This window comes from Schistocerca nitens, chromosome 5 (assembly GCF_023898315.1).
Source record: "Schistocerca nitens isolate TAMUIC-IGC-003100 chromosome 5, iqSchNite1.1, whole genome shotgun sequence".
NCBI classification, from domain to species: domain Eukaryota; kingdom Metazoa; phylum Arthropoda; class Insecta; order Orthoptera; family Acrididae; genus Schistocerca; species Schistocerca nitens.
In genome coordinates this window covers 786,137,869-786,282,047 of record NC_064618.1, presented here as the reverse complement: position 1 = coordinate 786,282,047, position 144,179 = coordinate 786,137,869, and positions in this window count along the sequence as shown.

The following is a 144,179-nucleotide window of genomic DNA, read 5'->3' as shown; positions in this document are numbered from 1 at the left end:
AGAGTTCGAGCAAGCAGTTTGGACAGTTGTTTATATTCAACACCGACTTTAGTAGTTCTTGGAAAGAAGGAAACACCATTCCAATTGTTTACGCTTTGCCGCCAAATAAAAAGCGAGAAACATAAGAACTTTTTGTTTTAATTCAGTACCGCCATTAGAATGTTGTTTATTTACAGTGTGACATTTACATTTACACAATCATGATTTCGGCTTCAAAGTGTAATATATTATGACTGTGGCCCCGCATTACGAAAAAATATTAAACATAAGAAAGTTTTTTTAAAGCTGTTAAAACTACCGTGTCTGGATGGTACCCTGTATCTCTAACGACGGGCATCGAAGTTATCTCCGTCCAAGCAACTAACACTTTGTTGCGTGAAACAGAGATTACTGGCTGCAATTATCATCTCAATCAATGTTTGTGGAAACAAGTTCAGTGTTGCTGCCTCGTTCCAGCCTATAAGAAATAGGAGATTCAAATGGTTCAAATGGCTCTAAGCACTATGGGACTTGACATCTGAGGTAATCAGTCCCCTGGGCTTAGAACTATGTAAACCTAACTAATCTAAGGATATTACAATAATCCATGCCCGAGGCAGAATTCGAACCTGCGACCTTAGCAACCGCGTGGTTCTGGACTGAATGAAGCGCCTAGAACCGCTCGCCCACAGCGGCCGGCAGAAAAGGAGGAAATCCGCTGTCATATAAGAATGTGTTCTGCTCTAGCACATCTTCCCCAGAAAATTTTGGATGATGGTTGGCTGCGTATTCAGGAGAACACACCTGAAAACCAAAAGCTTCAGGATTTTATGACTATTTTGTGGACCAGTGGGTGGATAACGAACTTATGCCAGCAGACATGTGGAATTGCTGTGGAAGGTGCCATCGCAGTAGTAACGTCTCAGAAAGGTGGAACCGAAGAATAAATACATTAATATCAAACGTTCATCCGAATATTTACTCTTCGAGAAGATGCAAAGTACCACGGCCACCAGTTTGACCGACTAATTTTAAAGAACAGAAGAAAAAATGTCAGCAAGAAACTCCAGATTGATGGGAAGCTAAAATCATTTTTGAGTTTTGTGGCCTACGCGTAGACATTACGGTGACGAAGAAAGCGTCTGAATCATTGAAACCTTCGTAAATATTGGAAAGCAGTTTAAAGCAATCATTGCCAATCTTGTAAATATGGTAAATATTGTAAACATATTTAATCAAATTTTCAAATGTGTGTGAAATCTTATGGGACTTAACTGCTAAGATCATCAGTCCCTAAGTTACTACACACTACTTAACCTAGATTATCCTAAGGACAAACACACACACGCATGCCCAAGGGAGGACCCTAACCTCCGCCGGTTCAAAAATGGTTCAAATGGCTCTGAGCACTATGAGACTTAACATCTGATGTCATCAGTCCCCTAGAACTTAGAACTACTTAAACCTAACTAACCTAAGGACATCACATACATCGAACCTGCGAACGTAGCAGTCGCACGGTTCTGGACTGAAGCGCCTAGAACCACTCGGCCACCGCGGCCGGCTAAACCTCCGCCGGGACCAGACGCGCAGTCTGTAACGCCGGAAATTCATATCCTCCTATTTCCATCTATTGCACTATAAATTTGTTTTCCTTATTTTTGTTACCTGAATATATGACATTTCTGTGTCTTTACATATTGTAACTGTTTTACTATTTATATATATATATATATATATATATATATATATATATATATATATATATATATACATATATATATTTATGCATTTATGTCGATGTATAATTGGTTTGTTTCGTAAATATTATTTGTATTTTTACGCTGGGTCTTGCCTAGGGAAAACTGCTATCGAACGATTACATCGATAGGTCGTGTGAAGAATCAAAGTGTGTAGGATCTTTGGTAGTGTTAACTCTGCCGCGTGAAGCGCGGGCAGGGCAGTTAGAGTCTGGCTGGAGTAGCGAGTGGAGCAGGTGTGTTGTGTGACGCTCCCGCGAGTTGCCGCGCTTTCGGGGTTTGGCAGCATGTAATTGCGCTCGACTTGCGATGATAGTTTCTGACATGGTGTCGCGGACGGGAAGCATTAGCTGGCGCACATCAAGAGCCCGTTTTGTCTGTTGACCGTGTCGAGAAGAAGGCGCGCCAGCATCCAGCTTCTGCAACAGCGACGGCCGACAATGAGTGACTGTCGCCACCTCCTCGATCGACGGCTTCAAACCTTCAATCAACCAACAAGGAAGACTAAAAGCACGTAAAGTTTCAGAACTGTATGGCAGACCTCAGCTTTTCAAATTGTTCCATTTGCCTCGCAAAATTGCAGCAACTTAGCATGAACCTTTGTTGCTCATTGTCCCAATTGCATTGCCAAGCAGGGTCCCTTCCTTTTCCGAAATGAACCCGAGTGTCGTTGAAATTCAAACGCCAGCATAATTCCATTTCACTGCTTTAATTTCAAAGTTCACTTTAAGTATTCATAGCTGGCTACAATAGTTAGATTACACAAGCACAAATTAAGAGTGCTAGTTTTGTTACCATATTTTAGCTTACCTGTGACTGCAGCTCAGCTTGGTACGTACTAAATTTTACTATTGTTAATTGTTCAGAATCATTTAATTCAAGTTCAAAGTTAAATCTCTTATTTCTAAATTGCGTAGATTCAAGTAGCTTTTGAAATGATTATTGAGGTAGTCCAAGACTAACTGTATTTTACTGAATTTCGATGTGCTTCAGAAAGAAAGCTCACTATTAACTTCAGTCACTAAATTAACTTTCGATTTTCCTGTTTTATTAATTCTTTTGCTAAATTAAGTCAGAGTGTAGCGAAATTTATTACTTCTGACAAACTTTCAGTTTTCACACTGCACGTGTCAACCTTCAGTTGCCACGCTTCTAGTGCTAATTATATGTGTAATAACCTTTTCTTTTCAGTTACTATAGTATTTGTCCTTAGGACTGGCGACCGTAATTTCCCCCAAATCTCAAATATCTAATTACCGCTAGTTGATTGTTAACGTAACGGCCGCACATTTACTTTCTTTATTAACTTTATCCCTATTTCAAAATTAATTTCCACCAGTTTCATTTGCATTTTTCCTTTCATTTAGATGTAACCCTTTCCTCCCTCTTTACCGACAGGTTAACTTCGGTGACGATTGCTTTTCCAAAATTCCCATTAGGTACACGCGGTTTCATTTTTCACTGTCATTAAGGTCGATAAGTGAGGGGGAGGTTACAAGTCCATGACTGCAGCTTCCGAGACCACTCGGCTAATCCCGCGCGGCTAAATTTAGTCGGGAACGAAAACCGACTACCTCCTCGTCGTCGGCTAAATGTCTCTTAAAATTTGTAAAATATTTCATAACGAAGACTGACAAGACTGTCTCAAAGATCAAGCCTTTTGCTAGTGAATAATCGCTGCATTCGCGTTGAGAGGTTCTTAGAATCAAAATCTGTATGGGCAATACCGAATACAAATAATGTGCAGCGGAAACTCCGACAAATGACATGAAATTAAATCGATAAATTCTTCCTCCGTTAGAAGATGAGCTAACCATCATGAAACCGGTAAAGACAAAATAAATTATCATAAACAAGTGACCGGTCGCAGTTTTGCTTCCTCTCAACATATGTTAAAACTAATTTCTAGTAACCATGTCACAGACCTCTGCAGACCTGTTGAGGATGCGGCTAGGCGAACAACAGTGCTCGCGCTAGCTCGCCGCCTAGGTTATGAGCGCTCGTGGGAAAATGAGACGGCCGGTCGTCGTACCGTAGAGCATTACGACCGGCTGGCAGCACAGGAGAAGTGCAAACAATTTGCTACCTTCAGAGCAGTGACCATAATTAGGCTCGGCATAGCCTTAGATGCCAACGGCTTTGCAAGAGTGGTAACACCGGTTCCCGTCAGATCACCGAAGTTAAGCTCTGTCGGGCTGGGCTAACACTTGGATGGGTGTTGACAAGCGGGGTGCACTCAGCCCTTGTGAGGCAAATTGAGAAGTAGCGGCTCCGGTCTCGGAAAGTGACGTACAGCCGGGAGAGCGGTGTGATGACCACGTGCCGCTCCATATCCGCATCCAGTGACGCCTGTGTCTGACGATGACAAGGCGGCCAGTCGGTACCTTTGGGTCTTCATGGCCTGTGCGTGAGGAGTTTAGTTTATAGCCTTAGATACGAACATACATACGGCGGAGTGCTTAGGGGGACACTTCACCCAAAAATTTAACTTTTTTTTCTACTTTGCCGATAGCAACCAAATTTTAAAATCGTGTCTGTTCCATAAAGATGTTCCTATGCCAATATTTTGAACTTGATAACTTCACTGGTTTTCGAGGTTAAAAATTTTAATATTATTTTAATCGTACAGTTGAAAACCAACTTTTGGTACTCATACCATAATTTTCATAATCCAGATTTTCTAGGTACATTCACAAGATATAGTTCAAAGGATATTTGCTCTCGTTTTATGAGAAATATTAATACTTTTTTTAGTGTTCACCCTTAAATTTTCTTTAATTATCGGTACATAAATGTGAAGGAAAAACAAACAAATTACGTTTTCGATAATACCAATGCATAGAAGTATGTAAACACGTCAAGAGTACTTCTTGTAAAAATTTCATTCGATTTGCTTAATATTCATGATAAAAAGTTCGCACTGGGCTTAGAAAAGCAGACTTACGGTAAAACTGATTTTAACATTTTATCAAATAAGGAATGGTATTACACAGACCCATTAAAATTCACCGACACCTAACGTTTTCCCTTCCTGCTTGGATGTGGCTTCTTGTAATTTCAAGCGGAGGGTAGCTTTTTTGTTGAATTTTCTGAATAAAAATCTGCTCACAGTCTTCTTGGGAAGCTGCAATGGTAGAGATATCTGATTATAAATCAGTGCCTGTTTTCCTGAAGCTTGTTGATTGTCCTGAACAGCACTTCAGCATATTCCCCAAATTTATACTTACACAGTCAAGAGGCAAAGTAACTGATTTCCAACGACTAGCTGCCAATTGTTTTGCTTAAGTTTTCTCTGAAATCTTGTAACTTGTTTTTCGCAGTTTGAGTAAAGTTCGGAGTAAAGATGGTTCTGTTTGTTGATGACAGAAATCAAAAATTATCTTTGGCATCCTTCGTTGTGCCAGAGCCCCTTACGAGCCCGTATTTCAAACATTTCCTAGATATACTTGCAATTCGAATATAACCAAATCGTTTTGGGACCTAAGAGTAACAACATTACAATAGATTCCATGCAAAAGATTACGGACACTTGGAAGGCGAACAGAGAGAAACCGCTGAAAAAAAAAAACGGCTTTTAAGCGATACGACTGAAGAAAGAATTCATCATATGAGAGCAGAGAAATAAACGTCTCAATATTTTCACTACGAAAATACATTTTTGTTTTCAGGAGGAATACTCAATGAATGAATCTGCAATTATATCAAGTTACCATAATGCTTTTCAGCTCGGGAAGCATTGCGCAGTTTCACTGATTTTCGGGTTATATTGACAGTGTGAAAATTCTGCTACAGCTAGAAGGTATAGACCTACGGTGTGATGTTTGTATGATTAGTTTCGTAGCAAAATTAGTCTCGTAGACTTATGTTTCCTGAATGTAAATTTTCACGACTTTACAAGTTTGCAGCTACGATTATGTTGATGTTTAGATTTAGATGTTTTGCTATGTTTTTCATGCAATGAAGAGAATGTATCCACCAACAGTAGCTCTGTGCCAGACTTTAAACCGAGCGAGGTGGCGCAGTGGTTAGCACACTGGACTCGCATTCGGGAGGACGACGGTTCAATCCCGTCTCCGGCCATCCTGATTTAGGTTTTCCGTGATTTCCCTTAATCATTTCAGGCAAATGCCGGGATGGTTCCTTTGAAAGGGCACGGCCGATTTCCTTCCCAATCCTTCCCTAACCCGAGCTTGCGCTCCGTCTCTAATGACCTCGTTGTCGACGGGACGTTAAACACTAACCACCACCACCACCAGACTTTAAATGAAGAACTTGTCCTCGAATTAGCATTACGAGAAAAGTAGTTCCAGACATTGATCGTTTAGTTAAATGCAAGAAAGTAATACTTACTGACATTTTGCTTGACAAATGTTCTGACATTTAACGTTTAAATCGAATGATAATTAAAAATAAATTTGTCAGTTTAAATTTCGTTCTAAAATGGTAGCCACCACAAGCCTGCAACAGTTGTAATACATATCATGTTTCTTGCTTACCTGCCCCCCGTTCTTTGCTTCATCGAAATAATAAAAGGGATGTTGAATTTCATTGCCAGTTCTCATTATGAAAAAATGGCTACGAAATCCGATAATGAGCCATCCTTCAGCAATAAATGGTTGCTCACTGCTATGGTGTGGACCCGAGCCAGTTTGCATGAACAGATGTGCTTAACTGCTAGAATTCTTAGCGTGCCTGCACCTGTGAAGAGCAGGTTGGCCCGGCAAGCGCCCCAGGCTCCGTGCAAGTGTCACCCCGTTCAAATGTCACTGCGTCCAACCGTTCCAACCCCGATGCGAAACAGGGCAGACCAGTCCTATGCTTCGATTTCACCATGGCTTCATGACGGGTGGAGAACCAGTTTGCTGTAGTTATTTAAGCTGTACTTAGCGGCTCTATTTTTTGTGGTCAGCTTCTGCCATTGCAATCTTGTAGAACTAAAAGTGTGATATTTCCCCGTTCCAGGAACTTTTCAGCGGCACCTCTTCTGGCGGGTGTTTCTTATAATAGGAGCAAACTGTGTTAAGTTCAGCGTGATTAATTTTGTTTAAAGATTTTTTTCCTTTTATAGCTATTTTATTAAATATGTGTTTTCTTTTTTAATATCTAGTTGACGAAACAGATTCTCATACTTATATTAGGTTCAAACATTTTGTGGTCGTGCATAATTTGGTTTATGTTGCACATTCGTACCTATAAAAGTTTGATTTTCTTGAATCATTTTAGGGAAATTCTTTTAAATTATTTTAGGTCTCTATTAAAGGTCTTATTCTTTATTTATTTGCAAGAGAATTTTGTATTAATTGATAAGGCCGGCCTTAGCATTGAAGTGGGCTTTATTTAAGTGAAAGAAAGTTATTGTACCGTGGTGTTATAAGTTGCCTCCTCTGTTTTAGAAAACCAGCTGTTCTGTAAGTATATTTTGTGCTAAGTGCTTTAGGGCGACTATTGTTTTAATAATTATTTGATAAAGTGCCTTTTAATTGTGTGACTTACTTTAGCTTATTTTGCTGCACAGTATATTTAAAGTTTAATTTTTTTAATCCTTTGGTTGTTAAAGGGAGGAATTGTTCACTTCCCAACGATAGATAACCTGACAGAGACTTTGGTCGAACAAGCGTGCATTTTGGCTGCTCACGAAACTTTCAATCTCGAGAATCAATTCTAGGAATGCCTGCTAAGCAGTGGTGTCATCATCCGAGGAAAGAAATGTCTCTTGTCAGGAGAACGTAGTGGATGACACAAAATTTAATAGTCTACAAAAGAACGGCCTGTGACTGTGCTCTATAGATCATGCATAATGTATACGTGCACAGCGATTTCGATGTGTACCAGCTGAAAAGAAATAAAAAGTGTACTGTAAAACTTCATTTTTTGAATGTGGGAAAAATTATTAATGCTGATCCAAGACTAATTGTAACTTTTTCAGCTACTGTCTCGTAGTACACCGATTTTCGAGCACACAGCGTTCCCATTTCTTCACAGATTCGTCTTTCTTGCTTGTTTGTTTACGCTGGAAATGTTTGCGTCATCTGACCATTGTAGTGTCTCATACATATACCAACACAGTATGGGTTGCTCCAGCCTTAGTTCCCTTCAAATGTAGAAAACGGATTACCGCAGGATACGACACTCTCAGTGGCCTGTGCCATTTTGTTTTGGATCCTCCAGCGCCAGTGCTACGCTACTGTGGCCAGGCGATTTCGACGTGTACCAGGAAGGACGCAGCTGGAAGTAAATAAAAAGAGTACTGTACAACTTAATGTTTTCAAGGTGATAATTAAAACGTTCTCATACCATTCGTATGTGAAGTGCATCTTCAGTAGGTGTTAGCCACTACTTGTGTGGCCGATTTCAGTGCTTTCACTCGTGAGGTCACAAGTTACAAGACAATTCACTTTCGGAAACTGTTCCCATATTCACGTACAATTCCACTCAAAGGCAAAAAAAGACGTACCATGATGGATTTATCTTAATGAGACAGACATCGGTAGACGTTATCTACATGTACAGATAAACAACATTACAATTTCAGAAAAATTAGATGATTTATTCGAGAAAAAGAGCTCCACAAATTGAGCAAGTCGCCAACGCGTTGGTCCACACGTAGCCCTTCTGCAAGCAGTTATTCGGCTTGGCACAGATTCATAGAGTTGTTAGATGACCTCCTGACAGATATCGTACCAAATTCTGTCCCACTGGTGCATTAGAACGTGAAAATCTTGAGCTGGTTGGGGGGCCCCTGGCCATAAATGTCCAAACGGTCTCAATTTGGGAGATATCCGGCGCCCTTGCTGTCAAAGGCAGATATGCAGTAGAAACCCTCGCCATGTGCGGGCGGGCATTGTCTTGCTGAAATGTAAGCCCAGGATAGCTTGCCATGAAGAACAGCAATGTGGGGCGTAGAATATCGTCGACGTACCACTGCGCTGTAAGGATGCAGCGGATAACAACCAAAGGGGTCCTACTATGATAAAAAAGGCATCCCAGGCCATCACTCTTGGTTATCGGACCGTGTTGTGGTTGACAATCAGGTTGGTATGCCACCGCTGTTCAGAGCGTCTTCAGAAACGTCTTTGGTCTGGATTCTCATTTACTGGAGCAGAATTGTCTACAGGCTCAAAACCATTTCAACCAAAACCACTAAAAATAAACGCAGAATATATCTATTTAAAACAGCAGATAAAAATTCGCTTGATGCCTTCCTAAGAGAGACTCTCCATTCCTTCCAAGCTAATTATGTACGTGTAGACCAGATATGGCTCAAACTGAAAGATACAGTATCGATAGCAATAGATAGATTCATAGCGCACAAGTTGATAAGAGACGGGACTCATCCACCATGGTAAACAAAACACGTCAGAACAATGTTGCAGAAGCAACGAAGAAAGCATGCCAAATTCAGAAGAAGGCAAAATCCCCAAGACTGGATAAGTTTCACGGCAGCTCGAAATTTAGTGCGGACGTCAATGTGACATGCTTTTAACAGTTTCCACAATGAAACATTGTCTCAAAACCCAAAGAGATTCTGGTCATATGTAAAGTAAACCAGAGACAAAAAACAGTCAATACCGTCACTGCGCGGTAGCGATGGAAATGTTACCGATGATGGTGCCACTAAAGCGGAGTTACTAAATACAGTTTTCCGTAATTCCTTCACGAAAGAAGATGAAGTAAATATTTCAGAATTCGAACCCAGAACAGCTGTTAGCATGAGTGGCATAAAAGTAGATATCTTAGGTGTTGCGAAACAACTCAAATCATTAAGAAAGGCAAGTCTTCCGGTCCAGATGGTATACCAATCAGATTCCTTTCAGAGTATTCAGACACAATAGCGCCTTTCTTAGCAATCATATACAACCGCTCACTTGACGAAAGGTCTGTTCCTAAAGACTGGAAAGTAGCGCAGGTTACACCAATATTCAAGAAAGGAAATAGGAGTAACCCATTGAATTACAGACCCATATCACTGACCTCGATTTGCAGTACGATTTTGGAACATTATGAATCACCTTGAAGAAAATGAATTATTGATACATAACCAACACGGATTCAGAAAATATTGTTCTGAAGTAATGAGTGCTGTCGACAAGAGATCTTAGATCGATTCCATATTCCTAGATTTCCTCACAATCGACTATTAATCAAATAGCGTGCATATGGAGTACCGTCTCAGTTGTGTGACAGGATTAGTGATTTCCTCTCAGAGAGGTCAGAGTTCGTAGCGATAGACGGTAAATCATCGAGTAGAAAAGAAGTGATATCTGGCGTTGAGCAAGGTAGTGTCATAGGCCCTCTGCTGTTCCTGATTTACGTAAATGATCTAGGTGATAATCTGAGCAGATCCCTTAGACTGTTTGCAAATGATGCTTTAATTTACCGTCTAGTAAAATCATCAGACGATCAATTCCAATTACAAATGATCTTCAGAGAATTTCTGTATGGTGCGAAAAGTAGCAATTGGCACTAAACAAAGAAACGTGCGGGGTCATCCACATTGGTACTAAAAGAAATCCGATAAATTTTGGGTATACGATAAATCGCACAAATCTAAGGGCTGTCAATTCGACTAAATGCCTAGGAATTACAATTACGAGCAACTTAAATTGGAAAGATGACATAGATAATACTGTGGGGAACGCGAAACAAAGACTGCGCTTTGTTGGCAGAACACTTAGAAGATGCGACAAACCCACTAAAGAGACAGCCTACATTACACTTGTCCGTCCTCTGCTGGAATATTGCTGCGCGTTATGGGATCCTTACCTGGTAGGATTGACGGAGGACATCGAACAAGTGCAAAGAAGGGCAGCCCGTTTCGTGTTATCGCGCAACACGGGTGAGAGTGTCACTGATATAATAAGCGAGTTGGGTTGGAGTCACTGAAACAGAGGGGTTTTTCTTTGCGGCGAGATCTATTTATGAAATTTCAATCACTAACTTTCTCTTCCGAATGGCCGGCCGCGGTGGCCGTGTGGTTCTGGCACTGCAGTCCGGAACCGCGGGATTGCTACGGTCGCAGGTTCGAATCCTGCCTCGGGCATGGGTGTGTGTGATGTCCTTACGTTAGTTAGGTTTAAGTAGTTCTAAGTTCTAGGGGACTTATGACCTAAGATGTTTCCAGGGCAAATAAAACTGAGGCCGTAATTAAAATTGAGACCTCGTAGAGCTCTACACCTGACGGGATTACAGATTTTTAGTAGGAAAAAACAGTGTAGGTTGCAAAGCAGCATAATCTTTTTTTTTTTTTTACTGACACGTCTTGTCTTTACGAGGCATCTTCAGAAATCGTATAAGAACCATGGCTAATGCTTTAGGTGATGTCTCAAAAAGGCGAGACGCTTCAATAAAGCTTACGCTGTTTCTGCAGCCTAGAATGCATTTTCCTACTGAAAACATTTAAGGTTGGTGAACCATGGTCATAGAGTGGGAGGATTTATGTAGATTTTTAAGTATTTCTTGTAAGAGACAGGTTTTAAAGCGCCTAGCTATTGCCGCAGAGTGCAGAGCGTTACGGTGGCTGTCTGCAGACAATATTTAATACGACGACATCGTAACTTTGGAACTTCAACGTCATACGAAAGTTAATTTAACTCATTGCATCTTTATTGAATATATTACTGTATAAGGAGACCTCCAGTTCAGTTTCGCCAGCCGTAGTGGCCGAGCGGTTCTAGGCACTACAGTCTGGAACCGCGCGACCGCTACGGTCACATGTTCGAATCCTGCCTCGGGCATGGATGTGTGTGATGTCCTTAGGTTAGTTAGGTTTAAGTAGTTCTAAGTTCTAGGGGACTGATGACCTCAGAAGTTAAGTCCCATAGTGCTCAGAGCCATAGAATCATTTGAACCAGTTCAGTTTCGATTACAGGATATATTAAAATGTTTCTCACATAGGTGTATCACTCTGGTTTCAGAGCCACTCGCTACGCAGCACGAAGTACAGGTATGGTGGCTGCATTGCCTGCTTCCTCCATTCCATGCTAGTCTTCTCAAATATAAAAAAAATTGAGAAATACCTTCTACCCTAAGAGTTGCTGCATTAATCGTCGTAGTTATCTCCTATCGCGCACGCTAATTAAAATCATCTGGCTCATAAAATATTAGCTCTGATAACGAAGATGTTACAGAAGAATGTTGGAGATGAAGATTAGGTGGGTAGATCACGTAACTAATGAGAAGGTATTGAATAGGATTGGGGAGAAGAGAAGTTTGTGGCACAACTTGACTAGAAGAAGGGATCGGTTAGTAGGACATGTCTTGAGGCATCAAGGGATCACAAATTTAGCATTGGAGGGCAGTGGGGAGGGTAAAACTCGTAGAGGGAGACCAAGAGATGAATACACTAAGCAGATTCAGAAGGATATAAGTTGCAGTAGGTACTGGGAGATGAAGGGGCTTGCACAGGATAGGTTAGCATGGAGAGTTGCATCAAACCAGTCTCAGGACTGAAGACCACAACAACAACAACGAAGATGTGGAACACAACTGTAGAAAACTGAAAAACTTTTTACACTACGCAATGTACAATACGCCTTCGATTTCATTTTATCCAGCAAGGTTGCGAGGGATGAGAAAGTTCGACGCTGTTAGTAGCTGTACTAGAAAGTTTGTGCGAAAGCAAAGAGTGTTTCATCACAGATTGAGGGAAAGTGAGAGCGTTGTGAACAGACAAAATCTAAATGAAGAAAAACTGACTGCAATCATTGGACTGTAAGAAGCGTTCAATGAGTTCAGAAGTAAAATTTAGACAACAGAAATTTTGGTCTTACAAGTGTCGTAAGCGGCCATTCAGTCGCTCAGGACCATATTGACACTGAAAAGGAGTATGATAGACGACTGAAAGATCTGATTCGTTTTTCCCGAAAGTGAGTTACAGAGGAAGCTCATAATATGGTTCAGCTTTTCAATCATCAGATGAACACTGAAATGGCGTATATCAAGATAATTGATCACGGAATAGAAAAGCATCTAAAATGGGTCAACAGTCAAAACGCATCAGGACCTGGTGAAATACGTGTGAGAGTCTACGCAGATTGCAGGAAAGAATATTCTCCCCTTCCATCAGTAATTTATCGTAGGTCTCTGGAGCAACGAATGGTACCTACTGATGGAAGACAGCGAAGGTTATTATAGCTCTCAAGAAGAGTCGCCTGAAAGAGCAAATAATTACACACATCAAAAAAAGTATTGCATCACCCCGATTCCTAGAACTCGTGAAGATTGACGTTGACTGTGGACTGTTGACTGTCTATCACAGACACAGTCCCTTTGACTGTTCAGGGATATCACTAAACCCACCCAAAGATGTAAACAACCATGCATGTCTCTGATGTCTCTAAGCACAATGGGACTTAACGTCAGAGGTCATCAGTCCCCTAGACTTAGAACTAATTACACCTAACTAACCTAAGGACATCACACACATCCTTACCCAAGGCAGGATTCGAACCGGCGACCGTAGCAGCAGCGCGGTTCCGGACTGAAGCGCCTAGAACCGCTCGGCCACAAAGGCCGGCAACCATGCACGAGCAGCTCCTATTAGACGGAGGGAATCCGACAGACGATCAGTGCCAGTCATTCCACCAGGAAGGAGGTACACTACTCGTGTTGTCTGTAGTTCAACCGTGCCTAGACGGTCAATAACGCGGTTCGATCGCGTCGGCATCGGTTCTTTGTGCCAGAAAGGGCTCTTAACAAAGGAAGTGTCCAGGCGTCTCGGAGTGAACCAAAGCGATGTTGTTCGGACATGGAGGAAATACAGAGACAGGAACTGTCGATGAAATGCCTCGCTCAGGCCGCCCTAGGGCTACTATTGCAGTGGATGACCGCTACCTACGGATTATGGCTCGGAGGAACTCTGACAGCAATGCACCATCTTGAATAGTGCTTTTCGTGCAGGCACAGGACGTCATATTACGACTGAAACTGTGCACAATGCGCAACTTCACTCCCGACGTCCATGGCGAGGTCCGTCTCTGCAACCATGCAGCGCGGTACAGATGGGCCCAACAACATACCGCCGGCCGAAGTGGCCGTGCGGTTAAAGGCGCTGCAGTCTGGAACCGCAAGACCGCTACGGTCGCAGGTTCGAATCCTGCCTCGGGCATGGATGTTTGTGATGTCCTTAGGTTAGTTAGGTTTAAGTAGTTCTAAGTTCTAGGGGACTAATGACCTCAGCAGTTGAGTCCCATAGTGCTCAGAGCCATTTGAACCATTTTTTTGAACAACATACCGAATGGACCGCTCAGGATTGGCATCACATTCTCTTCACCGATGAGTGTCGCATATGCCATCAACCAGACAATCGTCGGAGACGTGTTTGGAGGCAACCTGGTCAGGCTGAACGCCTTAGACATACTGTCCAGCTAGTGCAGCTGGGTGGAGGTTCCTTGCTGTTTAGGGGTGGCATTACGTGGGGCCGACGTACGCCGCTGGTGCTCATGGAAAGCGCCATAACGGCTCTACGATACGTGAATGTTATCCTCCGACAGATAGTGCAACCATATCGGCAGCACATTGGAATGAATTCGTCTTCATGGACGATAATTCACGGCCCCATCGTGCATATCTTGTGAATGATTTCCTTCAGGATAATGACATCTCTCGACTAGTGGCCAGCATGTCCTCCACACATGAACCCCATCGAACATACCTGGGATAGACTGAAAAGGGCTGTATATGGACGACATGACCCACTAACCACTCTGAGAAATATACGACGAATCGCCGTTAAGAAGTGGGACAATCTGGACGAACAGTGCCTTGATGAACATGTGGATAGTATGCCACGACGAATACCGGCATGCATCAATGCAAGAGGACGTGCTACAGGGTATTAGTGGTACCGGTGTGTACAGCAGTTTGGATCAGCACCTCGGAGGGTCTTGCTGTGTGGTGGTACAATATGCAATGTGTGGTTTTCATGAACAATAAAAAGGGCGAACATGATGTTTATGTTGATCTCTATTCCAATTTTCTTTACAGGTTCCGTATATAGTATAATTTTTAGTTGCTCTACAGAACTATGCATTTCTTATGTTTTACACAACACACTTTTTCGCACATCACTGCTTCCTGTTTATTTTTGCATTTCTAAGTGTGTATTGTGTTTCGTGTTTTGTACTGTGCCCTAGTTTGTCTTTGTCTAATACCTTTTTTATTGTAGTTAATTGTATCTGTGTAATTCTATTTCATTATGTTGCTCTGTATTTATGTACTGTGTTAGAATAATGAAGGAATAGAGATAGTGCTTTTTTTTAGGTGATGGAGGAAGAAGCCATGATCAGTCGTCATAAGTATATAGTAGTCTGATGGAGTGAGTTAGAGGGGAAGGTAAGGTGTTAATACTTCGTGTATGCGGAAATTTTCTTCGAAAGGAAGGGAGGAGGTGTCTGTCTTTACTAGTTCTTATGATGTTCACATCTTTTTCAATATTGCTTGGTCTATGGTATTCTCTTTTAGATGATCTGCAAATGTTGAATGGTTTGCACCATATTTAAATGCTCTGAAGTGTTCTTTTTATCTTGTGTCGAATGTCCTGCCAGTCATTTCAGTGTACATTTTATCACAATCTTTGCAACTTACCTGATAGATACCAGATTGTGGGTATCTGTCAGGTTTTGATTTCAGTTTTGAGATGTTCTTTTGTACTGAGTTGTTTGTTTTACAAGCAATGTTTGTGACCCGTTTTTTGAATATGTTATCTATTTTATATGTGAACTTCTTGTGGTTGGTAACTGTATGAATTTTTTTGGAGTAGGGAATGTTGTGTGTGTTGGTGTGGTTTGGTTAGCTTTTTTCATTATATGTGTCTTTATTTTCCTGTTTAGTTTGTCTACCCTCGTTTCTTTGTGTCCATTTTTAATGCTCTTTGGTTTACAATGGCTAGCTCTTTCTCGTAATCAGAAGTGTTCAGTGGAATCTTGTTCAGTCTGTTTATCATGTACCTGATTCTGCATTTATATATCAACTGTAAGTTTGTTATTGTTGTTTGTTATTATAATATCTAGAAAGTTGAATGAGTTTTCTTGTTCTCCTTCAGTGTGAACATTATGTTTTTGTGGTGCGCCAGCTTCCTTTTGTAATTATGTCTTCAAATATTAATTTTTCTCCGTGATTCATGAAAATGGTGGCTACTGTTCCTGAAATAGGTGAATCCGTGGGTAAGCCTACACAGTATATAAATACACAGCAAAGTAATTAAACATAATTGCGCACATAAAATATAATAACCAATAAAAAATGTTAGCGGCAATGTTGTGCTGGCAACAGCACGAAACACATGTCACAATACACACTCAGAACTATAAAAATAAACGGAAAACAGTGATGTACGAAAAAGTGTGCCGTGTAAAACACAAGAAATGCATAGATCTGCAGAGCAACTAAAATTAGTCTACTAGTATCAGTGTCTAATGAAGAAAAACGCCACAGATGTACTAACAGCTGACGTACCCTGATGTAGGCGAGAAACCAAGCGGAAATCACCCTAAGTAAAATTCAACATATTGTTAGCGACCTGTTTTCAATCTTAAAACCGAATCAGATTGTAAATATCTTTAATTGCAGACCACTGATGATGCTTTACCTCAATAAAGCAAAACGCAACTGGTGAAAACAAGGGAAAAATTCGCGCATTTTCTTGTAGAAATAACGACAGAACGAAAGTATCCTCAGGATTTAGTGATAGGGAAGACAGATACTAGCGTGAGGTTCATTGAAAAAACCTGAAGGAAATGACATTCGTCCACGAAAGAACTGGATTACATTGCATTCGTTGGTCCGCTTCTTAAGTATTGAACATCATTCTGACCAACAAGAGATTAATATAAGAGGCAAACAAGATCCCACAAAGAAGTGCGAATGTTATGTTTAGTTCTGGACCTCCGTTTCTCTATCGTGTATTTTATGGACCTTTCTCCACATCCTTGTTTTTAGCTGTCTTCTATTACGTTGATTGGGACTGACGTGTAGTCGTTTTTTAACTCCTCTCTGACTTCGTGTTATAGAACACTTCGGCGCGTAAGACCCACTTGTTTTTGCACCATAAAACTAAACAAAAAACAGTATATGTGAGGTTTATTAAATTCGGATTAGCTACCTTAACTTGAGTCCATTACAAAGCTTTTCATAGCACTTTTAACCTAGTTTTATTATTTCATCTCCAGCTGCATGTGGATGTTTTGAAGTTCATTAATTCACTTTTCTAAAGTGAGTTAGCGGTGATCTCGATGCTTACAAACCAGGGTTTGTTGTTCTGCCTGTTGTCAAACGTTTGTTTTGGAGAAGCACCGACCTCCAGCTGAAACATGGAGGTAAAAATAAGGAGAGACAGCTCTACAGACTTACGCTGTACGTTGTTTTGAACCCGGCACCTCCTTGTCAGAAGCAACAAAACATTAGCTGACTAGTGTTTTCATGCAGATCGTTTACGAGTGCATAGGACAGTTGTATTCAGTTGTAAATATTACACTGCTTACACTAATGACGTAGTGTCAGGAGGTACTTTCAGAGCTTTTTGTGGTCTTAAATGCGTATTTGATGGAGTAATATAACGCTTTTGCCCTTGTAAATGTAACTTTCTTTTTGCTTATACATTTGCAATTCATTTAAATCCTCTTTCGCTGTATTTAACGTCGAAGCCGGAACTCAGAAAATTTTTCGCAGGGCAACGAAATTGTTTTTTTGGAAACTGTTTTTACTTTCTATAGCTGATTTTTATGAGCTGAATCTAAATCTAGCCTCAGTTTTTTTGTGTCACCCATAGTTTTCGAGCAATATGCTTTTTACTATGTAGTATAAATATCATATGCTATACGGGAAATGGGGAAATTAATGAAATGCTTTGTTACAACTTAAGCAAGGCTTGTATTTACAGTAGGCTACTTAAAACAATGGAGCATGCATGTTACTTTTAGATCGCCACATATCATCCAACCATGAGCAGAATAGCTTAGTTTATGTAGTACTATTTTTACGTTTTCATAGCTTCCGCTCATAGGTACAGAATGTCCAACAGGTATAGATGCATACATGTTACCATTGTGTAATAACAGCCTTTAAACTAGTTTTGAATGAATCAATAAACAGCCTCCTAGTGCTCCTTTCTGTATTCAATACCAAACTCATTCATCAGACCGGGAATGCCTGAGCAGTACACTAAATCACCTTCTTGTTGAAAAAACTTCGAATATTGCTGCTCTCTCTTTCTATACATGTATATGCTAGTTCCAGCTGTCAATAAGTTCTTTTCTTTTAATATAGAGCCAAGCAATTCAGCTTTTCCTTTCGATAAGCCCAGATCCGTAAACAAATCGTTAAGCTAGGTCTGAGTAAACAATTTGGGCTCCAGGCTTTCTGTATTTCAATGTAATTCATCATCTGGTCCATGAATATCAGATTGTACATCAGAAAATACTTCTGTTGGAATACAATTTAAATCATCTGGTGGTTCAGGAACTGGCAAATCTACACCATGCCCTACACGTCGGATGGCGGATGGAAGGTTAGGGTAGCTTATTACCTTCTTGTTTTTCGAATTGTGACCAGTAATATCAACAATGCAAAAGTAGCAATCATCGGAATGATTTCTTGGCTCTCTCCATATCATAGGAACAGAAAATCTAAAGGCTTTTTTCTCCTTTTTGGATCATTTTCTCATAACATACCTTACACAGCGCCCAAAATTTATCTTGATCACCAAGTGTAGATCCAAAGTACGATAGATAAACCTTTTTCACGAAGTCTGTAATGTTTATTTGGTGTTTTTAATCACAAATTCAGCAAAAATATAACAAAAACTGTCAGCAGAGATTTTACAACCACGATTAGACATTGTTCTGAGCACATGTACAGGAAATGGGAAAGTGAGATTAGGTTGACTGTAAACAAAACACCATCCGTTAACACAAAAATAGAATCGACTTTTTTTGCCAGCAAATGTTTTTCAGCAGTGCTTCCAACGTCATCTACATTCATTACACCTCCTTTTTAAATTATTTCAATTATATAAAAGCTGTTAAATTCTTTAAAAAATCGCTTAATTTAATAAATTTAACTCTAAAATGCGAAGAAATGGTGGAGGATACAACTATTTTAAGAATCTTATTTAGATTTCCCACCCTAAAAAACGTAAGAATAAGGTATTTTCAGCAAAAAAAATTTCAGTCGTTGGCCTTTGTAACGTTTGTTTGCTTATTGGTAGTGATTCTTACTCGCAATCGTAGAAACTCCATGTTTAAAGATGACGTTTGCAAAAAATTGACGTACCTTTTCTTCGCTAGCTCATAAATGTGTGTAATACGGAAAGAAACAAGCAAGGTGTGCTATCATTACTTGTGTATGTCAAAGTAGTGAGACTACTGAAATGTCGAAGGAACAGAACTGCATGCAGAACTGAGTTCTTGTTTCATTAAACTGTCAGTGATTCATAGTTATTGCAGTTTACACATCTTCTCGTTTTGAAAGCTTACCTATAAAGTGTCATTCATTTTGTGGCCAATTACAACAAAAAGCTATAAATTTATTTTTGAAAGAATGTTTCAGAAATTTGCAATTCAATAAATGTTACCAGCAGGCAGTTCCAATGGTATTAAGGAGCACTGACGGAAATAATCGCAACACTAAAAAATAAATAACGTAGGGTAATGAAATTTTTGGAGTTTATGTCTAGGTAACATATTTAAGAGATTAACATTGAATGATCACGAGTAGACGTACGAGCGAGATAAACCATAGCAAATGTGGAATGCTGGTACATTAAAAACCACTCTGCAAGCATGCAATCGTGCATGCATTGTGTTGTACATGTACCTGATGTCAGTTTATGGGATGGAGTTCCAGGCCTGTTGCACTTCATCACTGGATACAGGGGCAGTAAAAGCTGTTTGTCGATGACGCTGGATTCGTCGTCTGATGACGTCCAATATGTGCTCGACTGGAGGCAGATCTGGTGATCGTGCAGTTCATTGCAACATTTCAACTCTCTATAGAGCTTGTTGGGTAACAGCAGCGGCACGTGGGCGAACGTTGTCCTGTTGGAAAACACCCCCTGAAACGCTGTTCATGAATGGCATCTCAACAGGTCGAATCAGCAGATTTATGTACAAATTTGCAGTCAGTGTGCTTGGAATAATAATGACAGTACTACTGCAGTCATACGAAATCGCATCCCAGACCATAATCCAGATGTAGGTCCATTGTGTCTAGCATGCAGAGAGGTTGGTTGCAGGCCCTCAACTAGCGTCCCTCTAACCAACACTCGGCCATCACTGGCACCGAGGCAGAACATGCTTTCATCAGAAAACACAAAAGGCCTCCAAGCTGGCCTCCAATGAGCTCTCGCTTCACACTACTTAAAGTCACAAATGGCTGTGGTTTGGGTTCAGCTGAATGCACGCAACAGGAAGTCTGGCTCGGATCTGTCCTTGAAGTAATCGATTTCTAGCAGTTGATTGTAAGTGTGGTTCCAAGAGCTGCTCAGATGGCTGCTTCAGATACAGTACTATGCGCCGAGGGCATATGCCGAACATGATGGTCTTCCATCTCGGTAGTGTCACGTGGCTGCCCGGGGCCCGATCGTACGTTCTCGTGACCACAGCTGCCAGCAGTCATGTACAGTGGTTACATTCCTGCCAAGTCTCTCTGCATCCCGGCGGGGTCAGGGATTTTCTCTGCCTCGTGATGGCTGGGTGTTGTGTGCTGTCCTTAGGTAAGTTAGGTTTAAGTAGTTCTAAGTTCTAGGGGACTGATGACCATAGATGTTAAGTTCCATAGTGCTCAGAGCCATTTGAACCATTTTTTTTTTCTCTCTGCAGTATCGTAGAAGTAACATCCATCTTCTCGTAGCCAAATTACACAATCTCGTTGAAACTAAGCGAGATGTTGGTAACGGCGTCTTTGTTGCCTTAAAGACATTCTTGACCAACCTCAAAGGTAAATGACGCCACGGTCGTTACCTCGTGTATTTAAAGGAAACCTGATGTTCACCCTCATAGTAATGCTACTAGCACCACTCTTATGCGACTGGCGCGACATGTGAATAGACATCATCTTTCAGATGTAGAAACACGCTTACCGGCTTTGTTTTCTGTTGCACGACTCCTCCTCGGTGTTGCAACTTTCTTTCCACCAGTATATATTATCTAGTGTAAAAGAACGTATTGCGAATGTCTCAATAGTGAACACCCTGTAAAATGGATATTTTGCTTCTACAAGCATCTAGCTCCTTTTTTTAATTGTGGTAGCCTAACCTCGATGACATAAAGATACTTCTTACATAGGTGTTTCACATATATTTTAATAAAGATGAAATTAACTGCACGTAGTTCACACTTCGTCTTCACACTAAATTATTGCATCATTTTAACAGTAGCCTTTTTGTCTTGTTTCCCAGAGTATTTCTTGCCAGTACCCCTCTGTGCCAGTGTTTCAGATATAATCTGCTTGATTTTACTTTTAATTTTTATTTTGAGTTTTCTAAGTACATAAGCCTGCACCAAGCTTTGTGATAAACCCAAAATAACACTAGGGCGCCACGGAACGACTGCTTTTATTTATTCCTTCATCCATTACACAGGATATGAAATTTGGTGTAATGTACTTATCAGGTATAACCATGAATGTAAGTGTGCATAAAACGAAGTATTCTGTAGATATTCAGGGCACACAGGAATAACGATCAAAGTCCATTAAGGTTTTAAAAAATTTTCGTAATGCCATATTATAAAGGAATGTAAGTACTAAGACTTGTGGCAAGGTTTGTTTTCGTAAAAACGATCAAGATGCTCTGAACTCTGTGCTAAGGATTTGATGTACTTCAGCAAAACCTTCACGGTCCTGTCAGTTCTGAGGAAGAACGATCAAGATCCATTTTCTACTTGGGTTTTTTCTTCTCTTTTTATGTTGCATCTTATAATGCAGCAGTTTCATTTACTGGCCTTCCAACAACTCTAACCGGTCACTTACACACTGTTAATAAAGTTAGAACTTTTATATTCTTTAGTAATAACGCGAAGACCTATATAAAATGCGCTACATTGTGCATCCAAAGTAGGCTGGTAAAGGAGTTTTTCGTGATATGTTGAGCAGGAACATTGATGTGTTACTGTCACCGAGACTGTGCATAAAGTTATTTCATAAGTCAAATGGTGGCATCAGAAATGTCCGAGAGTTGGAGATCAACATTCCAGTCCTGTGCAGAATACAAGGAAAAGAAACGTGTTGGAGCATATTTTGATTCTTCAAAAAGGTTACGGGTCGTAAGTAACGTTATGGGCGGCTGTTAAAATTACTTACGACTGAAGAGGTAACAGAATGTTCCATTCATAGAAACGAATACGTTAATTTTTTTCACCATACGCTCCAAAACCTTACATACACTACTCGTGAGAGAAATGGGGCGATAGCTAGTGGGGAGATGTTTGTCCTTTCCAGGTTTCGGAACAGGAACAACGATAGCTTCCCGCCATCGTCTGGCAAAAGTACTGTCGGTCCAAATTCGATTATAAAGGCGAAGGAAGTCGCAGACTATGGTATGATAAATGCAGCACCATTTGTATGTGGATACCATCCGGTCCTGAGGCGGAAGAGCGAGAAGAAGAGAGTGCATGTTGGAGTTGCCGCATGGAGAAAACAGTATTGTAGCTTTCGCAAAGAAGGCAAGAGGTTGCAGTTCCGCTGCTCGTTTCTTCGGGAGAAACGCTGGCAGGTAATTTGAAGAGCTGGAAATCTCAGCAAAGTGTTGACCCAATGAGTTAGAAATTGCGACGGGATCCACTAATTTATCATGCGCGACAGAGCTCAGAGACCGGGGAGAAACTAGGCGCTCCAGATAACCGCCGAATCCGACTCCAAACTTCCGAGGAGGGAGTGAAGGTGTTAAATGAGCTAGTAAAGAATTCACAGCTTGCCTTCTTGCTATCGCGGATGACGCGACGGCATCGCGCACGGAACTGCTTATAGCGGATACAGTTGGCCAAAGTAGGATGGTGTCTGAAGACGCGAAGAGCACGTCGCCGCTCACGTATTGCGTCACGTTAATGAAGGGATTCAATCAAACGGCTATGTTTAGTACCTAAAAGTCACCAGACTGGAGTTATCAGTGTTAATCTTGTAATGGGACCAAAGAAAAGTTCAAATGATGCTGCATGTCATGTTCCGTCCTGTGTACAAATACATAAGATGCGTATTAATACGTGTGTCAACCAGTATTCTTGGGATTGCATGGAATCACCAATAGACGTATTGTTATCCTTAAAAAGCCGCGGCTGTTACAGGGAAAGCATTTGTGGCAACCAGATGAAACTCTACACCAAACAAAATTAATGGACGAACCGCATCTAAATTGCACAAACATATGCATTCAGTGAGAGGCCGCAAATCACGTCACAAAACCCTTGATAACAAACGGCTATATTTACCAGAAGAACTGGGTATTCGAAAGATACACCTGCTGTATTCAGTGAAGAATCCTCCAAATCCTGTTCCATTCGAACAATATCGATTGATTTTTGTGACCAATTACAACATAAGATGTGTGTACTCCATAACTGACACATCTCCAGTGTGTGACAAAATTAGAGACGACTGTTCTAAACTTGATTTACAGATAAACGACAAGAAAGATGCACCACAAATTTTGAATGAGCAGAAACAACATCTAACGACGTAAAATGAACTACATAAGAGAAAATTAGGCAAGTTTTACAAGATTAAACATTCTGAACGTATGAAGTCCAGAAAATATGCGATTAAGAAAGCAGTCCGTATCCATTATCAGAAGAATCTTCCGCTTTCGAATATTTCAACCAGTGAAGCATTTACAGCAGGCAACTATCATTTTATTCATTCAATACTCATTTGATCTCTTCTGGGAAATATGTATTTTATATGTATGACTAAACACTTTCCAACAAATGGTTTTAGACTGTGATCAGAACCATTACTACACTCTCAAACGACGCAAGCCGGCATAATTGATTAAACAACTTTCACCATTCAAAAAAATCAAAACACCTGTAGGTTATGTTTTGAACAACTAGGGTGGCGGACATCGGCTTCATGTTTTCGACATCATGAAAACGCCTCTTATTTGTACCTCCATGGGCTGAAGACAGTGGCTGTTTCAGTATGTCACTAGACAACTTTACTGTCGCTGAGCTAAAATGGCTGGGGAAGTGGCGGCGTCTAGAGTTCAGATTTACTAAGTCGTCTGAATATTAATAGCCTATTACCAATCCTGCGATCCATACGACAGTTAGATGCTCAGGAAGTGTCTTCCGTAGGTCGTAGGAGAGTTCATGATGGAGTTTACCGTGGGTATTTTGACGAACTCACAATTTACCTTGAACAACGAGCACCAGCACAACTGACATTGTTAACAGGTGAAGTACACCTTCAGTTTAAACTTTTTGTCTTTAACAAAACACGCAGTATGCCCTCACAGATAAGTTGTCCGTAAATCCCGTCAATCTGCGCAAAATTTGCGTTGTCCCACCCACAATCCACACACTTTCTACAGCACACACTCTCTTCTGTACCTACATCTATATTTACGCTCTTCAAACCACTGTGGATTCCATGTCAGATGGTACATTCCTTTGTACCAGTTATCAAGGTTTTTCCCTGTTCCATTCACGTACGGAGCGCGAGAAGAATGATTGTTTAAATACCTCCGTGCTTACTGTAACTCATCTAATCTCCCTTTACAGTGCCTAATAAAACCATCCATGGTTGTTCTTACCATTACATTCGTCTTTCACTTCTCTCACTCACAAGTTTTCAGAGTCCATATAATTACTCAGAATTTTTAAACTGGACGTAGCCGCCATCCGACATCAAGAAATTCTCGATCTCTTCTGTTCTTCTCTTCCCTCTTGTGAATCCTCATCATAAAATGAATTCCGTTGTTTCTTCCGTCTTTCAATCGGCTTCTATCTTCCTTGATACACCTTCACAGTACTTGAATAATTTATATCGTAATGTTCCGACGAGAAAGTCTACCAACAGGTTCTACCATGATGGCATTACACATTCTCTGACAAATTTTCCAAACAGCATCACTTCACCGCCCCTTCAGGAGTCTTCTGAACACTTGACCGACTAGCCACTACTTGAAAATGCTCTTTCGTTTCCTGTTACATAACCGTTCCTCCACTAACATACCTCCCTGTGTCACTCTACCTTTGCCACCAATAACTCATTACCAACTCTTGTCCTCCTGCTATGTCGATTATAAAACGTAGATATTCAATTTGACATAAACGGCATAACATTTGATAACAAATATTATAAAATTTAGATTGAATACATTCAATACATTAACATTAAACAACAGTACAATAAACAGGATACACTTACTAATAAAGTATCATCCACTCTGATACATTCATTCATATTTTACATTTGCATTAACAAGGCTGTCAAATAAATTATACAATAACTTTATACTGAACCCAAAGGCGATTAATAACACGTAAACTAGAGTCTAATTAATATATAGAAATAATATAAGACGAATGCCTCTGTTATTGTACCAGAGGCACCGTCCACAAAACACCGTGCTATATATTGCGGATGTAGAAGTATACCTAACTGATTTATTGTGAACACAATGGTCATGGTACCGCTGAATTATCACCAAATGATAACGAACCACTGCAGATTACAGTTCTCTTACTTGAAACATCCGTAAACACAGTTTAGTGTGAGCATCAACTGTCTCCCGACATCCTTACTTACCATACCTTTTAGCAAGTATACAGATCATAAAACCATAATGTGGCAATGTAAGCAAAAACCACGTTTCCATGCTCTCTTGTCTGTAACCAGTCATTATATGATGCTCTCACAACGTTCAATTTCATTACTGGATGCCAGTAATGAAATTAAGAAGAAAGCGGGATTGTCGGATGACATAGATCTATGATGTGGTAGTTTCTCGAAATTTCTTCTTGGCAGAGCTTCCGCAGGGACAAAAACACCGTGTAGACATGCGAAGGAACACCTCTCTTGGAACAATGGCCTCAACGAATAGAGGAAATTCAGGGGTAAGCAAGTAACGAGTGCGTGCCGAAGAAGATCATTTTTAAGCGTATTCTCATAAGAAACCTGGCTATAAATTCTCTGACCTTCAGCCATCAGCAAAGGTAGACGGGGAATTAAAGTGCAGCTGAGTCAAGAGTATGTACGAGATACTATGTTTCTAAACAGAAGACGAGTCTGTGAGAATTAGTTTTCACTCCGGTGTTGGGGCCCGCCGGGGGAGAGTGCGCTTACAGTGCCTGTACACGACGATTCGCGTGTCCGCGAATGTTTATTCCCATTAAACGTCGATAAGATCTGACCGTCTAAGTCAGTCTCTGACAGACTTGCAATGTCATAGGCAAACCTCAAAGCTTTTATTTCTTCTCCCTCAACTTTAGTTTCCTTCCGAAAATTCTTCTCGTCTTCTCGTACTGATTACTCAATGTACAAGTTGAATAACACCGGGGATAGGCTACAAACTTATCTCACTCTTTTCTCAATAACTACTTCCCTGCAGATCGCAGCACCACCGGTCCAGTCGTGTAGTAATCGTCTCTGTGGGCTACCCAGCAGGCTTGGTTTCCGCCCCACCACAATAGTGTACTTTCGTACGCCGTACCTACACATATTCACCTCTAGCAACTCACGTTAACTGCAATAGGTTGCTAGAGCCAGCAGACTAGGTCTATCAGTAGATACAGTACTTGTACTTAGCAGAACAGCAGTTCAGGGCTGCAATAATCATTGTCACATATAGCATCATCAACTAAAATGTTTGTAATGATTCATAAACGCTTGAGATATGCCCAAATAGCAAAACTCATCGACTACTTTTAGCTTTCCATTGCCAAGTGCAGTACCCTCAGCATCATCTGATTTAATTCGACCAAATTAATTCGAACAAATTCCTTTACTTTTGTTTTGTTTTGTTTGATTTTCATCTTATAATCTGTATTTATTCCCATTAAATGACGATCAGATCTGATCGTGTAAGTCAGTCTCTTACAGACTTACAATGTCATAGGCAAACCTCAAAGCTTTTATTTCTTCTCTCTCAGCTTTAGTTTCCGTTCGAAAATTCTTCTTGGCGCCTCTTACTGATTATTCAATGTACAAGTTGAATAACACCGGGGATAGGCTACAAACTTATCTCACTCTTTTCTCCATAGCTGCTTTCATGCCCTTCGACACTTATAAAATTAATATTCCCGACGTTGGATTTTACCAGTTTTTCCATTCATTTGTAGATAATTAGTGTCACTATTTTGCAAACAAGACTCTTTAAACTCATAATTGTGTGATATTGACTCCCCTTAGCACTTGTAGTATTTTCAGTTGGTATTATTACATTGTTCCTGAAGTCTGAAAGTGCTTTACTTGTCTCAAATATCTTGCCTTAAGTTGTAGTAGTTTGGTCATACTCTTCCAAGGATGTCAGTAATTCTGACTGAATGTCGTCTACTCCAGGGGCCTTGTTACCACTCAGGTCTTTCGCTGCTGTGTCAAATTCTTCCCACAGTATCATATCTCACAACTCATCTTCAGCAACTTCCTCTTCTCTTTCTATAACATTGTCACCGATTTTGCTCCAATCGTAAAGACCATCTTATTGCTTCCACCTTTAAAATTTCCCTGCTTTAAACTTTCCCTGCCTTGGTTAATATTTACTTGCAATCTGAGTTCTTGATATACATATAGTTGCTTCATGTTTCCCAAAATGTCTCTTACATTTTCCTATAGCCGCAATCTGTCTCTTCCTTAGTTATGTATTCTTGCTTAGCCATCTTGAACTTTCTGTCAGTCTCATTTTTTTCAGATCAGTGTTGTCTTTCACCTGCTTCGTTTGCTACATTTTTATATATTCTCCTTTTGTGAGTTAAATTCAATATCTCGTGTTTTGTCCAAAGTCTTCTTCTAGCAATCTTATTTTTAGCTGTTTGAGCCTTTAATATCTTCACTAATTCGTCCTCTAAAGCATTGCATTGCTCTTCTCTTGAATCCCTTTTCCCTGTTTCAGTCAAATTATACCTAAAATTCCTTTTGAACCTAACAACAACTTCTGCTTCTTTCGACTTATCCATATCCAGGTGCCTCTTCTTTAACTTCTTACCTTTTGGATATTTCTTTAGCTGTAATCTGCAATTCACAACCAACATATTATGCTCAGAGTGAACAAGTGATCCGGAAAATGTCTTGCAGTTTAAAATCTGGTTTCTAAATCTCTTATAATCAATCAGAAATCTTCCAGTGTCTCTTCCATGTATTCAATTCATCTTACATGATTCTTCAACGAAGTGTTGGTGGTTAGTGTAGTTAAATTTTGCTCTGTGTAAAACTCTACTAGGCGGCTTACTCATTCATTCCTTTCTCCCAGTCCATATTCTCCTACTCTTTATTCTTCTCTTCCTTTTTCTGCTATCGAATTCCAGTAACCTTCACAAATACATTTTCGTCTCCGTTACCTATCAGAATAATTTTTTTCATCTCATCATACATTCTTCTGTCTCTCCGTCATTTACGTCACTACTTGGTATATAAACTTGCACTACTGTGGTGAGTCTTGACTTGACGACTATCTTGGCACTATAATGCGTTGGACGCATTTTACATGTCAGTTTCTAACAAAAACATGTTAAAAATTAAATTTATGTAATATAAAACTGCGTTCCTCGCAAATCTGGTGAGTAAATAAACGTCAAACAGCTTAAAAAACTAAGAACAAGGAAAAGGGAAATTGAGGAGAACGCTGTGAAACTATGCACTGCCACAGGTTCGAACGGAAGAAATTGACAACAGGACAAAACGGTTGACGAATGGGAAAGAATATAAAACCGAAAATACCTGCAATAACATCCACGGGATACTCAAGAGAAATAATAGTAGAACAGGAAGAAACGGAGCTCTGTGTCTCTAGGCAATTTTTAAGCAGAAAATTAGTTTGCAGCTGTGCACAGATAAACAAGTCTCCGGCCGAATATTACTAATACTCAAAGAGAAAAAATGGCGATCTGTAATGTATTGCCCGACGTCAGGGAGGATATGTTCGCAGCCTAAAATATTTTCCTACATTTAACTTCAGACCTTTTTTTTTCGAGCTATTGGTCATTTCTCCGCTCTGCTGCCCCCTTCGTCTGACGGACGATAACGCGGACTCGAAGTGAAGACACGATAAATTGAATTGCCCGAGTGAAAACAGAGAGCTCGCCATAAATAACGGGGGCTGCAGAGGGTACACACCTTATTAGTATGCGAAAAGCCGTCGAGATAAATGGGCTCCAGCGCTTCAGCGGCGGTGGGGACTCCGTTGATTATGCGTGGCGAGGACGCCTTCAATAGCTGCACTCCGTCACAGACGACCTTGCGTACTACGACGACAAACGAACCGCACGCTCAAACACTCTCCGTTCAGAGATTAATCTTACCCGCAATACTCATTCCTCAGTATTTGGAAGAACGTGTGCTGTGGTGTTTACTGCAGACTACGCCTAAAAAAATCAAAGCACCTAAAGTAGAACTCAGGACAACTCCCAACAGCTCAGTGGCGTTAGCACTGAGATGCTGTGACGAAAATGAAACAGAAAGTTAATGATGTTATGTCGTTAATTAGTACTGGTGAATCTGCTGGCTTTCCGTCTGGGCAGTGGAAGGAGTAACACTCAAATTTTAAGTATTTTAAAGGGACTTGCTCGTGAAAAGTGTCCAAAAATTTGAAAGAATATTTCTGCTCTATAGAAAAGAACATTTCAAGCCAAATACAAAAATTTGTAGTTTGTGGAGATTTTCATTCTCCATTTGTTAGTAAAGTTAGTTTGAACATAATGTTGAACAGGTGCCACGCATCTCTGTCCTTTTAAAGTGCATTAGAATATTTGATGTATTCTTCTTTTCCTTACCTTTTTTCAGATTTTACATATGGGTCGTAAACATACATGTATTATAGAAGGCTCTGCTTATCAGCAACTAAGTACAGTCGTATCTAGAAGGCTGTGGCTTAGCTGCAACCAAAGATCTTATGATATATTTGATACACTTCTTGCTTTTTCCTTTGGGAACGTTATGTAAGACTGTCATGTTACGAAAGATATCAGTAATGCTAAGCTTCCTGTATCTGAGATGATCTCCGATAGTTCTTTTGTTATGAGTACTAGTCTGTTCGTTAACTCCTGTACAAAACTGATCTACACGTCTGCTCCACATAATGCTACCAAAGGCAAAAGTTTAGATATCTTAGAAAATTTGCAAATTTATAGTTATAAGAATCTCCAAATAATTTATTGAACTACTAGCTAGAATCTAATGAGAAACATTTCTTGCTATACTTGATGATCTTTGGTGATTTGCTTTTACGAAATACCTCTTGTCAAGATGATGTGCTTCTATAATTTCAAGGAAGTTGAGGCCTCCTTGTTCTTCGATATAGCCGGCCGCGGTGGTCTAGCGGTTCTAGGCGCTCCGTCCGGAACCGCGCTACTGCTACGGTCGCAGGTTCGAATCCTGCCTCGGGCATGGATGTGTGTGATGTCCTTAGGTTAGTTAGGTTTAAGTAGTTCTAAGTTCTAGGGTACTGATGACCACAGATGTTAAGTCCCATAGTGCTCAGAGCCATTTGAACCATTTCATCAAAATGGCATTCTTTTGTGTTCTTGAGGATGTTGCCTTTCTTTCTGGCAGTGCACTTACAGTAATTACACTGCATCTCGTACTTTCACCGTCCTTCAATCTTTCTCCACAGCTACTCACGACAATAGCACGCGAAAAGCCGCCCAGCATCGCAACAGCAGAAAATTGTATAACGGGAGTAGGATTCGTAATGAATAGAAACTCACCTGTCAGAGTTAATCCAGCACGGCATGGATTGGGGTTTCCATGAGACCTGTGGTAGTAAACTAAGGAACCATGACAGTAGTGGACTTCGTGAACATCTTGTAGACTACCTGCATCCCTTAACCCTTGATGTCTTCTCCGGAGGCGCCAGTATCTTGCAGTAGGATGGCTGTCCTTCTCACAAGATCAGAATCGTGTTGCACTGGTTTGAGAAGTACGATAGTGAACACACGTTGATGTCTTCGCCCCCAAATTCGCCTGCTGTGAACCAGATGGGACATATTTCGGGCACTATAGAGTGTTATCTCCTCGCCCTTAAACCACCGGCCCGTAATTCATGAGAATTGCCACACACCTGCGAATTGCCACATACCTGCGGAAACCTACCGAAAACGTCCAATCCATGCCGTGCTGGATTAACTCTGACAGGTGATCATGACGATTCGCTCTTCAGTGTAAGTTGCGGATATCTCTGATTTACATAATTACGCCCCTCACGCTGTATTTTGCCCAGAAAGAGCCTCTTGCAAGGGAAATACCATACACACTATCCTATCCGTCTATCGGCTATCCTACTGGGGAATGCTGTGCCACTGTTCTCCCCACTTATAATGTCTGTCAAACATGCGTGTGCATCATACGCAGTTTTCATCTCACACAGTAAATAGGCCATCCAGCTCCCCTTAGGAAGTTCATAGTATATAGCATTTGTTTCAGGAATTGTGATGCAGAGTGATTGCCCATTCAGAGACTCTCCATGCGAGCGAGATGAAAGTTTTATTTCCCAATGTATTTGTGATATCATTATTGGCCTCTGAAAAGAATGCAACTTTGTGACACGATGCGCAGTGAAAGTTATATGGGTTGTCTGGCACATTATGATGTTCAAGTGGATGACAAAATACCAGGTTGAACTAACATGGCAACGATACAAAGTGAGTAGGCTGACTTAGTGGGAAGTAAGACAACTGCTGATGGGTATAAATATGCACCTACTTGAAGAAGGATGCATTGTGACAGAACAACCCTTCTGTATCTGTGCAGTAACTGTCAACACTTTCCTGTGCTTGAAAGTCTCTGCGGGTTTGCTGCCGGATCCTAAAATCAACTTGACTCGATATTTCGGCGATCCAACTGTTCGCCATCTTCAGGAAATGCTGCTTCTGCTGATGAGTCCCGCTGAGTTTCCTGAAGATGGCGAACAGTTGGATCGGCGAAATATCGAGTCAAGTTGATTTTAGGATCCGGCAGCAAACCCGAAGAGACTTTCAAGACTTATTACGCCGGGAAAGCATACATAATCACTTCCCTGTGCTGATTTGTAACACGTGTGTTCTCACCGCGGTCGCCGTTTCTTACACTGGCTTACGTAAAGAGAAACAAGATAACAATGTGCTTAGGACTGTAATCAAACACGCAAGACAAATATCACTATACATTTTCCTTACGGTGCAATACCAAGGACTAATAGTTACTACAGACGACGGAACAATGTGTGCTAAACCCCTAATTATTCGTCAGAGATTACTCCGTTCTAACTCAAGATTGTTGAATTACCAAGTTATTTACGTCGTACAAACAATCCGTTACGTCAACGCATCTAAAGTGATAGTGGTCAGAATTTCCAGTGTCCTAGCTCACTTTGTTTGTACGTGTGAAATCGTGAGTTTAGAATAAATGCTAATGTTATAATTAAATCCAGCACAATAAAGCCTAAACAGAAAATATCTCTTTCCTAGCGTATAGCCAGCTTTCAAAATGTATTTGACTGAACCAACAACTTTTCAGATAATGATTGACGTTTTACACTCTTCACATTTAATACAATTTATACCTCACCGTAAATAATCACTTTAATCTAAGAATTAATTCGGAATCATAGTGAAACTTCTTCATATCGTGTATGTGAGTAATAAATAAACCATACGGAAACGGTAATCAGAAGATACTTCTACATTCGCGGTGGATTCATCTATATCTTTGCTCTTCACGTTAACGTGAGATGAAATTGAACTATCTAATCGTATTAAAGTTAATTACACAATTAGCATTGACTCCTGCCTGCAATGTTACTTTATTACCTGATATATCTAGAAAATATCTAATTACTTACGATACAGATGTATTTAAAGACGAGAATGTTTATCAGTTATATACTTCAAGAAATTTAAAATCCATAGATATACCAGACGCTCAGTCAGCGATAAAGTTTTCTCACTGCAAATTATCTCTATTTTGTTTCTCTCCTTCCCGTACAGAAATCAATATCTTTGCTGCGTACGAGCCCATGAAATCTTGTGAGAGGCCCATATCGAATGCTAACGAAAGTCGGAAGCCGATCATGTGGTCGTCGATATTGTGTGTGACATTAAAATGACGTCACGTTCGTGGGAATTATTGTGAAACAGCGTTACCCCTTCGCACAGCTAAAAGTTAACGTCCAAGACTGTCTCTGACTGCTCATTACTAATATTCACTATGATTTTACTTCTTGTAATTTTTATTCAAACGATTATTTTGCTTTCGTTTAGAAGAAAACGTCTTTTACTTCTTTTCTTTCCTATTACGGGGTAAATTATGAGTCAGAGTTTTATTTCAGTGTAACGTGCCTTAGCTTTATTTTTTTTTTTTCGTGTACAGAAGCAGTCGACGATAGTGAACGAGTGAACACAAAACCTTAGATCCCAGACAGTCGTTCCGAAATTAAAGCAATTCAATTAAACAAAAATGCTATATTCCACCATAATTCTTTACCATAACATTTTAACAGATCAAAGCAAAATTAAGACTCTTCAGGTGTTGGCTGATGGTGACCCACTATGTATTCCTACTTTAAAGACACTCGTAGAAAAATAGTTCCAATTAATTGTTTAATTGTCACCCAATTTTCGAGGCAAGATGTTGGCACCGAGTGGGAGAAACTTAACCATATAAAACCAAACATTTATCAAGTTCCTAAATTCGTTAATGCCAGCAAAGTACTACTCATCGCTCCGGAGTTACTATTACCCAAAGTGAAAACAAATAAACTTCTCCAATTAAGATGCATCCCACTGTTAGCTCTACGTGTTCGCAGTTACATAATTTCCTACACCGAACACTCAATTCAATCAGAGGATACTAAATTCCCGCACCGAACAACAGTTACAGCACTCAATCGTAGATAAGTTTGCTAAAATGGAGTACACAAAAGCAAATTTAGGTAACTATTCCGGGCAACATATGATCGCTCTTTGTAATCACATCTCATTAACCAGAGAAACTCTGGACAGTCTACGCTATTGAATTTTCGCTTCCAACGAAACATTCTCACGTTTTATCTTCTCCCACTCCGCGCTGTCAAACCCTAGATATCCATCGCTATCTCCACTATTGATCACGTTTACCATTTACTATGAATCCATAGACGGAACTTGCAGTATCTATGTTTTTTCTAGGCCGAGTAAGTCAGTACTCGTCCAAAAGAAAAAAACAAATTCACTCCATACTACGAGAGCTACTGTTCCGCTGTAGGCAACAGGCCTACCAATATAGCAAGCAACAGCTACTGAAATGTCCTCTGTACTGAAATAACCAAGTTCATCCAGTCTCTTCTACTTCGACTCCCCCACCCCGCCCAACAATCCCAAACATAACTCATCCCACAACTGACTTAATCCAATAACAAAACATTTAGAAAGCATTTACCAAACAAATACAAATGCAGAACAATACCATTACTTTCAATAATTAATTTAGTTTTTAGATGGCCGCCGGGTCTTTTTTCTCATGGCCAACTGCTAACAGTGTAGTCTTTGCCGCTTGACCTGTTCGCGCTGTCTGCTTACAGTAAATAGCATCTTTGCCGCTAAAAGTTGTACCCCGGTCACTCACCAGCATGGGTAGACTATAACATATTGCACGAAGAACACACATAAGCAACATATATTAATAACATAATTGAATACATGTTGTGTACAATCCGGCCAGGTTAAAACCACTGCAACAATAACTTAAAACGAACAAGCATACTGTGACGACTTTTCGAATGACTATTTCCGTTCGGTCCGCCACAACTTGTAAAAAACATATCACTAAGAGCCAGTATTTAGAGCAGAATGTGTGTGCATTGATTGATCTACTGCTTATTGGTCGCACTGGGAAAGTGGAAGCCGATTCTGTCCCTTTATTGTCCACATAGCGTGGTATTATAAGTCATTTTCTTCGTTCTCTTCCCGTGAGTGAAAATGGAAGAAACTTCAACGTACTTTACTATAAAAAGAGCTATTGTCACACTTTGGTCGAGATTTATGGAGAATGGTTGCGAAACTGCAAACATATTGTGTTGGTGTCGTTCTGTGGCCAGCTTTCACAATGACTAAGCTTTCTGAACATCGCTGAACGGGAATTATTGACCATACAACGATCTCCTATCGCAGGAGAAGGAATGTTGTAGTTACAACGGCATCGCCAACCATTAGTGTGATAAAGGTCATACATTTTTACTTCTTTTCCTTTTACGGCTTAGAAACCTCTTGTAAAAGTATGTCAATATCGCTCCAAATGAGCTGCCGTTTCTGTAGAAGTAATTTAGACGTCAGTAATGAGTCTGAAAATATAAGTAATGTCACCATCGTGGTTTTCTTTATAACAGCGAATTTAGAAAATTTGTTCCAGTTTCACTCCGACAGCCAGGCAACCGGATGTCGCTAACTGCACATGCACCAGTGATTTTCCCCTTTAGAAATTCTACGCCTGTCTATAGACGGTATCATGTTTTATAGACTACTCATCCAGTACTGGTCAACCACGTGGGTACAACCCCTTATGCCTTCCAAATACGTTTCTCAGACATGCAAAGAAGATGTAATGCTATGATTTTAAAACAGTCCAAAGTCTCTTAAAACGTCACAGCATATGAGAGCAAAGTGCATCTGTAGCCACTGAAGTCGGACGGAAACTGTACCATAGAGTAGAAGACTTCATGGAACTTGACACCAGGAATACTTATCCTGTAACCAAAACGCACAGTACTGCTGCCCTGCGACAACTCACGTAGCGCCGGCCGGAGTGGCCGAGCGGTTCTATGCGCTTCAGTCTGGAACCGCGCGACCGCTACGGTCGCAGGTTCGAATCCTGCCTCGGGCATGGATGTGTGTGATGTTCTTAGGTTGGTTAGGTCTAAGTAGTTCTAAGTTCTAGGGGACTGATGACCTCAGATGTTAAGTCCCATAGTGCTCAGAGCCATTTGAACCATTTTTTGAACTCACGTAGCGTAAGACGAGATTCAATTGTGTATGAGTGTCAGTCGTTGCTGATGCGGAGGGTGTTTCCGAGGTCCACCCACAACCGTCAGATATACTTGACGTTCCCAGTATGCAGGCCGTGACTCTAGACGGAATTTTTACTGATTTTCAGTACACTACACGCAACTGATGTTTTCGTGAAAATAACTGCGCCATCTCCGACCCCGCCAATAATATTTTCCCAACATCTTAATCAGCAAAAACACCCATCGTAATTTTTTAGATGCTTGCGCCGACAATGACTGTGCCGGACTGTGACTGATTTCGCCAGCATCTGCCACTGTTCACGATTGCCTCTTCGCTATTTTACGTCGCCATTTACAGAAGAGATTTCTCTTATGACTTCCGTTGGCGTCACTGTAGAAGACAAACAGAATCATAAAAACTTCCTTTTCCATCTGATACTACACCAATGTTACGAGAAAGTGCAGCGGAAGGAGAGAAACGGCAGGAAGCAATTCCTTTAAACCGCTGCCGCCGAGCGTCGTGCGCCGTTTTATGAGACTTTCAAGAGGCGCATTACGTATCCGCTTTTCTCCCTATACGCTGCAAAAGCTCCCATTAGCGCAACTTAGTTATTGGCATAAGCACCACAGTTCGACCCTCGTGCTCAGTTACTGCGACGTTTCCAGCAACAATTATATCTTTCTGGTAGGGTCTAAAGGCATCCGAAAGAACTCTGGAAGCTTACAAGCTGTAATAATGTTACTGTAACTGATATCTTAATGTGGAATACTATTACTTTTTGCTGTAAAATAGAGCCCCCAGATAAATGAGGGCAGCGTCATGTTTAGGACATTTTGCAAAACAAATTAAATGGATTATTATTGGCAGGTTTCATCAGGCAATATTTTCTTCTTCCCTAAACAGAAATACATGATCTGAAGTTGCTATAGCGATCTTGGATGCACATTGTTTACTTATCATAGCTACGTTCATACGCCGTTGGTATTCCTCGGATTTTCCCACTGAAAGGATGTAATTTTTTCTCGATTCATAAATTTCAGAAATAAATTATGTCGATACTGATAATTCTGACACTAAAATGTTATGCTACCATATTTCACGCAGCTTTTGAATTAACAGAAAATCACTGATAGATAATGGGAAAGAGGCAACAATTATCTTGACGTGTGGCATCATATGAAATATGAAGATATGTTTGGCGAAGAAAGCAATCTGTCTAAAAGACAGATTAAAATAATTTAATCGGATACCACATTTTATACGTAGGGGTTGGAAAGGATGATATGAAAATACAGCCTGTACACCAAAATACACCTGAAAACGTGTTTAGCGAAGGCAACACGCTTCCATGAAGAACTCCACGAGATTCTGAAGCGCTGCAAATAGAATTTTCTCAGAATAACATATGTGAATGAAACTTCATAACTGTTCATTGCACTTTCAAGAACCTCTCTGCGCAGTGGGGCTGTGGCATCTGTAAATCATAACCTGTAGTTGGTCCTGGACTATATAGCTGTCTATCGTTTACTGTGGCCCAATATTCGATTTAGAAATTACTATCTTTTTCACTGTGCGTTAACCACGGCTGTTGAGTCTAGCTCCAGAAGTGTTCTCCCAGTCGAGGAGGACTCATACAAGCCATACACAAGAACCAAAGAAGAGCAGCGCGTTTCGTCATAGGATCATTTAGTCCGCACGAGAGCGTTACAGAGAGGCTCAACAAATTCCAGACGCTACAAGAGAGGCGTTATGTAGCACAGCGGGGTGTTTAATTGAAATTTCGTGAGAGTACTTTCCAGGAAGAGTCAGACAAAGTATTACGTTCTCCGACAAACATATCGTGAAATGACCACAAGAAGAAACTTCGAGAGACTGGAGCTAATAGAGCTTACCAACAGTCATTCTTACCACGCAACACTCGAGAGTGGATCAGGGAAGGGGGAATCGTTTGGTGGTACCACATGCACACTCCGTCTCAACGTCAGATGCACTGCGGAGTAGTGATGTAGATGTGGATGTAGACGTAGATGTAGAACAGGGTATCAGTGATCATAAGGCCGTCACAGCATCACTGAATACGGCTGTAAATAGGAACAGAAGAAACAGGTACGAAGATCTTTCTGGTTAACAAGAGTGATTAGAGACAGATTCCACATTATCTGACAACACGAAAACTTAACCTCAAGCACTGACATCGTTGAACATCAAAGAACAAAATTTAAGATATCACCTGGTAATTGGCTGAAAAGTGGCAAGCACTTCAGTTCATGATTACTCAAACAGACACTCTTCCAAGATGGTTATGGGATGAAACGCAATGAGAATTCATCTGGTAAATTACCGAAAAATACCTGTCTCTTCAGCAGGTAATTAATCAAACAGAATGCTCTACATTCAGGGTTAGGAAATGCAATGAGACTCGTAGTTCATTGAAACATCCATAACTCTTCAATAGATATTTACCTGAGCAACTTCTGCTTCCCTCAGGTGTATGCAATTGAAGCTAATGAGAGCTCACTAGGTAACTGACTGAAAACTTCATGACTCTTCGATAGGTAATTACTCAAAAAGAGAGCTTTACCTTCAAGGACACAGATTAAAAAGTAATCAGTGTTCATCTACTAACTGCCCGAAAAGACACTGACTCTTCTGTAAGTAATTCCTCGAACAGAATGTTCCGCCTTCTTGGCAGAAAAATGAAAGGTAGTGAGAGCCCACCTCAATTCTGAGAAAATAAAACGCCTAGAGCCGTCTTTATGATTTTATTTATTTTGTTGCAACTAGTTTCGGCGCTTCAATGCGCCATTTCAGGCTGTAGTTGATGCAGAAGGGGTTGAAACGATCCCTATATATATATGGCATCAGTGGCTAGCATAACTGGTTATGCATACTACCTGAAAATTCTGGTTACAGCACGCTAACCATCAACTGCAAGCTGACTGGAGAAACATTCAAAATACCTCATAACTGGTTGGAACTTCCTGACACTTCAGTAGGTAATTACTCAAACGGCACACCCTTACTTGAGGTTTAGGGATTGAAAGGCAATGAAAGCTCACTTGGTAACTGGCTTAAACGTGATTGTCTCTGTAGCAGATAATTATTCGAACAGCATGCTCTACATTCAGGAGTAGGGAATGAAAGTTAATCAGAGCTCACGTGGTAATTGGCTCAAAAGACCCTGACTCTTCACTAAGTAATACTCAAAAAGCAACTGCTACCTTCAGGAGAAGGGAATTTAAAGTAATTAGAGTTCACCTAGTAATTGGCTGAAAATTACCTGTGTCTTCAGTAGGTAATTACTCGAACAGCGTGGTTTACCTTCAGGGCTAAGGAGTGAAATCTAATGAGGGGTCACTTGGTAATTGGCTGTAAAGTCTGTGGCTCTTCAATAGGTCCTGGGGTAGGTAATGAGAGCGCATCGGTTAAGTAGGTGAAACGTTTCTGAGCCTTCGTAGTTAACTACTGGAACAGCGTGCTCTGTCTTCAAGGCTAGGGAATGAAAGGTAATAGAGCTCACCTGGAAATTGACTCTTCAGTATGCTTAAACAGCATTGTCTCGCTTCAGGAGTAGGGAATGGAAAGTAATGAAACTACTGAAATGTATTTCACTACATTGCTCCCCATATTTATGAGCGGATGCCACGCTGTACAGTGATACAAACACACAATTGATACGAACACGCAATTTAGATAAACAGAATTTTGATTCTTGTCGGTGACAATGGAGAACATTCTCCCAAAAATAAATTGAAGCAGTTCCAATGACCTGGTACGCTCCACAGTGTTAGGGAGGTTTCCCTTGGCCATCAGATAAATGGCAGGACTGATAAACTTGTCCTGAAACTTCCTGGCAGATTAAAACTGTGTGCCGGACCGAGACTCGAAAATGGTTCAAATGGCTCTGAGCACTATGGGACTCAACTGCTGAGGTCATAAGTCCCCTAGAACTTAGAACTACTTAAACCTAACTAACCTAAGGACATCACACACATCCATGCCCGAGGCAGGATTCGAACCTGCAACCGTAGCGGTCGCGCGGTTCCAGACTGTAGCGCCAGAACCGCTCGGCCACCAGCGGCCGGCGACCGAGACTCGAACTCGGGACCTTTGTAAAGCCAGGAAGTTTCATATCAGCTTACACTCCGCTGTAGAGTGAAAATTTCATTCTAGAAACATCCCCCAGGCTGTGGCTAAGCCATGTCTCCGCAATATCCTTTTTTCCAGGAGTGCTAGTTCTGCAAGGTTCGCAGGAGAGCTTCTGTGAAGTTTGGAAGGTAGGAGACGAGGTACTGGCGCAATTAAAGCTGTGAGGACGGTACGTGAGTCGTGCTTGGCTAGCTCAGTTGGTAGAGCACTTGCCCGCGATAGGCAAAGGTCCCGAGTTCGAGTCTCGGTCCGGCACACAGTTTTAATCTGCCAGGAAGTATCATATCAGCGGACACTCCGCTGTAGAGTGAAAATTTCATTATAGAAACGTGTCCTTTCTATTTATATTTGGGAACCTCTCTGCTCTGTGGCGCTGCGATTTCAGTAAACTATAACTGCCTTGTGGTTCTGGACTGTGTGGCTACACATCTTTTACTGTGGTCCAGCTTTCGACTGAGTAACGACAATTTTTTTCACTGTGCTCTGGATATATTCCCAGAAGTCATCTCTCTTCAATGTATTACTCGTGGGTGTTGACTCTAGCCTCAGCGGTCGTCCCAACCAGTCGAGGTACACATGGCACCCTCTATACTACAGTGTGAAAATCACCTCCTATATTGAGATTCGTAGAAAAAATCTTAAGGAAATTTATCCATCCACTAAAGGAGTGACTCTCAGGTCGTTCGTTCCACCGATGCTTCAGTACTGTTGGTCAATCTGGGATTCTTACCAGGTAGGACTGATAGAAAAGATAGAGAAAATCCTACGAAGAGCGGCACGTTCTGTCACGGGATCGTTTAGTCAGCGCGAGAGCGTTGCGCAGATACTCAGCAAACTCCAATGGTAGATGCTACGACAGATTCGATGTGCATCACGGAGAGGTTTATTACTGAAAATTCAGAAGAGTACTTTCGAGGAAAAGTCGGACGACTGTTACTTCGTCCCACAAGCGTCTCGCGAAATGACCCCAACTAGAAACTTCCAGACAACACAGTTAATACATACGTTTACCGATAATCATTCTTCCCACGTGCCATTCGCGTATGGAACAGCGTAATGTAGCTTACTTGGTACTGATGTAAATGTATATGTAGATATAGATGTAGAACAGTTAATCAATGATCATAAGGCCATTACGACATCACGGAATACGGCTGTAAATAGAAAGACAAGTGGGAGGATCTTCTGGTTTGGCAACAGTCGTGATAGATTTCAGGTTACCTAACAGTCAAACACGAAGTGTCGAGCTTCAATGGACAAAGCACGAAGTGTTGAGCTTCAATGGACAAAGTACAATACTTCGTACAATACCCTTTAGGTTCATACGTACAGAGCAGATTTGTGAGAGTCAGAAAAGACACACCGTTGTTCACCGACCTTGCTAAAAATCCTTTACGAAAGAGAGAAGCAGAGAGAGCTTCCTGCAAATTTAAAGTAGCAACAACTTCAGAGGAAAAAAATTACTTGAGGAAGACTATGAGTGAGGCTTTCAATGAATTCGAATGTAAAACTATCAACTGACTTGACAGAAAATCCTAAGAATATTTAGAATTATGGTAAACCAGTAAACGGATCGAAGGCATCTGTCCAGACACTCATTGACCACAATGACACTTAATCAGAGGACGACACAGAAGGTCTAAATACTATACGTCCTTTTTCAAAACTGCTTCACAGAGGGAGATCCCACTGCAATTCCTATTTTGAATCATTCACTATCGACAAAAAAAGTCGAAACAAGTGACCAAGTGATATAAATGCAAATGAAATGTCTCAACAGAGGAACGACCACTGGATCTGATGGGACACCAGTTCGATTCTACATAGAGTATGCGAAAAAACTTGCCCCTCTTCTAGTAGCAGTGTACCGAATGTCTCCAGAGAAGCGAAGCGTTCCTAATAATTGGAAAAAAATCACAGATGATTCCAGTATTCAAGAAGGATTATCGAACGGACGCACCAAACTGTAATTTTGGAACGTGATTTATGCTCGCGTATTACGTCATCTCTGAAGTCCGAAAATCTCCTCTGTAGAAATCAGCATGGTTTCCGAAAACAACTGTTGTGTGAAACCCAGCCCTATCTATTCTTCAACGACTCCCACAAAGTAGTGGAGACGGGCGTCCACGCACATTCCGTGTTCACTTACTACCGGAAGGTGTTCGGTATATCCAGAATGAAATTTTCACTCTGCAGAGGACTGTGAGCTGATATGAAACTTCCTGGCAGATTAAAACGGTGTGCCGGACCGAGCCTCGAACTCGTGACCTATGCCTTTCGCGGGGAAGTGCTTTACCAGGCAAAACACCGAACTTCGAGTGTCGGTCCGGCAAACAGTTTTAATCTGCAAGGAAATTTCGTATTTGATATATATCCGCACTACCAGCTGATGAAAAAAGTACGAGCAAGCGGTTATCACAGCATCTGTGTGATTGGAGTGAAGAGTTTATGTAACATAGAATGCACCTCGTCGCTCTAAACGGAGGAACGTCTTCGGACGTAGAAGTGACTTCGGGCGTGTCCCAAGGGAATGTTATAGGAGCATTACGTTTCACAACATGTATAAATGACCTGGCAGATAACGACGGAAGTTTTATGAGGCTTTTTGCAGAGTCACAACGCGAGAAAACTGAAGCGAAATGCAGGAAAACCTGCAGAGGATCGACGCATGGTACAGGGAGTGGCAGTTGACCCTCAACATAAACAAGTGTAACCTACAGCTAGAGTATTCGTACGGAACGAATTGAAGTGGCACGATCACATAAAAGTAATCACAATCGACCAATATTTTGTTCGTCAGTGTGAAATCCGTACCAGATAGGATAGATAAAGGAAATATACAAGATCCAAAGAATAGCACTACCTTTTATAAAACGTTCATTTAGTACGAGTAAAAACATAACTGGCAGACGCTACAAGAGAGGCTTTCTGCATCTCTTCCTTGGTTTACTGTTATACCACAGAAGTTCCAAGAGTGTACGTTCCTAGAAGAGTCAATCAATACATTGCTTCCTCCTCCTCTCGCGAAAAGACCATGAAGATAAAATTAGAGATATTCCACCCCACACGGAGGCCTACCAGCAATCACCATCCCACGAACCATACCCGACTGGAACAGTAAATGGGAAGTGAAAGGTAGTACAAAGGTACCCTCCCCGCACAACGTAAGATGGCTTGTGGAATATAGATGTACATGGATGTACTCCGTGGCACGTGAAAAGCCCTGTCGTTACAAGAACCTAGAGACGGAGTGTGTCGTCCATTAGATCCAGACAGTTTGATCTCCTTCAAATGCAGTGGTACCGTGGGTATTGCCCACTCCATACCCATCTGTAGCACTGACGACTCCCACTGAGTTGGAGGACTTCCCAGTCACGTCACACACCCTATTACTCCATTCGCCATTCCTACAACGCAGCTGTTTCTGATTCATTTTCACGTGAGTGTAATTGCATATTAATGGACTCTCTGATCAACAAGTCTGGCGTATCCAGATTGCTCGCATTGTGAGAGGTATTTGCATAAATTGAATAAATAGGATGAATTTGCACTTACAAATAAATTAGCCTCCGGTTGCAAGGACGCTTTTTAATTGGTTTAGTTGAAAAACCATCCTTTCAGCCAGAGGCTACTTCATTTATAGTTGCATATCATTACACAGTTCTGTTCTTACCATCCACTACGATGGAAGGTCAAAATGAACAAGTTACCAGTTACCTTTGTGTAGATAGTAGAGGTTGAAATTGCCGCTTCAGTCACAAAATTCTTTTTATTATTCACTACTGAAGTCGCGACTGGTGTCATGCTCTTACATACCCATCATGAGGTATGGTTCCGAAAATAAGCAAGAGACCAAGCCAATAATAGTGTTTACACGCTGTAGTACAAATGAGAAAATAAGGAAGATGTTTCATGTAACATTTTACAAAACAGCAGTTAGACTAGGTTCGGTGAAATCCAAGTCGGTGCCAAAGCGACACCAGGCAATACTACGTGTGACTTCCTGGGTGAATAAATATGCAATGAACACCAGGACACTCACACTTTATGCTGTGACCCCGAGGGCCGCGGCGGAGGAGCGTAGGACGCAGTGTACCCCCAGTGAGCGCAGAAGAAGGAAGCAAATTGATAAACTAGATCGGCAAAAGTAGTGCGATGTGTCGACAGGAAGGATAACGCGGGATCAACAAGCCCGCCCTTTCATAATTTAAATTAGTGATTTACTTTCAGAAAAAAAATTTGCACGAAAAGTGACAAGAGAATATTAGGAGTGGTAAGGCAGTACAGAACCATAGAAACTCCTAAATGGAAACAGGCGACTCAAAGTTTATGTATAAACCGTAAAACACAATGATTTTTCCCTTTCATTGAGTGTCATGCAAATTTTTAATTTAATGATGAAGCATATGGTGACGTGCAATAACGTGCTACAATCATACAGTCAAGGCTTAAAAGAACATACACGTGTGCCACTGTGCCACACCTATAAAAAAATCGCTAGTAAACAAAATGGATAGTAGTTCAACATTAAAGTCCACAGTGTCAAAAACTCCTCTACCAATTAATAGCTAACAGCAATAATGCTAAAGGGAGATTTTTTTTTAAATAGGACTGGCACGTGCATATGTTCTTTTAACTCGTGACCGTGACATGTTATTGCACGTCATCATATGCGTCCCCAGTCAATTAAAAAAACTGCATGCCACTCATCGAACGGGAAAGAAATTTCATTTTATTTTACGGTTTATACATAAGCTTTAAGTCGCCGGTTTCCAGTTAGGAGCTTTACTACAGTTCTGTACTGCCTCTGTTCAATATATTCCTTTACCACTCATGATGTACTTTTAACGCTTCTCATGTAACTTTCTATGTAATGTTTTCTTTTCCTTTTGCATATAAATCACTAATTCAAATTGTGAACAGAAGGATAATTGGTTCCACGTTCTTCCCGTCGACTTACTGCAGTGATTTTGCCAATCTAGTTTCCCAGTTCGCTTGTGTTGTAGCGCAACTAGCCCGACCGCTGTTTTTTTTAAAATGATACATGGAACATCATTTTTGTATTCTCATATGCACTGCTGGGTGTAAATATTATGATTAGTTTCGGTCTTTGTTTATTTTCGGTGTCACACCTGATGATGAACATGTAAGAGCCCGAAAATGGTCGTGGTTTAAGCACTGTTAAATGAAAAGAACCTAACAAAAGAGGCGGTATTTTCAACCTCTACTACGAGGGTTGGAACTTTAATAGCCAGCCAGTGTAGCCGAGCGGTTCTAGGCGCTTCAGTCTGGAACCGCGCGATCGCTACGGTCGGAGGTTCGAATCCTGCCTCGGGCATGGGTGTGTGTGATGTCCTTAGGTTAGTTAGGATTAAGTAGTTCTAAGTTCTAAGGGACTGATGACCTCAGATGTTAAGTCCCATAGTGCTCAGAGCCATTAGAACCATTTGAACTTTAATAGTGCCAACTATTTATTTACAGCTCGTAAGAAATACATACGTGTTTCAAAGTTTTACTGACCTTCAAAGTAGCCACCAGCATTATATATAACCCTTTGCCAGCGATTTGGAAGTCGTAGTATACTCTTAGCAGTGCCAGTTGTGTTGACAGTTCGAGCGGCGCGGTATATTGCCCGACGAATTTGTAGCAGTTCTGAAGCGAATGCCGTGAAGTGTTTCCTTCAGTTTGTAAATCGAGTTGAACTCACGAGTGCTTAAGTCAAGGGTGTGCAATAGGTGGTATAGCAGTTAGCAACCCCAACAGTCAAGCAAATCAGTAACAGCTTGCACTGTACGTGCTTGAGCATTGTACTGCAAAATGATGGTCAGGTCTTCCAGAAAGTGTCATCACTTCCGTCTCTATGCTGTTCATTTTTTGAACACAACCTATGACCGGCTTAGAGACAGAAGTGATGACACTTTCTGCAGGAGCTGACCATCATTTAGCAGGACAATGCTCAAGCACGTTCAGTGCAAGCTGTTACTGATTTTACGTTTGTTTGTGTGGCCATCTTCCACAGCAGCTGTTAACATCTCTTATTATAGGTTATCTGTCTTGAGCTGACGGCAATGTAATTACACCAAACGCGTTTCGCTTTTATTTATAAAGCATCTTCTGTGGCATTGGTGTTTCTTTACATAGTCTGCACCTTCCCCTCTTGCTAGCAGTGGCTGACGTCGACAGGCTTCAAAAATGGCTCTGAGCACTATGGGACTTAACATCTGAGGTCATCACTCCCCTGACAGGCTTCATTTCACATCTGCAGCGTTTGGCATTTTGCATTATTTCCTGCGCTGCATTATTTATAATTGACTTTCTTAGTTGTTTTTCATTTATCACTGCAGATGTGCAGAACTGCAAACGTGAAATGAAACCTGTCAACATGAGGCTCTGCCAGCAAGAGGGAAGGTGCTTTATAAATAAAAGCGAAACGCGTCTAGTGTAATTCTATTTAATTACATTGCAGTCAGCTCAAGACAGATAACCTATAATAACAGATGTTACTGATTTGTTTGACTGATGGGGCTAATAAGTGCTATACCACCCACTGCACTCCCCTGACTTAAGCCCTCGTGGGTTCAACTCCATTTCTAAACTGAAAGAAACACTTCACGGCATTCGCGTTAGAACTGCTACAGATTCGTCGGGAAACAGACCGCGCCGCTCGAACTGTTAACACAATTGGCACTGCTAAGAGTATCCTACGACTTCACATCGCTGGCAACGGGTTATACACAAAGCTGGTGTCTACTTTGAAAGTCGGTAAAACATTGAAACACGTACCTGTTTTGTACGAGCTGTACATAAATAGTTCCCACTATTAAAGTTCCAACCCTCGTATGATGCTTAGTTGCGGATGTTCCGCCAGCAGGACGGTTTGTTGGTGTAGATAGCTAATACGCTTAGAAGGGTGCGGTTCTCTTAACAGAATATACAGGGTGGTCCATTGATCGTGACCGGGCCCAATATCTCAGCAAATAAGCGTCAAACGAAAAAACTACAAAGAACGGAACTTGTCTAGCTTGAAGGGAGAAACAGGATGGCGCTATGGTTGGGCCGCTAGATGGCGCTGCCATAGGTCAAACGGATATCAACTGCGTTTTTTGAAATAGGAACCCCCATTTTTGTTACATGTTCGTGTAGTACGTAGAGAAATATGAATGTTTTAGTTGGACCACTTTTTTCGCTTTGTGATAGATGGCGCTGTAATAGTCAAAAACATATGGCTCACAATTTTAGAGCCGGCCGTGGTGGTCTAGCGGTTCTAGGTGCGCAGTCCGGAACCGCGCGACTGCTCCGGTCGCAGGTTCGAATCCTGCCTCGGGCATGGATGTGTGTGATGTCTTTAGGTTAGTTATGTTTAAGTAGTTCTAAGTTCTAGGGGACTGATGACCACAGATGTTAAGTCCCATAGTGCTCAGAACCATTTGAACCATTTTTGAACAATTTTAGACGAACAGTTGGTAAGAGGTAGCTTTTTTAAAATTAAAATACAGAACATAGGTACGTTTGGACATTTTATTTCGGTTGTTCCAAAGTGATACATGTACCTTTATGACCTTAACATTTTTGAGAAAATGGTTCTAATGGCTCTGAGCACTATGGGACTAAACATCTATGGTCATCAGTCCCCTAGAACTTAGAACTACTTAAACCTAACTAACCTAAGGACATCACACAACACCCAGCCATCACGAGGCAGAGAAAATCCCTGACCCCGCCGGGAATCGAACCCGGGAACCCGAGCGTGGGAAGCGAGAACGCTACCGCACGACCACGAGATGCGGGCGACATTTTTGAGAATGCATGCTGTTACAGCGTGATTACCTGTAAATACCACATTAATGCAATAAATGCTCAAAAGGATGTCCGTCAACCTCAATGCATTTGGCAATACGTGTAACGACATTCCTCTCAACAGCGAGTAGTTCGCCTTCCGTAATGTTCGCACATGCATTGACGATGCGCTAACGCATGTTGTCAGGCGTTGTCTGTGGATCACGACAGCAAATATCCTTCAACTCTCCCTACAGAAAGAAATCCGGGGACGTCAGATCCGGTGAACGTGCGGGACCAATCCGCCTGTCATGACATATGCTATTCAATACCGCTTCAACCGCACGCGAGCTATGTGCCGGACGTTCATCATGTTGAAAGTACATCGCCATTCTGTCATGCAGTGAAACATCTTGTAGTAACATCGGTAGAACATTATGTAGGAAATCAGCATACGTTACACCATTTAGAATACCATCGATAAAATGGGGGCCAATTATCCTTCCTCCCATAATGCCGCACCATACATTAACCCGCAAAGGTCGCTGATGTTCCACTTGTCGCAGCCATCGTGGATTTTCCGTTGCCCAATAGTGCATATTACGCCGGTTTATGCTACCGCTGTTGGTGAATGACGCTTCGTCGCTAAATAGAACGCGTGCAAAAAATCTGTCATCGTCCCGTAATTTCTCCTGTGCCCAGTGGCAGAACTGTACACGACGTTCAAAGTCGTCGCCATGCAATTCCTGGTGCATAGAAATATGGTAGAGTGCAATCGATGTTGATGTAGCATTATCAACACCGACATTTTTGAGATTCCCGTTTCTCGCGCAATTTGTCTGCTCCTGATGTGCGGATTAGCCGCGACAGCAGCTAAAACACCTACTTGTGGATCATCATTTGTTGCCGGTCGTGGTTGACATTTCACATGTGGCTGAACATTTCCTGTTTCCTTAAATAACGTAAGTATCCGGCGAACGGTCCGGGCACTTGGATGACATCGTCCAGGATACCGAGCAGCATACATAGCACACTCCCGTTAGGCATTTTGATCACAATAGCCATACATCAACACGATATCGACCTTTCCCGCAATTGGTAAACGGTCCATTTTAACACGTGTAATGTATCACGAAGCAAATACCGTCCGCACTGGCGGAATGTTACGTGATACCACGTACTTATACGTTTGTGACTATTACAGCGCGATCTATCACAAAGCGAAAAAAGTGGTCCTAGTAAAACTTTCGTATTTCTTTACGTATTACACGAATATGTAATAAAAATGGGGATTTCTATTTTTAAAAAACGCAGTTGATATCCGTTTGACCTATGTCAGCGCCATCTAGCGAGACGACCATAGCGCCATCTGGTTTCCCCCTTCAAGCTAGACGAGTTTCGTTCTTTGAAATTTTTTCGTTTGACGCTTACTTTGTGAGATATTTGGCCCGGTCGCTATCAATGGACCACCCTGTATTTATGTCGAGTTAAGTTTTCGATAATATGTGTACGAATTTTGTATATTTGTCTGAAGCATATCTAGCTTTAATGTTTCTAATATGTCTGCGTAATTTGGAAATGAGAAGCGAAATTAATCTTTCAAATAGTATTTCTCGTGTTATTTTATTTAATGGTGGTTTATTGTACACTGACGTGACAAAAGTCATGGAATATCTTCTAATATCGTGTCAGCGCTCCTTCTGCCTGTCGTGGTGCAGCAAATCGACGTTGCATGGACTCAACAAGTCGTTGCAACTGCCCAGCAGAAATACTGACACACTGCTGTCTTTCTAGACGTCCGTATTTGTGAAAGTACTGCCGGTACAGGATTTTGTACACGCACTAACCTTTCTATTATGTCTCATAAATATCTGATGGGATTCATGTTGGGCGATCTTTATGACCAAATCGTCATCTCCAATTGTCCAGAATGTTCTTCAAACTATCGAGAGCAATTGTGGCCCAGTGACACGGAGCATTTTCATCCATAAAAATTCCATCGTTGTTTTCGATCATGAATCCATGAATGGCTGTATGTTGTCTCCAAGTAGCCGAACTTAACTGTTTCCAGTCAATGTTCAGTTCAGTTGGACCACAGGATCCAGTCAATTCCATGTAAACAATATGGAGTCACAATCAGATGGCACAGTGCCTTGCTGACAACTTGGCTCCATGGCTTCCTGCGGCCTGCGCCACACTCGGGCCCTACCATCAGCTTGTTTTCGCATTAACATTTCCGAAGCGCCGCTTGTGCCATAACAGCTTGTAAACGGTGATAATGGACACAATCGCGAATCAGACGCAAGTAGATCGAGATGTGACGAATGGTCAGAGTTCTTTTGTAATTCTGATGTAAACGTCAAGAAGGATAATAAAACAAAAACTGTTGCATTTACCCCCTTATGTGCACGTTGTAGTTTTATCAAGTGACAATAAATCTCAGTCATTGAATTATGAAAAGAAACATATTAACGCTGTTTGAAAACACTTGATTTAATGATAATAGGTCACCTTCCAGGGCTACGTTAACACACGATTCATAGTACGGTCCACCAGCGTAGCTTATTACGCCAGCACGGTAGCTCAACCTATTCGGTAGGAGGGTAAGCTGCTCTCTGTAATAAAAAATTGAGTTAATGGCTCAACGATGAACTTGAACAAGCGTCAGGGAACGTCTTCTCCGCAAAAATACAACGAACAATTTGGAACAAAATGAGATCAACAACAAAAAAGTAGAAAAAAGTGGTTATGTGTTTTCCTACCACACAGTGGGCCTCGGTTCGATTTCTCGCGGGGTTGGAGATTTTCTTCGCCCATGGATTGGTGATTATGTTGTTCTCATCATCATCACCCACAAGCAAGTCGCCCAATGTGGAGTTGCATGAAATAAGACTTGCAACCCAGCGGCCGAACTTCCCCGGTTGGGGCCTACCGGCCTACAATTCCACACGACCATTTCATTTTTTTTTTCATCAGTATGGTATTATTCGAAGTACAAATTGAATTGTTCACGCCTTTGTCAGTGCATGGAAAGCAGTTTGCAGGCAAATTACTATACGCGAATACAAAAATTGACGTTATGTAGTGCTCAAAAGACAACCGGCTACTGATATTTCAGAAGCACTGAAACGTCTATTTCAGTCCTAACGTCAAAATCGATTTCCAAATGGCCGTACTCAGCTCGCATACCCGAGCGGCATTTCGCCAACTAAACGATTTTACCTGATCGGCGTCCACCGACGAAAGATCGCGTAAACACCTCTGAATGTTCCCAGTTCCGCAAGTCACGTGATCACTACTCTAGTCAGAACTCCACCTGCGGCCAGCCACATTTGATCGCGAACAGTAATGTATGCTTACTTTTAAATCATATTCATTAAAATTATTTATTACAAAATTTAAAATGTTTTTTTTCATTCACAATTGTTATAAAATTCCCTTTTTGGTTTTTAGATCATTACATCGCCGGAATCCACACTCACTACTCAAGAGTCTTACTATACAGGGTGTCCCAAAGCGATGTATACACTCTTTGAAACTGAACATCTCTTTCATTAAAGAGGCTAGAAATATAATTTTAGTGGTGTTAGGTGCCTCATGGTACGACGTAAGGTGGTAAATGTTGAAACTGGTGTCCGTCCTTCGCAATACACCGTCGACAACGACTTACGACTCAGCGACATGCCAACTTCATTGTTTCCAACGCAATAGCGTCACAGGCTTGCTCCATCTGCTCTCTAAGATCATCCAGCGTGTGTGGTCTGGCAGTGTAAACTGTGTTCTTGAGAGTACCCCACAAAAAGAAGACTACAGGAGTTAAGTCTGGAGATCGAGCGGGATACTCTGCACTTCCCCTTCGTCCTATCCATCTGGCAGGGAATGTACGCTTGAGAAGTGCCCTCACATCCAGGTGAAAGTGACGTGGCCCCCCATCCTGTTGAAAGTAATAATCTTCATTTCCAAACACATCCCTAAGACCGGGAGTTATAATTTCCAACATTTCCAAGTACGAGTCGTCCGTGACAGTGTTGTCAGAGAAGTACGGACAGATTAACCCTCTAGAAGACAGACCACACCAGACAGTTACTCTTCGTAGATTAAAATCTATGAACACTGCTTCTGTAGATCATAGTCTCACGAGAGCATTGCCTCACAGATTTCTTCGGGGATCGTGTGTATGTCTGGATTACTGCATCAACACTCTCATTGTCTGCAGAACTTCTCTTTCGTCCTCTTCGATTCAACACAGAGTACGCGAAAGAACATACCCCCCATCTAACAGCCGTGTATCGCAAGTCTCTAGGGGAACGGAAGGTTCCAAATGATTGGATAAGAGCACAGGTGGTTTCAGTGTTCAAGAAGGGTCGTCGAGCAGATGCGCAAAACTATAGGCCAATATCTCTGACATCGATCTGTTGTAGAATTTTAGAACATGTTTTTTGCTTACATATCATGTCATTTCTGGAAACCCAGAATCTACTCTGTAGGAATCAACATGGATTCTGGAAACAGCGATCGTGTGAGACCCAACTCGCTTTATTTGTTCATGAGACCCAGAAAATATTAGATGCAGGATCCCAGGTAGATGCCATTTTCGTTGACTTCCGGAAGGCGTTCGATACAGTTCCGCACTGTCGCCTGATAAACAAAGTAAGAGCCTACGGAATATCAGACCAGCTGTGTGGCTGGATGTAAGAGTTTTTAGCAAACAGAACACAGCATTCTGTTCTCAATGGAGAGACGTCTACAGACGTTAAAGTAACCTCTGGCGTGCCACAGGGGAGTGTTATGGGAACATGGCTTTTCACAACCTATATAAATGACCTAGTAGATAGTGTCGGAAGTTCCATGCGGCTTTTCGCGGATGATGCTGTAGTATACAGAGAAGTTTCAGCATTAGAAAATTGCAGCGAAATGCAGGAAGATCTGCAGCGGATAGGCACTTAATGCAGGGAGTGGCAACTGACCCTTAACATAGACAAATGTAATGTATTGCGAATACATAGAAAGAAGGATCCTCTATTGTATGATTATATGATAGCGGAACAAACACTGGTAACAGTTACTTCTGTAAAATATCTGGGAGTATGCGTACGGAACGATTTGAAGTGGAATGATCATATAAAATTAATTTTGGTAAGGCAGGTGCCAGGTTGATATTCATTGGGAGAGTCCTTAGAAAATGTAGTCCATCAACAAAGGAGGTAGCTTACAAAACACTCGTTCGACCCATTCTTGAGTATTGCTCATCAGTGTGGGATTCGTACAAGGTCAGGTTGACAGAGGAGATAGAGAAGATCCAAAGAAGAGCGGCGCGTTTCGTCACAGGGTTATTTGGTAAGCGTTATAGCGTTACGGAGATGTTTAGCAAACTCAAGTGGCAGACTATGCAACAGAGGCGCTCTGCATCGCGGTGTAGCTTGCTGTCCGGGTTTCGAGAGGGTGCGTTTCTGGATGAGGTATCGAATATATTGCTTCCCCCTACTTATACCTCCCGAGGAGAACACGAATATAAAATTAGAGAGATTCGAGCACGCACGGAGGCTTTCCGGCAGTCGTTCTTCCCGCGAACCATACGCAACTGGAACAGGAAAGGGATGTAATGACAGTGGCACGTAAAGTGCCCTCCACCACACACCGCTGGGTGGCTTGCGGAATATAAATGTAGATGTAGATGTATGTCCCTTCTTTATCGTGCACCGTGGCTTCGACTTCAAACTTATCTCTGATTCTTGTAATTGTTACTCTTGTCGGCGTTCCAAATTCAACTCTCCAACGTCCACGTACCGCACTCCAGTAACACTTTAGCACCCATTTCTGTTCAAACGATAACGCCATGTTTTTCACCGCCTTATAAATTGTTGTTGTTGTTCTGGTCTTCAGTCCTGAGACTGGTTTGATGCAGCTCTCCATACTACTCTATCCTGTGCAAGCTTCTTCATCTCCCAGTACCTACTGCAACCTACATCCTTCTGAATCTGTTTAGTGTATTCATCTCTTAGTCTCCCTCTACGATTTTTACCCTCCACGCCGCCTTCAAATACCAAATTGGTGATCCCTTGTAGCCACAGAACATGTCCTACCAATCGATCCCTTTTTCTAGTCAAGTTGTGCCACAAACTTCTCTTCTCCCCAATCCTATTCAATACCTCCTTATTAGTTATGTGATCTACCCATCTAATCTTCAGCATTCTTCTGTAAAACCACATTTCGAAAGCTTCTATTCTCTTCTTGTCGCCGGCCGGTGTGGCCGTGCGGTTGTAGGCGCTTCAGTCTGGAACCGCGTGACCGCTACGGTCGCAGGTTCGAATCCTGCCTCGGGCAGGGATGTGTGTGATGTCCTTAGGTTAGTTAGGTTTAAGTAGTTCTAAGTTCTAGGGGACTGGTGACCACAGGTGTTAAGTCCCATAGTGCTCAGAGCCATTTGAACCATTTTTTCTCTTCTTGTCCAAACTATTTATCGTCCATGTTTCACTTCCATACATGGCTACGCTCCATACAAATACTTTCAGAAATGACTTCCTGACACTTAAATCTATACTCGATGTTAACAAATTTCTCTTCTTCAGAAACGCTTTCCTTGCCATTGTCAGTCTACATTTTATATCCTCTCTACTTCAACCATCATCAGTTATTTTGCTCCCCAAATAGCAAAACTCCTTTACTACTTTAAGTGTCTCATCTCCTAATCTAATTCCCTCAGCATCACCCGACTTAATTAGACTACATTCCATTATCCTCGTTTTGATTTTGTTGATGTTCATCTTATATCCTCCTTTCAAAACACTATCCATTCCGTTCAACTGCTCTTCCAAGTCCTTAGCTGTCTCTGACAAAATTACAATGTCATCGGCGAACCTCAAAGTTTTTATTTCTTCTCCATGGATTTTAATACCTACTCCAAATTTTTCTTTTGCTTCCTTCACTGCTTGCTCAATATAGAGATTGAATAACATCAGGGGATAGGCTACAAGCCTGTCTCACTCCCTTCCCAAGCACTGCTTCCCTTTCATGCCCCCCGACTCTTATAACTGTCATCTGGTTTCTATACAAATTGTAAATAGCCTTTCGCTCCCTGTATTTTACCCCTGCTACCTTTAGAATTTGAAAGAGAGTATTCCAGCCAACATTGTCAAAAGCTTTCTCTAAGTCTACAAATGCTATAAATGTAGGTTTGCCTTTCCTTAATCTAGCTTCTAAGATAAGTCGTAGAGTCAGTACTGCCTCACGTGTTCTAATATTTCTACGGAATCCAAACTGACCTTCCCCGAGGTCGGCTTCTACCAGTTTTTCCATTCGTCTGTAAAGAATTCGTGTTAGTATTTTGCAGCCGTGATTTGTTAAACTGATAGTTCGGTAATTTTCACATCTGTCAACACCTGCTTTCTTTGGGATTGGAATTATTATATTCTTCTTGAAGTCTGAGGGTATTTCGCCTGTCTCATACATCTTACTCACCAGATGGTAGAGTTTTGTCAGGACTGGCTCTCCCAAGGCTGTCAGTAGTTCTAGTGGAATGTTGTCTACTCCCGGGGCCTTGTTTCGACTCAGGTCTTTCAGTGCTCTGTCAAACTCTTCACGCAGTATCGTATCTCCCATTTGATCTTCCTCTACATCCTCTGCTGGCGGCTCACCTCCAACTGCGCAATGCTACGCGCTGTTCACATCCAACTGCCCAACACTACAATAGAGAAAATTTCAACAATTCCAACCAGCCGCAGAGAGCACACAGCACAGTCAGTGATTTTCATACAGAGCGCTATGTGGTGTTATCAACATAAAAACCTAAAGAGCCTACTTACAACCTGATCGTTCTGTAACAGGTCTTCAATTTGCTTCCCCGCTCCTGTGGCTATGCGAATTGGGCAATCGTTTCGAGACCGTTGACCCTTGCAGCCCGACCGTTAGGCCGAACAATAGGCGCGCATCATTGCTATTCGCAGAACACGTGTCGCTAGGTGGCGGCCCGCCGCAGGGAGACAGAATCCGGCGCTGGGCCGTCCCGGGCTGTCAGCTGCCGTGACTGTCCGCCCTCGGCGACGGGAGGGTTTCATATGCAGACGCGGTGCCCGGGCTGAGCTAGCGCGACGTGAGGCGCCTCTTAGATTCACGGAGTCGCATATGGATTCCATGAGTCGCGGCTACCGGAACAGACCCACTGCTGCTAACCGTGCGCTGGGTCATCGGAATTTTCCACGAGTTTTACCACTGCTAAGGTGGAAGTTTAGTTTTGCTCCAACGTACAAGGTGTAAGATAAGAGGCAGTAGTGCCGCATGATAATACATATCAAAGCTGTGGCACCATCTGGTGAAACATGTGCATTGTGGAAAATTTCGCCAATAATTTTGCGACGCGGGAGAGAAGAGTGATTTAGAAAAAATAGGTTCCATGGCGAAACAGCTCTACGTTAATCCAGATAAAATTTGACTGTGTATTATGAATGGAAAATTAGAAATTGGTGTCAAAAAAAAAGAAAAAAATAACACTTGAATAACGCTGGAAAGAAAGCCATAGTAAATACAGGGTGTCCCAAAATAATGTTTATGCTCTTTGAAACAGAATATCTCTTTAAAGGAGACAGAAATACAATTTTTATAGTAATAATTTATAAGGATACATGGAAGAAGCCTGGAGATACTTCCAGTTTAATGGTAGGACAGTGATTTAGGAACCAGGTTTTAAATTGTAAGACATTTCCATGGGCAGATGTGGACTCTGACCACAATCTATTGGTTACGAACTGTACATTAAAACTGAAGAAACTGCAAAAAGGTGGGAATTTAAGGAGATGGGACCTGGATAAACTGACTAAACCATAGGTTGTACAGAGTTTCAGGGAGAGCATAAGGGAACAATTGACAGGAATGGGGGGAAGAAATACAGTAGAAGAAGAATGGGTAGCTTGAAGTAGTGAAGGCAGCAGAGGATCTAGTAGGTAAAAAGAGAGCTAGTAGAAATCCTTGGATAACAGAAGAAATATTGGATTTAATCGATGAAAGGAGAAAATATAAAAATGCAGTAAATGAAGCAGGCAAAAAGGAATACAAACGTCTCACAAATGAGATCGACAGGAAGTGAAAAATGGCTAAGCAGGGATGGCTAGAGGACAAATGTAAGGATGTGAAGGCTTATCTCACTAGGAGTAAGATTGATGTGGGGAGTGAGATAGCGGAGTTATGAGAGTGGATGATCTGGACGTGTGTCCATCAGAGAGAGTAAATTTGTAAGACTGAACTGATATATATATTACGACTTTTGAACACTATTAAGGTAAATACATTGTATGTTCTCTATCAAAATCTCTCATTTGCTAACTATGCCTATCAGTAGTTAGTGCCTTCAGTAGTTAGAATCCTTTATTTAGCTGGCAGTATTGGCGCTCGCTGTATTGCAGTAGTTCGAGTAACGAAGATTTTTGTGAGGTAAGTGATTCATGAAAGGTATACGTTATTGTTCGTCAGGGCCATTCTTTTGTAGGGATTATTGAAAGTCAGATTGCGTTGCGCTAAAAATATTGTGTGTCAGTTTAGTGTTGATCAGAGTAAGTAATGAGAGAAATGTCTGATTACGTTAAGTTCTGCTCAGCTGTTTGAAAATCAAATAACGTAAGAGGTTTATCAGCACAGTAATTCATAAACTTTTCTAAGGGGACGTTTCAAGGTTTGCTTGAAATTATCTATCACTTTACTTACCGGAAGACCACGTCTGGGATTGTTCGTCCGTCTGTTGCAAGTTTCTCTATTTGATGTCTCTTCGGCGACTTGTGCCACTTTGTGATGAGGATGAGATGAACTGGCCACGGCAGCGCCAACACCCGCTCCCCATGTGAAGGAAATATCTGCGCCGGCCGGGAATCGAACATGAGACCTGCGATCTAGAGATAGCTATGCTCGCCAACACGGACTGCGTTCGGTCTACGTTTAAGAAAGACAAAGGCGGCAGGGAGGCTGACGTTACGTTTGATAACGGAACCAAGACATGTGATAAAATCAGTACTCTTTCGTGGCATTGTTTATTTATTTATTTAACCTGATCTGATTACGGCAACCAGGCCCTCTCTTTCATTGGAAGAGAGTTTCATACATATGGTAACTCTTACGTCATAATTACCTCAGAAATACAAATTTTATTATGATAACTACACTCCTGGAAATTGAAATAAGAACACCGTGAATTCATTGTCCCAGGAAGGGGAAACTTTATTGACACATTCCTGGGGTCAGATACATCACATGATCACACTGACAGAACCACAGGCACATAGACACAGGCAACAGAGCATGCACAATGTCGGCACTAGTACAGTGTATATCCACCTTTCGCAGCAATGCAGGCTGCTATTCTCCCATGGAGACGATCGTAGAGATGCTGGATGTAGTCCTGTGGAACGGCTTGCCATGCCATTTCCACCTGGCGCCTCAGTTGGACCAGCGTTCGTGCTGGACGTGCAGACCGCGTGAGACGACGCTTCATCCAGTCTCAAACATGCTCAATGGGGGACAGATCCGGAGATCTTGCTGGCCAGGGTAGTTGACTTACACCTTCTAGAGCACATTGGGTGGCACGGGATACATGCGGACGTGCATTGTCCTGTTGGAACAGCAAGTTCCCTTGCCGGTCTAGGAATGGTAGAACGATGGGTTCGATGACGGTTTGGATGTACCGTGCACTATTCAGTGTCCCCTCGACGATCACCAGTGGTGTACGGCCAGTGTAGGAGATCGCTCCCCACACCATGATGCCGGGTGTTGGCCCTGTGTGCCTCGGTCGTATGCAGTCCTGATTGTGGCGCTCACCTGCACGGCGCCAAACACGCATACGACCATCATTGGCACCAAGGCAGAAGCGACTCTCATCGCTGAAGACGACACGTCTCCATTCGTCCCTCCATTCACGCCTGTCGCGACACCACTGGAGGCGGGCTGCACGATGTTGGGGCGTGAGCGGAAGACGGCCTAACGGTGTGCGGGACCGTAGCCCAGCTTCATGGAGACGGTTGTGAATGGTCCTCGCCGATACCCCAGGAGCAACAGTGTCCCTAATTTGCTGGGAAGTGGCGGTGCGGTCCCCTACGGCACTGCGTAGGATCCTACGGTCTTGGCGTGCATCCGTGCGTCGCTGCGGTCCGGTCCCAGGTCGACGGGCACGTGCACCTTCCGCCGACCACTGGCGACAACATCGATGTACTGTGGAGACCTCACGCCCCACGTGTTGAGCAATTCGGCGGTACGTCCACCCGGCCTCCCGCATGCCCACCATACGCCCTCGCTCAAAGTCCGTCAACTGCACATACGGTTCATGTCCACGCTGTCGCGGCATGCTACCAGTGTTAAAGACTGCGATGGAGCTCCGTATGCCACGGCAAACTGGCTGACACTGACGGCGGCGGTGCACAAATGCTGCGCAGTTAGCGCCATTCGACGGCCAACACCGCGGTTCCTGGTGTGTCCGCTGTGCCGTGCGTGTGATCATTGCTTGTACAGCCCTCTCGCAGTGTCCGGAGCAAGTATGGTGGGTCTGACACACCGATGTCAATGTGTTCTTTTTTCCATTTCCAGGAGTGTAGTATGAAAATGATCTGAGTCTCTGAAGTGGCAGTGTGAGTAAATTGTACTATGAGCTAACAAAAGTCAATATTGACATTACCTGTGCTGCTGCAGTTTCTGATGATGCAGTGTTTGGAACGCTGTACCATCGATTTGTTCCCTCCACGTGACACATGGAATGTAAGTAGCTGTAGGTTTGTTATAATGTTTAGATATGGTAAAATGAATTTTGTAAAATTTGTTGTTACAACTGCAATACCGGAAGAAACGTTTGTATTTTATTTCTGTTTCATGATACTAGGGGGTGTGTGGCAGTAGCGGAATGAAAGGTCTTCCCGTCGTCACACAGTCAGAGCTACCGGCCATCAGAAACGTGACAACGACGGTCGAGTTCCAAAGAAGACGTCCCGAAACAACTCGCCCAATCTTGCCGTAATAATGGAAAAAAAGAACAATGTTGCAAACTGAAAAAGATTTTCTATGGAATTGATAATGTAAAGGTCGAGAGAGTTCATGTTCAGCTTTAGTCACGAATGGGTGCAAACTTACTCATCCACGTTGTTAACGTTTGATGCGTGGCTATTTATAATCGTATGATTTCACTGTAATAACGTGGATAAAAAGTGATTAATTTTGAAGTATTCAGTCGAAAAGTTTATATGAATGTAATTGTTACGAATTGACTCTGAGTGGAGTATATTGTGGGTTCAGTGAAGTTGATTTTTAAAGTTGAAGTGAGCTTAATGAAACGGGAGATCAAATTATACGGGATAATACTATCTTTGGAATATTGAATGCACGGACGTAATATTTCATGGACTATGCCTCGCGGCGACTAGGATGCTGAGATTTTCTTTAGCAGACATACAAAAGACAAATCTAAATTCATAACATTGCAGAAACGAAGGTTTATCAAATTACGGGTGAAATAAGTTTTCATTTGACAGTTATAAATCAAGAGGCAAAGATCATCTTTGTACCTGAAGCGGAGCTGCGGCGGACCACTATACTAAAGTCGCTGGGTATTGTAAGTTACGTTAAATGCAATTTTAAAGTGGAAAGTCATACTAATCTTGGAAAAGTGTTAGGTGGAACTAGAGAAAACCCAATTATTCTTCAAAAGTGAAACTTAGTGAATCTGTGTTTCTTTTTAGTGAAAAATTATAAACTGTTCCAACATTAAATGTTATTAGGACCAAAGATTAATTGCTGTGGAAACTTGACAGAAGATATACAAGACCGTGATAAGGAAATTTTTATAATCACGAATACTACTAAAGCTACTGCTACCAATGCGCTTAAGCCCTCGACGATCGACCGTTAGAACTGAACCTGCATATTGATTGTATCTTCGGAACTATACAATGTACAGCAGCTGCATTAGGTGCTTGGCTTTATTGCAGTAGCATATCGTAACTGACAGGTAGCACCTTTTCGTCTCCAAGCAAGAAAAGTTGCCGTACCACTGTAAGTTAAGGAGAATAATAATGTTAATAATAATAATACTACTTACAGTGTCAGATATGAGAAGAATTTATAGGTATGCAAATTAGATGTATTCCGATATAGGAAATTTAAGGAGACTACATAGTCTAGGAATGTTGGGAAAGGAGGAAGATCAGGTTGGAAAGACGGTTGTACGAGGGTGAGGACTGAAAAGTATTCGGGACTGTTAACTGGTGCAAAACTTTTGCAATTCCCAGAAAAACGTAAGTACGATATAGGGTAAGACTGATAATATACAGTAGGAACAAAACCAAGACAGAACAAAATAAAATTAACCGAGAGAGCACTGCTTCTGTTAAAAAGGATGTAAAGAAGTGCTGCAGTTTTGCTCCTCTACTCTGGAGCGAAATAAATGGAAGGTAATTTAGTACGATTAAAATTCAAGTCGAATTGACATCACTGATAAGATTCTCTTACGACATTCCTCTGCTCTGTGAAAATGAAGAACAATTACCGAACTTGTTGAAAGGAGTGAACACTTTAAATGTATAGCTCTAGGGAGCCTGTACGAATAACTTTTTCCTTTTATTATTTTGCTTTATTCATCATATTTAGTAGTAAACATCTATAGGAGTACATTCAAACAATACATCCGGACGAACATGTATTTTTCAGTGTATTTGTATGGTTTTATTATTATTATTATTATTATTGCTATTATTATTGTCAGTATTTATAGGAGAGGCTGTTTTTGACTGTCTAAACTTGTCACGGTTTCCTGGATAGTCAATAAAAACAAAACGTGAACTATGAACGGTCTCCCTTTCCCCCCTCCCAATCGCAGCGTCACACCCCCACCAGTCAGGATTTTTGTGTATTATTCATTACGATTTCCTCACCTTCTGTCACTGAACAAAAATTTGCGGCTATACGAAATTTTTTCTCCTAATTTTCCTTCGTTAAAAGACGTGGTCACTGAGGGTTGCGCCACAGATAACAGGCGGTATGGAGTTCGTATGTACTATGCATGAGTGATCGAACGAATTCAGAAATACACTGTTGGGATGATGTGTGTGTGTGTGTTTGGAGTTCACGATCGCTCAACAAATATTAAGAGAAACGAATGTGCAGAAAAGTTACAAATGTTGTCACACAGTGAGAAGTACAGCCATGAAATGACGCCCACTATCTCAGTCCCTCCTCACTCGCTTTGGCCCATAAATCACTCTATCTTAAACGCGCTAAGCCAACGGAGAGAGGATGAAAGATGCTGTACTTGGGATTAAAACATAAGTAAAATAGCAGAGAAGATAAAATAACAGCGCCGGAAAAATTGACAGGCTGACCACTTACAAAAAACATGGGTGAGCCATTCAGACAGTGAATACATTAAGAACATCCCCCTAAACTCTTAGAAAACAAGTTGGACTGTACGAGGTCGCTAAATGCCACATGAAAACCTAACAGAGATACTCAGAAAGTTTAAATGGAAATCACTGGAAAAAAATTCAACGTATTTTTCTCCATGCCCTATTGAGTAAATATACAGAAACTCTGTAAATGCAAGAGTGAACGACCATTCTACTGCCACCGTCGCACATGTCACATTGTGACCATGAGAGAGAGAGAGATGAGGACGATTAAGGAAGTATACATCGGTTTACAGACAGTTACATTGTCCTCGTTCAGTACGCAAACGGAATAGGATAGAAACATTTTACTGCGACTTACGGAGCCAAAACTTTGTGACCACTGGCCAGCGTGACATTTAAAGCCGTCTGGCGACGTTGCAAACACCTGATGCAGTAAGGGAAGTACAGGGCGTCCCACATAAAACCGGTACGCCTCACTCCCAATATTCAAGTAACAATGAGATAACTAAAAAAGAATACAAAACAGTAACGTTAAAAAACGTGTACTTACCTGATTATGAGAGGTACTGAAAGTGGTGACCACGGACATGCAGGCATCGCTGACTTCCTGTGATGACACGCTCGAATACTTCAGGCGTGATGATGTTAACCTTTTGTATAATTTCCCTTTTAATATCGTCTATTGTGCGACGATTGTAAGCAAACATTTAGCTTTTTAGTGTGTCCCATAAATAAAAATCACACAATGTCAGTCCGGGAAGCTTGGGTGCCAGAGAATTCTATTGACAAGTCTGTCTTCCAGTGAACACGTTGGTGATGTGGGCCATATTTTGGTTTGATCTATGAGAGGTTTCTTCATCTTGGTGTAATATTGCTCACAGCTCCTCTGCATCTGTTATTAGATATAACGAAATAATGAGCAACCAGTTGCATAAAAGAAATTTAATTTCTTTATTGCTTTTTGGCACCTAGCGCCCTTCGCCATAAGGCTATGCCTATCGGTTTATTTGCGAGTGTCAATGATGAAGTGTATACAGCACAATGCGATGGCCCAAAAAAATATATGCGTTAGCAGTAAGTAAGACAATACTAAAACTGAATGGGAATCTCTGGAAGAAAGTCAACGTATTTTTCTCCATACGCCATGGAGTGAATGTGCATGTATAAAATGTATGTGTGTAAAAATGTATATGTATAAAATGTATAAACGGAACAGTGTACGATCACTTGGTTGTTAGCACGGTACATATCGCGTAGGGACTCAAATTTCAACCCTAGCACCACACTCAAACGATGGGCTTTTAATTTCACATCTTTTAGTACATAGTGAAACGCTGTATGCACTTCACACTCGCAAATAACGTGATAGGCATAACATTCTGAAAAAGAGCAGTAAGAGCCAGAAACCTATAAAGAAATTAAATTTCTTTTATGCAGCTAGTTGCTTATTATTTCATTATATACAACTACACTTGCTGAAGATGGATAAAATGCTAAATCTGTTATTCTGCGCAGAAAGAGTCAAAGATGTCTAAATACCTGGCACTGTTTAAGGTGTAGTTGGAAAATATGGGACCAATAATGCGCACACCGGATAATGCACACATAACACCTATCCTCTCTGAGTGGAAAGATTCTTCATGCAGGTATGTGAGTTGCGACCAGTATCTGCTATTCTGGGAGTTCACATAAACTGACAAATGAAACCAGGTCTCATCTGACATGAAGTAAAGCAAAGGGTCCACGTAACCGTTAGCATTTGATGTTAACGGCAAGTTACAGTAATGAACTCTTTTTTGCCAGTCCTCATATTTCAACTCTTGCACCTGTGGTGTCACCGCCAGACACCACACTTGCTAGGTGGTAGCTTAAATCGGCCGCGGTCCATTAGTACATGTCGGACCCGCGTGTCGCCACTGTCAGGATCGCAGACCGAGCGCCACCACAAGGCAGGTCTCGAGAGACGTACTAGCACTCGCCCCAGTTGTACGACGACTTTGCTAGCGACTACACTGACGAAGCCTTTCTCTCATTTGCCGAGAGACAGTTAGAATAGCCTTCAGCTAAGTCCATGGCTACGACCTAGCAAGGCGCCATTTGTACCATTGCATGTATCTCAAGATAGTCTCACTTGTCTCATCAAGATTGCTGTATACCAAAGGACGATATAAAAGTTAAGTGTTCTAGTAGCTACGTTCTTTTCTTTATCACATTCATTACGAATCCTGTTCCAGACTTCGCGCCAGTCGGCGTGTGTGTACGCGTGCCTATCGGCTACCCGTCTCTGTGGACTGGCTGCCTTGTCAGTCCACTACAGCACCAGTTTCACACGATAGGCTTCTAATTTCATATCTTTTACTACACAATGACACACTGTAAGAGATATACCAACCTGCTGCGTTAACCTCCTTACCGATCTGCGAGGACTTCTCGTAAAGTCCATGTGAATTCCGTCTATAGTTTGAGGAGTCCTCACTGTCCCCTGCCGGCCGGGGTGACCGAGCGGTTCTAGGCGCTACAGTCTAGGCGCTTCGGTCGCAGGTTCGAATCCTGCCTCGGGCATAGATGTTTGTGATGTCCTTAGGTTAGTTAGGTTCAAGTAGTTCTAAGTTCTAGGGGACTGATTGTTGTGGCGTAACAAGACAGCCACGCCACTCGGAAGTAGCCGAAAGGCACGCGTTAACTCACGCAGGCTAGTAGATAGGTCTGAAACAGGATACGTAATGAATGCTATAAAGAAAGTACGTAGCTCCTGGAATACTTAGCTTTAATCCATCCTTGTGGTACATCGCTCTTGACGATACAAGTGAGACTCTTTAGATACAAGCTATGTAATGCTAATGGCGCCTTGCTAGGTCGTAGCCATTGACTTAGCTGAAGGCTATTCTAACTATCTGCTCTGCAAATGTGCGAGGCTTCGTCAGGGTGCATCGCTAGCTACGTCGTCCGTACAACTGGGGCGAGTGCTAGTCCGTCTCTCGAGACCTGCCGTGTGGTGGCGCTCGGTCTCCGATCACTGACAGTGGCGACACGCGGGTCCGACATGTACTAATGGACCGCGGCCGATTTAAAGCTACCACCTAGCAAGTGTGGTGTTTGGCGGTGACACCACACTGATGACCTCAGAAGTTAAGTCCCATAGTGCTCAGAGGCATTTGAACCATTTGAACTGTCCCCTGAACATCTTGAACAGTGCTGGTCGTGGGGAGTTTCCTACCAGCATACTTCGCTTGAAACATTTCTTTGCATAACTTGATGGAGCCCGTCTTCATGTAACATTCTACGATATCAATTCGCTCGTCTAATGCACATTGCCTCATTTCTAAAACAACTCAACCATCACTGCGTTTACATGCGACACATTCCCGAAAAACGAGAACCGAATTTCGAAAACAGTTTCCCGCTGTCGACTTTACAAGTCATTGCCTGAAGCGGATTTGCTAGCCCAGTTAAATATGGCGTCCGAAAAACAGCTGATTCATTTTTTGATTCAGTCAACACGGTCATTATTTCTCTTCACGTAAGTACGAGTGTTACACGTAGACAGGTTCATGGTCAGTTTAATATTTCTACTTCTCCCTCACTGCATAATAAGGCACCATTAAGCGAATATTCTAAAAACAATACATAAAAAAACGTTAGAAAACCGGTTACGTTTACATGGGAGCGAAAATCGAATGCGGAATTGGAAAACCGGCAACTAGAAGCGGATTTCCAGGCTTGATTTTGAAGTGTTTTCATGACCACCCAGAAGCGCTACTGGGAAATCGGTTTACGAAATCCGGTTTTGGGAGCCCCATGTAAACGGAGTGATTACGAGTTTCTCACAACAACTGACGCACGAACACGCAGCTGCACTAAACTTTCCGATTAAATGCAGTGTAGCCAGCTTTCGAGACAATGTTGTCACTTCACAAGCAGTTCGACTAGAGGCGATTAACCGGGCTGTGAGGCGTCCAGGTCTTATTTGGGACACCCTGTATATGAGCATGGCACAGGCGAATAATTCTAGCAATGATATTGGTCGCAAATGAACAAATTCACCGGCATAAACGACTTCGATCAAAAGTGGATGACAGCCAAAGCAGAACAGGAGGCGATCTATGGCACATCGGGTGACAGAACACAATACTGGAGCATTCACAAGTGTTTCGGAGCACACAGTTCAGCTTGGGTTGTTGAATATTGGTCTTCGCTGCTGATCAACGTGTTTTCATGTCCTTCCAACAATATCAGCAATTACAGGGTGTCTCAAAAGCTACTTTGCAGCATCAGTGTGTTACAGCTCCCAAACTAATTAAGATACTCACACCATGTTTGACTTATGTGACAGACAAACTCACAAAGGTTTGTTTATGAGTGTTTAATGTTGTCATGGCTGAAGAATGATGACAAGGGTTCAAAAAAAGGCTCTGTGCGTCGGATAGTTTATTCAGACCAAATCGGACAAGCAGGTTCAAAGGAACATGGCATAGAAAACAACCACCCTTACGGACGTCGATAGACCAGCGGTGCAACAATTTTATGCACCGCCACACTGGGTTCAGATTGTTCGCTATGTTCTAGACTAGGTGTTCCCTGACCGCTGGATTGACAGGGGTAGTACAATTCCCTGGCTTCCGAGGTTGCATGACATTACACCGATTGTGTTCTTTCATTGGGAGCATGTAAAGAACGGCATCCACTAACCGCCTGTCAACCACATTAAAGAACCTAATCGTGGCTGCCATTTCCACAGCTGACGCGAGTATGTTGCACCGGTTGTGGATAGTACTCGAATACAGACTGGGTGTCGTTTGCACCACCAGAGGCGCACTTGTTGAAACTGGCTGAATGGCATAAAAACTTTGTGAGATAATGTGTCACATAAGCCGAACATGGTGTGAATGTCTTAATTAGTCTGGATGCTATAACACATTAAAGTTGTACCGTACTCTTTGAGACACATCTTACAATTGTAATGGGCAAAGGATCATAGAGGCTGGACAGAATATCAATGGAAACGTGTCGCCTGTTCGAATGAATCGCATTTCTTGTTATATCGTCTATGGTTGTGTCCTGATATGCCATGATGCAGGCGAAAAGCTGCTCGAAATAAATATCGCACCACGCACTTAAGCCGACAGGGATGGTATTATGCTATGGAGGATATTCATCTGGGATCCCATCGGACCTGTGGTAATAATCGAAGGCAGCACAACAGCTGTGGACTATGAGAATTTTGTAGCGGACTACCTGCTTCTCTTCACGCTTCATCCCTTCCCCGACGCTAATGATATTTTCCAATAGGATAACTGTTTGCATCGCAAGGTCATCATCATCCTACCGTAGTTTCAAGGGCGTAATAGTGAATTGATGCTGATGTCTATAACGAATTTTTACTCTGCAGTGGAGTGTGAGCTGGTTTCAAACTTCATACCGTATTAAAACTGTGTGCCAAATTGGCAGAAAGTTTTCGTCTGCCGGGAAGTTCCAGATGACAGTGACTTCTTGGTGACCAAACTACGTTAGTTGAACCGGAAGGAACATATCTGAGACGTTATCGGAAAACATTCCTGAAGCCACAAAACACCTACCTGTAATTTAAGGAAATTGCAAGACCCAAGCCTAGTAAACTCGAGAATCCTACTAAAGACTTGTGAGATCGCTGGTATAAATATGATTAGTTTCTTTTGTATAGAAAAATATTTTTTCCAAGTGATTGATTACGCAAACTGTTATACACTGAAGAGTAAAAAAAACTGGTAGACCTGCCTAATATCGTACAGAGCCCCCGCGAGCACGTAGAAGTTCCGCAAAACGACGTGGCGTGGAATCAACTAATGACTAAAGTAGTGCTGGAGGGAACTGACATCATGAATCCTGCAGGGCTGTGCATAAACCCTAAAACTACGAGGGGTGGCGATCTCTTATAAACAGCACATTGCAAGGCATCCCAGATTTACTCAATGACATTCGCGTGAGGTGACCACCAGAAGTGTTTAAACTCACAAAAGTGTTCCTGGAGCCACTCTGTAGCAATTCTGGATGTGTGGGGTGTCGCATTGTCCTGCTGGAATTGTCCAAGTCCGTCGAAATGCACAATGGATGTGAATTGGATGCAGGTGCTCAGACAGGATGCTTATGTCAGAGTCGTAACTACACTCCTGGAATTTGAAATAAGAACACCGTGAATTCATTGTCCCAGGAAGGGGAAACTTTATTGACACATTCCTGGGGTCAGATACATCACATGATCACACTGACAGAACCACAGGCACATAGACACAGGCAACAGAGCATGCACAATGTCGGCACTAGTACAGTGTATATCCACCTTTCGCAGCAATACAGGCTGCTATTCGCCCATGGAGACGATCGTAGAGATGCTGGATGTAGTCCTGTGGAACGGCTTGCCATGCCATTTCCACCTGGCGCCTCAGTTGGACCAGCGTTCGTGCTGGACGTGCAGACCGCGTGAGACGACGCTTCATCCAGTCCCAAACATGCTCAATGGGGGACAGATCCGGAGATCTTGCTGGCCAGGGTAGTTGACTTACACCTTCTAGAGCACGTTGGGTGGCACGGGGTACATGCGGACGTGCATTGTCCTGTTGGAACAGCAAGTTCCCAGGCCGGTCTAGGAATGGTAGAACGATGGGTTCGATGACGGTTTGGATGTACCGTGCACTATTCAGTGTCCCCTCGACGATCACCAGTGGTGTACGGCCAGTGTAGGAGATCGCTCCCCACACCATGATGCCGGGTGTTGGCCCTGTGTGCCTCGGACGTATGCAGTCCTGATTGTGGCGCTCACCTGCACGGCGCCAAACACGCATACGACCATCATTGGCACCAAGGCAGAAGCGACTCTCATCGCTGAAGACGACACGTCTCCATTCGTCCCTCCATTCACGCCTGTCGCGACACCACTGGAGGCGGGCTGCACGATGTTGGGGCGTGAGCGGAAGACGGCCTAACGGTGTGCGGGACCGTAGCCCAGCTTCATGGAGACGGTTGCGAATGGTCCTCGCCGATACCCCAGGAGCAACAGTGTCCCTAATTTGCTGGGAAGTGGCGGTGCGGTCCCCTACGGCACTGCGTAGGATCCTACGGTCTTGGCGTGCATCCGTGCGTCGATGCGGTCCGGTCCCAGGTCGACGGGCACGTGCACCTTCCGCCGACCACTGGCGACAACATCGATGTACTGTGGAGACCTCACGCCCCACGTGTTGAGCATTTCGGCGGTACGTCCACCCGGCCTCCCGCATGCCCACTATACGCCCTCGCTCAAAGTCCGTCAACTGCACATACGGTTCACGTCCACGCTGTCGCGGCATGCTACCAGTGTTAAAGACTGCGATGGAGCTCCGTATGTCACGGCAAACTGGCTGACACTGACGGCGGCGGTGCACAAATGCTGCGCAGCTAGCGCCATTCGATGGCCAACACCGCGATTCCTGGTGTGTCCGCTGTGCCGTGCGTGTGATCATTGCTTGTACAGCCCTCTCGCAGTGTCCGGAGCAAGTATGGTGGGTCTGACACACCGGTGTCAATGTGTTCTTTTTTCCATTTCCAGGAGTGTAGACATATTAGGGGTCCCATATCACTCCAGCTACAGACGCTCCACACCATTACAGAGCCTCCAACAGCTTGAACAGTCCCCTGCTGACAAGCAGGGTCCATGTATTCATGAGATTGTTTCCATACCCGTGCACGTCCATCCGCCCGATATAATTTCAAACTTGAATCGTCCGACAAGGCAACGTATTTCCAGTCATCAACAGTGCTATGTCGGTGCTGACGGGCCTAGGCGAGGCGTAAATCTTTGTGTCGCACAGTCGTGAGGGCACACAGCAGGTCTTCGGCTCCGAAACGCCATATCCATGATGCTTCGTTGAATGGTTTGCAAGCTCACACTTGTTGATGATCCAGTATTGTAATTTGCAGCAGTTTGCAGAAGGGTTGCACTTCTGTCACGTTGACTGATTCTCTCAGTAGTCGTTGGTCCCGTTCTTGCGGGATCTTTTTCCGGCTGCCGCGATGTCGGAGATTTGATGTTTTACCGGATTCCTGATATTCACGGTATACTCGTATATGGTCGTACGGGAAAATCCCCACTTCATCGCTACCTCGGAGATTCTGCGTGCTATCGGTCGTGCGCCGACTATAACATCACCTTCAAACTCAATTAAATCTTGTTCACCGTCTTTGTAGCAGCAGTAACCGATCTAACAATTGTACCAGACACTTGTTTTCTTACATAGGCATTGCCGATCGTAGAGCCGTATTTCTTTTATTTTAGTTTGTGTTATTAAACATTTTGACTTCAAATGTAGGACTGGTGGACTGTAGTGAACCTTTTAAACTGACCAACTGATATTCGTTTACAGTATTACAGCATCATTGTGTGTGCTTTTTCTCTTTTCTGTCAGAAATTCGGGTTATCGCATTTAAGTACTGTGTGTGTTTTACGCTGGTAAGTGTAACAGAGAGTGGATATGGTGATAGTTTGAAAGGAAATGAATCATGGGACGAAAAGATGAAATAAAAAAGGTATCTGGCGTGCGAAAATAGGCAAATGTTAAGATCACTTAAATTACTGTTATTGCAAAGGTACACAAACTGGTGGAAATCTAATTAAGAAATTAACTTACATAATTAGTATTCTTGTTATTTTTCATTGTTAGATACCGAGAAAAGGATCATCATCTGATGAGCTTCGAACTTCTTTGCCAGCGTAGATAAGGACGCTTCCACTGTTGTTAGATTCCAGCAAACAATCTTCACAAAAGTAAAATGCTAGTGTTTGCTAAACCACGCAGGAAACAGAAAGCTAAAACGATTTCTATCCCTCTCAGTGTGAGGAGTCTCAGCGTAGGAGAGTTTGGAATGATCGGATCGTCCAATAGAACACAAGAAACTGCATTTAGATCGTCACAAAAGTCCTTATATGTTGAAAGTAAACAAAAAAATTACCCTGTAATAAGCGCATTTTTATCAGTAGCTCTACTCTTGTTCTGTATGAAATTTTGAAAGAAATTGGCCATGTGCGAATAGGACTCGGGCACTAAGGTTTCCGCACAAATTTAATGATGCATATAGAATCTTCATCCATTTCGGGAATTAAGAACCTCGACCATTTTTTCCCGACACTGACAAGATATCGGTCCCAGGGATTTCAAGATTTTCGAGAATGTTTTAATTTTAGTCATATATTTTATAATAATTAGTATTTCTTCCTTCAGGCTGACTGGGTCTATATGGAAAAAGTCAAACATCAAGAACACGAATGACTTTATCGCTCACATGAGGAGTTTTGGAATTTATCGATCTTCAGATATCCAGGAGCAATTACTGTACGTAAGTATGACGTTTCAAGATGTTTGTGAAACGTCATATCTACTTACAGCAGTCGCTCCTGGACGTCTGGTGTTCGATAAATTCCGAAAAGCCTCATAAAGTCATTCGTGTTATTGATGTTTGACTTTTCCCATGTAAACCCTCTCCTCGGCCTGAATGCGGAACTATTGATTGGCTTAATTTCAAGTTTGACGTCGGATAACAAATGAAAAAAGAAATATTTTTTAGTGTGATATAATTAAAAATTGAAAATTTTCGGATTTTTTTCTTTACTTGAACTGTGAAACCTTGCTTCTTGTCAGATTTCATGATTCTAGGCCAATGGGAAGTACCCTATGGGTTTCGGTGAATGAGTCTGCGAGCATTAAACCATGTGACATAAATGGCCATGTTTTTTGAGTGCATTTACTTAGAACCTTCAATGTTCTACACCGCCAAGAAGACATACATCTTAGTATGTAACATAATTTGTAATTTGATACGTCAACCTGTTTCTGAGAAAAAAAGGTTTTTATCAGTCGGACAGACAGACAGACGAACAAAACTCGATCCGATAAGGGTTCCATTTTTGCATAATGAGGTATGAAACCCTAATTAATAAAATACATTTTTTCTGTGTAAGTTTTTTTCTCCTGAAAATTTGACGTTCTGTGACATGCATTTTGAAAAGTAGCCCCTCATCATCCTTAGCTCTAAATAATGGCTAATGAGCTTTCGCTTAAATCTAAAATAAATTCAGCTATTGTTTTTGAACGCATCCTTTACCCGCCTACAAACGTAGTTTTCTCTTTTCGAGCCTTACTTTCTCATTCCTTAACGCCCTCAGGTTAGACAGTATACTCAATTTATTTCTAGTAGAGTCATTACTTCATAACACCTCACTTCTCTACTCCATGTATACATTTATATCCTCTATTGTTAGTATTGCTATTATTATTGGAAGTGCTAGTAGTAGCTGTAGTTTTAATGCAACTTTTAATGTTATTACTATTAAAAACAGTCTTGATCACGATTTATTTAACAAGGTGACCGGTTTCAACCACTACTGTGGTCATCTTCAGACCATTGAGTAGGAACCTCTTTCTGTTGAAGAATCACTACTGAATCAGTTTTCAACAGAAAGAGGTTCCTACTCAATGGTCTGAAGATGACCACAGTAGTGGTTGAAACCGGTCACCTTGTTAAATAAATCGTGATCAAGACTGTTTTTAATAGTAATTATTTATAAGACATTGATCACTGCTGTGCCCATAATGTATTCAAAAGTAATTTTAATGTTATTTTTGTGTTGTTTATTTTATTTTCTCTCGGGTCCGCAGTATGGTATATGTCTTGTAATGACATTGTAATAGTAGTACTGAACCAGAATGCTACTATAATGTCATTATTTTCATCATGGCTACTATAATGGGCGTTATTTTATTGCTGTAGATTATACCGTAGGTACACTATGGGATCGAAAGTACCTGAACACCACCAAAAACATACCTTTTTCATATTAGGTGCATTGTGCTGCCACCTACTGCCAGGTACTCCATATCAGCGACCTCAGTAGTCATTAGGCATCGTGAAAGAACAGAATAGAGCTCTCCGCGTAGCTCACGGAATTCGAACGTGGTCAGGTGGTTGGGTGTCACTTGTGTCATACATCTTTACTCGAGATTTCCACACTCCTAAACATCCGTATGGACACTGTTTCCGATGTGATAGTCAAGTGGAAAAGTGAAGGGATACGTACAGCACAAAAGCGTACAGGCCGACGTCGTCTTTTGACTGATAGAGGCCGCTGACAGTTGAATGAGGGTCGTAATGTGTAATACGCAGACATCTATGCAGACCATCCCACAGAAATTCCAAACTGCATCAGGATCCACTGCAAGTACTATGAGAGTTAGACGGGAGGTGAGAAAACTTGGATTTCATCGTCGAGCGGCTGCTCATAAGCCACACATCACGCCGGTAAATCCCAAACGGCACCTCGCTTGTTGTAAGGAGCGTAAAAATTGGACGATTGAACAGTGTAAAACAGTTGTGTGGAGTGATGAATCATTGTACACAATGTGCTCATCCGATGGCAGGGTATGGGTTTGGCGAATACCCGGTGAACGTCATCTGCCAGCGTGTGTAGTGCCAACAGTAAAATTCGGAGGCGGTGGTGTTATGGTGTGCTCGTGTTTTCCATGGAGGGGGCTTGTTTTGCGTGGCACTATCTTAGCACAGGTCTACATTGATGTTTTAAGCACCTTATTGCTTCCCACTGCTGAAGAGCAAATAGGGGATGGCGATTGCATCTTTCAACATGATCGATCACCTGTTCATAAATTACGGCATGTGGCAGTAACATCCCTGTAATGGACTGGCCTGCACAGAATGATGACCTGAATCCTATAGGACACCTTTGGGATGTTTTGGAACGCCGACTTCGTGCCAGGCCTCACCGACAGACATCGATACCTCCCCTCAGTGGAGCACGCCGTGAAGAATGGGCTGCCATTCCCCAAGAAACCTCGCAGCACCTGATTGAACGTATGCCTTCGAAAGTGGAAGCTGTCTTCAAGGATAACGGTGGGCCAACATCATACTGAATTCCAGCATAAATACACTACAATCACCAATGTAGGGTGCCACGAACTTTTTCAGCTCTGTGGCCGTCTTGAGGTTATCTGCAGGCAAATACGTTTTGTTACCGGTTACAGAATTATGCACTACTGGCCATTAAAACTGCTACACCATGAAGATGACATGCTACAGACACGAAATTTAACCGACAGGAAGAAGATGCTGTGATATGCAAATTATTAGCTTTTCAGACCATTCACACAATGTTGGCGCCGGTGGCGACACCTACACCGTGCTGACATGAGGAAAGTTTCAAACCGATTTCTCATACAGAAACAGCAGTTGACCGGCGGCCACCATTGACCAGACGTTTTCAATTGGTGAGACATCTGGAGAATGTGCTGGCCAGGGCAGCAGTCGAACATTTTCTGTATCCAGAAAGGCCCGTACGGGACCTGCAACATGCGGTAGTGCATTATCCTGCTGAAATGTAGGGTTTCGCAGGGAGCGAATGAAGGGTAGAGCCACGGGTCGTAACACATCTGAAATGTAACGTCCACTGTTCAACGAGCCATCACTGCGACAAGAGGTGACCGAGACGTGCAACCAATGGCACCCCATACCATCACGCCGGGTGATAAGCCAGTATGGCGATGACGAATACGCGCTTCCAATCTGCGATCACCGCGATCAACACGGATGCGACCATCATGATGCTGTAAACAGAACCTGGATTCATCCGAAAAATGACGTTTTGCCATTCGTGCACCCAGGTTCATCGTTGAGTACTCCATCGCAGGCGCTCCTGTCTGTGATGCAGCGTCAAGGGTAACCGCAGCCATGGTCTCCGAGCTGATAGTTCATGCTGATGCAAACGTCGTCGAACTATTCGTGCAGATGGTTGTTGCCTTGCAAACGTCCCCATCTGTTGACTCAGGGATCGAGACGTGGCTCCACGATCCGTTACAGCCATGCGGATGAGATGCCTGTCATCTCGACTGCTAGTGAAACGAGGCCGTTGGGATCCAGCACGGCGTTGCGTATTATCCTCCTGAACCCACCAATACCATATTCTGCTAACAGTCATTGAATCTCGACCAAGGCGACCAGCAATGTCGCGATACGATAAACCGCAATCGCGATAGGTTATAATCCGATCTTAATTAAAGTCGGAAACGTGATGGTACGCATTTCTCCTCCTTTCACGAGGCATCACAACAACGTTTCACCAGGCAACGCCGGTCAACTGCTGTTTGTGTATGAGAAATCGGTTGGAAACTTTCCTCATGTCAGCACGTTGTAGGCATCGCCACCGGCGCCAACCTTGTGTGAATACTCTGAAAAGCTAATAATTTGCATATCACAGCATCTTCTTGCTGTCGGTTAAATTTCGGGTCTGTAGCACGTCATCTTCGTGGTGTAGCAATTTTAATGGCTAGTAGTGTATTAGATTAAGAAACGGACCTGTAACATAAAAATTATGCAGATAATTTTATTGAAATCATACAGCTCGATTTCGGACAATCGAAAGCAAATAAAAACAAGCATACACACTATGAAAACGTAACAAATATTATGTTACCATGTCAGAGTTCGTTATGATAAGCAGACAAATAAATAAGCAAATTGTAACCATACAGCGTCTGTCGAATAGCTGTCAATGTATCTGTCAAAACTACAACAGCATACACCATCGATAAAAGACCTTAGCTGACATTTCTGAACAACAGCAATAATAAGTGAAAATTAATTGATTAACACACAAAATTTGGCTGCAATTGAAGGTCTATATGCAGCAGCAATGTTGTAAGACACCGTCTGGCCCAAGACGCAAAATGGCTGCTCATACCAACACACAATCAAAGAAAATTGTTATTAGTTATAATCTTACAGATGCTAAAAAAGCGTATTTGGCTGCAGGTAGCCTGGGTTTGACTATAGATTTTAATCGGCCAGTTGCTACTTTGTAATCTACAGGAATAAAATAACATCATTTATAGCACCAGCCTGGTTCGGTGTTATTATTACAACTATTTTGTTCGTTTACAGTCAGCACTGTTATTCCAAGGGCTTTAGAGATATGCAAATCTTATTTCATAATACTCTTTCATTTTCATTATGTGGTTATATTACTATATTTAAGTCACACTCATTTCTTCCTGTTTCTACATGGAAGGTAACATCAAGTACTACTGCAAGGATTTTTGTACTCTTTCCATTTGTAGATAGACTGATTGACGAGGAAGGTTTATAGATGTCATGTATTAACGGCAACGCCAGCCAAGCCGTCCGGCCGAAGTCATTTAGTGTTACTCGTGCGAAGCTGTGGTTGGTCATTAGTTGTACTGTTTATGACATTATTATTATATCATTAATTAAGTAAATTGTGATATAAGAAGTTTTTTATGCGAAAACCATTGTCAGACCTGCGGGAGATATGACCAGATTAAACAAATAACTTAATTAATTAATTAATTGAAAGTAAAGTTTTAGTGGTAAAAGTTGGTGGATCCAACAGGATAACAGCTCTACTACGTAATAATTCCAGTGAATGTTTTTATCACTATGCACACGCTAAAAATATTTTTTCTCAACGTTTCGCCTCAAGATGATGATGATTTGTGGGTGAGGGCGCTGAACAGTAAGATCATCAGTGCCCTTACATGAATGACACACAGACGAGCACGGAGAAAATCTCTTAAGAAATGACAATAAATCGGAAAACCAAGTTGCGTTCTCCCACAAGAATTGAGATGCAGTCCCGACAAGTTGAATGGTAGAAAAGCCCTAACAAAATTCCAACGAAACATAGCTGAGTAACCAGATAAAATCAAGAACAAAATATCAGTACAGACACGGTTAAAAGAGGACAGACGGCTGTGGCTGGATGACTACTAAGAAATAACGGATGACAGGGCTATTCTGTGACACATTAAAATCTCACACCCAATATTTTGGGAAGACTTTAAAGTCAGTATCGCCATTAGACAAACACTTGATAAAAGCACTTTGAAGCCGAAATCATGATTGCGTAAGTGTAAATGTACCATTGTAAATAAACAACAGTCAAATGGCGGTACTGACTTTAAAGAAATATATTATGATTGTGGCGCCACATTATGAAAAAATTATTTTGGAAAGATGTCTGGATATCACACAAAAACAAAACACAAACCACATTCGCCTCATTATCATTTAAAATGAAGGGCAGTCTTAGATCAACCCTCAGATAGTCATATAAAACACAAAATATGTCACACTGACAGCTGTATCCCACATCTGTGACATACCTGCGGGCTCAGCACGACGTATAAGAAAGCCAAGCGTCAATGGACAATGTTTCACTCTAAGCCATGTAATGGCAACTTCTGCAGCTCATCGCGAGCAGAAGGAGGTAATTCGTGGTCGCACTAAAGGTTTTACATCCAGCCGCTGGGTCTCCCACCAACACATGGTGTTCTTGGTCACAAATGAGGTGACAGCCTGCAGAGGTACTGAACAGTGAGTAGGAGGTGGAAGGAAGCAAGCCTCTTTGGCAGCAGCATCTGTGAGTTCGTTTACCTGGATCCCTAGGTGCCCCGGAACGCAGCAGAAAATTGTTTCCTTGTCTTGCCTTTGGAAGAGATGGAGAGCAGCATACGATCTGTTGGGTACATTTGACCGACAGTGCGAAGGGCACTTTGAGAATCTGTGCACATAATGAATTTCTTCTGATGATGCTGCCTCAGCTCTTTCACTGGCCTAAGGATAGCAAACAGTTCCAAGTAATAAACCGAAAACTGATCTGGGCGCCCTATCCTTAGGACAGTTTCGGGGAAAACGACAGAGCAAACGGTAAAATCTCCCCGCTTAGGCACATCCGTGTAAACAGTAATTAAATCCAGGTGGTGAAGTAAAATCTCGTTAAATCTAACTTTAAAAGGTTAATCTGGTGTACAATGTTTGCATTGAGCTGCTAAGTCTAAAAGTAATCTGGGCCTCTTTAGTAACCAAGGGGATGCACTACTCCATCCCTGGCTTTGGATTTTAATACCACCTCCACCTAAAGTAAGTCAAGGATCTCCCCCGCAAGCATCCCCAATGGCCTCGACGCCCGTGGACGGTGACTGAACAGCTGTTGCATTGGCGGCTTAGTAACTTAGCTGGATGCTAGCGATGTAGGAACGGAGGAAGCCCTACACTACATGCTTGGGCCGCTACGAACAATAAACGTCGAACTGACAGTGGAGGCTCACCAGCGTCTGCACACAGGCTGGAAACAGGAGTCCTGCGATAGGAACCTGTTGACTTTCGCCACAAAACCACCACGAAATATGATATCTGTGAATTCAGGATGTATAAATATTGAAAGAAGTATACTGGAGTACACTTGTATGTTGCACCCGAATATGGTAATAATACTAATGCAAACTAGAATGAAACTATTATATCATAAATGATGTATATGTCTCTGGTGGATTGTATAAAGTGGATCGCTGACTGTGCACGACCGCAGAGCCAAAGATACTGCTTCCGGTCTGAGACTGTAGTGTTGGAGTAAGGGAGCGCTTGGCGCACAGCAGAGAGCAGCGGTCTCTGAGCGAAAAAGGACGGAGTAAGCAGTTTTTGTGGTGTGCTCTGTGAAGCCACCAAGTGTGAGGCTATAACGTAGGAATTACGAGTACATGTATTGTTGGAAGTAGAAACCTTCTCGCATGCAACGTAAAAATGTTAAATGTTTATGACTTTCGTTTTGCCAGCGCGTTATTGTAGATGAGCTGGCTGATAATTATCAATTGTTGAGTAACCCCAGAATGTACGTAAACAAATTTGATGTAAAGGCTACTTAGATGTTTCCCTTTTGTAATGTTTCTAAGATCTGTTAACACAGGTATACATAATTTGATGTTTTTTATTCATGCTTTTCTGGTGAGGTTAGACAATTCTTGCTGTATAAATCTCATTATGAATTAATAAAAAGGCTGTAATTTTTCTGAGTAAAGTAATTTCAATTTTCAGATGTTTTGGAAAGCCAAACTTAATTTCCAACAGGATTTCGCTACCGAGAAAGTCAGTGTTAGTAATTCACCCAAATCAGTACCGCCTCCCTGTCCAGGTCAAACGTTTTTCAAAGACATTGAATTTTTCTTAAGTGTTTTCATTTATCAGCAAAAAGAATTTCTTATACATTTCAAAATGTTACGGTCAGCATTGCACACCGCTGAGCCTGTAGCTAGTACACATTATTTTTTTCATGGGAGACCACCATATATCACGCTCCACCTTTGCTGCTTTAGAGGTAAGACAATTTTATTTATGTGTTATGTGCACAGGGACCAAAGTTGTCAGTTTTGAGCAGGCCAGAGAATTCAGTGCCTAAGGGGCTGAATGTATTTTGCAGTGAGCGTATTTCTTTATAGGTACTGGGAATTTTATTGCCCAATCAGTTCGTATAAAGTTTTAGCTAACAATAATACAGAGTAAGTTCACCACTGGCAGCTACAACAAGTTACACGATAACTCCAGTTATGTATGCATTCTGAGATACATTTTCATACAGCGTAATCTAAAGATTAATAATTAAAAAATAACTTTATACTGTCATTCAGCGTAATCCAAAGATTAATAATAATAACGGAAGTTACAATATTTTTGCAGACAACGAAAACCTGATGCGAAAGTTAACAGGTGGGAGCTATTTCCACAGGTAATTTATTTCATACTGATATTGCTTCGGAACAGTATGCAACAATTTTGAGAAACACAGACACTGTTATGTGTGACTGCTCATACATCCACGTCCTCAAATATTGTTATATCTGGAATACTACAAGTAACCGTCAAAATTAAGTGACAGCTAACATTTTGCAACCAGTATTGAATGCTTTTGTAAGTTTGTAACGGTCCTATCTAAGGCCACATTACGTGTTTTGGTTTCACTAGATCAGGAGACGGAAGACGATGATAACTAATGACACGACTGTTGCTGCCCCCTACCAATGGCAGTCTAACTGGGTTTTCGACGTCCCTAACGAAGCGAAAACATTTACCTTTCGTAGCAGCTATTCTCGTTTATGCAAGATTCACTAGACAAAGTGAGTGCTTATTTGGAACTAATGAGGCTGTCGTCTAAGCGAGATCCGTTCAGGTCAAAGTCTCTCCATTAGTCGCGAACGTAAGATGACCAAACCTGCTGCTCATTAAGGAACGCGTCGAGATTCGTGGTGAAAAAGTTGCTAGAAACACACAAACATGTGATTTCTGATCGGGAGCAAGCAGAGGCGCGGGGACGTGAATGTAAGCGTCTGTGTGTGTGTGTGTGTGTGTGTGTGTGTGTGTCACCAGAAACATAAGTGATTGTACATAAATGCAGCTCCAGTTACGTGTTTTTAAAGGAAGGCTAGACAAATGATACGATAATTGCATCTCAATACTAGCGCCTACACAAAACGCCGTAATTTCTCTGCTAGTTACAGCACTTCTTCCGCCAGTAAAGACGCCGTCGGCGGACCATTAAATCTTAATTTCCTCTTCTTTCAGCGTTACTCGCTCTACCAGTTTTCACTTTTACGCCTCTACTCATAAGGGTTTAAGTTTTCTTCGATTACGTAACACATGAAAATATACCTAATTAGTTTCATGCTGTTGTTAAACTTTTTAGCCGACTTCTCTCTTGAAAGGAAATGTTTGCTGAATTGTGGGTCTACTATCGCATCCCATTGCCTGCAGCTCACTGAAATTTATTAACTTCAGAAGACTTTATTTATCGTTTGTAAGTTAATTTATTCTGGATATATGTTTCGAATCGTGTTTTACAGAATACTTAGAAACACAGAAGTTTAAAAAAAAATCTCAAACACTGTTTCTTAATTGTGTTGTCCTCATAATCGTATTTCAATCTTACTTACTTCGAAGAAGAAATAAAAATAGTAGAATTTCTCACAGCTTGAGCGTAGACTTTGGAGATTTGGTCTGAAATATTGCCTTCCTGATTCACGGTTAATCACGTTACAACACAACACATAGGTCACCGCTGCTTGCACGTTTCCTGTTCTGCTTGTACAGGAATATCATAACTACTGACACAGTTCAACATCATTCTCAGTGATCTAGGAATGTATATAATTCTCTTTACCTCTAATTTCACTAAATATGTCCTAAATATACTGTGTTTGTGTCAGTCAGTGTTTTTATAGAAACCTTTCTGTAGTTTGGGTGACAGGGAAATAATGTATCTCTTCTTCTGATTTGCTAAACCAACGAATTATTAGCATTTGGTACTCAGAGATAAATGGAATCGCTCCATGAATGGATATATCATATGGTGGTACATTGGCTTCACGTTGTCTGAACAGATGGACAGTAATATCAATGGCCCCTTTGGATTAATTTGCATAGCAATTGAAACTGAATAATTTTACAAGAGATGCCAGCCAGTAAAAAATAAACATAAATTTCCATCTAGTATCAATTACGTAGCACAAATTAGAACAAATAAAAAAAATTATATCCCGAATGAATATTTTATACACTCCACTTGTTCACAATATTAGCTTATTCCCAAGAATAAGCAGCTTCCACTAGGTTAATACTCGGTAAAAATCAAACCTGCTTTTGGATCGGACTTCTTTAACTCTTGTGAAAAAAGATGTGCAGTATACTGCTGCATCCATTTTCAATAATCTACCACTCGAATTCAAAAATCTTAGGAGAAATCCACGAGCTTTTAAATCGAAACTGAAGAGTTTCCTCATGGGTCACTCCTTCTATTCTGTCGAGGAGTTCCTTGAAAAATTAAGCTGATTCTTATTGTAGTGTTGATTGCGTTTACTTAAACTTATGGACTGACATTTTTCGGGTTCATAAACATTTATTTTCATCTGTTATTACTTTTACGTTGTAATTTCATGTACTGATACGTTTCATGACCTTGGAGATTTGCTCTTCAATTTGGTCCTACGGAATGTGACGTGTAAATAAATAAATAAATAAATGTAGCACTTTAATCGATATTGTATTCGTATGCAGGAGGATTGACGTTCAAATCCTTGCCTGCCAGTTTATGTTTTGGCTACCTAGGGTTTCACCAAATCCGCTAACGTGAATACCAACGATTTGTTTGAACAGGACCAAACTTACTTTCCTCTGAATATATTGGTCTTGTTTCAGTTTCTCCTTCGTCCCTAATGACTTCATCGTCAATGGTATGTTAAACGCTAGTCTTTTTTCCCTCACTTCTTCGTCGTATGTTACTTTTTCCGGTGCAGCTAATCAAAGAAACATTGAAGCGCAATCCAAACGCGGGGAACACGTTTGAAGGCTTTCCGCTATTGTCTTTACCGTAGTTTTTATTTAAACTCCTTGCCATATTTAAGCTATGTTCTTCTTTTGGTCTTTGTTTTTGGCAGACAACTCACATCTAAGGCAGAAAGCACGCCTCACTGCCAGACTCCAAACTCGACCAGTCTTTGTCTAGTGCTCTCGCTAGCTTCAAAAAGGTACTCAAGCATACTTTGCAGGACTTAATGTTTCCAGCAATTTTAGCGTGATGATCTGCAGCTGTGCCTCTGTTGATAAAATGCGAAGTGTATTGCGAGCGTGTCTGCAGTTACTTTTTGCGTAACAGTCTCTTTGCATGCGTCCATGCATTTCCTGGAATTTACACCGTAATAAGCTGAAGGAAAACGTAATCCACGTCTCTCCTTACTTCAGACACAATGTGGGAACAGAATCAGACGCGGGGCATGACGATTACATCGCGCATGTGCGTCAGCAAACGTTGCCAGCAGCGGCCGAGCCTCCCAAAACAGGCAGTGACTACTCTCTCCGGTTTATATGGAGATGAAAACCAGTGCGGCGTTTGACGCAAACTCTGCCCACGCGTTCCCTCACTCAAATTGTTGTGACTACTTGTGGTCTTTAAAGTACTCCATTTTACTAAAAACAGTTGCAACCAACGACACGAAATATACCGCCACAAACAACGCTTTAGAAGGCTTCATTAGCGCGTCGTTTGGTGCAGTTCCATAAAAAAATATCAAAGCCACAGATATTACCAGCTGACAACGGTGTACCATCTCTGCTTATTTCGCCAACGACGAATCATTGCTCCCAAGATTGTTCAATGAACAAACAAATTGATTCTGTGCGGCTGCATCTTGTGGATAAACCACCAACTGTTGTGTTATCGCGTTATTCAGACTCAGATAGACGTGACGAACGTACCAGACAATCAAAGAATTCCATCTCATTTGCTGATCGAGCTACTGAGATTCGCTGTGGTCCTGTGATGTATATGTAGACACTGATAGAAGACGACGCGGTCAGAGATGTTTGGTTTCCAGACATATGTAGGAAAATACGAAGAAATTTGACGAGAGAACATAAATTCAAGAAAGGCAAATACATATTTACAGCATCTGCAGATTTCAAATAATGCTTTCGGCTATGATCGCTGGAATACACTCTTAGAAACTCTGATTTAGTCTGCGATAGTATTTAGGTAGAGATTGATAATTTAAAACTTGTACACAAACTATTTTTAATAGTCGCTGCACACGAACGGGAAACACTAACTTACTCCACATGTTATTCTGTCTGTAAATAGAGCAAGAGTAAATCAAACAAAGGAGGAATTTGAAAACAAGCGAAAGTTCAGGGTTTGCTGATGACACTGTATTTCAGTGAGAGATGGCAAAAGAGACGGAAGATCAGTTACAAGGAATGGATAGTGTCTTGAAAATGGCTTGTAAGATGACCAACAAAAGTAAAACATAGGATGTAGTCGTTTGAAATTAATCGTTGCTATGCTGAAGAAAACTGATTAGGAAATGACACATAAAAGTGATAAATGAGTTTGTAACTTGGGCAGAGAAATAAGATGAGAGAAGAAAAGAAGGAAAAATGATTGATGTTGGAAAAATGCTATAAAAGTTGAAACAACCGACAGAGAAGTTTAGGGAAAAAGTATTGAACATGGAAGGATTCCAGGGTAGGAGAGTGAAAGTAACTGGTCGAAAATGGTTGTAAACCAGAAGGAAAAAACAGTGAACGGGTGAAACAGTTCTGGAGGAAAAGAACAACGAAAAGTAACTGAAACTGGCACTTGGTGCTCTGTTGGCTGATCCGTAAAGAAAAATAATGTACTGGCAATAGAATAAAAAGTGTCTGAGTAAAAGAGAATTTTGTTAACAAAGAACATGAACTTTAATGTCGGATGGAATTTTAGTAGTGTTGGGTGAAAAATTGTTGAGGTACGCTAAGGCTTGACTACAGTAAGGAATTTCAGTGGATGTAGGATGCTGCAGTTATAGAGAGAAGAAGAGACTGGAACAGTATACACCAGTCTGAAAAGTTGCATCAAGTCAGTTTTCATTCTTGAGACCACAACAACCTGCATAGTGGTGTTTCCTTCCACAATCAGAATAATGAAAAATATAAGATCTGGTTGTCAACGTTTCAGAATGGTTCTGAACCCTCCCTTTCGCCATTGATACATTGCAGCAGAACACTGATATAGTTGTGGTATGGGCAGAGGGCAGCGATCTACAGGAGACCTCGGAGTTAATGGGAAGAGGTGACAGCCACCACTCGTCTTCTTTGGAAGCTGTAGGAAAATGCTAGGATCAAATAATTAAGTAAATGAATGCACAGTCACAAATCTCTTCTTCAAATAAAGTGAAATATAGTTTGCCTAGAATAGTTACTCAGGGCAGAAAGAAAATTACTGTAGCCACTCTTGAGGAGACATGGACAGGATCTGCCCGACACAGTCACATGAAGAGCGTTGTCTTGATGTTTCGGATGTAAAACTGATTTAGTAGCCATCTTTTCACTTCTGTGTCCGGATGGATCGCTAGGCTATTGTAAAACTTAGTATGGTTTACAGTGTTAAGTTTCGACGGAGTTGGATATTCTGATGGCTCTTAACAGAACTAATAAAACGAATTCAAGAAATCATTCATGTTTGTTTCACCGAGCCATCGGAGTCAACCTGTTCTGAAAGAGAACGAAAGAGTAATTTCCTTTGAAAAATGGCCAAGAACGAGCTGCATGTTATATTATCCTGCAATAATGATGTAATGTGGAATGGACGACAACATCGAGCTGGACGATAATGGAAAAGGAAATCAGCTGATCTAAATCAAAATAAACGTTCTAATATTTCAGTTTGTCTTGTACGATTTAGAGCTACTATGGAAAACATAAATTTCTATGGTCGGCTAGTTATTTGTTGTCTCATCTTCTCAATTGTGAGTTCAGGACATCGACCACTTTGTCACCTTGATTATCGTAGTTATTCTGTGAGGTGTTCTAGCAACCATAATCATCACGTTGACTTTTTTTGTATAAAAAGATTGTGTGTACCGCATTCCAGTCCAGAACAACAGAATGCTCTTCCCCTTTTACCAGCTGGTATAGTGGGAAGAGCAGACTTTTTGCTGGGATAGTTTTCCAAAATAGGTAAAATGGTTGTCTTTGCGGTGCAATGCTTGGCTATATACCCTAATTGTAGTACTTCACACACCAATTGATTTCTTCTGGATGTCCACCATACCCTCAATAAATTCAATGCCTGTTTTCATTTCCACCTAGAGGTGCATAAAGCCAGAGAAAAACATAATTCCATACAGATTGTGTGGTTGAAACAGGAGTTCTTTTTTTGACAATGCCAGCCAGTTTCAAGTTTATCTCTATTTTATGTGCACAAATAGGTTCCAGCACATCCTCTTAGTAAGTATATCAAACCTACAATTTTGAGATTTGTGATTTCATAGCCAGTTGAGCCCACTGACGAATATTGTGCAACTTCACCCATTTGCCTTCCACAACTCTGCAGAATTGGTTGGCAAAGGTGAAAGAACTTGCTTTAGTCTGCATATTGCTGAAATTGGTTAATTTTCTCACATTGTAACAGAGGTAAGAAACACCAATCCAGTTCTGGACGATGACAGCGAGAGAGCATCAAGATAATGCAGAACCACAATCTCGCTATGGGCTACAGTTAGCACTACTTCATATATATGCTTCTGCTCATCACAGATCGTGAGTAACATAAATTAGCATAGGATAAGGCGTCGTTTGACACTTGGAAGAAGGTCAGTGCGATGAGTTATTTAATATGTTGGTGCCATTAGTACATGCAGATGGCTCAGTAAAACTTCATCGAAAAATTTGCGCTGATAAACCAGAACTTTATGACTATCTGCTTGGATAGAATGTTGGTCTATTTTTAGATCACAGTTCAGCATTGATTCTGCAAGTCTGTGGTTTGTAATACAAGGAAATCAAAACAATCTTTGATCGAAAATTGGTTTAATTCAACTCGGTAACCGGTTTCTATCATTGTGATCACCATCACATTGATCTATCTTCAGATTGACCTACCTCTTTAAACTCAGATAAAGGTGCAAATAATACTTATAGCCATTACTAGACTCTCCCCATGGCTTCACCTACTTATACATTCGACATATATATTAAACACACCTCTTCTCTTCCTGAGCATCTCAGTTCTCAGTATATATGATCGCTCTAAGCTTGTTGACACCAGTGCCTACCAGTTTAAATTATATATTACAGCACTGAGGATGGTCACTAAGTGACCGAAAATCGATTTTGTGGTTAATAAAACAAAAACAAAAAAAAAATACGACCAATGCTGTCTCTCCTTCTAAGTATATCCATTATCTGGTCGTGGTGCACAGGACAGTCCATGGAGTCGCCAATCAATAATATCTGGGATGCCTTGCAACGTACTGTTCAGAAGAAACCTTCACCACTTCGTACTCCTACGGATTTATGAACAGCTTTGCAGGATTCATGGTGTCAATTTCCTCCATCACTTCTTCAGACATTAGTCGAGTCCATGCCACGTCTTGTTGCGGCACTTCTGCTTGTTCGCGGGGCAGTACACGATACTAAACAGTTTTCCCATTTTTTTTTCTCTTCCGTGTATAATTACAGCGAGCACAATTCATTCCAGCCTATTCCAAACACGTAGACTCGTTTCTAATGCTAGTGGTTTGGACATCCTGCTGCTTATGGGGCTTCCTGAATACTCATGCTATTTCATCGACGGAGGTACACACTTTGCTAGGAGCCGGGGCATGATATGGGAAATAGTTTCATAATATTCTACAGAATAATAAAACTGTTAGGCATGGTTCTGTGACGTCATGAAAAGAGTGTGAGGAACGCATCGAGACTGAAGTATTTACTGTAGGACATTGACAAAATCTGTTTCATAAACGAGTGGACATCTATCGGCAACTCATAAAGTATTTGCTGAAAGTCGCCCTTGTTCTGGACACTAGCAGTATATTCGACATTGCACTCAATATATGGAAACAGAGGCATAGTGGCGGTATTTGTAACATTACCCACCAAGCACAACAACCAGGAATCCAGATAACTCGCTTGATGATTCATGCATATTTAACTTATGCTCAAGTTCTTTAAATTTTTCCCAGTTTTCTGACTAGTTTGATGCAGCAAGCCACAAATTGCTCTCCAGCGCTAACCTCTTCATCTCAAAGTAGCACTTGTACCCTAAGTCCTCTGTCTTCCCCTACAGTTTTTAACCTTCTACAGCTCCCTCTAGTGTCATGAAGGATATTCCCTGATGTCTCAACGCATATCGTATCGTGCTGCCCCTTCTTCTCGTCAGTGTTTTTAAGTTCCTTTGTTCGTCGATTTTGCAGAGAACCGTCTCATTCCTTGCCAGTAACCCTAATAAATTTTCAACTTTCTTTGTAGAACCACACCTCTAACGCTTCGATGGTCTTCTGGCTTCCCCACTGTCCATGATTCACTACAACGCAATGCCGTGCTCTAAAGGTACATTCTCAGAAATTTCTTCCTCATTTTAAGACCTGTGTTTGACACCAATAGAATTCTCTTGGCCAGAAATACACTCTTTGTTGTGCTAGTCTAATTTCTGTGTCCTCCTAGCTTCGTTCGTTGTTTTGTTTTCGAGGTAGCACAGTTCCTTAAGTTGGTCTGCTTCATGCTAATCACGTTTCTCGCTATTCTCATTCCTGCTACTGCTCATTACCTATTTCTAAACCTCCCCCCATGAACCATGGACCTTGCCAATGGTGGGGAGGCTTGCGTGCCTCAGCGATACAGATAGCCGTACCGTACGTGCAAACAAAACGGAGGGGTGTCTGTTGAGAGGCCAGACAAACGCGTGGTTCCTGAAGAGGGGCAGCAGCCTTTTCAGTAGTTGCAGGGGCAACAGTCTGGATGATTGACTGATCTGGCCTTGTAACACTAACCAAAACAGCCTCGCTGTGCTGGTACTACGAACGGTTGAAAGCAAGGGGAAACTACAGCCGTTATTTTTCCCGAGGGCATCCAGCTTTACTGTATGGTTGATGATGATGGCGTCCTCTTGGTTAAAATATTCCAGAGGTAAAATAGTCCCCCATTCGTATCTCACGGCGGGGACTACTCAAGAGGATTTCGTTATCAGAAGAAGGAAAGCTGGCGTTCTACGGATCGGAGCGTGGAATGACAGATCCCTTAATCGGGCAGGTAGGTTAGAATATTTAAAAAGGGAAATGGATAGGTTAAAGTTAGATATAGTGGGAATTAGTGAAGTTCGGTGGCAGGAGGCACAAGACTTCTGGTCAGGCGAATACAGGGTTATAAATACAAAGTCAAATAGGGGTAATGCAGGAGTAGGTTTAATAACTAATAAAAAAATAGGAATGCGGGTAAGCTACTACCAACAGCATAGTGAACGCATTATTGTGGCCAAGATAGAGACGAAGCCCACGTCTACTACAGTAGTACAAGTTTATATGCCAACTAGCTCTGCAGATGACGAAGAATAGAATGATTGTATGACGAAAACAAAGAAATTATTCAGGTAGTGAAGGGAGCCGAAAATTTAATAGTCATGTGTGATTGGAATTCAGTAGTATGAAAAGGCAGAGAAGGAAACATAGTAGGTGAATATGGATTGGGGCTAAGAAATGAAAGAGAAAGCCGCCTGGTAGAATTTTGCACAGAGCACAACTTAATCATAGCTAACACTTGGTGCAAGAATCATAAAGGAAGGTTGTATACATTGAAGAAGCCTGGAGATACTGACAGATTTCAGATAGATTATATAATGGTGAGACAGAGATTTAGGAACCAGGTTTTAAATTGTAAGACATTTCCAGGGGCAGATGTGGACTCTGTACACAATCTATTGGTTATGAACTGTAGATTAAAACTGAAGAAACTGCAAAAAGGTGGCAATTTAAGGAGATGGGACCTGGATAAACTGACTAAACCAGAGGTTGTACAGAGTTTCAGGGAGAGCGTAAGGGAACAATTGACAGGAGTGGGGGAAATAAATACAGTAGAAGAAGAATGGGTAGTTCTGAGGGATGAAGTAGTGAAGGCAGCAGAGGATCAAGTAGACGGCTAGTAGAAATCCTTGGGTAACAGAAGAAATATTGAATTTAATTGATGAAAGGAGAAAATATAAAAATGCAGTAAATGAAGCAGGCAAAAAGGAATACAAATGTCTCAAAAATGAGATCGACAGGAAGTGCAAAATGGCTAAGCAGGGATGGCTGGAGGATAAATGGAAGGATATGAAGGCTTATCTCAGTAGGGGTAAGATAGATACTGCCTACAGGAAAACTAAAGAGATCTTTGGACAAAAGAGAACCACTTGTATGAATATCAAGAGCTCAAATGGAAACCCAGTTCTAAGCAAAGAAGGGAAAGCAGAAAAGTGGTGGGAGTATATAGAGGGTCTATACAAGGGCGATGTACTTGAGCACAATATTACGGAAATGGAAGAGGATGTAGATGAAGATGAAATAGGAGATATGATACTGCGTGAAGAATTTTGAGGTTCGCCGAAGACTGAAAGACCTAGGTCGAAACAAGGCCCCGGGAGCAGACAACATTTCATTAGAACTACTGACAGCCTTGGGAGAGCCAGTACTGACAAAACTCTACCATCTAGTGAGCAAGATATATGAGACAGGCGAAATACCCTCAGACTTCAAGAAGAATATAATAATTCCAATCCCAAAGAAAGCATGTGTTAACAGATGTGAAAATTACCGAACTATCAGTTTAATAAGTCACGGCTGCAAAATACTAACGCGAATTCTTTACAGACGAATGGAAAAACTAGTAGAAGCCGACCTAGGGGAAGATCAGTTTGGATTCCGTAGAAATATTGGAACACATGAGGCAATACTGACCCTACGACGTATCTTAGAAGCTAGATTAAGGATAGGCAAACCTACGTTTCTAGCATTTGTAGACTTAGAGAAAGCTTTTGACAATGTCGATTGGAATACTCTCTTTCAAATTCTGAAGGTGACAGGGGTAAAATACAGGGAGCGAAAGGCTATTTACAATTTGTATAGAAACCAAATGGCAGTTATAAGAGTTGAGGGGCATGAAAGGGAAGCAGTGGTTGGGAAGGGAGTGACACAGGGTTGTAGCCTCTCCCCGATGTTATTCAATTTGTATATTGTGCAAGCAGTGAAGGAAACAAAAGAAAAATTCGGAGTAGGTATTAAAATCCATGGAGAAGAAATAAAAACTATGAGGTTCACCGATGACATTGTAATTTTGTCAGAGACAGCAAAGGACTTGGAAGAGCAGTTGAACGGAATGGATAGTGTCTTGAAAGGAGGATATAAGATGAACATCAACAAAAGCAAAACGAGGATAATGGAATGTAGTCTAATTAAGTCGGGTGATGCTGAGGGAATTAGATTAGGAAATGAGACACTTAAATTAGTAAAGGAGTTTTGCTATTTGGAGAGCAAAATAACTGATGACGGTCGAAGTAGAGAGGATATAAAATGCTGACTGGCAATGGCAAGGAAAGCGTTTCTGAAGAAGAGAAATTTGTTAACATCGAGTATAAATTTAAGTGTTAGGAAGTCGTTTCTGAAAGTATTTGTATGGAGTGTAGCCATGTATGGAAGTGAAACGTGGACGATAAATAGTTTAGAAAGGAAAAGAATAGAAGCTTTCGAAATGTGGTGCTACAGAAGAATGCTGAAGATTAGATGGGTAGATCACATAACTAATGAGGAGGTATTGAATAGAATTGGGGAGAAGAAGAGTTTGTGGCACAACTTGACTAGAAGAAGGGATCGGTTGGTAGGACATGTTCTGAGGCATCAAGGGATCACCAATTTAGTATTGGCGGGCAGCGTGGAGGGTAAAAATCGTAGGGGGAGACCAAGAGATGAATACACTAAGCAGATTCAGAAGGATGTAGGTTGCAGTAGGTACTGGGAGATGAAGAAGCTTGCACAGGATAGAGTAGCATGGAGAGCTGCATCAAACCAGTCTCAGGACTGAAGACCACAACAACAAACAACACCAGTTTACTCTCAATTCGTATTCTCTACTCATTAGACTGTTTATTCTTTTCAATAGATTCCACGAATGAACCTGTCCTTTATATCCATCATTCGATGAACAGTAGGGGCGAAAGACTGTATTCCTGTCTTACACCTTTTTTAATACAAGTTCTTCGTTCTTGAAGTCGAACTTATTGTTCGCTCTTGGTCCCTGTACATATTGCATATTACCTATCCCTCCCTATAGCTTACTCCTATTTTCCTCAGCATTTCGACATCTTGCACCATTTTACATTGTTGAATGCTTTTTCTAGGTCGGCGACTCCAATGAGAGTTGCTTGATTTTTTTTCAGTCTAGTTTCCATTATCAAGCGTAACGTCACAACTACCTTTCTGGTGTTTTAACCTTTTCTAAAGCCAAACTGATCGTCGTTCAACAGATCCTCGATTTTCTTTCCCAATCTTCTATTCATTATTCTTGTCAGTAGGTTTGATTGATAAGCTGTTAACTTGATTGTGCGATCATTCTGGCACTTGTGGGCTTTTGCAATCTTGAAAATTGAGTGGTTGATATTTTTCCGGAAGGTTTATGATATGTCGCCAGTTCCGTAGGTACCGCAGACCACTTTGAATAGTCGTTTGGTTCCCACTTCCCTAATGATTTCACAAATTCCGATGGAATGTTGTCGAGCCCTTCTTCCTTATATCATCTCAGTTCTTCCAGAGCTCTTTTTAATGCTGTCTGTAATACTGCGTCCCCTCTGTCTTCCATACGGACTCCAGTTACTACCTCTAGCTCGGAAAAGACAAGTTCTCCCCCTCAAAGACGCCTTCATTCCATTCTTTCAACCTATCTGCTCACTCCTCTGCGTTCAACAGTGTAATTCCTGTTGCACTCTTAATGTTACAGTGCTTTTACTTTCACCAAAGACTGTTTGACTTTTCTATATGTTGAGTCAGTGCTCCCGACCATCATTTCATTTTCGATTTCTTCATATCTCTCCTGCAGCAGCTTCGCATTGGATTTCCTGTACTTCGTTTTTATTTCTTTTCCAAGGGATTTATGTTGCAGTATTCCTGTCTTTCTCTGAACATTTCTGCACTTCTTTCATGTCAATCAGTTGAAATATTTCTTCTGTGACCCAAGGTTTCTTTGCCGTTACCTTCGTTGTCCCTATCCAACATCTGGAATTGCCCTTTTTCGAGATGGCCACTCCTCTTCAACCGAACTGCCTACTCTACTATTCCTCCAAACAGTCTTATCCTTTCTCAAAACTTCAGTATTCCAGTTCCATCCACACTGGTTCTTCTGGAAGTTTATCTTAAACTTCAGTCTGTTCTTCGTCATTACGAAATTGGGATCTGTATCTACATCTGAATCTGGGTGTGCCATACAATCCTATTTCTGATTTCGGAATCTCTGATTGAACATGACGTGATCTGAAATCTCCTCCTCTTGTGATTCTTGAACAGAGAATTTTATATTACTATCTCTACTAATTACCTAATATGACGTCCTAAAAGCCATATATTAAGGTAGTCAGATGGATACAGTATTTCTTAACTCCTGAAAAGAATTTGACACTGCCACCCCCTCACCTATTAATGAATGTTTTATCATATAGGCTTTCTAACGAAATTGGTGACTTGAATGAAGATTTCGTGGCATAGAGGATGCAGCATGTTATCTTGTATGGGAGCCACTGTCAGATGCAGAAGTAACTCCATGCGTTTTGTGTATACCCAAGGAGGTTTTTTGGAACCTGTGCTATTCATATTGCCTGTTGATGACGTGACAGACAACAGTAATAGTAAACTCAGATATTTAGCAGATGACGCAGCGAACTGTCATGAAGTACTCTCTGAAAATGTGCACAAATATTCAGTTAGAACTTTATAAGATTTAAGACTGCTAACTCATTTTTAGTGTTCAGAAATGTAAAACGTTTCACTTCTCTAAACAAAGATATCGTATTTTCTGTTGCTGTTATAGTCCTCATTCCGAAAACTGGTTTGATGCAGCTCTCCACATTACTGTACCCTGTGCCGGCCTCTTCATCTCTTCATAACCACGGCCACATATATCCATTTGTACCTGATTGCTATCTTCAAGCCTTGGTCTCCATCTAGAATTTTATCCCCTTCCTCTCCCCACCCTCCAACGTTTCCGTCCATTACAATAATGACCAATTCTTGATGCCTCAGGATGTGTACTATCAACTTATACGTACTTTTGGTACCATCTGTTTTCTTTTTCTAATTCGAGTCCCCAACTTCTCATCCGTTAGTCTTTCTATCCATCTAATCTAGTGGGTCCATCTACACCGCAACGTTTCAAAAGCTTCTACTCTTTTCTTATCTGAATTGCCATCGTCAGCGTTTCACTTCCATACAATGCTACACTTCAGATAAGTACCTTCAGAATAGACTTCCTAACTCTTACATTTATATTAGATGTCAACAAATTTGTGTTTAGCGTAAACAGTTGTTTTGCTTTTACCTGTCTGCATTTTATATCATTCTTACTTCAGCCATCATCAGTTACTTTGCTGCCCAAAAAACAAAATTCATCCACTACTTATTGTCTCTCATTGTCTGATGTAATGTACTCAGCACTGGATGTGTTATTTCCACTACATTCCATTACCTCTGTATTACTTTTATTGATGTTCATCATAAACTGTTTTCCAGACAATACCCATTCCGTTCAACTGCTCTTCCAAGCCTTTGCCGTTTCTGAAAGAACAATAATGTCACCGGAAAGCCGCAAAGTTTTTGTTTCTCGTTTCTGAACTTCAACTTATTTTTCAAATTTCTCATTGGTTTACTTCACAGCATCCTCAGTGTACAGATTTCATGACGTCGTGAATAGTCTGCAATCCGCCTCACTCACCACTTCCTTCTCAGCTATGGCTTCCCTTTCATGTTCTCCCACACTTATACTGCAGTGTGGTTTCTGCATAAATAGTAAATTTCAAACAGTCTATTCCACAGAGCAAAGAGCGTTCTCATAATCCATAGATGTCATAATTCGAGTCAGCAACTCCTCATTTGTTAGTCGTTTTTCCAATCAGATCTTCAGGTTTCTTCTGTACAGCAACATTTCAAGAGTTATCTTCTAATACAAGTCTCGATATCAGTACTTCGTTTCGTGTTCTTGCATTTCTCCGGAACGCAAACTAATACTCTCCAAGATCGGTCTCTCCCAGTTTTTTCTATTCTTCTCTAATTCATGTCAGTGTTTTGCAAACGTGACTCATTTAACTGATGGTTACGTCATCTTCACACTTGCCAGCACCTACCTTTTTAGAAATGGTATTATTACATTTTTGCTGAAGTCTGAGGGTATCTCTCCTATCTCACATATCTTACACATCAGGTGCAATAGCTTTGTCATGACTGATTCTCCAAAGGATTTCGTCTATTTTAAGGCCTTCTTTCCACATCTTTGAGCGGGCTGTCAAATTCTTCTCGCAGTATCTTATCGTACATCAAATCTTCACCTACTTCTTCATCTATTTCTATAATACTGTCCTCAACATTCTTTCCCTATATACAGACCCGTTTGTATTATTTCCCATCTTTGCTTAGCACTGGCTGACTATTTCAACTATTGATATTCATACAGTTCGTTCTCGTTTCTTTAAAGGGCTCTTCATTTTTTCCTATGAGCAGCATCTATCTTTGACCTACTTATGCGTGCTTCACCACCTTATCACTCTGCTGAGGGATCTAACATTTCACGCTACAATCTATAGGATGCTAGTCTTATGTTTCCTAATGACGACACCAACCTGCGTAGTCCCCACCTGAACATCCAAATCTGGGACTATTTTACTTCTGGAGTATTTTACCCAAGAGGATGCCATCATCATTAAGCGATACAAAAGAACTGCGTGCTTTCAGGAAAATAACGGTTTCAGTTTCCCCTTGCTTCCATCTGTTTGCATTAGGAATTGTTGCCTGAAGGAAATAGGGAAATTTGTGGTAAGCTCCTATGGGACTAAATTGATCAGGTCATCGGTCCCCATGCTTACACACTACTTAATCTAACTTAAACTAACTTACGCTAAGGATAACACACACACCCATGACCAACGGAGGACTCGAACTTCCGACGGGGTAAGCCGCGTACCGTGACAAGGCGTGTGAGACCGCACGGCTACCCGTCGCGGCAGTTGGCTGATGTTACAAGGCCACACTTGTCAATCATCCAGGCTGCTACACTACTGGAAAGGTTGCTGCCACTCTTCAGGAACCACAGGTTAGTCTGATTTCTGCACAGGTACCCCTTCGTTGATATTGCACCAGTGGCACTGCTGTCTGTATCGCTGAGGCATGCAAGCCACCCCCACTTAGGCGAGGTCCATGGTTCATGGGATGAGAGAGACTACAATATCAGTAAGTCACAATTAGAATCAATCGATAAAAATACCAGGACTTAGCAGATCGTAGAGATATGAAATGGAATGATCACATAGGCTTAATCGTAGATGAAGCAGGTAGATTTATCGGCAGGAAACTAGAAAAATGCTGTAAAGGAGGCTGCCTACAAAACAGTCGTGTGACCCATTCTAGAACACAGCTGAAGTGCGTGTCGCTCATACCAAATGGAATGTCGGGGTATACTGAACGTACATAGAGAAAGGCAGCACGTGTTGTCACAGTTTCTTTCACCCACCGGAAAGTATACCGGTAACGCTGGAAAATCTGAACTGGCAGACGTCTGAAGATGACCACTATCTATCCAGGAAAGCCTACTTCAAAGATTTCAAGACCCAGCATTAAGTGGATGAAGGGTATCAGACGGATGCCATATTCTTTGACTGCCGGAAAGCGTTTGACTCGGTGCCCCACTGCAGACTCCTAAGGTACGAGCATATGGGATTAGTTCCCTAATATGTGAGTGTCGCGAAGACTTCTTAAGTGCCGGCCGAAGTGGCCGTGCGGTTAAAGGCGCTGCAGTCGGGAACCGCAAGACCGCTACGGTCGCAGGTTCGAGTCCTGCCTCGGGCATGGATGTTTGTGATGTCCTTAGGTTAGTTAGGTTTAACTAGTTCTAAGTTCTAGGAGACTAATGACCTCAGCTGTTGAGTCCCATAGTGCTCCGAGCCATTTGAACCATTTGAACTTCTTAAGTAATAGAACCCAGTACGTTGTTCTCGATGGCCAGTGTTCATCGGAGGTGAGCGTATCATCTGGAGTGCCCCAGGGAAGTGTGGTAGGTCCGATCTTTTGGATAGGGTGGATAGCAAGTGCGGCTGTTTGCTGATGATGCTGTGGTGTACGGGAAGGTGTCGTCGTTGAGTGACTGTAGGAGGATACAAGATGACTTGGACAGGATATGAGACTGGTGTAAAGAATGGCAGCTAACTCAAGTGGCTCGGAGCACTATGGGACTCAACTGCTGAGGTCATTAGTCCCCTAGAACTTAGAACTAGTTAAACCTAACTAACCTAAGGACATCACAAACATCCATGCCCGAGGCAGGATTCGAACCTGCGACCGTAGCGGTCTCGCGGTTCCAGACTGCAGCGCCTTTAACCGCACGTCCACTTCGGCCGGCGCAGCTAACTCTAAATATAGATAAATGTAAATTAATGCAGATGAATAGGAAAATGAATCCCGTAATGTTTGAATACTCCATTAGTAGTCTATCGCTTGACACAGTCACGTCGATTAAATATTTGGGCGTAACATTGCAGAGCGATATGAAATGGGACAAGCATGTAATAGCAGTTGTGGGGAAGGCGGATAGTCGTCTTCGGTTCATTGGTAGAATTTTGGGAAGATGTGGTTCATCTGTAAAGGAGACCGCTTATAAAACACTAATGCGACCTATTCTTGAGTACTGCTCGAGCGTTTGGGATCCCTATCAGATCGGATTGAGGGAGGACATCAAAGGAATTCAGAGGCGGGCTGCTAGATTTGTTACTGGTCGGTTTGATCATCACGCGAGTGTTACGGAAATGCTTCAGGAACTCGGGCGGGAGTCTCTGGAGGAAAGGAGGAGTTCTTTTCGTGAATCGCTACTGAGGAAATTTAGAGAACCAGCATTTGAGGCTGACTGCAGTACAATTTTACTGCCGCTAACTTACATTTCGCGGAAAGACCACAAAGATAAGATGAGAGAGATTAGGGCTCGTACAGAGGCATATAGGCAGTCATTTTTCCCTCGTTCTGTTTGGGAGTGGAACAGGGAGAGAAGATGCTAGTTGTGGTACGAGGTACCCTGCGCCACGCACCGTATGGTGGATTGCGGAGTATGTATGTAGATGTAGATGTAGATGTAGAAGTCAGGAATGTAGAAATATGCTACAACTCCTACGCTTCGCTCTTGTAGGGACCGCAAAGGCAAGATTTAACCAGTCATATGACTCACAGAGACGATCAAGCAATTGTTCTTCCAACGATCATACGACAAGGAGAATACAGACGTAGATGTGAGACGACGTTTTGACTTACTAACCTCCGCTCCATTGAGTTGTTTCTGTCAGATGATATCAACCCAGTCTGTTTTTGTCAGATGATACCAACCCAGTCAGCGTGCGCGTAGCGATCCGCCACTCCTGCCGACCCCGTTCGCCGCTTCGGATTCCTTTTCTCAAAAGTAGGCGAGTGCTCATTAAGGAGCAGCCGCTAATTGCGAGTCTGGGCTTTGAGTCCCGGGTGAGTCAGGCCGATTTCCCCTGGCCGCTGGCGGCCTGCCACCGCACGCAGAAGGCCCGCTAAACGGACGAGTTCGCATACCACTGTGCCAAATTTATGCGCGGCGGCAGCGGCAGCGGCCACCTGGCCCAGAGGTGATTCAGCCAGCGCCTCACCCGCCGAGGACACACATAAACAAGGCTCTGCTGCGGCCAGCTGCCGCCGCCAGGGGGGGCCACGCTCTCTACGCGAGTCTTGCTCTGCCAATCAGGGTCGCCGTGATTCACTGCCGGCGTCAACCATTCATCCGTTTGACGGTGAGCTGCAGCGATGGGAGTTCGACGGATCTACGAGAATCATGCGCACCGAACCAAGTACAGAATTTTATGTTTTGGGCCCCGTGCCATGAATTCTTCTCCTGTGCCAACTCTTGATCTCAGAGTGGCACTTGCAACCTAGGTCGTCAATTGGATGTATTCCAATCTCTGTCTTCCTCTACAGTTTTTACCCTGAATAGTACCATGAAAGTTAATCCCGGATGTCTTAACAGATGCCCTATCATCTTGCCTTTCTCCTTGTCAACGTTTTTCAGATATTCATTTCCTCTTCGATTCTGGAGAGAACCTTCTCATTCCTTACCTTACCCTATCAGTCCACCAAATTTTCAACCTTCTCCTGTAGCATAACATCTCAAATCTTCGAGTCTGTTCTTTTCCCACAGTCCATGCATCACTACCACACAATGCTGTGCTCCAAAAGTATAGTCCCAGTAATTTCTTCCTCGAATTAAGGCCTGTGTTTGATACAGATTTCTCTTTGTCAGTGCTAGTGCTAGTCTGCTTTTGAAGTACTCCTGCCTAGGTAACAGAATTCCTTAACTTCATCATCAATCCTGACGTTAAGTTTCCCGTTGTTCTCATTTATACTACTTCTCATTACAGTCGTCTTCCTTCCATTTACTCTCAGTCCATACTGTGTACTCATTAGACTGTTCATTGCATACAACAGGTCCTGCAATTCCTCTTCGCTTCCACTGAGGATAGCAATGTCTTCAGCGAATCTTAACGTTGATATTCTTTAACCTTGAATTTTAATCACACTCTTGAACCTTTCTTCTATTTGCGTCTTTCTTCTTCGATAACGCTTCAACAGCATGGTCAAATGACAAGGACTCTGTCTTACACCCTTTTTATCCGTGTACTTCGTTCTTGGTGTTCCACTCTTATTGCTCCCTCTTGGTTCTTACACATATTGTGTATTACCTGGTTTAAGGAAGAGTATTTAAATCAGACCAATGCCGGTTTCGGATTTATTACAAATCCACCATCAGATGTCTTTCACAAATTCTCTTGTCGCCTGCTACGGCCTCGTTTTGTTGTTGTTACAGGTTTTGTGCTCTACGATGAACAAAAACGTTTTCTTTCAACTTCAGGTACACTTACGACAGATGTTTCTTCTTATCTTCTGTCGTTGACATTCACGGACAAATACTTCAAATGAATTTAATGTTAATATTAACAAACATAAAGCGCAGTGAGAACTTATAAGGTGTGTATTTTTGTGTGCCAAATTAGTCGTGTATTTATGTAATACATTTTAAAGTTTCTACATTTTGGTATGTGCGCTGTGTGCTTTCAAATTTCAGGGGAACTTCCCGAACTCACACCTTTCTACGTTTTACGGCAGTGCGTATCCTTGCAGCTGGCCGCTGCTAAAAATAATATACATTATAAATATACTACTGCCACATTTCTCCTGCGTACTTTGGACAAGGTAGACTTAAATCTTCCTACTAGGGTATTCATGCTTTAGAGGTGTGGTGTAACTGAATGAAACTGAAAATGCAATGGGCTGATGAGACAAAGCCGTCCGCTGTGGGCGAGCGGTTCTAGCCGCTTCAGTCTGGAACCGCGCGACCGCTACGATCGCAGGTTCGAATCCTACCTCGGGCATGGATGTGTGTGTTGTCCTTCGGTTAATTAGGTTTAAGCAATTCTAAGTTCTAGGGGACTGATAACTTCAGATGTTAAGTCCCATAGTGCTCAGAGCCATTTGAACCATTTTGATGGGCCAAAGAATTTGCATACCACAAAATATAAGGCTAATAGTGACTGGAAGAAGATATAGGACGATAGGACGTTGTTTAAGACATAAGGCAGTAACTTCCATGGTGTATTGTGTGTGTACTGAACCGGGGACCAAGAAACGATGGACAGGCTTCATCCTCCGTAGCCCTCAGTGGTTCACAACCCCACAACAGACTCCACCCTCCTCACCGCCGCTCCACACTGAATCCAGGGCAGGGTTATTGTGCTGTTCGGCCCCAGTACCCCAGTAGACGCCCCCCCCCCCCCCGGAAATTGTCATAACAGACAAGTGTAACCCCATATGTTCGCGTGGTAGAGTAATTATGTTGTACACATAAGTGGAGACAGTGTTTGCGCAGCAATCGCCGACATAGTGTAACTGAGGCAATGTAAGGGAAACCAGCCCACATTCTCCGAGGCAGATGGAAAACCGCCTTAATAAACATCCACAGGCTGGGCGGCACACCAGATCTCGACACTAATCCGCCAGGCGGTTTCGTGCCGGGGACTGGCATGCCTTCCCTCTAGGGAAACAGCGCGTTAGACCACATGACTAGTCGGTTGGGCCTGACTTCCATGGTACTAAACCGAGCAACAAAATTAAAGGATCACTTTTTCCAAACATCGTAATTGTGTTGCTTTGTGAGGTTTAAGTTTGAAACTCGGCTCAAAGGTGTCTACAGCCTTCCTCTGCAATCCGATATTGCAGTGGCTGTCTTGTTCAGAAGCACGATGCAATGCTCCTTCAGATATGGATGCATCGTACTTCTGAATAACACATGGTATGTGGCTTTCAATTACAGTATGTCCCCTGTACTGGAATTTATGTAATGAATGAAGGAGTGCACATTGTAGACACATGAGTGTGACATATAGAAATTTGGGTCTGTCCATGAGTCGTGCTCGCATAGTCTAATTGCAATACTACTGTAGTGTTGGCAGAAGAGCCAACACCGTGTTGCTAGAGGAGGCCGAAATACACGCGTTTAAGCTCACGCAGACTGGCGTGAGGTCTGGAACAATTAAAGGAGTTGAGTCTAATAAATAAAGGACGTAGTGGCTTGAATACTTAACTTTAATCCATAATTGGTGTACATCGCTCTTGTTGATTCGTTAATAACAATCTCAATATAAACTGGTAATGGCGCCTTGCTAGGTCGTAACTAATGACGTAGCTGAAGGCTATGCTAACTATCGTCTCGGCAAATGAGAGCGTAATTGTCAGTGAACCATTCCTAGCAACGTCGGCTGTACAACTGAGGCGAGTGCTAGAACGCCTCTCTAGACCTGCCGTGTGGCGGCGCTTGGTCTGCAATCACTGACAGTGGCGACACGCGGGTCCGACGTATACTAACGGACCGCGGCCGATTTAAAGGCTACCACCTGGCAAGTGTGGTGTCTGGCGGTGACACCACAACTACCACTCACGATAAGTAGTAGATCCGAGTTCAAATCCCATTCCGGCACACTTTTTCACTGTCGTCATTCCGTTATACAATTTTTGGTTTTCCATGTCTACAACTGCTACTACTAACGTATTCATCTGTAACAGTGGCGCCCTCCAACTTCACCCTTGGCGATGCTTCAAACAATACGGCGCTGACACACGCATAAATGGCCAGAGATCAGAAGTTCATGTGAGCTGTAAGGAGGTTTAATGTCATCACATTGGCACCAATTTTCACCATAATTTGACCCAACACCATCTTGGACGTGTCACGCGATGGGAAGGTCATACTCCCTCTTACTGGCATTTTTCCATTTCTTATGACGCCTCTGCAATAGAGCTTTGAAACCACATGGTTTTCTTATGGGTGGCCGACGAAAATATTTCAGACACACCACCGCTCAGAATCGACACGAAACAGATTCAGTGGGTGACAAGAGGAGCGCCAATGAAGCCACTCCTTTCCCTGGGGCGTTGACTCCCACTCATTTTTCGGTCGAAAACGACACTTCACATTGTGATGAATAACACCCTGAGAGAGGAAAAGTTACTCGCTCACCTATTTTTCGTATAAAGAAAATTATCAAAGATTTTGTTACCTTACACACCTTGAGCGAGACTCTAGAAAGTCTGAGCAGACATTGGTGGAGCGTGGTAGGGCACTAAAAGCATGAGGTATTTTTGTGGTTCTTAGCTCGCAGAAACAGAATATTGGAAGGTGAAAGCAATTGGCGGCGAGCCCATCCCTCAGTAAATCTTGCTGGACAGGCCCACAGATGTACAGGGCAGACAGAGCAGCCCCTAGTCGAGACAGCTTTCCAGCAGAACAATGCTGAGCTACCTGCCGTGGCGCCAGTGGAAGGCTGTGCTGGGGGCAATAAACTGAAGGGATGCATCTACACAGTGGAGTCTTAAGTCAGGCATTGTGTGCAGAACCACGTGTAATAAAAATTCACAAGTTTTCGTGTTCACCGATACTGCAAATAGGCCTGTGACCTATTTCCACTGGCCACCTCGGTTGAATAAGAAACTCCAGTGTCTTTATTACAGCTCATAGTTAGGAGTGACATGCTCCAAGGCACATGCGATTTAGGTAAAGATCTTTAAGATTGTATCTGTTCACTTGTTGCTGTGGGAAGCGACAAGAAATCGCAGAAAAACATCTTTCCTCTCCGCATGAACTTAAAAAAGTCAGTAATTGGCAGTTTCTTTTTTTTCAGAGATGCAGGTTTCTTAACTCTTGCACTGGTTCGACCTGAGTTTGTTCTGTCGTGTAGGAGGGGAGATTTAGCGGCTTTAAAGCCCTGTGATTGGCTCAGGATGGGGTGAAGGCGGTGTCGTTCGTGCGCTTTGCGGGAAAACGGTAATTTTTATCTGGAGAGGTGCGAGGCACTCGGTGTCTGGACTTCAGTCAGGAAACGTCTTTCGGTTGAAGCTCTGGCTTGTGTGGTTGGTGCTTGGGACCTGTCCTGAGACTGACCTCACTTGCAAGTAGTTAGACTGGAGATCCTGTGGTGAAGTTCTTACTGTACCGACAATGTGACTTCAAATGTTTTGGACTATTCGTTTGCTGAGGGCACACTTATTCGTTTTTGGTTTACCAGTCTCAACGTTTGGTATCCCTGTGCGCTCTGTCGTGTAAGTGAGCCAAATTGTCCTTGGTACGACCAGCGAACGGTTGAGTTACACACTGAAATCGACTGTAATTTCAGGGCTCTGATAGAGAGTGAATTGCAATATGTCTGCCTGATCGCTAGACCGTGAGATTTTTGGATTTTTTTTTTTCGTGCCCTCGGTCGATTCACAGTTGCCGCCTCCACGTCTCGCCACCACCGCGCACTTCTCGGCAGCTGCAATTTACATCGCCGCTTGAAGCAAACAGCGTGACGTACCGCTGCTCTGGCCTCATCAGGCCGTACAGATCTCAATCGCCACTTCCTCTCAGCTACATCTATATTGAGAAACTTCTGTAGATTATCAATCAAAGTCTTCTCAGCGTCAGATCATTTCAGATTGCGTTATCCTAATTTTTAGGGTCAAAGTACTTGACTCACTTCTACATCCCAGGATCCTTGTCCATTGTTCTCTTAACCAAACTGTTAGTTGTTTCCAGTATTCAATCAATAACTATAATTTATATCTGTCTTTTCTTTTGAAAAATAATGTTGTTAGTAAATTTTACTACATTATCTATCGTTTTGTATAGTCAGCACTAAGGGTTAACTTCCATTGTGGCGTCCCTTTCAACCTTATGGACGCTTCAACCCTTCTCTAAGAACGTCGTGGGATACCAATATCAATGAATGTGATGGCACCCCCTTCGAGTGCAGAGCGACCTCAATTTTTGCTGTGTTATGCACACTGAAACCCTTAGGGACCGTTCAAGGCCATTCGACGAAATTTGAACATGATACAAAGCAGCAAAGGGTGCTTATGCTTTCTCATCACTCCTATTTTGCGTCTCCTCTGGCGTGATCACTTTTGTTCAGCATGTACCTGCCAGAAACGTCGACACCAATTCAGTCTCACAGCTGCCTTAGCACCTGAGAATTAGTCAACCTCTTGGAAATTTGATTCGGTCAGCGACCATGTCCAAATAGTACAGGTGGTCAAAGCAACCTTTCGCGAGAAAAGGAAGAAAATCCGGTTACAACTCCCCTCTGGCAAAAATTTTCAATTCTCCTATTCCCTTTGAAACATAATCATATGGGACTGCAGGATTAAATATTGTGTCTCTTCTGCCGGCCATGGTGGCCGTGCGGTTCTAGGCGCTACAGTCTCGAACCGAGCGACCGCTACGGTCGCAGGTTCGAATCCTGCCTCGGGCATGGATGTGTGTGATGTCCTTAGGTTAGTTAGGTTTAATTAGTTCTAAGTTCTAGGCGACTGATGACCTCAGAAGTTAAGTCGCATAGTGTTCAGAGCCATTTTTTGTGTCTCTTCTTTCAGACATGTTCGAAAGAACAGACACCACATACATACGCCCTGAAAAGCCAAAGAAACTGCTTCACCTGCCTAATATCGTGTAGGGCCCCCGCGAGCACGCAGAAGTGCCGCAACACGACGTGGCATGGACTCGACTAATGTCTGATGTAGTGCTGGAGGGAACTGACACCTTGACTCCTGCAGGTCTGTCCATAAATACGAAAGAGTAGAGGGGATGGAGATCTCTTCTGAACAGCACGTTGCAAGGCATCCAAGATATGGTCAATAATGTTCATGTCTGGGGAGTTTGGTGGCCAGTGGAAATGTTTAAACTCATAAAAATGTTCCTGGAGGCAATCTGTAGCAGTTCTGGACATATGGGTTGTCGCAGTGCCTAAGTCCGTAGGAATGCACAATGGACATTAATCCATGCATCTGATCAGACAGGATGCTTGCGTACGTGTCACCTGTCAGTCGTATTGAGATGTATCAGGGGTCCCACACCACTCCAACAGCACACACCTCACATCATTGCAGACCCTCCACCAGCTTAAAGAGTCCCCTGCTAACATACAGGGTCCATGGATACATGAGATCGTCTCCATATCCCCGTACATGTCCATCCGTTCGATACAATTTGAAATCCTGCTCTCATGCAGGGTCCATAGAATCATGAGATTGTCTCTGTACCCCCGTACAAGTCCATCCGCTCGATACAATTTGAAATGAGACTTGTTTCCAGTGATCAACAGTCCAATCGCTTTGTTTACAGGTCCTGGCGAGGTGTAATGATTTGTGTCGTGAAATCATCAAGGCTACACGAGTGGGCCTTCGGCTTTGAAAGCCCATATCAATGAATGTTTCCTTGAAAGGTTCGCACGCTGACACTTCTTGATGGCCAAGCATTGAAATGTGTAGCAATTTGCGGAAGGGTTGCACTTCTGTCACTCTGAACGATTCTTTTCAGTCGTTGTTGGTCCCGTTCTTGCAGGATCTTTTTCCGGCCGCAGCGATGTCGGAGATTTGATGCTTTACCGGATTCCCGATATTCACAGTACACTCGTTAAATGGTCGTATGGGAAAATCTCGGAGATGCAATGTCCCATCACTCGTGGGCTGACTGTAGCACCACGTTCAAACTCACTTAAATCTTGATAACTTGCCACTGTATCAGCAGTAACTTATCTAACAACTGCGCCAGACCCCTGTTGCCTTGTATAGGCGTTGCCGACGGCAGCACTGTATTCTGCCTGTTTACATACACTTCTGGAAATGGAAAAAAGAACACATTGACACCGGTGTGTCAGACCCACCATACTTGCTCCGGACACTGCGAGAGGGCTGTACAAGCAATGATCACACGCACGGCACAGCGGACACACCAGGAACCGCGGTGTTGGCCGTCGAATGGCGCTAGCTGCGCAGCATTTCTGCACCGCCGCCGTCAGTGTCAGCCAGTTTGCCGTGGCATACGGAGCTCCATCGCAGTCTTTAACACTGGTAGCATGCCGCGACAGCGTGGACGTGAACCGTATGTGCAGTTGACGGACTTTGAGCGAGGGCGTATAGTGGGCATGCGGGAGGCCGGGTGGACGTACCGCCGAATTGCTCAACACGTGGGGCGTGAGGTCTCCACAGTACATCGATGTTGTCGCCAGTGGTCGGCGGAAGGTGCACGTGCCCGTCGACCTGGGACCGGACCGCAGCGACGCACGGATGCACGCCAAGACCGTAGGATCCTACGCAGTGCCGTAGGGGACCGCACCGCCACTTCCCAGCAAATTAGGGACACTGTTGCTCCTGAGGTATCGGCGAGGACCATTCGCAACCGTCTCCATGAAGCTGGGCTACGGTCCCGCACACCGTTAGGCCGTCTTCCGCTCACGCCCCAACATCGTGCAGCCCGCCTCCAGTGGCGTCGCGACAGGCGTGAATGGAGGGACGAATGGAGACGTGTCGTCTTCAGCGATGAGAGTCGCTTCTGCCTTGGTGCCAATGATGGTCGTATGCGTGTTTGGCGCCGTGCAGGTGAGCGCCACAATCAGGACTGCATACGACCGAGGCACACAGGGCCAACACCCGGCATCATGGTGTGGGGAGCGATCTCCTACACTGGCCGTACACCACTGGTGATCGTCGAGGGGACACTGAATAGTGCACGGTACATCCAAACCGTCATCGAACCCATCGTTCTACCATTCCTAGACCGGCAAGGGAACTTGCTGTTCCAACAGGACAATGCACGTCCGCATGTATCCCGTGCCACCCAACGTGCTCTAGAAGGTGTAAGTCAACTACCCTGGCCAGCAAGATCTCCGGATCTGTCCCCCATTGAGCATGTTTGGGACTGGATGAAGCGTCGTCTCACGCGGTCTGCACGTCCAGCACGAACGCTGGTCCAACTGAGGTGCCAGGTGGAAATGGCATGGCAAGCCGTTCCACAGGACTACATCCAGCATCTCTACGATCGTCTCCATGGGAGAATAGCAGCCTGCATTGCTGCGAAAGGTGGATATACACTGTACTAGTGCCGACATTGTGCATGCTCTGTTGCCTATGTGCCTGTGGTTCTGTCAGTGTGATCATGTGATGTATCTGACCCCAGGAATGTGTCAATAAAGTTTCCCCTTCCTGGGACAATGAATTCACGGTGTTCTTATTTCAATTTCCAGGAGTGTATCTCTGTATTTCAATATGCATGCCTATACTAGTTTCTTTGGCGCTTCAGTGTATATAACTTGGGCGAAACAGCACAACGTTCCCTTCGGTGTAGATGCACAATACGCTCGAACTCTTACGAGAATCAGCAAATCGCTCCGAGTAATTAGGCTAATGGGCAGGCGTACTTCGTCAGTAGTGTGTGGATAAGTTGGAAATTTGAATCGGACAGAGACCATGTCTTGATGGCCGAGGCAGTCAGGAAGATCGTTCGCAGAAACAGAAAATTCCGGGTTAGAGTCCAGTCCGGCACAAATTTTCAACATTCCCCATTAATGTATTTCAACGGCCAATAGCAGCTAATGTGACTTTCTCCTATGCATCATAACAGCAATAACTACCTGTCCTCAGATAAACTGTTCCTACTCAACAGCACTTAAGAGACATTTGATTCTTGTATTCTGAATTAATGTTAGTCCACCACAAACCCTGTACAGTGTAAAATAACGGGTAACAGATATTACACATTATTCCCTTCTGAAAATTAAACTTTGCCGGTATATAGACTGTTTAAAAATTGTGGTCCAGCTACTGATACTGGGCATCTTGCCAGAAAATTTATGATACATTTTTTGGTTGTTAAAATCGATTATATATTTAACTGCTGACATTGTCGTAACCCCGACTAATTACCTGTGGATCAGAGTCTGTGGTCACTCTTAGATGTTAGCCAAACTCTTACATATGATCCAAGTCTAGTCTAAAATCTCCAGATACACTGTCTCGTTTTCTTTTCTCTGTCTTTCCTACACCTCGTAAATTATGGTTTTACATTAAGTTGCTATGCCATTAACTAGTAACATATCCTCTACTATTACTAATAGTTCAGTCTAATTTCTGAAACGCAAGTTGTCTTATCTAATGTAAGCAAGCCAAAAAATACTAATCGGAATAGGTCAAAGAACCAAATAAACAGCTACTACTCTTAAAATATTTTTGACTAACTGCGAATATTTGAAAGTTAATTTCCGTATAAGTCTATTATCTACCCGAAACAAAAATTGTATAAAACATATATACCAGTAATATACTGTATATTGACAGTGGGACAATGATAGGAAACGTTCAGACCATCCAGAAATTGACTTCTGCAATGGATATGAGAAGAATGGGCTTGAAATAACGAGAAATGTCAGGAAGGCAAATAAATGGATTCATAGTGGCACCTGTTATGACAATTAGTGAAGCATATGGTCAGCTGAACTGAAAGGAGACGGACAACTGAAATTGTTCGCAGGATTGTGAGTACACTTTAAGTAAACAGTAAAATAAAAAGACACATGGCATCCACATTAATAATCTAAACGTGTTTCTTCAATGTGCCATTAACTCGCAGAACTTTACACATTAACTTCGCTAATGAGAACTGTGGTATCACCGCTAGACACCACACTTACTAGGTGGTAACTTAAATCGGCCGCGGTCCTGTAGTACATGTCGGACCCGCGTGTCGCCACTGTGGGATCGCAAACCTAGCGCCACCACAAGGCAGGTCTCGAGAGACTGAGGAGACCTCGTCCCCAATTGTACGGACAACATAGCTAGCGATTGGACGTGCTAAGCCTTGCTCTCATTTGCCGAGAGATAGACAGTAGAATAGCCCTCTGCTAAGTTAAATGGCGACCACCTAGCAAGGCGCCATTTGTATCAGTGCCTATAGCTTACTAATATTCAAGAGAGATGTATTCCAAGGACTAATTAAAAGTTAAGGAACAAGCAGCTACGTACTTTTCTTCTTATTCATTTATAAGTTCTCATGTTCCAGACTTCAAGCCCGTCTGCGTTAGCATTGCGTGCCCTATCGGCTACAGCATTGTGTCTAGGCTGTATGGTCTAGACACAACATTATTGGCGACGAGAAAAAGAGTTTGTATTAATTCGTTTGTGTCATGGCTTCGCCACAATCTCCAGATGTACTGTCCGAATTTTTTCGCTTGCAGAATCAGCAGACGCAGGCGTTATTGGAAGCCCTTGGACAGCTCGTCCAGGGTCAACGTGCGCTGCAAAACGATGCGGCAGCCGCCGCTTCATCGCTACCGCAGCCACACAACGCCGTTGCGCCGCCCTTCCGTCAATTTGATTCTACGTCCGAGACCTGGCACGAATGGTCTCGCCAGTTCAACTTTCAACTAGCAGCCTACAGAATTCAAGGTACAGAGCGGCAGCCGTTTTTGCTTTCTTCTGTCGGTGTGTCTACCTACCGTGTGATAGTGAAATTGTTTCCCCGACGCGACGTAGCAACTCTGGCCTACGAAGAAATTTTGTCTGCTTTAGATGCCTATTTCAAAGAAACAGTGAATGTCGTTGCAAAAAGGTATACGTTCTTTTGTACAAAACGTACGGCCGGTCAGACTAATAGGGAGTGGGTTGCAACTTTGCAAGGACTTACTAGGGAGTGTGCCTTTGAATGTGACTGTGGCCTTCCTTATTCAGACACTATGGTGCGTGATGCAATAGCACAGAACGTTTCTGATGTTCGCATACGGGAACAGATTTTGAAACTCGTTAATCCCTCCCTTCAACAAGTGATAGACATATTGGATAGGCAAGACACACTTGACTTTGCTCAGGACTCATTTGAAACTTCGCCAGCAGTGTGTCACATTAACCGGCCCGCCGGGCCCGCTGCACGGGATGCTAAGCAGCCCTCGCGCCCGTTACCGCAGCGGCAGCCTACCTTGCAAACACGTGCGCCGCGTAAGCAAGCAACTGCAGTGAAATCATGCCCGCGGTGTGCCACTAGACATTCGCGTGAAAATTGCCCGTCACGCCAAGCTATTTGCTTTTACTGTCAAAAGAAAGGACATGTTCAAAGTGTTTGCCAGAAAAGGCTTAGATCAGACAATCACAATAATTCCAGGCCCTTTGCTTCGCGCCGGAATCGAACCCAGGACAATCAGGCTCGTGGACCTTCGCCCATGGACATTCATGTAGTTCATTCCCACCCGTCCAGTGACACTTTAGCTAACGGTGACTGTGTTCGTCCCACAAACAGTGTGCGTCGACGTCGCCGAAAATCCCGTGAAGTCGCAAGTGCTTCTGTATCTGTATCAGTTCAAATTGCACGTGACAGTCGCTCTTGTCGTCGGCAGGACAATAAACTTTTTGTGGACTTAGACTTTGAAGGCAAAGTGATACCCTTCCAGCTCGATACCGGAGCTGCAGTTTCATTGCTCAATCACGACACGTACAAACAACTGGGCAAACCGCCATTGCGTGCCGCAAATGTTAAGTTACATAGTTACTCAGGACAGCATATCCCTGTGTTAGGACAGTGCAGCCTTCTTGCAACATACAAGGGACAAACGAAACTTGTTTCATTTTACGTTCTTCGTTCTTCTACTGCAGTGAACTTGTTTGGTTTAGATTTGTTTCAATTGTTTGTCTATAGTAAATCAGGTCCTATCAGTGAATCAGACTGTGCCTTCCGCCAGTGTTTCTAGTCTTTGTGAAGAATTTGCAAACATTTTTGCACCGGGCCTTGGTTGCGCTAAGAACTATGAAGCGCATTTGGAACTGCAAGAAAACGCGCAACCGAAATTTTTCAGAGCGCGCAATGTTTCCCACGCATTGCGTGATGAGGTCGCCAGAACATTAGCCGATTTAGAATCTCAAGGTGTAATTGAACGTGTGCAGGCTTCTCTCTGGGCCTCACCCTTAGTAATTTTGCCAAAACCTTCCGGTAAACTGAGACTTTGTGTGGACTTCAAGGCAACAGTGAATCCACAACTTGTGACTGCCACTTTTCCTTTGCCCCGCCCGGAAGATCTTTTTGACAAACTGTGCCCGGGAAAATATTTTTCAAAATTGGACCTAGCAGATGCGTACTTGCAAATACCTGTGGACGCAGAATCCCAGCGCGTCTTGGTGGTAAACACGCATCTTGGCTTGTATCGCTTCAAAAGACTGCCATTCGGGTGTGCATCCGCCCCTGCTTTGTTTCAGCAATATTTACAAACTGTTTGTGCGTCGGTCCCTACTGCTGCGAACTATCTGGACGATATTGTGATCTCAGGAAAGACAGAAGCCGAACATTTGCAAAATCTCCGAACATTATTTCAGGTCTTGCGTCAGAATGGTCTTCGCTTGAGGAAGGACAAATGTGTGTTTTTTGCTTGGGACTTACCCTACCTGGGGCATGTCATAAATGCCCAGGGTATACATCCGAGTCCAGAGCACCTCCGTGCCATACAGGAGTTGCCTTCGCCACGGGATGTTAAACAACTACAGAGTGTGCTGGGTAAAATTAATTATTATGCAAAGTTTGTGCGCAATGCTTCTTCCATTTCAGCTCCGCTTCATCGCTTACGCCGTAAAGGTGTTCCGTTCGTCTGGACGACGGAATGCGAACGCGCCTTTCGCCAGTTGAAATCGGCGTCACTTTCAAATATGTGCCTTACGCCATTCGATCCCCAGAAACCCCTTTTGTTGATGGTGGATGCATCGGATTTCGGGATCGGTGCTGTGCTTGCGCACAAGGATGGCTCGCATGATCGCCCTATTGCCTTTGCGTCCAAATTGCTCTCATCTGCGCAAAGAAATTATTCCCAGATAGAGAAAGAAGCTTTAGCTCTCGTGTTTGGTGTTACAAAGTTTCATGATTTCTTGTATGGTCGTCACTTTACAATCATCCCGGACCACAAACCTTTGACATCGCTTTTTCATCCGAATAAGCCTGTACCTCCACGTACAGCGCAGAAATTCATTCGCTGGTCACTTTTTCTCTCGCAGTACCGCTACGATATCTTGTATCGGTCCACTGCTAAGCACGGAAACGCTGATACGTTGTCCCGTTTGCCTGTTGCTGAGGATAAAGCATTCGATTCTTCCGAACTTGCTTGCATGTTCATTGATTCGGAAACCGATGACGTGGTCGAATTGTTTCCGATTGATTTTCGTCGTGTAGCTACAGCCACAGCTGCTGACCCTGTCCTTGCTACTGTTTTGCGTTTTGTTGCTACGCAATGGCCCTTGTCAAAGTCACGGATCGAGGATCCTTTGGTTCGCCGTTTTTTTGCCCACAAGGGGAGACTTTTTGTACGACGTGGTGTTTTGTTGTTGCGTTCTGATAATGATCAGTCCAGAGTCGTGGTCCCACGTTCGTTACAGTCCTCTGTCTTAAAGCTTCTCCACCAAGGACATTGGGGTATAGTGCGTACGAAACAACTTGCTCGTCAGCACTGTACTTGGTTCGGAATCGATGCTGCGATTACGAATATGTGCTCCTCTTGCGTGGCGTGTGCCGAACAACAATCCACACCACCGCGGAAATTCTTTGCATGGCCGAAAGCCACTTCCCCTTGGCAACGTTTGCACATCGATTTTGCTGGTCCATTCTGGAATGCTCGATGGTTGGTTGTGGTCGATGCTTTCAGTAATTTTCCTTTTGTTGTCCGGATGTCTTCCACGACGTCTTCTGCCACAATCCAAGCCTTGTATGCTATCTTTTGCATTGAAGGTCTTCCGCAGACTATTGTTTCCGTCAATGGCCCACAATTCATGTCCGCCGAATTTCAGTCTTTTTGCAAGGCCAATGGTATTCAACATCTGACATCCGCGCCGTTTTCGCCTCAGTCAAACGGTGCCGCTGAACGATTGGTCCGGACTTTCAAATCACAGATGTTGAAACTGAAAGAATCGCATTCTCGGGAGGACGCTTTGTTGCTCTTTTTGTCTTCGTATCGCTCTCAGCCCCGCGATGGTCGCTCGCCGGCTGAATTGCTCCATGGTCGTTCTCATCGCACCTTGATGTCTTTGCTGCATCCGCCACATCAGGTTCCTGTGCAGCGGCAGACTCCTGCTTTTGCTCCTGGCGACGTTGTCTATTATCGCACCTATCGCGGTTCACGGCGTTGGCTCGCAGGGCGCATTCTTCGCTGCCTCGGCCGCGCGATGTATTTGATTTTGGGGGCCTCTGGTGAGGTGCGTCGGCATCTCAATCAGCTGCGCCTCTGTCGTCGCCTGGGTTCTGCCGCTCCCCGTCTGCTTTCAGCGACGGAGCCGTCCGGTCAGCGCCTTGGGGACCCATCTACTGGCTCGTCTCATCCCCAGGTGTTACCGACGCTGCCTTCCCTTTTGCCTCATGGCGTCGCGCCGCCGCCGCAGCCGCCGCCGGCGCCGCCCGCAGTGGACGCTTCGCTGCAACCGCCCGGCGCCTCCCAGGGTCACGCGCCGCCGCTCGCTTCCCGTGACCAGCCGTCCTCCGCCATGGACCTCTTGCCCGCTCCGGACCAGATGTCGTCATCGCGCGTCGGATTCCCCGACGCAATGGAGGTTGACCATTCGGCCCCTCCTGTCTCATTACGTGCGCATACACCGCATGTTGACGTGCACCCTGGACTAGGTTTTCAGGCGTTTCCTAGCTCCCCTCGGACCGAATGGCCGGGTGCGGGTGGCACAGCCTCGCCTGTTGTTAGGCTCCCCACCTCATCGCATACGTCAACATGCGGTCCTCCCCACGGCGGGCGGAAGCCTTATCTCACGACCGTTCGCCGATTTGCGGGGGAGGAATGTGGTGTCACCGCTAGACACCACACTTACTAGGTGGTAACTTAAATCGGCCGCGGTCCTGTAGTACATGTCGGACCCGCGTGTCGCCACTGTGGGATCGCAAACCTAGCGCCACCACAAGGCAGGTCTCGAGAGACTGAGGAGACCTCGTCCCCAGTTGTACGGACAACATAGCTAGCGACTGGACGTGCTAAGCCTTGCTCTCATTTGCCGAGAGATAGACAGTAGAATAGCCCTCTGCTAAGTTAAATGGCGACCGCCTAGCAAGGCGCCATTTGTATCAGTGTCTATAGCTTACTAATATTCAAGAGAGATGTATTCCAAGGACTAATTAAAAGTTAAGGAACAAGCAGCTACGTACTTTTCTTCTTATTCATTTATAAGTTCTCATGTTCCAGACTTCAAGCCCGTCTGCGTTAGCATTGCGTGCCCTATCGGCTACAGCATTGTGTCTAGGCTGTATGGTCTAGACACAACAAGAACCAGTGAATTAACATTTTTGATTTGCTCAAATAAGATTTTAATACTTAGAACAGCCGAGAGATAACGCTGGAATATGACACACTCATCAATCAAGAAACAAACAAGTACACAATCAAACAAAAATTTAAATATTCACATCAGTGTGCAGAACAATTTGCATTACCTTTAATTGCCAATAAAATGCACTGATACAGTGTTTCAGAACGGAAGTTACGTTGTTACATATTGTCTTTTTTGCTGTTTGGTCTAGTTTTCTGCAGTCACAGTTATTCACACGTATTATAAAAATCCTAAGTCACTGGACCGATAGCAAGCAAAACTTGATACACATATCCATCACTGTCGAGCAACAATCGCTGTGGGGTAAGGACCACCTGCCTGTTATAGTTGAGGAGACACACGTTTCCCTAGACATATGGTTCTCTTGACGAAACATACACAACTAGTGATATTCATCACCAATAGTAATATCCGCTGTTGTTGTCGTTGTTGTGGTCTTCAGTACTGAGACTGGTTTGATGCAGCTCTCCATGCTACTCTATCCTGTGCAAGCTTCTTCATCTCCCAGCACCTACTGCAACATACATCCTTCTGAATCTGCTTAGTGTATTCATCTCTTGGTCTCCCTCTACCATTTTTACCCTCCACGCTGCCCTCCAATACTAAATGGGTGATCCCTTGATTCCTCAGAACATGTCCTACCAACCGATTCCTTCTTCTAGTCAAGTTGTGCCACAAACTTCCCTTCTCCCCAATCCTATTCAGTACCTCCTCATTAGTTATGTGATCTATCCATCTAACCTTCAGCATTCTTCTGTAGCACCACATTTCGAAAGCTTCTATTCTCATCTTGTCCAAACTATTTATCGTCCATGTTTCACATCCATACATGGCTACACTCCATACAAATACTTTCAGAAACGACTTCCTGACACTTAAATCAATACTCGATGTTAACAAATTTCTCTTCTTCAGAAACGCTTTCCTTGCCATTGCCAGTCTGCATTTTATATCCTCTCCACTTCGACCGTCATCAGTTATTTTGCTACCCAAATAGAAAACCTCGTTTACTACTTTAAGTGTTTCATTTTCTAATCAAATTCCCTCAGCATCACCCGACTTAATTCGACTACATTCCATTATCCTCGTTTTGCTTTTGTTGATGTTCATCTTATATCCTCCCTTGATGACACTATCCATTCCATTCAACTGCTCTTCCAAGTCCTTTGCTGTCTCTGACAGAATTACAATGTCATCGGCAAACCTCAAAGTTTTTATTTCTTCTCCATGGATTTTAATACCTACTCCGAATTTTTCTTTTGTTTCCTTCGCTGCTTGCTCAATATACAGATTGAATAACATCAGGGAAAGGTTCAACCCTGTTTCACCCCCTTCCCAACCACTGCTTACCTTTCATGTCCCTCGACTGTTATAACCGCCATCTGGTTTCTGTACAAATTGTAAATAGCCTTTCGCTCCATGTATTTTACCCCTGCCACCTTCAGAATTTGAAAGAGAGTATTCCAGTCAACATTGTCAAAAGCTTTCTCTAAGTCTACAAATGCTAGAAATGTAGGTTTGCCTTTCCTTAATCTTGCTTCTAAGATAAGTCGTAGGGTCAGTATTGCCTCATGTGTTCCAACATTTCTACGGAATCCAAACTGATCTTCCCCGAGGTCAGCTTCTACTAGTTTTTTCCATTCGCCTGTAAAGAATTCGCGTTAGTATGTTGCAGCTGTGGCTTTTCAAACTGATTGTTCGGTAATTTTCACATCTGTCAACACCTGCTTTCTTTGGGATTGGAATTATTATATTCTTCTTGAAGGTTGAGGGAATTTCGCCTGTCTCATACATCTTGCTCACCAGATGGTAGAGTTTTGTCAAGACTGGCTCTCCCAAGGCCGTCAGTAGTTATAGTGGAATGTTGTCTACTCCTGAGGCCTTGTTTCGACTCAGGTCTTTCAGTGCTGTCAAACTCCTCACGCAATATCATATCTCCCATTTCATCTTCATCTGCATCCTCTCCTATTTCATTGATATTGTCCTCAAGTACATCGCCGTTGTATAGAACCTCTATATACTCCTTCCACCTTTCTGCTTTCCCTTCTTTGCTTAGAACTAGATTTCCATCTGAGCTCTTGATATTCATACAAGTGGCTCTCTTTTCTCCAAAGGTCTCTTTAATTCTCATGTACGCTGTATCTATCTTACCCCTAGTGAGATAAGCCTCTACATCCTTACATTTGTCCTCTAGCCATCCCTGCTTAACCATTTTGCGCTTCCTGTCGATCTCATTTTTGAGACATTTGTATTCCTTTTTGCCTGCTTCATTTACTGCATTTTTATATTTTCTCCTTTCATCAATTAAATTCAATATTTCTCCTGTTACCCAAGGATTTCTACTAGCCCTCATCTTTTTACCAACTTGATCCTCTGCTGCCTTCACTATTTCATCCCTCAGAGCTACCCATTCTTCTTCTACTGTATTTCTTTCCCCCATTCTTGTCAAATGTTCCCTTATGCTCTCCCTGAAACTCTGTACAACCTCTGGTTTAGTCAGTTTATCCAGGTTTCATCCCCTTAAATTCCTACCTTTTTGCAGTTTCTTCAGTTTTAGTCTACAGTTCATAACCAATTGATTGTGTACAGAGTCCACATCTGCCCCTGGAAATGTCCTACAATTTAAAACCTGGTTCCTAAATCTCTGTCTTACCATTACATAATCTATCTGAAACCTGTCAGTATCTCCAGGCATCTTCCATGTATACAGCTTTCTTTTATGATTCTTCAACCAAGTGTTAGCTATGATTAAGTTGTGCTCTGTGCAAAATTCTACCAGGCGGCTTCCTCTTTCATTTCTTAGCCCCAGTCCATATTCACCTACTATGTTTCCTTCTCTCCCATTTCCTACTACCGAATTCCAGTCACCCATGACTATTAAATTTTCGTCTCCCTTCACTATCTGAATAATTTCTTTTATTTCATCATACATTTCTTCAATTTATTCGTCATCTGCAGAGCTAGTTGGCATATAAACTTGTACTACTGTAGTAGACGTGGGCTCCGTGTCTATCTTGGCCACAATAATGCGTTCACTATGTTGTTAATAGTAGCTTACCCACATTCCTATTTTTTTATTCATTATTAAACCTACTCCTGCATTACCCCTATTTGATTTTGTATTTATAATCCTGTATTCGCCTGACCAAAGGTCTTGTTCCTCCTGCCACCGAACTTCACTAATTCCCACTATATCTAACTTTAACCTATCCATTTCCCTTTTAAAATTTTCTAACCTACCTGCCCGATTAAGGGACCTGACATTCCACGCTCCGATCCGTAGAACGCCAATTGTGTTTCTCCGCAACAGTTGTAAAAATTATTTATTTACAAACAGGGAAGGTTTAACACCTCCATTTTAATCCCGACCTGATCTGATCGAGTAGCAGCCCAATATTTATTATTAACATGACCGTGAACCTAATGGGGCTGGTAATCGGAACTGACTGCTACGGAAGTTGTTACTTTCCAGTTCGTCCTGTTCAATACTATAATACTGAATGTATGGTAATAAGGAACACCAACACAGTTTTACTAATTTCTAACTTATATTCTTCTGAAAACACAAAAAGGAGACAGCCACTGCCTTCCTCATACATATCTGATTACGGCTAATCTCATCACAGGCTTTCTTCATTTGCCATTATCGTCACACGCTAATCCATCACTGCATCCAACACTGCAATCCAAGGTTATGCCGGCGCAGTAGACGCGAAACTAAATATCGGCACTAGTAACGTCGCTGATCACTTTTATAAAGATACATAACTTTCGCGGTATTTATTTATTATTTAGGGGTCTAACCACGGCAGTGGTGACACCCTTCTAGGTTAAAAAAACCCTGTATTCCAATAATGGCCTCCACACACACACACACACACACCATTCCCACCAATCACTCTGGCGCATCTCGACACTCGCCCTCGCAACACGTCATAATCGATTGTTCACCCCATCGACCTGTGCCGAATGCAAACGTATAGTAAGGGCCTACGGACCCCTTACATCCCCGCCCTAGAAGACTTCTTTGGGGCCTCTGGCGTAAAAGAATCGGCAAAGAAACTAGATATCTGAACAACTAGATTTCTGAACAAAACACACAGTGTAAATAATTAATGAAATTACAGTTTACCAAATAATCCCTCGACTCTGGTAGTGGGCTGCCTCCATAATAATATTCTACAGAAGGTTATTACATCTCACAAACATGGGATTGTCCAAATCACGATTTTCCATCAAGCAGCAATAATCCTCTACAGTCCATATTGAATATAACACACAACACACAATCAAAAATTATTACGTGAACACATGACATATGAGTTATTATATTACAATTGAGTTGTTACAGGTTTTACAGCCATTCTCAAGTAATTATTGATATGAAATATGAAGCTCTGTTTATAATACATCAGAAAATACAATACAAATAAATATTCCCCTTTTTCAAATGTCCGATTAACAACTAAATGTTCCAAACATGTCTTACCCAACTACATCAAGGAGCTTGAACACCCCATTTCAACATTCGCCCTAATCGAATTCCACTTCCTCATCTGGGTTATCCCTGTTCTCGTCTGAGTAGTACCTTTTTATGTTTTCCACATGCTCCTTACCATGCACTCTCTTTGTCTGTGCATATTCCAACTCCGCCGTGTTAGGATGTCCAATTTTTATAATCCTGTATGGTCCCTTATAAACGTGGTTGAATTTGTGTATTTGAGAGTTTATTTTTTTTTTATTTTGCATGAACCTTTACTAGTACTATGTCTCCCACTCGGTAAGTTATCGGTTTCACTAGCTTGTCGTGTCTTTCCTGTCTTTTTTATAGCCTTCTCCTTCATACTTAATTCCACCAGTTCCAATTTCCTTTCCCAGGTCAATGAAATTAATAGACAAAGAATTTAAAAACATCATAGATGCAAGACATAAACACTGTAAATCAAGAGAGATAACCAGAGAATCTGGAAATTTACACAGTAATTAATTACACAGAAAAAATAACAAAAATAAAATCTTAATGCTGCAGACAGGTTACATATAAAAATTAAAAATGTGCTAAGAACTATGGACTAAGGACTATGAGTTATAAGCTGGAGAACTGGGTAGGATCATTAATTCACTGAATATTCTCTCGTTCCAAGAGCAGCTCTACCTAATGCATTTTGACGCAGTCATTCGTTGTCACATATAAAAATGAAGTCTGGGCTGAATTCAAGATGTACATCGGAAAGGAGTATAGTGTTGCAATAACGTTGACTGGTGAGTGTATTGTGGTCAGGTATTTGGAGGTCAGTATGCCCATGTAGCGTTATGCTTCTCACCATCGTAATGCTTGGATCACCAAAACTATCATGTTCAGCAATATTCTTGGGTGCATTACTTTTCCCCCTCTCCCCATATGAGGGTATGTCTAACGGTCTTGAGCGTGAAACTTCCTGGCAGATTAAAACTATGTGCCGGACCGAGACTCGAACTCGGGAGCCTTGCCTTTCGCGGGCAAGTGCTCTACCATCTGAGCTACCCAAGCACGATGCACACCCAGACCTCACAGCTTTACTTCTGCCAGTGCTTCGTCTCTATCTTCCAAACTTAACGAAAGCTTTCCTGCGAACCTGGGAAAACCTGCTCTCCTGAAAGAAAGGATATTGTGGAGACATGGCTTAGTCACAACCTGGGGGATGTTTCCAGAATGAGATTTTCACTCTGCAGCGGAGTGTGTTCGTTTTGATGGCTCAGGTACCTATTATGGTGGCTGGAGGCAAAATGTTGCATGAACGTACTGACCTCCCACTCTTTGAATGTGGTACACTACCTGGTCAGTGTTATTGTAACACTGTGCCTTTCCCCATTTGCGTTTCTTCATGGCTGTGTTCAGCCTTGACTTGATTTTAATGGTTGGCAATGAGTGACCACATAAAAACAGGGGCATGTACTGCAGCTCATGGAACGGGAGTATATTTGGCAAATGGACCAACCTGCACGATCACATGGCCTAAATTACATCGAGTACATATGTAATGCACTGGGGAGATATATTGGATCATGTCAGCATGTACAACTGGCCATCCAGCAGCTGCCAACTGCACTGGTCTAGGTACAGATCGCCCCATCACGTGAACATCTTACCAACCTTGTGGCCAGAACAGTGCACATTGTAGAGCATGAACTGCCATATGTGGTCATCGCACACCTATAAAGAACCAAGTTCTGCCTTTTGTAATAACCAGGGGAACATCATAAATCACGATGACTTCCGTGTAATTATTGTCTTTGAGCAAAGTGTCACTTCTGTTCGTGTCATAGCGTATTTCTTCTAGTTACCGTCTGTGCTAAACTCTAGCAGTTGTTTCCATATATGGTCCAAGTTTCGTTGAGCTATGTTACTTGACAGTGGCACTTCATAGAAAGTTACTTTCGTCTGTAAATTTTAACACAAGTGTACTCGTATACTCAGGATATAGCTATGTTGGTCTCTTTTGATGTACAAAGCATGTACTCCACGATCCCAGTCGATCAAGCTAATAGAACAAGCCGTAATACCTACAGTCAACTACCACTGGGACAATGTCAGAGTTAAGCACACTCACACACATTCTTAGTGATCAAAAACTACTTTTAAGTTAATAGAGAATTATAGTTACAAGAAAAATGGTTGGTAATGCGACGCCCTATTTCAGAAAATCTAGTAAATATCTTCATGATCAAAACATAAAAAAGAGTGTTCCAGAACAAACTATCAGGAAAATGCAGCTACTCCGTTGGTGGAGATAATGGATGATATTCTCTGCTTGCTAGACGAACCAGAAACTTAGGTAGGACATCTAAATACAGAGATAAATACACTACACAAAAACAAAGTGCACTACAGAGGAAAAAAGTTGAAACATAAACTTACTAGATCAGTCCGCTGCAAAGAAAAATAACCATCATGTATTTAGAATTTGCAGGAAAATCACTACAACGGAAACAATGCTACACTAATCATCTAACCATTCATAGCCCCAAAAAAGAACAGCTCTCGGATGTGCCTTACAAAATACACTCCTGGAAATGGAAAAAAGAACACATTGACACCGGTGTGTCAGACCCACCATACTTGCTCCGGACACTGCGAGAGGGCTGTACAAGCAATGATCACACGCACGGCACAGCGGACACACCAGGAACCGCGGTGTTGGCCGTCGAATGGCGCTAGCTGCGCAGCATTTGTGCACCGCCGCCGTCAGTGTCAGCCAGTTTGCCGTGGCATACGGAGCTCCATCGCAGTCTTTAACACTGGTAGCATGCCGCGACAGCGTGGACGTGAACCGTATGTGCAGTTGACGGACTTTGAGCGAGGGCATATAGTGGGCATGCGGGAGGCCGGGTGGACGTACCGCCGAATTGCTCAACACGTGGGGCGTGAGGTCTCCACAGTACATCGATGTTGTCGCCAGTGGTCGGCGGAAGGTGCACGTGCCCGTCGACCTGGGACCGGACCGCAGCGACGCACGGATGCACGCCAAGACCGTAGGATCCTACGCAGTGCCGCAGGGGACCGCACCGCCACTTCCCAGCAAATTAGGGACGCTGTTGCTCCTGGGGTATCGGCGAGGACCATTCGCAACCGTCTCCATGAAGCTGGGCTATGGTCCCGCACACCGTTATGCCGTCTTCCGCTCACGCCCCAACATCGTGCAGCCCGCCTCCAGTTGTGTCGCGACAGGCGTGAATGGAGGGACGAATGGAGACGTGTCGTCTTCCGCGATGAGAGACGCTTCTGCCTTGGTGCCAATGATGGTCGTATGCGTGTTTGGCGCCGTGCAGGTGGGCGCCACAATCAGGACTGCATACGACCGAGGCACACAGGGCCAACACCCGGCATCATGGTGTGGGGAGCGATCTCCTACACTGGCCGTACACCACTGGTGATCGTCGAGGGGACACTGAATAGTGCACGGTACATCCAAACCGTCATCGAACCCATCGTTCTACCATTCCTAGACCGGCAAGGGAACTTGCTGTTCCAACAGGACAATGCACGTCCGCATGTATCCCGTGCCACCCAACGTGCTCTAGAAGGTGTAAGTCAACTACCCTGGCCAGCAAGATCTCCGGATCTGTCCCCCATTGAGCATGTTTGGGACTGGATGAAGCGTCGTCTCACGCGGTCTGCACGTCCAGCACGAACGCTGGTCCAACTGAGGCGCCAGGTGGAAATGGCATGGCAAGCCGTTCCACAGGACTACATCCAGCATCTCTACGATCGTCTCCATGGGAGAATAGCAGCCTGCATTGCTGCGAAAGGTGGATATACACTGTACTAGTGCCGACATTGTGTATGCTCTGTTGCCTGTGTCTATGTGCCTGTGGTTCTGTCAGTGTGATCATGTGATGTATCTGACCCCAGGAATGTGTCAATAAAGTTTCCCCTTCCTGGGACAATGAATTCACGGTGTTCTTATTTCAATTTCCAGGAGTGTAAGTAACACTTTACGAAAACAAATAGACTATGGAATTACAAGTATTAATTCAAAAGCTAAAATAATCAATACAAAATGTATCTAGTTACAGCACTGAATAAGTAAATTCAGAAAGACATTGAAGCAAAATTTAAAAAAAAAATCATACACATCAAAGGCTCTTCAAGACTCACCACAAACACGCAAACAAACAACACCACCACTACACAACAAGGACACACCTAAACTCAACAGGAAAGCTGGTGCAAAACCACATGGGGAAATATCTTTGCACACAGAACCGATAACGTCCTTAAGGAAAAATGTATAAATCTATTTAACCAAAACAATAACTCGGTTCAGAATGTTTAAACAAAGAGGATGATATTGACATATATCAACTTCCATGCGACCGTTATGATGATCTGAGCTTAGGACAGAGCAGCAGAACGTTTGAAATTATGTGTAAGGAAAATAAAAGGGCATGGAAATATGGCGCCAGCCACTGGACATTTGCAGAATACCCCAGATAAGAAAACAACCACCCGAACAGAACAGAAACAGAGATGGATGGATGTTCAGTAACAAGAAACTTTTCTAATCCTACAAGAAAACTTCTGAATCCAAAAGGAAATCACAGAAAAGAAGCACATAATAAATTACCGAAGAAACATTAGCAGCATAGCATTATTAAAGCTAATAGAACATAAAGTAGATAAACAACAACTCCTCGAGACACCACAAAACGGTATAACACAAATTACGCAATGTACCCACTCTAGATCATCCATCAGTGTACCGCAGTGAAGTAATAATTTACACACACAGAAGGTAGGACATTTAGTTCCCCTTACATGTGCATACGTACACATACACACACACACACACACACACACACACACACACACACAAACAAACACAAAGCAGTCGCATGATACAAACACACACAGAGCAATGGCAGACGCTCCCACTACCACCGAAACGAAACAAAATACCTTCGCATCCAGCAACACCAAAACAAAGTACGCAATGTGGCGAGATGGTAAAGGATGTACTCAAAATAAACACGGAACTATATTTTGTGTCAGTGAAAGCGCTTTGTGGAAAAATCTAAGATATAGGAATGAAAAAATGGTTCAAATGGCTCTGAGCACTATGCGACTTAACTTCTGAGGTCATCAGTCGCCTAGAACTTAGAACTAATTAAACCTAACTAACCTAAGGACATCACACACATCCATGCCCGAAGCAGGATTCGAACCTGCGACCGCAGCGGTCACGCGGTTCCAGACTGAAGCGCCTTTAACCGCACGGCCACACCGGCCGGATTATAGGAATGAAGTAAGAACCAAAGAAACGGCGAGTAATTATAGTAATTACATACTGTTTATAGTAGTAAGCTAACGCATGAGAACTGTTCATGATCCTAGCAAACAGAATTGAAGGAAAGCCATACTGATACAGTGATCACTGCAGATGCTTTAAAATAGAGCAAAACGCGTGTAGTCTTAATAAGACTCTTATTACAGTCGCAAAAGATGGTATTACCCTGTATAGCTCATATTATTACTGTACTTTGAAATTATTCATGACGTGCTATTTTTATGAAATTAAGTTGCAACACTTCTGCATTACATTAAAAAATTAGATTTTAAAGTATTAACATTCATAAACGAAACTGAGATAGCAGTAGGGAAACACGCGTCGAACGATTGGTGAGGAAATAATGATAGAGGATACCGATAAATTCTGGAATTAGTTTGGTCAGGACGACTCTAATATTATTCCAAAATTTAGTTCTGATATACTAAGTCAGTTCTGTACTCTCTAAGTGACTATGGTGTTTTGTAGCATTGGACCAACAGTAGTGACGAGGTGGGTCGACAACAATTGCCCTTCTCCTTGAGATAGTGAGAGGCCTCTATGGGTCAGCGTTTGTTTATTGATTTATTCTAGCCCAGTTTACAGATGACAACAATGGCAGTTATAGATCAAATTTCGGTTTACGTAAACCACTACGATAATCGTATTTTTTATGCACTGAATCTTCCGCCTGCCTGTTTCCTGTTTAGCTCACGTTGCCTACATCAGCGTTCCTACAAAGTCTTTTTTTTTCTTCTTTTTTTTACTTCCTCTTATGTCTGTAGACCGGTTCCTTCCAAACATATTCAATACACCGTTAATTTTATAGTAGTAACAGCAGTAGTAGTTTTACTCATCCGTGGATCACTGCAGCTACAGTTTCAGAACACACAGACATACTTTGACAAGGATGGGGCAGGTAGTCGGCCTTTATATCCACGAGGTTTTTTAGGCCAAGCATGGAAAACTTAAATCAATGTAAATTGTTTTCGATGGCATTAAGCCACAGTCACGCAAAGGATAGTTACATCTTAAAGACATCTGTTAGCGTTGTTTACCTGCTTTGAACTGCCTCAACAAATGTGACTAAACAATGGTCTAACAGTCTTTAGCAGTGTACGCGGTAATGGCATAAAAGCCGAAATCTGGATACGACCAAATGAAATGGACAAATCAATAGGACACAATCAAATGGCGGCTTTCTCTTTTAAATCAGAATAGTTGGATTGACATTAAAACCTCTATCCTCCCGAATGCAAGACTAGTCAATTTAAAAGAGCGCAACGTCATTCCAGTTACTCTTTGTGTATAACAATGTCTTGTTTTTACATTATTGCATGGAAGGAATTTCGTAAAAAGCTAGTGCTGAACTGGTCATTCATTCTTCTACATGAATCACTGCGCAGACTGCATACATGCTGTCGGCTCGCAACAGGATCATGACGATGTTGGTTAGTTTTTCACTTCTGTCCTACTGTTTTCCAGTTGCTACCATGAAAAATTTGGGTCCTCATCTGTCCATAACGACTGTGTAGTTGAGGTCCTAAGCAAAATAAAATATTAGAATAATTCATTTGATAGTTTCGGTGTCAGATTTTACAGAAAATAAAAACATTTAAACGTTTCAATGCCAAAATGTGTTGTGAAGTGGCAAAGGTGTTTTGTTATCAATTTCTTGTGTTATACTTTTTATGAAAGCCCCACTCCGTGTTATTTAAGCAATACATCAATATACAGAATGTGTTCCTTAGTATGTACTTAACGAATTTTTTAATAATTTTTAGTGTTTTTGTTGTTGTGGTCTTCAGTCCAGAGACTGGTTTGATGCAGCTCTCCATGCTACTCTATCCTGTGTGAAGCTTCTTCATCTCCCAGTACCTACTGCAACCTACATCCTTCTGAATCTGTTTAGTGGATTCATCTCTTGGTCTCCCTCTACGATTTTTACCCTCCACGCTGCCCTCCAATAGTAAATTGGTGATCACTTGATGCCTCAGAATATGTCCCACCACCCGTTCCCTTCTTCTAGCCGAGCTGTGCCACAAACGTCTCTTCTCCCCAATTCTATTCAACACCTCCTCATTAGTTGTGTGATCTACTAATGTCTTTAACCTCCTTAGGCAGTTTATCGTACAGTTTTATTCCTTCCAGAAAATCCTGCTTGATTATAATCTTTTCTCTTTCCTGGTAATGTAGGCTCGGAATAGATCTTATTCCACGATCGTGAAAAGAGCTGTTTGTGGAATAATTTTCAAGGTTATTTTTATGCGCATAGCTCATCAGTAAGTGTACTCAAATGGTATAGTTGAAATCCCCAGATTTTTGAACAGGTATTTACTTTGAGGCCGATTAATGGTTATTCGTTAGTATTCTTGTGGCAGTTTCCTGTAATTTGAAAACTGTATTAACACTTTTTGCACTTTTCCCCAGAAAATAATTCCATACTTAGAAACTGAGTCTACCTGTGAATTACATGGAACAAATCAGCTGTTACAAACTGCTAACAGGAGTCCAAGGGCATAACATGGTGACGACAATCTGTTTGCAAATATGTTTGTGTGTTCACAATTGAAAGCCAATGATCATTCCTAGAAAGTTAAGGAATTGTTATGCAATATATAGCGGTAATATATATTTGTCTACTGGCGTACATGTGTACGGTATTAGCTATATTGTGAACTCGTCTTTTCCAATTAAATTAAATTCTACTGTAAACAAAGTTTTAGAAGAGTAACTTTGTCTTCATCGCATGTGGCAGATGCATACATGTAACTTGTTTCAAAACTGAGATGTAAGTTTCATTGCAGATGAGAAGAAAAATCATTTTATATGTATGATACGAAATCCATAGTGTCCTGTTACAAAGTTCGCTGTAGCGGCAGATGTACGTGAATCTGAGAAATCAACTGTGCGACGATAGGGCGTTGTGACTGCTATTGGCGGCCAGCTGCCCTCGCGGAGACCGCCACAGCGGCAACCCTTTCCAGAACTGCGTTTTACTTCCAGACCTGGATCTGCCGTGACGCAAGACGGCGTCGTGCGCGGGCTCTGTGCTCCCCGCGTCACGCCGTGTTCTCCTAAAGACTGTTTTCATGAGAGGCGATTATGTAAATTGAAGCATGAAGGTTCCGATGAGATCACCCGCTGTGCAAGCGAATTCCGCGACGTCGTGTGGTGGCGGTGGGGTATGCTGTGCCGCAACACCTCCCCGTGTTTATCAAACGCCGCTCTGCGCTGTCGTTAGGGGCTCGCCACGGTTGGCATTAGATACCTAGCTGGTATCTCCCCGCCGCTGTCGGACGGTCGGCGCTCGGTTACGGCGAATTACGTCGCATTATTGTGGTTACTACATTATGGCGGTGAAAGGTGTATAATTTACTGAAAATTCCAGGAATAAGCAAGTTGATCGCTTAATTTTCGTTCAAATTGCGCTCGGCAGTGAAAGTGGCAGTTGCCCCATATCGATCTCGCTGCACAGCGAGCGATCGGTTGGTCGAAAACTTGTATCGCTGCAGCCATAGAGATACATCACTAGACTGACAAAGATGCATCTTTTACTCAAGCCAGACATTTAGTGAGGTAATATGGCGGCATCAAGAAGTTCTTGCGTGGTACTACTACGATTTTACGAAGTCAGATGACGTTGTAACCTTTACGAGGTGGTCTAGTCAAGTTCTGCAGTTGAGCAAATATTTGGCTACTACTAGAGACTAACACATAAATCATGTTATGATAAGAAGATCAAGTTACATATACAAACGTTTAAAGCAGATCGTAGTTTTCGTATGAACACTCAAATTAATATAGGCAGTTTATGACATCTCCCTTACATTGTGAATGCATATGATTTATTTACCGGTGCGTTAATGTAATCACTCATATATTTGCACCTGTAGTGGACATAAGTAAGGGCGATGCATAACAAAGTATTTTTGTTGTACTTATCTTGTAATTTGCCTGAGTCGGGTAGCTGGTGATTCGTTCTAATTAAAACTCCAGGTCATACAATTTGCGGAGGTTTATTTGTTGATGATAGCATTTTTCCAAAGTCATTGCAGAATACATCAAACTTCACATGTAGTCTCTTTGACAATCCAACAGCTGGCAAAACGACTTACCGACCGAAAAGACTGGACTACAAAGTGAACCCCTAGGCGAACTGACGCTGCATTGCTGCGTTTGCTTACATGTATTCCAAACAATGAGTGTTCATTACTCCAATTATTACACCATCGTGAAATTAATAGTTACAATTAAAAGTTACAAATATACAAAATGTTGACAATCAGATTACTTACAGAATAAAATATTAGTTCATTACAGATGAGTTTTAGGTTAGAAATTGTACAATTTAAGATTAAAAATTAAATATAACTTCTTTACAATAATGTGTTTCAATAATTTAATAAATACAAATCAATTATCGATCGGAAAATATTGCTAACATTTACGTAATATATACACAAGTTGTTTAACCTCTTTAATGGCTCATAGCCTTGAAATGTTCATCCAGACGTAATGGAGTTAATTATATATGCTAACAATGATCAATTAATTATTTTAGTAATGGTATTAATTGTGGTTTAAAAATTTGGGTTTGAAATTATATATCACTTGAAATTACGTGAATTTAAATTTGTTTCTTGCTTTCTGATCGATTTACAATAACGTTTTCCAAACTGAACTTTCGAGATCTAATTGCAGTTAATTAACGAAAGTAATAACGATGCTAACATTTATAACTACTTCTAATCAAATGAATTACATACTGATTATTATAGTTCTGAGTAAATGTTGACGGTTCATAGTGATTATTATGTTACATATTTACGTATTATCTAATTATTCGTATTTTTTTAATATCGTTCATAGTATTCTATAGTACAATTACATGACGGGAAAAGGTGCCATAGTGGCATGATTTTTATTCTTTGTGTAACAGAAAGTACCGATACCAGGCTACAAATTCCGGGTATCGAATATTATAGTAATGCTGGGGGGGGGGGGGTTGTTACAAGTTGTTGTCAACGACAAATAGCACCTTCTACTTATAGGCGCACTTTCATATCTAGCATACTATTCAAAGACAAACCAAAGTTGATGAAAACTGGTTACAAACACATCATTAAGTTACATTTGTTAACACTGGATTCATGAAATAAAATAAAATATACATAAATTAATTAATCACTGCTGGTAATTCACATAAGGCAAACTGTAATGTAATTATTTTGGATTACATACAGCACAAAAGCAAAACTACGTAAACTGTTTCTCACTATTCTTTGATTGTGACATACTCCTTTCCTTTCAGCTATACGAGAAAACTATAAAGGTACCGTTTTACATCAGTTCATCCCCATTTCTTATATCAGTAAATCAACAGCTGTTTACACGTCCTTTGCACTTGCCGCCATATTGCTACACTAAAGTGCTGGCTTCAGTAACGTCAACGATACTGTATACAGTATTGCCAGTTTAGTAATGTATGTCTGTGGCTGCGACCTTCAGCTTTGTAGTAACCGCGGAGAGCTGTTCAATCTAGCACCAAATATTTCTAGAGGCTTTATTTATCCAAATGCTTAATACGGGCTGAAGTATAATGTAAACAGGAAAACGGATCGCAGGGCTATAAAATACGTGGTAGTCCATGATAAACATGCTAGTGATTGATTGAAAGTGCCAAAACTGGATCAGAATATAATTTGTTTAGCTGTTAATAATGCTACAGGAAACGAAGTAAATAAACCCTTCCCAGTTCTAGTAAGGAAAAAAGCGTCGTTCAAAGCATTAATTTTAAGCTTTCTGAAGGTGGCGCGGTAGTAACCAGGGTGGACAAAGACGGAACTATTGTGATCGTTGCAAGAGATGTCTATATTGCTAAAACTTTAAAATTCTTTGAAGATAATGAAATAGAGAAAATTGATAAGGATATAACGTCCGAAGTTCAGAAGAAATTACCTCATCAGTTAAAAATCTACAGTGAGATAATATCACCAAGGAAGGTACAAATGTTAAAAGTAATGAACCTCCTGGCACCCACACTTAGAGCACATCTAAGGTACACATAGATGGATTTCGAATACGTCCGCTGGTGGATGGTAGGGGCAGTCCTTTCTGAGCAGCAGCTCGTAAATGCCTGTGGTTTCTTAAAACCCATTATAAGATCTACAACCATTTTTCTATTAAAAACAGTTCTAACTTGTGGGTAAATTTCGAAGCATACCAATAACTGATGAAATGAAATTTGTTTCTCTAGACATCGTCAGCTTACACACAAATATATTGAGAAAACGATGCGGGTTATTCAGCGTAATTTACCGGAATAAAATCAACTTTCAGAGAGAGACATACATGAATTTATCGGAATACATCCGTTAATTCTGAAATTCAGCTCTCAAAATTTAACAGAGACATATATTCCCTAAAATACGGATTAAGTTGCTCGCTGATACAGCTATCAGTCATCTAGAAAACAGGTTCTTTTCAGATAATGCATAATGGGCAGACAAAATTATAATCTACTGATACGTTGCTTAATAAAGAGTAACACAGATGTCATCAATCCTATAGTATCCATTTTTATTAAATTGGATCAAACAGTTAAATTTACATATGAAATTGAAACAACTAAATCATTAATTTTTTCGATCTCTCAATTCCGAATGTAACTGGCAAGCATAAAATTATGTAGTATCTTCCGCAAAAAAAAAACTAGCGCCGATGGTATTGTAGATTTTACATCAAACCACCCGGCTCAACATAAGAACGCATTTTTAAATTTTACCATCAATCGGGTCTTCAAAATTCCTTTGTCAAAAGACGAACATGGTGATGAAATGGCAATAGTAAGACACATTGCAATAGTGAATAACTATCCACGTGACTTTGTAGGTCACATATACACTTAAGCGACAAATACACTGGTGTAGGCATGCGTATGCAAATACAGAGATGTGTAAACAGGCAGAATACGGCACTGCGCCCGGCAACGCCTATATGAGACAACAAGTGTCTCGCTCAGTTGTTAGATCAGTTACTGCTGCTACAATGGCAGGTTATCGAGATTTAAGTGAGTCTGATTGTAGTATCACAGTTGGCGCAAGAGCGGTGGGACACAGCATTCCGAGATTGTGATTTAGTGGGGATTTTCCCGTACGACCATTTCACAGGTGCACCGTGCGTATCAGGAATTCGGTAAAATATCAAATTTTCGACATCGCTGCGGCCAGAAAAAAATCCTGCAAGAACGGTATGAACGACGACAGAAGAGGATCGTTCAGAGTAACAGAAGGGCAACCCTTCCGAAAATTGTTGCAGATTTCAGTAATGGGCCACGCTGACGCGTGCGAACCATTCAACGAAACATCATCGATATGGGCTTTCGGAACCGAAGGCCCTATCATGTACCCTTGATGACTGCGCGATACAAAGCTTTACGCCTCCACCTGGGCTGTTCAGGCTGGTGGACGCTCTGTAATGGTGTGGGTCGTGTGTAGTTGGAGTGATGTGGGACTCTTGATACGTCTCAATACGACTCTGACAGGTGACACGTACGTAAGAATCCTGTCTGATCACCTGCATCCATTCGTGTCCCCTGTGCAGTCCGACGGACTTGGGCAATTCCAGGAGGACAATGCAACACCCCATATGTCCAGAATTTCTACAGAGTGTCTCCAGGAACACTTTTCTGAATTTAAACGCTTCCTCTGGTCGACAAACACCCCAGACATGAACAGTATTGAGCATATCTGGGACGCCACTGTTCAGAAGAGAATTCTACCCCCTCGTACTCTTAAGGATTTATGGACAGCCCTGCAGGATTCATGGCGGCAGAATTCCTGATAGCATATTCAACAGTTCCCGGGTTCTATTCGTGGCGAAACACTATCTGTGGCTCATTAGTTAGGTAGTTACATGGACCATAAATAATTTCAACGGTTCTTGTCGAAAAGAATTCTTATCGAAAAGATATGAAACGAGTCAGTTTATAGGATACGTATACGTGATTACTATTGACATTAATGAACACAGTATCATTTTATTCATACTCATGCAACTACACTTAAAACATTTTTTTAGCTTACTACCAGTTTTTAAGTAGAAATTTTTTAACAGCTGAATAGAAGGAGTTGTCCAGCAGGAATGTTTTTAAAATTTGCTTCGCTACCTGTCAAACGGTTACAAGTAGGTTCTCTGCGCGGAACTCCAGAGTTCAGGAAGAAAACTTTATATTCTGACATTGTTGATATTCGTGTGTTGCAATTGACTTTGAATCCAGCACATCCAATAACGATATTATGCATAGGCAGAAGCAAATCTCGTACTTCACCTCAAACCTGAGAAGATTATTACGTTTCGAGGAGAACAGCGTAAAATTTTGGTTATAGAATTTGTGTGTGTTATGGCTGTAATACTTTTATAAAAAATATTCATTTATGTGTTGGCCACAACAGTTTTATATGACAAAGAAAATATTTTTGGAATTGTAGTTAGTAGTTTACATGTGAGCCTTTTTCCGTGGAAAGTACGTAATCCACACATCTTCTCTTTAGTCTACAGGTTCAATGAAACTGTCATGTTAGTTCCATAATATTTGTTGCTTTCAAAAGAGGTAATGAAAGTGTACTGGGCAGTATAAAAAGAAACAAGCCATGGAAATGTCATACAGTATTGTGCACGTTGGAGCTTGAAGATTTCATAATCTTAATGATCAGTGTAATAGTTATTGCAATTTGTCTTTGTTGTACCAGTTATCTGTGTTGGAGTGTTGATAATATAATACAAACCACACATGCAGAAACACTCATTTGTGGTTATCATTTATCTTCTTCAAACTACTCAGACTCTGAAATGTTCATGTAATTATTAGTACTGTTGAGACCTATCACGTAATACACTAAAGCTGTTTCCAGATGTATATGATGCAGTTTTCGATCACATTTAATTTCTTAACTCCTTTTAATAGAATTTTCAGTGGAAAAAAGAAATAGAACATTTATTTCAAACACACAGTTAACCTTTTTTCTAACTTTTGACTTTTTAGTAATACCATATGCAGTTAACTTTGGATTATTGTATGCAATACGATTCAATGTGATATAAAAGTACAAAAAATGTAGTTGTGTTACCTTTGGAAATATCTGTAGAATAGTGTATTTGTATATTTAATTTTTTTCATATTTAACTGAATAAAAACTGCGAAAAAAAAACTCGCTAACGCACGCTTGTGCAGTGGCGCTCGGCTTGGAGGTAAGCCGATTCTTATCCTGTTGGTGAATGAAATTGTCCCTACCATTTGGCCCCCAAGGGGGGAGAAGAGGTCACGTCGTAAAATTCGTGATTACCAGTCTTTGCGCCAAAGTCTTGGATTAAATTCCAAACCTGTCCGTAATGTGTCTTCAAGTGAGGGCATCTGACACTGTTGATCATGAGTCTTCCGTAGGATGCGGACTTTAAGCTTGGCGGCCTACTTGGTGCTATTCGCGAGGAGTGTGCCGGCACCGGGTTTCACCCTCTTCCTTCTCTTACCGTCTCCATCACGAAAATGACACTACACAACACACACACACACACACACACACACACACACACCGAGCGAGGTGGCGCAGTGGTTAGACACTGGACTCGCATTCGGGAGGACGACGGTTCAATCCCGCGTCCGACCATCCTGATTTAGGTTTTCCGTGATTTCCCTAAATCGCTCCAGGCAAATGCCGGGATGGTTCCTTTCAAAGGGCACGGCCGACTTCCTTCCCTAATCCGATGAGACCGATGACCTCGCTGTCTGGTCTCCTTCCCCAAAAAACAACCAACAACAACAACACACACACACACACACACACACACACACACACACACACACACACACACACACACACGCACACACATTACGGTCATTTACACTTAACAGGTACAAAAAATGGTTCAAATGGCTCTGAGCACTATGGGACTCAACATCTTAGGTCATAAGTCCCCTAGAACTCAGAACTACCTAAACCCAACTAACCCAAGGACATCACACACACCCATGCCCGAGGCAGGATTCGAACCTGCGACCGTAGCAGTCCCGCGGTTCCGGACAGCAGCGCCAGAACCGCTAGACCACCGCGGCCGGCTAACAGGTACACTTACGTACACAGCTCCCAAACTTTAGGCAGGAAAAGATGCCCGCGGGCTCGATAACTAGGGAAAACCTGTCCCATCAGACGGCTGAATCAGCCCTTTGGGGTCTCCCAGCCCTTCATACCTTAAGAATTTACTTTTATTCTTTAGGTTCTGCCAACCTTTTTAGAGATTGTCTCGTCGTTTAGACTTTAGACAGTGCATGGAACCTGTTCACATCTGTGACATGCTTTCATATAAAATTTCGTCTTAAAGTTTCACAGCTTTCATTGACATACCCCATCATCCAAAATGTTCCGAGACTCGATTAAAAAAAAATAGAGATAAGTCTTTCTCACCTGAATGCAAGAAAAGACCTGTGAAATTGTCAAGAAAGTCTTCTTTGGGATATTATTCAACTGCTGTGTCACATTGGCTGGAATGTTGGATAAGTCATCAAAGTGTTAACCCTTTGTGTGAATTTCTGCAATTTATCATTTTACGATTGTTTCATATTGATCACACTAAGTCTCGTCACCCTTGACGATTTTTTACACAAAATAATTGTAAGCGTTTTGCATTTCAGTCGATTCCCGGCACGCGCCCCCACTCTCTTTTTTGTCTTTTTGTTCCGGAGACAAGATGTGTGCAACAGACATTGAACAAAGCTTTCTCTTCTTCAAAAAAGTACGGAGAATGCCTTAAACACTTTATTTAGACGTGCTATGTTGCTCCGTTTCGATTCGCCACACAACGAAGTAGAGACACTAGCGCAGCTAGTCCACTAGTAGACTACAGAATGCCTGCTCTCAACTGACTGGTAGAATACAAGCTGTTGTTTCTAGTTGTCAGTTCAAACTGCCACTGTAGTTACTGCGCTGGTGTCGCTAGTACGCGGAGAAGAAAATCAGTCTTGGAAGTTTTTGAGAGACAGTCTATCCTGAAGACCTTGAAAGATGTTGATACAGACAGGAAGGACGGAGGCCTGATAAAGGAACTGCACACACGAAAAAAAATGGTTTTAAGGATTCGCCAGAAGGAAACGTCTTAGAACGGTACTGGAAGAGGGGTTATACAAGGACGATGTTTGTCACAAACTCTCTTGGTATTTTACGCCGACAAACTGTCAAAGCATCAGAAGAAGCAAGAGGCGTAATATTTGGAGCAGACAAGATGAAGACAAGTATGCCTATGAATCATTGGTGTTGGCTGAATCAGGGGATGAACTACGACTTGTGTTGGAGAGTGTCACAAAAGTGGGAAACTAGTACGGAATGATGACTATAAATGTAGCAAAGACCAAAGTGTTGAGAATTAGAATGATGAGAATTTCATCGAAACGTCATTGTAAGGAGAGAATCTGGAAGAATAAAAACATTTTAGGCAAGCAGGACGTTGTGCATAGGAAATAAGAAGCAAAGTATCGATGGGTAAAAGAGATCTTAGAGAGTTGAGACTTCTTCTCCAAGAGCTCTGTCTGGGTGTAGTATTACGTATAAATTAATCGAGGGCAGTAAAGAAGAAAGATAAAATACAGTAGTCTTGAAACACGTTTGTGGAGAATAACGCTAAACGTGTAATTTGCTCACAGAATAGTCACTGATGAAGTACTGCTAGGAATGAGAGAAAAAAGAAAATTAGACGAAATTTTAAGAACGAAGGAAACATCTTGTCTGGGACATACATTTAAAAGAAACTAGCCACATCTAAGAATAGCGGAGTAAAAGATCGCAGGGAAGAGAGGAAGAGAAAGACGATGACATTACTCATGGATAAATTAGCAGCAGATTATAGAAGAGGGACAGGGCAGGGAAAAGTGGAGAGTGTTCAGTGTTTGGTGTGTAGATTAAGCAAGAGGCACAGGAGAGGGAAAAGTGGACAGTGTTCAGTGTTCGGGTGTTTGTCATACGATAGACACCCAATAAGATCAATAGCGGGGAAGAACACGATTGTAATACAGTTTTCTCCCACTAGCAATGATTTGAACTATTCTGATGAAAACTGTCAGCGTAAAGAGGGGGTTCAAGGTCGAAAGACAATCACGTACTAGGGCGCCACGATAATTTGCTTTGGCTGTGCTGTAAATCTCCCTTCTTTTGGGTCGAGAACTTACACTATAATTTCTGCCTATTATGTGTGTACACTGAGCTGGCAACCAGCGATGTGGAAGTCGAAGGATACTCTAAGCAGTGCCAGTTGTGTTGACAATTCTAGCGGCGCGGCCTACTGCCCGATGCATTTGTAGCAGTTCTGAAGCGCATGCCGTAAAGTATTTCCTTCAGTTTAGAAATCAGGTTGAACTCACGAGGGCTTAAGCCAGGGGAGTGCAGTAGGTGGTATAGCACTTAGCAGCTCCATCAGTCAAACAAATTAGTAACAGCTTGCACCGTACGTGCTTGAGCATTGTCCTGCAAAAGGATGGTCAGATCCTGCAGAAAATGTCATCTCTTCTGTTTCTATGCTGTTCAGTTTTGGAACACAACCTACGACCAGCTTAGAAACAGAAGTGATAACACTTTCTGCAGGACTTGACCATCATTTTGCAGGACAATTCTCATGCACGTACAGTGCAAGCTGTTACTGATTGGTTGACTGATGGGGCTGCTAAGTGCTATACCACCTACTGCACTCTCCTGACTTAAGCCCTCGTAAGTTCAACTCGATTTCTAAATTGAGGGACACTCTTCACGGCATTCGCTTCAGAACTGCTACAAATGCGTCGTACGATAGACCGCGCCGCTAGAACTTGTAATCTCCCCACGGAAAATTACCCTCTGCCACGCAATAATTAATAATGGTCAATCAAATCATCCACATTTATTTACGTTTGAAAAATATCTGATCGGATTTTCTAGTAATATATGCGCCGACAGCTCGTCGACGCCAAGGTATTTTTCTAGTACGTTTATTCTTTGGAATAACAGAGATAGAGAGATGTATGCTCCATGGTTATTATAGAGGGATAAGGGAACAGCTTCGGAAGTATCGGTTGGAAGATTGTCGGATTGCTAAAAGAGATTTATTTACTCTTCTTCGCGCTAAAGCGAGCTAGGAACGTTTGTGCCACTAGCGTGATAGGTAAAGAGAAAGAAAAAACTGTAAAAGAAAATTACATGAGACTTGGAACCAACAGAAAACGGAACATGTACGGAGATGGATTCAATATACAATTTTCCTCAGAAATAAGGTTTGTGACCATTTTATTCTAGAGTGAATGACGAATGAGTTCTCTGTCTGAATCATTGATGATTGTCTGGGCCCTGTAATTAATTGGGAAGTTTCAGCTGTGACGAAGAGAGCCTGCAATCTCTGAGTTTTTTTATAAATCGTCCAAAAAGGCTTCGTCCACATCTGAAATTTTAGATCTGTCGTAAACTGAACGAATTGTTCAAACGATCGATTTTCCCAACTGAATGCAGCGCTTAATAATAATAACAAATGTAAAGATCTTTTCCAGCAAGCCAGCCACTGAATATTAAGACGAAGGGCTCCACCAGAGATTCTACTAGGCTGATTTCACGTAAATAATATATTTAAACTGTACACAGATAAAGGACAGAGAGAGAGAGAGAGAGCGAATGAAATTCGAGAAATTACTCAGAATCCTCCATTAGCATAATTGTGTGTCTGTCTTTTCACGGGTCAGCCTAATTAGAAAACACGAAGCCCTGACTTTATTGTACCGATTTATGTGTGAGAGTGAAAGAGTAATAAAGGCGACAGATACACCTCTGTACAGACAAAACATTACACCAAGTTAGCGGCAAGCTGCATTCACATAGACTTTCATCATTTACAAAGTAGAGAGAATTCATTATAATGGCCAATCCGTGACAGGACACGTTTTTGGACGTTGTTAAAATAATTTTGTTCTCTGTTTCATGTGAACTACGACGAGCCAACTTAACTTGGAAAAGAGAAAAAGCTTGCTAGTAGAAGTGGATATTTGAACATTTATTAATTGTGTTCATGCTACATGTAGTTTGATTGACCTGCCCTAGTTGCATTTACCTGTATAAGTACTATAAAAAGTAGCCACCGAAGTATTCTTGTGTGAAGGGAGATATATTTATAGTGACGGTAGAACATTTATATGGTTTTACCTAGGGCAATGTTTAAGATGAGTCAAGCAGAGCAGAGCAGCACGCAACAGCCTTCAGCTGTGAGCACTGATAATAATGATATAGTAAGAAGTGTTGTAGAACCGATCGCTACAGAGAGCGCAATAGAACGCCCGGTAGATACAGCTGGAGATATAACAGCAAGTCCGCAACATGGATTAGATCCATTGGTCATTATCATGAGGCAGATGCAGATGTTAACTGAGACCATGAATAATATGAATACGAAATTAGCCTCAGTTACTGAAGGGCAAGAAAATCTGAAAATTGACATTAATGCGAAGTTAGCCTCAGTTACTGAAGGGCAAAATCATTTGAATACAAAATTAGCCTCAGTTACTGAAGGGCAGGAAAATTTGAAAACCGACATTAACGCGAAGTTCGCCTCAGTTAATGAAGGGCAAAATGATTTGAACGCGAAACTAGCCTCAGTTACTGAGGGGCAGGAAAATCTGAAAGCTGAGATTAAGCAGCAGTTACACGACAGTTTTTCCGAATTAGAGCAGCGGATAGAGGCGAAGACAAAGGAACTTAAAGATCAGGCCGAAAAGACGGAACGAAAATTAACTGCACAAATAGAATTGGTGAAAGCTCAATGTGAGGAATCTACTCACCGCGTACGTGTAGAAATGAAGGAGTATGTGGCTATTAAGATAGATACCGTACAGGAACAGTGGAAATGGTTCCGCAATTAGTACAAAAGCAAGATGCCATGTCATGTGCAATTGCGCAACTTCCTGAATTGGCACGTACGCAGACTAACCTAAAGGAAAGTGTTGAACATCTGACAGAACGTCAAGACGTTATAGACCACCAAATTAATGTATTAACGGGTAAATTATCCGAAATCACATTAGAAAACAAAAGACTAATGTGTGAAAACGTTGAGCAAAATGTTAAAGCAGCATTCCAGAGTCTATGAGGCAAACAGGAAGAGAATTCGTTTGCGAAAGGACTTTAGGAAGTGCGACAGCAGTTAGGTGCTGATTTCGAGCATTGGAAACAAACGATAGAAGAGTCGATACGCGTTTCACAACAAGGCTCAGAACAAATGAATACAGGCCAGCAGCAGAAGTTGGCAGCGACTATAGAGCCAGTTACTGCACATTCGCACACGATACCGCCTTGTGTAAGTTGCTCAAATATTAAATTGCCACGAGCTAGTTGTTCGCGTGAAGTTTTATCTGACGGAGATTACGAAAGCCTTTGCCATGCCGAAGAAAAAACGATAAAGCATCGGCAATTCCAGATTTTTAACACTGACAAAAGGGGGGTCCATCCGATTGTTTTTATTCGAAGTTTTAGAGGAGTGCTACCCAGAAATTGGTCGGAGTGGCAGAAGATCAGTTTCGTTACGGGGTATATACAAGGTTCGGGGGCGATCTGGGCCTCGGACATGACTTCTGTTTGCTCGACATATGACGATTTTGAAAAAGCGTTTTTAGCAAAGTTCTGGTCAGAAGGGGGAAAAGGAACGCCTAAGGCAGGAGGTGCTCTACCCAGAGCCTTTCTCTTTTTCAAAAGGAAGCCTTAGGAAGTATTTTGAAAAATATATAAATAAAACTAGATATTGGGACAGACCTATGCCTTTGCCAGACATAATAAACATACTTAAGGCAAGACTACCAACTAGCATCCGGAATCAATTAATTTACGGCAACGATAAAGACTTGGAGTCGTTCCTCACGACGTTAGATCATATAGACATTATAGAAGAGAACAACCAGAAAGCCCGTAACAACAGATTCCAATATAGGGAAATAGAACCTCCGCCAAATGGTAGGCAAGGGAACGCACAGAGATCGATAAATAGTGGAGAAACCCCTCAAAATCTCAATAATAATACCGGCAATAGTCTTGCGAGGGGCTATCCAAGGAACAACAGGAATGGGAAAAGATACAATCCCGTATGGGGGAACGAAAGGAATTTCAGACCGCAAGCATGGAACAATAACAGTAATAGAAAGTGGAATCAACCGGGGGGAATAAACTCAAATAACCAACATCAGTGGGGACGGACATCTACGAATCAACCGGTAATTACCGATGTGACGGACGATGTCAACCACCAGGCGAATCAAAATCCAACAAACTCGTAAGGACCCACTCGTGCCCCGGAGGAGCGGTCAACAATTGGTTGAGGGGCAACAGGATATGTGTACCCATGCTAACGTATAATGATGGACGATTACTGGCAGATGAATTGACCGAGGACTTAGAACCCCAAGATGAGGATAAGGAACAGGTGGCAGTAGCCGAAGTGCAAGTCATTTTGGAGACTGTACCTATAGTGGCGGTTTTAGACACACCTGCAACCACAAATGTTATTTCGAAGGCTCTATTCAACAAGATCATAAATATAAGACGAGTACCAATTTTTCCAGTTCAAAATTGTAGAATAATAGGCGCCGTTGGGGCTAGATCGGCTAATGTAAAAGTGCAGTCACTACTTAATGTAGAAGTCGGAAATGTAGCAATATTAAGAACATTCCTTGTTGTGAAAAATTTGGTGGTAGACTGCATTATCGGAGTCGACAGCCTACGTCAATACGGATGCAGAATAGATTTTAAAACAGGAAAAATTTGGTTAAATGTAAATAAACAAGAAATTGAGTTGGACTTGTTGAAAAAAGAAAGCCTTACCAGAAAATATAATAGTGGGATCAGTGTGCAAGTAATTAGAACTGCACAAAATTCTAAACAGCACGTAAATAATGAGTTCCAAGTCAAAGGAGATTTCGGTCAATTAGTGTATGAGAAATTAAATGAATCCGACTGCATTATTGAAGGTCAGAAGAGGCAGCTCAAAGAATTATTATTAGCGTATGAAAATGTGTTTGATGAAAGGCCAGGAGTTATTAAGGGATACATATGCCATCTCTACGTTAAGCCGCACGAAACGTATTGTAGAACTTTCTATCCTGTTCCCTGGAGGTTAAAGGCTCAATTTCAAAAAGAAATAGATCGCATGTTGAAATGGGGTTTGATCGAACCCTCCACAAGCCCATACTGCTCCCCATTGTTGGTCGTGCCAAAAGCAAATGGGACTGTGAGACTGGTACTCGACGCCAGAGAAATAAATAAAATCATAATTCCAGTGAGAACACATCCGGAGAACATAGACGAACTTATACAACGGTTCCAGGATGTCCAATATTTGACGAGCGTTGATTTGCGGAGTTCTTATTGGCAAGTCAAGCTGGATGAGGTATCAAGGAAATATACAGCTTTCATTTATTCCGGAAGAAGTTACCAATTTACTGTAGTTCCTTTCGGACTCAACATTAGTGCTGGAATCTTTATAGCAGCTCTAGATTATGCACTAGGCCCAGAACTAAGAAGCAGGATAACAGTATTTGTTGATGATATGCTTATTGCATCGAAGACCTGGGAGGAGCATATTACCTTACTGAGTCGGGTGTTGGACGTGTTCAAAACCATGGGAATAACTGCTAACCTACAGAAATCCCATTTTGCACTAAACAGAATCAAGTTCCTGGGGCATATAATTGACGCAAAGGGAATTTTACCAACCAAGGAGAAGCTAATTGCGATTAGTAAGTTTCCAACACCCAGAAATAGGAGGCAATTAAAAGGGTTTATGGGTCTTGCCTCATTTTTTAGAAGATTTATAACAAATCAGGCCATGAACGCAGCAGCTCTAAATAGTTTGCTGAAGAAGGATGTGTCCTGGCTCTGGACATTAGAGTGTCAAGAAGCATTCGAAGAGATAAAGAAGCAATTAGTAAAGGCACCGCTTTTGTACCATCCGGACATGCAAGAGGAATTTTACTTGTCAACAGATTCGTCAAATGTGGGTCTTGGAGCGTGCCTTTTCCAAGTACGCAAGATAAATGGACAGCTTACCTTTTGTCCTATTGCGTTTGCTAGTCGTGTTTTGTCCAACTGTGAACGAACGTACACGACGACAGAATTAGAGGCTCTTGCGGTCGTCTGGGGATTTAAAAAATTTCATTATTATTTATATGGGTCAAAGACTACCGTATATTGCGATCATCAATCATTAACGTTTTTACAAACGTGTAAACTGTTACACCCCAGACTGGCTAGATGGACGCTCGCTCTGCAACAATACCAGTTTAAGATCGTACATGTCTCAGGCCAGCAAAACATTATTGCTGACGCTCTATCAAGGTCACCGCAGGGTTTAACCAAAGAGATTGAAGTAAATAATTCCTCAGAATTCCCCGTATTGCTGCTGCAGGAAAATCCATTGAAGACGTACTACGTCAATTTGTGTGTGCATATGGCCCAGTTACAGAAAAAAGATGCTCAATGGGGAAGTGTCATTCAAAGGTTACAACAGCAACCTTCGGATCAGATAGCCAATTATTACAAGCTGGTAAATGGCGTATTATTTTTCCGCTGTGGAAGGCCAGACAAAGTCCGTTGGTGTGTCTGTATACCTGACGCGCAAATAGAGAAACTTGTATGGTTCACTCATTTAACCTGGGTACATTTCGGTGCGACAAAATGTGCAGACAAGATAAGTGGGTACTGTTATTTTCCCAACATAAAGCGCAGAGTGCATGAGGTCTTAAAGAGGTGCATAATCTGTCAAAAAACAAAGCCGGATTCAAAAGGGACTAAGCACCCATTATGCTCTATATTGGTACAAGAACCAAAAGAATTAATTTCGTGCGATCTGTGTGGACCGTTACCCACTTCAAGAGGTGGTGTTAAATATGTGTTGGCATTTCTCGATGTGTGTACGAAATACGTAAAGCTATACCCGATAAAGGCGGCTACAGCCAAAGTAATTGTATTAAGATTGATAAGGGATTATCTTCCACATGTTGGTACACCTAAGGCGATCATAACAGACAATGCTAAAATATTCACGGGACTCCGATGGAAGCAGACTTTGTCTCAAGTCGGTGTGAAACACATACTAACATCATTTTACCACCCACAAGGCAATTTGGTTGAGAGGATTTTTAGAGAATTCAATCGATTTATGAGGACGTATTGCCATAATAAGCAAACTGCGTGGGCAAATTATGTGGAAAAGTTTGAGCAGATATACAATAACATGCCCCACTCCTCAACTGGATATACACCTTGTGAATTGATGTGCGGAGCAAAAGAGGAAAACTTCTGGACTGACCATATCCCCAAAACTCAGGAAACTGAGATGCCTTGGGAAGAAAAAATAAGACAAGCTATCATAAATATGACGAAAAAGGCTGATCAGAGAAAACAACGATATGACAAATTAATCAAGAGGGTACAGACATACCATGTCGGAGAGAAGGTACTAGTCAAACGACATACCAAATCATCCGTAATAAAGAAAAGTATAAAGAAATGGGAGTTACTATATACTGGACCATACATGAGCCTACAAATTCCGAATCCGGGGGCTTATCTGTTAGCATACCCGGGATCGAACAAAATAAAAGGGTTATTTTCCCATAACGACTTAAAAAAATATAATGAAGATTAGAAGATAGTGAGGAATGGTGTTCAGAGTGACAGAAATGAACGCTCGTAAAAAACATAACAATAAACTGTGTGTGTAGTGATAGAAACCTTTAAATTGAAATAGTTAATCAGTGACATAGAGTATAGAAATAGTGACTAACTATTATTATCGAGTGTTGTAAAGAAGATAGTGGAGATAGGCTTCACCTGTGGTTTGGGTGAACATGGAACTTTAGCATTGCTAATGTCATCAAGATTTATGAAGGATCTAACTGACCTTCAAGAAGAATGAAATGTTTCCCGCAAATGACGCTGAATAATCAAAAGAGGTTCCGAGTGAATATTCATATATAATCTCATGTGAACGCTTACATGTGTCAACGTGTGAAGGGATGTGTTGTGGCAGTGAATCGTGAGTGACGGTTAACGCCGCAAAGATAATTTCCAGCGCAAAACAGTTGACGTCGGCGCGAGAG